This window comes from Phocoena phocoena, chromosome 19 (assembly GCF_963924675.1).
Source record: "Phocoena phocoena chromosome 19, mPhoPho1.1, whole genome shotgun sequence".
NCBI lineage: Eukaryota > Metazoa > Chordata > Mammalia > Artiodactyla > Phocoenidae > Phocoena > Phocoena phocoena.
This window is the reverse complement of record NC_089237.1, coordinates 42,309,303-42,411,588: the sequence shown is the minus strand read 5'-3', so window position 1 is coordinate 42,411,588 and position 102,286 is coordinate 42,309,303. Positions and strand designations below refer to the sequence as shown.

Here is a 102,286-nt window from a genome sequence, read left to right as displayed (position 1 = left end):
AAAGGCGGGGGCTTCCCTGGTGGCGCAGTGGTTGAGAGTCCGCCTGCCGATGAGGGGGACACGGGTTCGTGCCCCGGTCCGGGAAGATCCCATATGCCGCGGAGCGGCCGGGCCCGTGAGCCATGGCCGCTGAGCCTGCGCGTCTGGAGCCTGTGCTCCGCAACGGGAGAGGCCACAACAGTGAGAGGCCCACGTACCGCAAAAAAAAAGAAAAGAAAAGAAAAGGCATACAGAGTAAAAGGGGATGGGGGAAGGAACACAGTACCTAAGAGAGAGTCACTGAATCCCATTAATAAGAGCACCCTGGAATGAGGATCCACAGACTCCGGCAGTTGAAGTCCCATTTGAACTGTTTTGAATCCAGTACTCTTGAAATTCTGGGCCCCTTCTTGCTCTCTGTGTCACTGACTATAATGCCCAATTGCTTGAGGTGCCTTAAAGAGATTGTCTCTGTAATTTACAACCCTCAACCTAACTAAAATACCATTCTTGGTTCATACAGTTGCTGTCACCTGTCAAAGAGTGAGAGTATTGCGTTTTCGTATTTTCTACTAAATGATACACTTGAGATGTTCTTCAGAGCCTTTGGCCATTGACCCTGTGAGCTTTGAACCTTTATTAGGAGGCACAGGGACGAATGTTCTCTTCAGAGCTGTTTGGCTTCCCTTAAAGTCACCCTCCTGTGGCAAGCCAGGAGCCACTTACACTGTGAATGTACCTTGCTTTAAACAGATTTGAAACTCTGGATTTACAGCAATAGATTATTATGGGGTCACTTTTAACAATCTTTTATTTATTTATTTTATCAGAAAAATCACATACTGTTAGAAATTCAAAGGCCATATTCTTTTCAATAGTGAGGATTTATGAACCACAAGAGAGCCACAAACCTCAAGTTCCCCTTGCTAACGTTTCAGGGACCACCATTAGCTTGGGTACACACAAAGCACCCAAGCAAAGGTGCTTTCTGCTTCCAAGACTTGGTCACAATCTTTCCCTTTTTCCTCCTCCATGAGTAGCCCTCCCCCATGGGTCCACACAGCTGCCACTACCCAAGGAAGCCACCTATTTCAAAATGCATTCGCTACTTTGCTCAAGGGCAGTGGGGCATCACTGTTAAGACAACCAGCTCTATTCTGAGTACGTTTTGGCAGTATCTACCAACATTTTAAACATGTATGCTTAAGGCCCAGCCGTTGATGCCACTCTGACAACTACAAATCTATCCTACAGAAACACTAACGAAAACGCACGAACTGAAGCAATGTTTGTAATAGAAAAACATTGGAAAGATCCTACATTGTCTATCAGGCAAGTGGTTAAATGAATTAGAATACGTCCATATGATGGTATATACTATGCAACTATTAAAGAGAATGAGCAGTGTGTTATGTAATGAGATGGAAATAGGCCTATGACACGTTGTTAACTCTAAAAAAGGCAAGTTGCAGAACAGCAGTTATTGTATAAGCCATTTTAAATGTGTGTACGTGCATGTTAGGAGCAAAATAAAAAGTTAGGAGGATTGCCCATCAAATCATTCACACATTGGTCCTCTGAGAAGTGGAATGGGGACTTTCTACCATACTATATTGTTGAGCAATATAACAAAGGTGTATTATTTTTGTCATTTTTATTTAAATAAAACATTTCAATAGAAGGAAATGAAAGAAGAGGCTTCAGAATCAAACTCTGGTTCGAATTCCAGCTGTATCATCTTTTTTGGGTTATTTGGGATATTAAAATGAAAACGTGCTTTATCTTAACTTCTGATTGACTTCACAGCAATTGCTTGAAATACCTCAACTTTTACTTTACACATTGCTGTTTTTAAACATCAGAGAAGATTCTGCCTTAAGGGACTTAGGATCCGTTCTTCATGTGAGGAATACTTTTTGTAAGGTGAGTAATTTCACTCCTTAAGTTATCTGCTTGCTAATAAGATACTCATAATAAAGAGGGCAGGGTCTTCCCTGGTGGTGCAGTGGTTGAGAGTCCGCCTGCCGATGCAGGGGACATGGATTCGTGCCCCGGTCCGGGAAGATCCCACATGCCGCGGAGCAGCTGGGCCCATGAGCCATGGCCGCTGAGCCTGCGCGTCCGGAGCCTGGGCCCCGCAACGGGAGAGGCCACAACAGTGAGAGGCCCGCGTACTGCAAAAATAAATAAATAAATAAAGAGGGCATATTCTGTGGCTTTCAAAAATCCAGCTCCCTTTTCTCCCCTTCTCACCCCAAGCCTCCACAACCTGGGAGCTGTCCAGGTACAAATTAACATGTAAAAAGACCTCTAGTTGTTCACACAAGCAGCTCTATTATTGCTCTCTCCTTTACAGCCTTGGTCTGCTCAAAAACCCACATTCAAATTGGATCACATCCACTCCAGTCCTTCCGCACACAGGTATTGTGGCAGAGAGGCTGCTTTTGGCTACAAACCCCTTTATTCATTCTAAAATAACTTCATTCATAAGGGTCATTGAACAACTAGCTTGTGCCCATCACAGAATCTGACAAAGCATTTTTGCCTACCTGTCACACTAATCCTTACTGAAACTCTGTGGGTGGGTGAAGCTTCATTTCACAGATGAGCAAACCAAGATTCCAGAAGGTGAAGTGACTTGCCCAAGTTCACACAGCTAGTAAGTGGGGGAGTCTGCTGGGAAATCTAGGCTTACTAAAGGTCACCAATGGTTCTTTATCTTTTTTCTTTTTTTGAACTAACTAGTTTTAAACGTCAAATAGTACTCTAAAACATGTAAAGGAAAACAGCCTTCCCCTACCCCACACGTCTCCTCTCTCCTATTCTAACACGCCTGTGCAACCACGTGCAACTTTTTCAGCTCTGTCTACCGGTTTACCGCCAGATTTCTAAATAAACGCATGACCCGTGTGTTGCACAGATTTAACCACCGTATAACCAAAACACCACTCTACCGTCCACTCACTCTGCTCGCTCTTGGTTCCCGGGGTCACCCACCCTGCCCAGCTTGGAAATTCTATCGGGGTCCCTCTCTTCGCTCACTTAGTCTCCAGCACCTCCGCTGCGGTAACTAGGCTGGCCAGGGCCAAGGGACCACCATCGGGACCCGGACCGGGGTGCGGGCTGAGCTGTCAGCCTCCTCTGGCCCCGCCCAGGCTCACCCCAGACCCCTCGAGGGCTGCGGACTGGGCTCCGGGCGGCGGTCGGTGTCTGTGAGCGAGGATCGGGCGGGGGCGAGGGCTGGGGTCGCAGGAGAGGGTCAGGGTCGGAGGCCTAGTGCCTGGCCCGGGGGACGAGGATCCGGGTCAGCGGGCGAAGAAGGTCTGGGTGGGGGGACGAGGGCCGGGGTCAGGGGACAAGGATCAGAGTCAGAGATGGAGGGCCCGGCGGGCGCGGCGGCGGAGGCGGGCGCTGGAAGCAAGGCGGAGCGGAGCGGGCGCCTCCCCGCCCGGCCGCGGTGGCCCTCGGGGGGCTCCTGCCGGCCGTCGATAGCGCGGCCGCAGCCCGGCGGACAGGGCGCCGCCTTCCGCTCCCGTCCGGTCCCCGCGGCTACTCGGCGCCACAGCCCAGGCCCAACTCGCCGGCCCTCCCCTGCCGCCCGCAGGCCGTTGGCCTCCCAGGCCACGGATTCCCCGCGGGAGGCGGCCCGGGTCGCAGCCGGCGCGGGGCAGGAACCGGGGCTCCGGGTTTCCCGGCCACTCGGCCCGAAGGTCGCCCCCGAGTTCGGGGTCGAGGGTTGCACCCCTGTCCCTTTCTCGGGGAACGAGGGGGTCCACAATCCCGCAGCCTTGCTCCAAAGAACCGCTCCAACCAAGCCCTCCAGTTTTCCCTTCTGGCCCCGTTTGTATGTCTTTTCTCAGATTAAGGGGGTCCAAGACTTGAGCAGTTTCTGAGGGAAATGTCCTTTGTTTATGGAGGGGGCGGTCTGTTTCCCGTTCAATGTGGTATCCTCTTACCAGTCTCTCACCAACTCTGTCCCCTTTTCCCCACACACACTCGTCCTCTCCACACCGTGGGTTAAATCAATTTTTAATTTACATTAGTATGCATTGAAAATACTTCTCACAGTGGGTCTGAGTAATATACTATGACTGTATCTCCTGTGTAGTCCCTGGAGTTAATCACTGTCTTCAGTTCTTTGTTAAGCATTCTACATGCCGTATCTCACTCATTTTTCCCCAAACTGTAAATCCCCATTCATTCATCAGGTAAAATACATCTATTTTGTTTTTTCTTGGGAATCTTCCCCCCATTCCAATCTTAACTGTTGCTCACTAAGCCAATTGCACAGCTGTTGTTCTGGGCTTTCCCTTCATCGTCACCCTGGGAATTTTCCTTACCTTTTTGTGTGAGTCCCCTGTGTCCTGGATCCCATGTCTTGTTTTTCTCCCTCGTTTTGGTGCAGCACATCTTCTGCTAGCTTCCTGAGAAGGAGTGTAAAGGAGGTAATCTTTTTTTGAGATCTTGCATGTCTGAAAATATCTTTATTTGACCTCCTCACTTGATTGAAGTGATAATTTGTCTGGGTATATAATTCTAGGTTGGAATTCATTTTTCCTTACGACTATGAACTGTCTTCTAGCTTCCAGTTATCTCAACAGTTATTGTTGAGAAGTCTAATGAAATTCTTACTTTTGTACATGACCCATAGTCCTTTGTGTATTACTGTATTTTATTTCTGGAAGCTTTGATTATCTTCTATCTTTGGTGTTCTGAAAATGCCCAATGATATACCTTGATATACATCTTTTCATTCATTGTGTTAAACACTCAAGGGCCCTTTCAATTTAGAAATTCTTGCCCTTTAGTTCTGGAAAATTTCTCACTTAACTTTTTTTTTTTCCCTTGCATTACTCGTTAGATCGCTCCCCTCCACACACACATACTCTGCTCCACTCCATCCACATGTCTTCTCTGTTCTTACTTTCTCAAATTTCTGTTATCTGTGCATCAGAATCTCCAAATAATTCTAATTCTCTCATCTTTTCTCTTCCACTTCTCATGTCTTTTTTTTCCCTACTGTCTGCAGATTTCTTCAACTCTATTTTCCAAACTTTTCATTACCCCTTGGTCAATTTTGCCGTCTAAACAATGGTGTGCTATTAAATGACTAACAACCAACTCTCCAAAGGCGGGGTGTGTGTGGGGGGGGGGGTGGAGCCTTGATTAGTAGTGCTTGCCCATTTTCAAAGTGTAAATATTTGCACAGTGGCTGATTTTAAGCTACCAACATTATACCATTGAATGCAGAATTGGGAAGAGAAGTGCAATAGTATATCATTATACTAGTATTTCTATAATATAGATACAAGAGACAATCTCAAGAGCATAGGTGATAATAAAATATCAATAATAAAATAATTTGGAAGTGATGGGTTTTGAGTATTACTTTTATTTTTAATATCTTTAATTTTAACCGCATATAACCTAATTTTAAATAACAACTGTGTTTAACAAATGGCTTACAAAATTCCTCAAGATCCACCAGTTGGCTCTTGCAAGCTGGTATGAGCCAGCTCCTGCAAATTATTGTTTCAAAATAAAGGGCTCCCCTGGTGGCGCAGTGGTTGAGAGTCCGCCTGCCGATGCAGGGGACATGGGTTCGTGCCCCGGTCCGGGAAGATCCCACATGCCGTGGAGCGGCTGGGCCCGTGAGCCATGGCCGCTGAGCCTGCGCATCTGGAGCCTGTGCTCCGCAACGGGAGAGGCCACAACAGTGAGAGGCCTGCGTACTGCAAAAAAATAAATAAATAAAATAAAATATTAAATAAATAAATTAATTAAATTAAATTAAAAACCATGGTCTCTAATGTAATAAAATTAAATCAGAGTAATCCTCCATATGCAGCTCTGATCACATCACTCCCCTGAGTGAAACTCTTTATTGCTTCTCTGCCTTCTGACACCCTCAAGCCAAGGCTCAATTCACACTCTACCTTTCTTATTTGTTCATCAAACAAATATTGATCAGGTATCTGCTAAGTTCTAAATCAAAAGAGGCTGAGGATCCAAGGATGAATAATATAACACTACTATATATAACATAGATAATTAATGAGAACCTACTGTATAGCACAGGGAACTCTACTCAATGTTCTGTGGTCACCTAAATGGGAAGGAAATCTGAAAAAGAGTGGATATATGTATACGTATAACTGATTCACTTTGCTGTACAGCAGAAACTAACACAACATTGTAAAGCCAGTATACTCCAATAAAAATTAATTTTTAGGGCTTCCCTGGTGGCGCAGTGGTTGAGAGTCCGCCTGCCGATGCAGGGGACACGGGTTCGTGCCCCGGTCCGGGAAGATCCCATATGCCGCGGAGTGGCTAGGCCCACGAGCCATGGCCGTTGAGCCTGCACGTCCGGAGCCTGTGCTCTGCAACGGGAGAGACCACAACAGTGAGAGACCCGCGTACCACACACACACAAAAAAAGGTATGTACAATGTACTATAGGAATGTCTAGCAAATGACTAATTCAGCCTGGGGGATCTACCAAGAAAAAACTCAGCGCGTTTTTCCTTGTCTGCAAGTGGGTCAGGTTTTTAAATTTTATTCAGCATTATATACTTTTCTCATCACAAGCCCTAAAGGTAAAGTGGAGTTTTCATTTTGAAAAGTGCTAGTGTATTTTTTTTTTTTTTTTAGCTACAAGAGATGTCCTCAGAATAAACTGCTGGTTAATTCAGTTAAGTGCACAAATTTTAGACTGAACTAATAGAGGATTTCTTGAAGGTATCTATGTATGGGAAAGATAGGAATATTAAAGTATATGATGCTAAGTTTCTGGACCATATTTACATGTATGAATCGAAGAAATGTCATAGAAATAATGTAAAACATAAATGGAAGTAATAGAATATAAGGCAGTGGATGAAATACACTTAAAAGTTGTAACTGAGCTATAAGAAGCTTTCCAGAAATCATACAGGTAGAATTTCATAGGACTAGCAATCTTCTTAGCAGAGGATCACAAAGATTTTTCTGACCCAAAATATTTGAGGCTATGATCTCATTCCAGAATAACTGATCCAGCGGAATCTTCTAATTGTGTAAAGAAATAGGCCCAGAAAGTTGAAGCGACTTTTCTAAGGCTATGTAGCTGTTGGTTGAGCTAGGATCAGAGAAGCTAGGTGACTTGGCTCCCACTTCAGTGTATCTTTCCCTTTAAACACTTTCAATATTTACCTAGGGACAAGCTCTGATGTCCACCAAGCAGCACTGAAGCAACTTTATGTAGATATATTCATTTTTTGTTAATTAGTTCAACAAACATTTATTGAATGCCTTTTCAGCAATAGGCTTTAAAGATACACAGATGAATTAGATGTTAGCTAATAGAGTAGACAAGTACATACACTATGGGTAATTTATTCTATCCGGCAAGATTAGGCAGTATTTTCATGTCAGAGATGACATCTAAGTGAAAATGATAAATGTGCAGAACTTTGATGAGGGAAGGGGGGAAGGCATTCCAAGCATAGTAAGAAAGTATAGAAGTGCTCATGGAATAATGCTGAAACCAGTATGACTGGAGAGCAGGCAGTATAGCCAGGAATAGAAAGAGATGAAATTCAAAAGTAGGAAGTGTTATAGACCAGGGTTCTTGGCCTACCCCCAATCAACAGAAATTGACCAGAGGCCAGACAGGAAATTCAGGCAAGGCTTTATTGGGACCCCTGCTGCACCAGGGGGGAGTGAAAACAAGTAACAGGTTAGCTTGCTTGCTGGCTCCCTGAAGGGGGGCAAGCTTGTTCCTTATACAGGGTGAGGGTAGGGGTGTGTCCAGGAGTCGGGCCACAGGGGTGGCTTAGGTGTTTTGCTCACCACTTAAGTGGTGTTGTGTGCAGAGGGCATGCACAGTACCTGGCTTCTGCTCCCAAACCTGTTTTTGCTCCAGGCTCTTCAAAAGTGGTAGTTGGGTTTTTTGGTCTCTTTGTATCTTTTGGATCCAGAATTTGCCCCAGCTGTGCCTGCATGCAGTCCCCATATAGTTTCTTTGTATTTTATTGCTCGAGGAGAGGTGTGTCCATGTGCAAGCACTGCAGCACTGTAGCAAAGGGTTCCAGGTCCCAGCCTGTCTCAGAAGGACTCTGATTTTGCAAGCCATTTTCCTGAGAAATTAGGGATATTTATTAACTTTGCAAAAGGCTCTATCATAGTGTTGTTTGAAGCAGGATTCAGTAGCTTAGGTACTTGAAAAAGTCTTCAAGACTCATGACCTTCCAGACTACTTGCTATATACCATACTCCTCGCTGAGATACTCTTGAATTCAGTGTCAGGAAACATTTATCCCAGAATAAAATAAGTTCCCCAACTCTGTTTGAGGTTTCATGGTGAAGTTCCCTCTGTTCAAGACATATTCTGTTCTCCCTTCTTCTGCTCAGACACTTCAGTAAAATTTTAAGATTTCCAAGAAATGAAAACTAGCTTCTAATAAGAAAAAAAAAGGAACTCTTGAGTATATAATTGAGTATATAAGAAACATAATTAGAATCAGAAAGATATAACTGATACTACAATTTTCCAGGAGCCCTTAACGTGAGAAACCTGAAACATGCCCCTTATGATGGGGACTCACGTTAAAGTAAAGAGAAAGCCCCCAGTCTGGAGAGTGAGCTCTGCCAGGAAAGAGGAAGGATAACTGAGAAGTAGACCTTCAACTAGTTTGCTGTCCCCACTGCCTCTTTCTCTCAGTGTTTGCTGGGAAGGGCAATGAGCCGTGCCACCCTTCCTTTTACTGGGGGATTTGGTTGTCATCTCTCTCCTCTGTAACATTTCAAGTTTCCTGGGAAAATGAAATTAGTTCTTTCTCCAGCATATGGCTGATTTGCTTTGTTGTGCAACAGAAACTAACACAGTATTGTGAAACAATTATACTCCAATAAAGATTTATTTAAAAAATGAATATAATGTTATATGTCAATTATATCTCAATTAAAAATAAATTAAAACCTGCATGTTGCAAAAAAAAAGGTGGTAACACCTGTTAAACACATAAGTAATTATATTAACAGCACCATCTGGGGCTTCTTGGGGTAAGTGCTCAGGAAAGGGAGAGAGATTGAAAAGAACGTGACTACTACTATTGAAAAGCAAATATTAAAATAAAAGAAATAGAGTCAGAGACATCAGTACAAACTCAAGTTTAGCTTAATGTAATAGAGATGACAGGCAGAAATAATTACAGATTTGTGTGTATGCACGTGCTAGAATACATACACATATATCCTATCCACTGAGAGGGCCTAGAAGAAATGACACCTCAGAAGCTATGAGCATACCCAGCACCCACATCTTGGTTTCTCCATCATTTTATCATAATGAAAGGAACAAGAGCTCCTTGGAGAAATGGCTGCTCTAGGACTGGGGTAGGGAATATACAGGATGAGGCTGGCACTTGTCATAGTACAAGAAAGTAAGAAATTGCTAAAAGCAAAACACAAATGATGGTGCTATGTCAAAGGGGCAGATCTCCCCAATGGCCAAAGCAGCAACGATCTGAACAACAAATTAAATGATGTAGTACTGGATATAGCCCAAAGTATCCAAGTAAATATCCATAAATAAATGATTAAATAAATACAAAAATGAGGGAGAAAAGTCTTCTATACAGAGGAATTGTAAATAACTTACAAAGCTACTCCCCCATCAAGGAAGTGGAGCTTAATTCACCATCACAACCTCTATCACCACACCTGAGTGTGGGCTTCACGTGGGGACTTGCTTCCAAAGAGTAGAATGGAGAAGACTGTGAAATACTTAGTTGTTCTGGTGGCTAAGGTTAACATCATCATCAATGACAATCATGTTGATAGCAGGTACCCTGGATATGAAGTGAAGAAAATGGCACTTCATCTCTGGGATCTTCCTCCCCAAGACCCATAACCCCACTCTATTAGAAAAACATCAGACAAGTCCAAACTGAGGAACATTATACAAAATACAAGTACTCTTTAAAACTGTCAAGGTCATCAAAAACAAGGGAAGTCTGAGAGCTGTCACAGGCCACAGACCAGAGGAGACTAAGGAGCATGAGGACCAAAAGTAATGTGGTATCTTGGATGATGATAGATGGATTGATAGGTAAACAGACACAGATGATTAACTTTATTTGTGTGTGTGTGTGGGTTTTCTTTTTCTTTCTTTCTTTTCTTTCTCTTTTTTTTGCCACAAGTGGCTTCTGGGGATCTTAGTTCCCCAACCAGGGATTGAACCCAGGCCCCTGCAGTGAAAGCATTGAGTCCTAACCACTGGACAGCCAGGGAATTCCCTAGATGATTAACTTTGGACACAACAGAAAATATCCATATTATTGAAACATCCATTGAACATTACAAATAATTGACCATTTGGGGCCCTGAAAAAAAGACTGGGGACTTCCCTGGTGGCACAGTGGTTAAGAATTTGCCTGCCAGGGCTTCCCTGGTGGCGCAGTGATTGAGAGTCCGCCTGCCGATGCAGGGGACATGGGTTCGTGCCCCGGTCCAGGAAGATCCCACATGCCGCGGAGCGGCTGGGCCCGTGAGCCATGGCCATTGAGCCGGCGCATCCAGAGCCTGTGCTCCGCAACGGGAGAGACCACAACAGTGAGAGGCCCACATACTGCAAAAAAAAAAAAAAGAATTTGCCTGCCAATGCAGAGGACATGTGTTCCATCCCTGGTCCGGGAAGATCGCACGTGCCATCATGGGGCAACTAAGCCCGCATGCCCTAGAGCCCACGTGCCGCAACTACTGAGCTCGTGTGCTGCAACTACTGAGGCCTGCGTGCTGCAACTACCGAAGCCTGTGCGCCTGGAGCCCGTGCTCTGCAACAAGAGAAGCCACTGCAATGAGAAGCCTGAGCACCGCAACGAAGAGTAGCCCCCGCTCGCCACAACTAGAGAAAGCTTGTGTGCAGCAACACAGACCTAATTAATTAATTTAAAAAGAAAAAGAAGTAAAGGTAATTAAAAACAAAAAGATTTAACAAATTCCCAAAAGCAATTTATACAGGCCTTTTTTTTCTTCTTACCATAGTGTAACACAGAATTGATAGAAGATTGGTTGAATAAATTATTGAATATTTTTTAAAACGCCTAACAACTTATTTTTTAACATTCCTGTCTGTGGGCAATTCAGACTGCTCAGATCCTTCTGTACCCTCAGCATTTTTTCAGATATTTTTGTCTTAATCTGTGAAAGAGGATTTTTATATTCTTGCATGATAAGTACAATATAAACTTTCCTTTTTCATTTCTCATTCTAAATATTGTGTAGTTCACCTTCTTACCGGGCACTCTTCTACCTCATTTGACATGTTTTGAGCTGAATTTGTAACGCTTTTTTGCTCCACTGGAGAAAAGATAACACTATTTGCCTTTTGTTTATTCATCATTCAGGAACCAAAAAAAGAACCCAAGTTTTATGATTTTTACAGAAAAGGAACATTAGGATGAATTTAACTTTTTTTTTTGAATTTAACTTTGGTATAGCACACTAGAAGGTGATTTCTGTGATTTTCTTGGAATTAAAGAACGGGGATAACTTTAACAATAACCTATATCAGTATTTCTTGATTTTTTTCCCTCAATATCTAATTTGATTTTTTAAAAAATTCCTATTCCCCTACCCCTGTAACCCATGTCTATCTTTCTAGGGAGATGTGCCTTAAGAACACTGATATATGGAAAACTGTCTACCTCTTCATGTACCCACTGATAAAGAACTTTATTTTCACTGATTATAGGGTAAAAACTGCAGATAGCTTTGTTTTTGCTTTCCAAAAATAAAATTATAATGTTGAACATGATTTTCCACATTACACATGATCTACGTTCAACTTCCAGGGATTCTGTTATGGACAAAAATCACTGGTCTAAATCAATCCTTAATTTTATATTTGAGAAAAGAAAGACCAGAGAACTTAAATAACTTTCTCAAACTCACACTGTGAAATAATGACCAAGTCAAGTCTTGATTGATAGTATAATGTTCTTTCTCCCAAGTTTATTGCAAAGTGGAACTTGAGGAAAAACATAGATTTCAAAAATAGAAGTAGAGCCAGAAGCATTTCTCTCTTATTAAGAAAACTCTCTTAGAAGAACACTCTCTGAAGAAAGCCCAACCAAATTAAAATTCGCCTCTGCGTGTTAATTTTGACCCTGATACACTAAAAGTACAGAAACAATTTATCTTGATATGAAGTTGAAGTCCTACTCCCCCAATCGCTCTCTCTCTCGTCACTTACAATGCCTCTGTGGTAGAAAATGGTTACAGAATTCTGAAATCTATTGTCAAATGCTTTTATGATCTCAAGGAATTTTTTCCAGGCACGGAGAGTACTATCCCAGTGGCAACATGTAAGGTCTGTGTTGTTCTATCAAAAACAGCTGCTAAAGCACCCTGTGGTCTCTTCAGTACACCTCTCTTATTCAGCTCAACCATGAGGGTGGCAACTTTCTCAAATTAGTCACATGAATAAGTTATTGTAGGGAGGCATGAGTATGAAGGAAAAAAGTAGTTCAACCAGGAATAATAGCAATGTTTCCCCAGGGTCTAGTTCCACTAAATAGTGTGCAAGCAGAAATAAAATCCTGAGTAGAGTAAGAGGGATGAGGGCTTTTTTTTTATGGAGTACATAAAAAACATCCTAAAGAACACTGAATGTATAAGCTAAGAGGCAGCTTTTCCGCAAATATTTAGCCCTATAGATTCTCTCTCAGCATATACTTAAACCTCCTGTGTGATCTTGGCAAATTAAACTGTGGAACTCAGTTTCCTCAGGTGTATGAAAAGAGGCTTAACTTTGTGATCGCCTGGAGGGGTGGGATAGGGAGGGTGGGAGGGAGGGAGACGCAAGAGGGAAGAGATATGGGAACATATGTATATGTGTAACTGATTCATTTTGTTGTAAACCAGACACTAACACACCATTGTAAAGCAATTATACTCCAATAAAGATGTTAAATAAATAAATAAATAAATAAAAGAGGCTTAAGCTAGATACTATCTCAGTTTCCTCTAGCTATAAAATTTGTTTTCATATAATAAATTAATTTATAAACAGTAATTGCTAAATGTATCCTTCAAACAAAAACCATATCATGGAAAGAAGAACAATATTTGTAAAACAACAACTAGCTAAAAATAAAGACCTGTATCTCTTAATTTGTTCTGATTAAAAGTAGTAATCAGCAATTGTAAAATGAAGGTTAACTTATAAACTTTAAATGGAAATACAGACTATACCATTATTATGGAAGTGGTATAATACCTAGTTTTGTTGATATTATTTATGAAGAATGGTGACATAGTAATGCTCTTTTTCCTCAGAATATGAAGGAAACATTTAGTTTGGAAACAATCAGTTCACACAAAGATAAGGGGTAACAATAGCAAGGCTGAATTTTTTTTTTTCCGGGCAGGGCATGCATGAGATATACACAGAGTTTTTTCATCTATATTTCATTACTATTAAAGTAATCTTCATTACTCTTAGCATACTCTTGTTTTTAATGGTGTCAAATTTTGAGGTGAGTATAGCCCAGAATACATTTTTCGTGTCATTTTAGCTCATTGTTTCTCATGATCAGGTTTGGGAAGGTAGCTGAGTGTAATGCGATGGTTTTCAAAAAATATTTTTTCAGTAAGTAGATCCATTATCTTCAAACAAATTATACAACACATAAAAGCAGAACAGCTCTGATTGAAGATGAACAAAAGGAGAAGCAGAGTCCACACTGTTTCCCTTGAGGTAGCTTTTTGAAACTCTGGGGCTTCCAAAATGCTTCCTAGATACCTTTGTTATACTGAAAAACACATGGGGTTTTGAGTCCCCTGTAACTGGGTTCAAATCTCAGCTCACCCACTTAAAAGCTGTGAGATGGGGAGAGAGTTACTGAATCTCTCTGAGATTCAGTTACTCGTGTGTGAGAGGCTAACAATAGTAAATAACATAACTGTTTATGATTGTCGTATGGATAGAATGCTCAATAAATATCAATTCACTCCTGCCTTTGTTTAAAATTAAAGATAAAACCACCTGTCCTATAGTTTTAAAAACGGGCATAGTAGCTATCTCCAGATGTAGGCCTCCCAAAATTCAGGTTTAGATATTTCCAATTTGTCTCAGGTGGTTTTTCCTCCCTCAAGCTATCAGTGTCAAGTTTCTTTTTGTTTCAGGGGTTCTAACTATGCCTCCCTAGCACCCTTATTATATCTAGTTAAACCTAGCTAAACACACACACAAAAATCAGGGGTTTATTATGAAAACCCCATAATACACAGTGAACGTTCCATGGTTCTCATGTTTTTCTTTTCTAGACAAAGGAAACAAAAATGTGCAAGCTTTTGATTTTAAATTTCAAATAGAACTCTTAAAATTGTTCTTTCACACTAACTTTTATTAGTAGGTTATTAGTATTTTTACTTTGGAGGCTGTTCCTTTTGAAAAATCAAATTTGATTATATCTCTCCAATAATTTATCAGCAAATATAACTTCAGTTCCCTCAAAGCAAGACTTAAACACATATTTTTTTCTGATATAGCTTTTGTTGGCTTAGACTCAGTGCTTAATCTTAAGGTGATGGGAGTGGATGGAGGATAGAAAGACACTATACAAGTAAAAAGGAAAACTGATACCTAGGTTATTTTTCAGCAAATGCATTCAATACTGATGATCATTCATTCCAGTGCATCAGAGGCAATATTTACTAATCTTTCTTGACCTAGAAATGACACGTGCAATATTTTATATCTCTAAAGCTCTCCAGTTTCATGGCATGATGGTCAAGAGTGAGGGCTCTGGAAGCAGATTGTTTGCGTTAGAATACCAGCTCCATTACTTATCTTGTGCAAGTTACTTAACAAGGCTTGCTTTTGTTTCTTCATCTATAAAATGGGAAAAATAATAGTTACCAACATCAGAGGGTCGGTGGGAGGTCTGAATGAGTTGGAATTGTTAAAAGCTTAAAATACTGCCTGGCACATAGTAAGTACTTAATTATTATTATCAGTATTTATATTTATGCACTGGTGTCCATTCCTATTTATCAAAACTCATTGGATGAGCCCCTATTCTATGCCAGGCACAGTGACAGACACCTCAGTTGCTAAAACAAATCACCACCCATCATCCCTGCCCCCAAGAGCTTACAGCCAAGTAGAAAGAAAAAGACTTGATGCTGTGACACCAAGTTGTAAATCTGTATCAAATTCAGGGAGTCTCCGAATTCAGAGGAGAAAATAAATTACATCTTTATGTACATTAACCTCTAACTGAAATTTAGCATTTCCTTCAACTACTAATATAGGTGACAAATCACAGTAGTGTTAGCAATGCCTGCGGCTTTGTTTCCAAGAGAAGTTACAGATATTTTCATATCACATTACACTTCTTGCGGTTACCTCAAAATATTATTTGCCCTCATCACTGCTTTGAAATTATGATAGTCATAAGACTGACCTGCTGCTAGATCTTATTTAGTAAATTTAAAAAGCACCTATATTAACACATCACAACTTTTTTGGTTTCCCTTATAATCCAATACATTTTATATTTGTGCATTTACAAAACAAACATTTCATAGGCTTCATCAGACTGCCAAAGGGGTCCATGGCACAAGAAAGGTTAAAAATCCCAGCACAGAAGTCTGTGTAAGGCCAAGTGGGGACATTGATGAAAAAGGGCACAATAGGAAGGAGTAAAAAATGATTTTTTTTGGTAAGAGAAGCTAAGTAGTCCTCAGTTTTTAAAACATACTTAACAGTCAACTTGAAGTACTAAAGATAACTTTATTCTGATTGCAAAAGTGCATAGAAATTGAATTTTAAAAACCTGGGTCCAGGGACTTCCCTGGTGGTCCAGGGAAGTGGTTAAGACTCCGTGCTCCCAATGCAGGGGGCACGGATTCGATCCGTGGTCAGGGAACTAAGATCCCGTATGCTGCATGGTGCAGCCAAAACAAAAAACAAAAAACAAAAACCTGGGTCCAACTCACAGCTCTGCCACTAAATGAGCAAATCACTTAACCTCTCTGAGACTATGTTCTCTTCTGTAAAATGAAAATAGTGCCAATTTCGTAGGATCATTATGACAAAGTGAGGTAATATACATAAAAGCATACTCAAAACTATAAAGGTCAAAACGATTGCTCTTCTTCTTTCCTTGCACGTATATTTAGTCCTGTGCTAGGAAATATAAAAGAAATGAACAGTGGCCTTTGCTTTTTAGGAGTTTACCAATTCCAAATATGCATGAAGGCAGAAACAAACAAAACCCTGGAAAGCAATTCAAATTCAGTGGGAGTTAGGGGACTAAACATACACCTGTCTTTGACAGTGAATTGGCATTGAAAGTCTCAAAAACTGTTACCACACCAAACTTAAAAATAACAACACAAAATAAATAAGCTGGCCACAGAAGTGACCAATACTGAGGTGATATACAGACATTTTACCTATAGGACAGAGTCTGATTAAGAATACTGTGATGTAACCAAGAAAACCCCTCAATTAATTCTAATTTGTCCTAGGGTATAAGGATTTTTTTTAGTGCTCTACATACATTCTCCACAAAGGAGAATACAAAAAGGGAGAATTTGTTACTATGCCCCTCCCATAGAATGGATGGGTTTGATTCTCATGACCAGTACTGGTAAGCGACTGTACGTTAAAACCATGTCCGTGCTGAAGCCTAGAACGCTACCATGGCATTCCTAAAGGAAATACCCTTTAAGAACATCCCAACTCCTTTGGCTCCATTTTTCTGTTCATCAAAGATTTATGATAACCTGTGACTCGGTCTTTTTCTTTGACTGTACCTGTATCTCCACCCTCCCTTCACCCCAAAGAAGAACCCTGTATAAATGACGAAGACTGGTAATTCTGCCAGTTACATTTACTGTTGATTAATAAATTAGCATTCTGGTTTATAATTTGATATCTTGTGATTTGCTTAGTGCGCTTTAGTTCTCCAGACCTTGACTGAATTGATGAAACTTCATTTTCTAACCCTGTAAAGCTAAAGATGAGCAGTTTAGCAAGATCTAACACCCCACAAACCTCTAGGGGTGGCACTAATCAGAGAAGGCTTATTTGACAAATCTAAAGAACAAAGCAAAACCTCTTTTTTTTTTCTTGGTAGGGGGGAATTTTAAAAAAAATATTGAGTACAGAACAGTATAACAAACAAGAGAGCATTCTGAACTTTTTGTCTAAAAATATAGACTGTACTTAAAAATCAGCAACAGGTATACTTAATTTCAGATGTGTTCCTGAAATGCCAAATTTTATACTACAAGGCATCATTTGTAGAGCTCACTTTCTTATGTAGCAAATGCATTGTAAAATCAGCACTTTGGTTATTTAAATAACCATTCCAAAGATGCTTGCTTTGTAAACAGCGTTTTGAAGTGAACTATAAAGGGCTCAAAGCAGGCATTTAAAAAATATTATTGAAAGTATGAAACGGCTCTGTGTTTACAGATTGGAATTTTTGAAGATAATGTTTCATTTTAATGTAACACAAGATTACAGGATTTGATTTGGAAGAACATCCTTAGAGATCATCTTGTCCGACCTGAAATTCAAATCTTGAAGAGTATTAGCTCAACTCCAAACCCGTCCGGGCCTATGCATCTCTCTTTTTAAGCGAGACCGGCTAAAACACCGCATCCCCTCTCCAGTTTTTGAGCGCAGAATGGGCAGGTTCTCAAGATGGGTGTAGGTACTTCTAAGAAATCATCCAGTTTGTCCCTCTGGCCACTCCTGTGGTGTCCGGGAATCAAAAACCTAAGTTTTGCTTCCAACACGTTGAGAAGCAACAACCGCTCTCAGTAACGATCCTGATGCCTCACCGCACCTACAGAAAATCCTTTTCCTCATTTGATAGGACATTCCTGCTCCCTAGAAATCGCTCCCTTTAGTGGAGCCCAGCGGCGTCCGAGAGCAGCAGCCGCAACCCGTTGGCTGCCCCCAGTCCTCTCTAGGGCTCGCTGGGTGGGATTCGGCCAAGGGTGGCTTGAGGCACGTGGTGGCGAGGGGACCGGGGAACAGATCCTCGCCCTGAGAGCCCCTCAGACCAGAAGCGACCCGACCAACCCCCAGGCAGGCCCCTTTCTGTGAAGTTAGAGACTCGATGATCCGGCATGGATCTCAGTTCATTTAACAAGCCCCTCGACCCCCCAGCACCCGCCTCCCCGTTCCTCAGCGGCCCGCCTCTCCTCAGGGGTCCTGTATCCCCCGGGGGCGGCGACTGACGACGCTCATAAGGCGAGAAACGGCTCCCTAAGCCGCTCGCTGGGTCCCTCTCTCCCCACAATGCACCGGGGCCAGCAGGAAGGCCGCTCCGACCCCTAATTTTCCCGCGAATTCAGTTCAAAGAGGCGGCCGGGCCCGCGATCGGCAGCGCGCACGGGCCAACCAAGCCGCGCCTCCGCGAGAAGCGCCTCCGCGTGACTGACGGGGGAATCCGCGGGCCAACAGGCTGGGCGGCCGGGCGGCGCGCGCTCCCGCCGGCCAATCAGAGCGCCGGGCGGGGGAAGTGGGCGGAGCGAGGCCAGGCTAGGGTGAGCGGTCTCCCGAGCGGAGCGGGGCTCTCAGGAGGAGACACTTTTTTTTCCTCCCTCCTTCCCTCCTCTCCTCCTCCCTTCCCTTCCCCTCTCCTCCCCTCTCTCCTCCTTCCCCCCTCGGTCCGCCGGAGCCTGCTGGGGCGAGCGGTTGGTATTGCCGGCGCTTACTCTCCGGGGCCGCCCGGCGGGTAGCTGGCGGGGGGAGGAGGCAGGAACCGCGATGGCGCCTCAGAAGCACGGCGGTGGGGGAGGGGGCGGCTCGGGGCCCAGCGCGGGGTCCGGGGGAGGCGGCTTCGGGGGTTCGGCGGCGGTGGCGGCGGCGACGGCGTCGGGCGGCAAATCCAGCGGCGGGGGCTGTGGAGGCGGCGGCAGTTACTCGGCCTCCTCCTCCTCCTCCGTGGCGGCAGCGGCGGGGGCCGCGGTGTTACCGGTGAAGAAGCCGAAAATGGAGCACGTCCAGGCTGACCACGAGCTTTTCCTCCAGGCCTTTGAGAGTGAGTGTGATGAAGGCTTTGAGGGCAGGAATCCCCACTCTTGCAGCGTTAGGGGGCCGGGACACTCGTGCTGGGACCCCCTTCCTCACCTGTAGTCGGTTTGATTCGGGAGTGGAGGGCGAAATTGAGGGGGCCGTTCCGCCTTCCGGGGTTACGGCTCGAGGGGGCCCGAAGTCTAGGGCCTTTGGGGGAGGTGGACTAGGGGGTCCAGGTGAGGTTCGTGCCTCCCCGAAGATTTACACGCGAGCTGAGGCATGGGGCCCCGCGTTGAGAGCAGGCTGCTTTTTAGGTGGGGAGGTCACAGTTGGACTGTACAGTTGGATCTACCGTCAGATCTCAGGACTAGTTCTTGCTTTCTTTCATGCCTTCCGTACTATAGAAGTACAAGGCTGTCGGTTGTAGGTTTAGAGGAGCAAAATTAAGCCTGTGAAGAGAGGAGTGCAGTAAAATCGACCAAATTGTCATTAGTCTGAAATGCCTTCGCACTAACTTGGTGCGTTAACATGGCACCTTTTGATGCTCTACACCTTTCACATCTTTCCACCCGTTTCATGGGTACGTAAACTGAGACAGGCAGTGTTTAAGCATCTTATTTCTCTCTAGACGATTTCGGAATTCTGCCCGTTTGTAGTTGTCTTAATTTCGGGACATTTTCTGATGTCAGTTTCTGTTTTTAAGGTCTGTTTGGAGGGCAAAGCTACGACTTAATTTGGGAAGGGGGGCAAGGTGTCTGGAAAGAAACAATAGAATATATAAGAAATGTCATGACTATGAGTAATCTGAACTGTTCTTTAATGAATATTACATCCTGATTGTTTTCCTCTTTGCCTTTGTATGGATGTTGTAATTTGGATGACCTTTAATAGCTAGATATCTTACAGAGACTTGAATAAACTCAGCTCTACCACTCAATGTCTTTATTTACAATTTTTTTGTGGCATATGTTAAGGGCATGGTATCAGCTGTTCTTGGAAAGATGTATTACGTTGTTTAATACCCTTCTTTCATTCTCTCTCATTAGTGCTTCATGAAATTCTAATTGGAATTTAATACAAGGAATTTCGGTCTTTATTGAAATTAGTATTGAACCTGCTTGAGAAAGATTCACATTATTCTAGCGTTTGCTCAATATACTTTCAGAAATCTGGAGAGGCTTTCAGTTGGAAATATGGTGGAGAACTAAAGCACAGTGATGACAGTAAACATACATGTTTGCAGCCTTTCTAAAACATCTCATCTCCTTTTAGTTTATTTGAAACTAAACTAACTGAAGATTAAGTGGAAATTTAAAAAATTCTTTCTAAATGTTGTGAGAAGACAAATCCTGCAAGAAAGTTTTAGCTGTTTTGCTTTTTTGATGAGTCTACTTTAGAGAGATGAACTGTCATTAAGAGTTAGATATGGTCACAAAACAACTTGATTCTTCTCTAATATTGATCTTAGTTTCTGAGAAGTTTATATGCTTTGATGTATTTACTAATATAGTTAGTCATATTAGGTCATTTTTATACTGCTTTATTTAAAGAAACATAATACTAACAGGTCATTAATGTAACTGGTATTATGGTACTTGTATATAAAATATTTTCTATCTGTAACCTAAGTCCTTTATAACAAGATTTTAACTAAACAGCATTAAAAACACTTTGGGAATCTGTTACTTTAAAAATGTGTGTTGAGGTAGTATTTACATACTGAGGTAATATTTACACTGAGCAAAATAGAAACTTGAACTATAACTAGCAATATTCATCGAAAATTTTAGCTAACTTATGTCTTGGATTTCACTTTGATTATATCTGTATTAGGACATCTATCGCGGTAACGGTTTTATTCCATTTCGGCTGACTACTGTACAGACTTTTGAAAAGACCAGTTAAAAAGTGAACATTTTATTTTGTTATTTGGCTTCAATAAAGAGTTCTTTTACTGAATCCAACTACCTCATTTTAGCTACCTTTTAGAAGTAGATAGGTTATAAATAGTTTAAATTAACTAAGTTAAATGAATGTAACTACTTCTTTTCAGTTCTGCATACAGACTGGTTTAAAAATAGCTGCCTTAGAAATGCAAGGTTTAAGAACTAGATTGTAGAGAAACTTTAAAGTAAATGTAGATGCATTTTGTGAATGTATGCTATATATTGCATGTCTTTTGATCTAATTGTGCATACTTATTTTCTTGATGTAAATATTCACTACATAGTTTCACTAATAGGTTATTGGTTTATATTGGTTATAATATGGGCTGGGTTGGTATTTTCTTAACAACTTAAGTATGAGTAAATTTAGATAACTTTGGGTTTTGTTTCTGTTACCTAGAACCAACGCAGATCTATAGGTTTCTTCGAACGCGAAATCTTATAGCGGTAAGTAATCAACAAAATTTACTGATACTATTTTTTTCCTAGAATTTCACCTATTTAATTTTAATATTTTAACTTTTTTTATAGCCAATATTTTTGCATAGAACTCTTACTTACATGTCTCATCGAAACTCCAGAACAAACATCAAAAGGTACATTTTATGAATCTTATTTCAAGTTGTTCAAACCATGTTAAAATTTGGTTTTAAAGTATGATTTCTAATGAAAGATTAAATATGAAAACTGAGGTGAAAGAGTGAATTGGTTGCAAAGTGATTTTTAATAGTATCATTTTTGTAAATCCCAGTTGATTGCCAGTTTTTTCCTAACAAATGATTTGGTAGTGGAGTAAATGAAGTGATTTTACTGACTAATTTTTTTACTCTGTGCTAATAGTTATTTTCAAGTTTGGTAGAAGTTGAGGATTTAAATATTTACTAAAGGGCTCATGGGAATTATCTTTGATACATAAATTTAACAGTTAATGTCTGAATATTTCTTATATGTTCTAACAATAAAGAATTCACTTCTATGATGATAGGTTCAGAAAGTCTCATTTTATATCTTTGGTGGTTGTCTTATTAAAAGGGAAATACTTTTGAAGTCAGTAGGAGGAATGTCTTTAAAAACTTCTTAATCTTAATCACCTAGTCTTAAAGTGGAATCTGAAGGTGTCAGAGAGCTTGTTTTTGCTTTGTAACATTTAACCATATATAATTATAGAATGGTAGTTTCTTGTTCTGCACCCATGATTATTTACTGAGCATATCAAGTGAAGAACTTTAAAGGAGAGAACCTCTACTAAGCATTTGGTATTGTTACAGTCTTGACTTCATAAAACCATTAAGCTTTTCAATAAACTTTGAAACTAAACTCCTTTGGAGACTCCTACTGGTTATTAAATAAGCACCGCGTTTTTTACAGCGAGACATAGTTTAGCTTTGTAGATATATCTAGATGTATTTTTGAAGGATTGAAATGTTACAACTATTTGTCATCTGGTAATCTTTCTGAATAGAGAGAGAGAGCGAGCGCATTGCATTTAACGGGTGAAACCTGCCAGGTGCCTAAATAACTAGGAAGAAGGTGATGGATTAGGCAGCAGAATTATGTCAGCTCTTTACCTGTCTGCTGTATGCCAGGATTCAGGAAACTTTTTCTCTAAAGGACCAGATAGTAAATATTTTAGGCTTTGTGGTCCAGGAAACGGAATTGAGGATATTAGGTAGTATGTAGGTACTTACACAAAAGAGAAAATGAATATCAACAAAATTTTTTATTGATGAAATTCAAAACATAATAATTGAGTGCAGTGTTTTCTTTTTTTTTTCCTTTTCTTTTTTTTTCTTTTTTTTTTTTTTTTTTGGTGGTGGTGGGGGGTGATTGCTGCGCAGCTTTTGGGATCTTAGTCCCCTGACCAGGGATTGAACCTCGGCCCTGGCAGTGAGAGCGCCAAGTCCTAACCACTGGAGCCAGGGAGTACAGTGTTTTGTAATATGTGCCTGCTAGTGAGAAATGTGGGATTCTTTTATTTTTTCGGGGTGGGGTGGGAGGGATAACATTTAGCTTAATTGGGATTTAGAGTTAGTATTCTCTGTTATCAAATCACTTGCAAATGTTTTATCTGTAAAAACCATTCTTAGCTCATGGGCTGTGCAGAAACAGACAGCAGCCTGGATTTGGCCGATGGTCCATAATTTGCAGACCCTTGATTTACTCTATAAAACTAGGAGAATTTGATTAAGTAGTAAACTTTTTCTTTTAGTATTTTTAATATGAAAGATCAGTTACCATCTAGAGGGCTTCCCTGGCAGTCCAGTGGTTAAGACTCTGCTTCCACTGCAGGGGGCGCAGGTTCAATCCCTGGTCAGGGAACTCAGATCCTACATGCTGAGGTGCGGCCAAAAAAAAATTTTTTTAAGTACTTCAGTTATCATCTAGAATGCTGCCCGGTTTTTTTTTTTTTTTTTGCGGTATGCGGACCTCTCACTGTTGTGGCTCTCCCGTCGCGGAGCACAGGCTCCGGACGTGCAGGCTCAGCGGCCATGGCTCACTGGCCCAGCTGCTCTGCGGCATGTGGGATCTTCCCAGACTGGGGCACGAACCTGTGTCCCCTGCATTGGCAGGCGGACTCAACTACTGCGCCACCAGGGAAGCCCCCGATTTTAATTTTAAAGTGATAAAGTGTTTTCAGAATAAATTTGAGTTTAATCCGTAAGTGGATTAAAAAATATACATCATATTTGTTTATTAGACTATTTGCCTCATTGTGGGATACATTTCTGTTGTCTGCTAATGAGTGGAGACAATTTTAAAAGCATGGCAGTAGAAATGAACTTTCTTAATTTAGTACCCCTTAGGTAAAAAACTGTCCTTTGGGACAGTTTTGAAGCAGTTTGCCAGCCAAGAAACATATACATTCCATTTAGTTTACTTCCGTGTAAAAATGCGTTAGGAATCACTTAATTCTTTTGTTGTATGCCTGGCGTATATAAGACAATAAGACTGATTTTTAACAAATTATGCTACAACTTAATATCTTCAAATGAGCGCTGTCCTTTTCAAAGTACTTGGTGAATTTGGAAGGTGATGAATTCAGCCCAGTGATAGTAGTCTTTGTTCCAAATGTTTTTGAAACTGCTTTTACAGAATTGCCTTTAGTACAATACCTTTGCTCAGAATGTTTTTGGAACTCCTTTTGTACTGTTACACAATAACATAATATTCATTGTTGGAGTACACTTACCACTCCTTTTGAAGTTGTATAAGGAGGTGTAACATTAAATCTGATATATTTGTTAAACTTGCCTTTTACTTTAGTTGCACTTCATAGAGGTATTCACATTCTGTAGGCTGACACTACACTGGCACAGTGGAAATACTGGTGAGGACAGCAGCATCTTTTATTGAATCCATTTTAGTAGGTTTTATGTAAGCTGTTTCTGAATCCGCCCCAAAAAATTTCTTGAATTTTAAGAATATTCTCCTTTATGATGACCTTTTGATAACTATTTCCCTTGTTAAATCTGAGCTACAGTAGCAGTACCTTTCTAAAGAAACAAATACTTGGTGTTGGGAGGTGGGGTTGCTTTTATGTAGTTGCCTATACAGTTTGTTTTTCCTAAGGAATGCTGGGTTACCTGGATGATCTATTCAAATGGTTGTTAACATTCAGTTTTCCTATATACAACTCCATAAAGTTGGAAGAGGTGAACCTTGTGACCTACAGTCTTAACTTTTCTTCCTACAGACAGGGTTTCTTCTTAATCGTTACACAAAGATAAACATATTATTCTAAAAAGTTTTCAGTAACTTTACAACCCTCCTCAGTAGTACATTTCAGTATTTATACTGAAAAGTTCTTTGTAACTAGCCTAAAAGAATCCTACATTTTTCTTCTTTCTTCTCTCTTATCTATGGAGATTGAAAATGTATTGCCTGCCATCCTTCATAAAGAACTCCTTACTATGCTTTATTGGGTGAGACTTTGATATTGAGGTTTTCAGTAACTCTAAAGGTAAAGAGAGAAGCTTTTTTATAAAAAAAGATCTTTTGTTAATGGAGGCTATTTATTCACCTGAAATATAGATCGTATCAATTCTGCTCTTCCTATCAGTGTTTTACTACAATATATTTACATTAACATTTCTCTACTGATAATTTTTATTATAGTAGTTGAGTACAATAGCTGTTTTTGAGGAATGAGCATATTAGTAATTTCTAATATCTGAATTCAAATTTTACAAGAATACATGAATCTTTCCAAGTTCTAAATTTGAAGAAAATATATGAATATAAATAGAAATATTTGTTTCCAGTTAACATATATGGGTCTAGTCTTTCAGCTTCTAGAAAATGTATATAGTAGAGCACCTTAAGAACTAAGATGAGGCTTGTTTTAGAATCCATTCATTCTTAAATTGCTTGCTGGGTGTGTGGTTATTCTTAATATAAGCTTCTATTTTATTGGAAATTACTTTTTTCTCTTAAAGTTGTTAAGTTAAAAGCTGATAATTTTGTTATGATTTGATGGGTATGTCCTTTAAACTTCAAATTTTTTTCATGATGGTGACAACCATCTCTTTAAAATGACATACTTTAGCCATTGCTGCTAATCTTCGAGTGTGTTTTACTAACTTCATATTTGTTTTATGGAATATCCATATTTGTCAGGTTACTTAATGGAAATATGAGTGTTTCAAAATATACATAATTTGCATTTGTTTGGCTCAGTCCAACAAATGCTTGAACACCTACCAAGTATAAGGCAATATGCCAAGCACTATGTGGCTTTCCTTGAAGAAAACAAATCTCTGCCCTTCAGGAGCTAATAATCTAGTAGAAATGAAATATTTATGCAAGTTTCACATTTAGGAGACTAAATGTCAAAATAAATGTAAACCAAGTGCCACAGGTAGGGAAAAACCACTCTGGTTTGGGAATAATTACAAAAGGTTTCGTGGAAAAGTTAGCATTTGAGATGGGACTTGAAGGCTTGTTTGCTGTATTACAACATACACTGTCTCGATAGTATTCATTGTTACGGCTAACCATCCCATAATTTATCTTATTATAAATAAAATCAGATCTCCAACTTGCCTATTATAGTGACAATAAAGTATAATCTGTTTGTTTTTCCCAGTTGAGAAGTGATTATTTTGTTTATCTGTTTCTTCCAGGAAAACATTTAAAGTTGATGATATGTTATCAAAAGTAGAGAAAATGAAAGGAGAGCAAGAATCTCATAGGTAAGATAACCTATAAGTTTACATTAAGTGACATACTTGAGGAAAGAGGAAAAAGTACAGTGATCATTTTCCTAGTGATCACCTCAATATTGTAAGGAGTTAGAATGAACCTTAGATGTCAGTTGGTCCAAACTCATACACAAATCAGGGATTACTTCTTCTGTAGCATCCCTGGCAGAGAATCAGTTCTTAAGCTTCATCTTGAATCTCTCTAATGCTGGGAACTCACTGTTTTCTAAGGCAGTTCTGTTCATTATTGTTTTTCTATACTACCAATTTCTTGCATTCTGAATCAAAGTTTCTGTAACTTCTGTAGTTAGTATTAATCCTACTACCTCATCTAAAGAATGATGGAGACTCATTTTTTTATGGAATACTCAATGTATACGCTAGGTGCTGTGCCAGGTGCTTCACAACATCACATCTCTTTTAAGTAATCATCTACAATTCTGAGAGAGGCTCTCTCTTTTTTTTTCCCATCTTGTCCTTGCTCTTATTTACATCTTTCAGGCAAAATATTCTTAACTTTAGTTTATATTTGAAATATGTTTATCACATGATAGTTTCAGAAACCTGGCCCTTTGGATGGAATCTTATTGTCTGTTTTCACATGTGTTACCCAGAACTAATCCCCAAATGTTCTGACTAGTCTAATATCTGCCTAGGCTACACAGTATGCTTCCAATCCTCGACAGTATGCTTCTACTTATTCTTTCATATGTAAACTAAAGAAAGTTGAATATTATTCTAAAGAGAAACAGGGACTTGGGTGGTATTTGTTTATTCATTGACTACTTTTACGAAGAATGTAGAACTAAAAATACTAGATTAAAAAAATGGAATTGGGAAAATTGCCACATGGATTTTTCTTTTTCTCTTGAAGTTTTAAATCATATCTTACCAATTTAGATAGGATGTACACTGACTTAATGATGCTTCATTTATACTTTCTCATTTTTGTGACTAGTATATCATTTTTCAATTGCTTTTATTTTAAGTTCGCCTTTTCAATTAGGTTATTTTGTTACTGGAATTTTTTTTATTGCATTTAAAAATTTTTATATCAGTATTTGCAGTCTTGTAGAACTGAAGTGTAATTTATATTTCCATATCTAGGCAATCTTGATTTGTAAATAAACTTTGATAGTCCATTCCCAAATCTTTACCTAATCTATTATTGCCCAAGGAATACCTTACAATACAGGTTTATAAAGACTGAGAATACTCCCAGCGCATGCCCTCTCTATTCTTTGCTTGAATTTCTATTCCAGATCGTTGGCTGTTCATCTACCCTGGACAGAGCTTTTGGGATCCTCAGGGCCTTTTTAACTTAAAGTATAAAGCTGTAGTCAGAGCCTGACCTGACATCCTCACTTCTTTTCTCCTAAACACCTTAATAGTTTGCCCTCCAGGTCTTTCAGGGCTCATGTGAGAAGGAAGAATGAACCAAGAAGAAGAAAACTTGACCCTTTTCTTCATCTTCCCCATCAGGGTTCCACCTTCATCACTGCTAAACCTTACTACTATCTCATTGTGACACTGGCTTTGATAAATATTACAGAACTTCCTTTATAGTATGTGTTGTGAGGAAGATAGATTATACTGGTCAGTTCTCTCTGAATAATCACTCACCCAATAATTATATTTCTTTTGACCCAATGGGTTCAATAGCTAGGCCAGTACTATAACCAGGGGTATTGTTAACCAACTCACAGAAACATCAGAGGGTTGCATAGAATTCCTGCTTGTAATTTTGAAAAACAACTTTTTCATTCTTTAGGATCTAGCTGGGACCAGTGAGTTGGTCATTTCAACGCCCAAGATCTTTTTTTTTTTTTTGAAACAGACCTAACTCTGTTGGAGCTGACCATGCTTATTTAATACCCAGTGAGGCACTTTAGGCCCAGGAGGTACTGAGATACTCTACTAGGTGCTTCAACCACCCCCTCCGGCCCCCATCTTTATGAATGTCTCATTGTTGCTCCCTGAGTCACTAAAGTTAATTGAGAAATTGCTTCATTTTAAGTTTACCCCCAAGGCCCTATATTATTAAATTTCTTCAGTGTATTTCTCATCTCAGATTAGGCATAATTGGTTTAGTAGACCAGTAGGTCTACTAAACTTACCACATAGGATTGTAAGAAGTTCTCTAGACACCAGTATATAATGCCAGCATTTTAAAACTTCACACGTAAAATCTATGGGCAAATTCTCTGAGAGAACAAAATAAACCTTTGTTGTTCCATGTCGTTAATTAGTAGACATTAAAATCTTTAATCATATACAAAAAGGTATTTCCATCTATATTTTTATTCTTTACCATCTCAAACATAGAGATCTTGTTCAGTTTAATTGGATCCTGGGTCTGTTCAGTAGCTACTATCTGGATATCTTCCACTGGAACTCATGTTCTTTTAGTACTTCCACAGTTTTAATGTCTCCACTCTCAAACCCAATGTATTTCATTCTCAAAGTTCCAGGAGAATATCAAGATACCCCAAATTTCTGTAGTATTACAGCCCAAAGCTTAGAACAGTCAAATGCCTGACCTGTTTATGGCAGTTGTAGTGACTTATAAACAAAACCAAATTCCTGGCATTGTCTGTGCAAAATAAAGTTGGTGTCCCAGGATCTTTTTTGTGTTTTAAACTCTAGATCTATATTTGTCTTACTTGTCGCAGATAATGGTAGAAATTTATTAGGGGAAGGAGCTGATAGAAAAAAGAAACATGGGACATTTCATGGTTTTCACTTCTTTAAGGTATCCATTTGTGACAGTAGACCAGAATTGGATTTGTAACCTTAAAACTCAGCCATAACACCCACCAACTATGAAGATTGTTTCTTTTCTTGAACAGTGGCTTCTGAAAACTCCACAGCAATTAGCAAATTTTAGAAATTCATAGTGTTCACACTATTTGACCAGGTTTTTCACATAGTCTAGTGACCAGACCTCTAGTCTCCAGGTTTTTCCTAATCTCTCCTTGCTCTTTTGGTGTGGTTATGTATATTTTAAATATCTTTATTTTCTTTTTAGAATTTCTGATATAATGCCTTATATTCTATCTTCTCCATCTCTTGTTTCTGGCATGCCAATATATTGTGGGTTTTGAATTTATTTGGAGTTTTGACCAAGCACCATGGTTTATTGGTATAAATCTCTGATCTTTCTGTAGTTCTCTGTTCTAGCAGGATCCCAGGGGGTCTCTTGGGCTATTTATCCTACCAATTTTGGAATTCTCTAGTCATATCTCTTCGAAGTGCATCTCCACTGACTGAAAGGTATCATGAAAAGATTCCCAAATTGGAATTGCTTCCAGAAGTATTTCCTGTGGTCAAATTAGAAGCATTTCCACTTAATCATTTTCTGTTCCTGGTCCACTGTTAATAGCTGGAGAAATCCCCTCCAAAGGTAACTGAACTAGAACATCTACTAGATATATTTTCAAACCTATGTTTTTAGTAGGTTGATAAGGTAAAGTACCTTTCATCACTTTTTGTTGTTGTTATTACAACCTAAACTTTTGAATTAGTAATCTTCCTTTTATCATCTTTTTGTACTGTAACAAAGTCTGGGATTTTTTTCTGGGATTCCCATTTCCTTAGTGTACCATGTCCCAGACACTATACTAAGTCCTAGGGGATATAATGATGAGCAAAACAGATGAAGACCTTGCCTGTGTGGAACTTAACGGCATTTAGGAGAAAAAGACATAATTGTATAATAAATATAATTATAAAATAAGTGCTGGGAAAGAAAAGTACACATAGGGAAACTATGGGTGTATAAAGCAGGAGAATCAGCTCTTGTTTGAGAGTTGGATTTGGGAATAGTGATGTTCAGTGAGGGCTTCCCTGAAGAAATGAGCTTAAATTTGAAACATGAATATAGGAGTAAAATGGGGATAGAGGGTGAGCAAATAGGTGATTCTCGATAAAGGGAATATTATACATAACCTCATTTGAGGCCAGAGTCGCTGACTAGACAGAGTAGGGAGAGTGACATTTGATGAGGCTAGAGCAGATGGCCATGACCAGATAATGCAGAGCCTCGTAGGCTATTTAAGGATGTTGGTCTTTATCCTAAGAAAGCCATAAATTATTTTAAATAGATATATTGCATTAATGGTGTTTCCCTAGCCACCTCTTTTGTAGATTTAGCTGCATGTTTAAAACTTCAAGCTGCTTCGTAAGTTGATTGTCTTTTCCACCATAATAAGATCTGATGTCTTCCTCCCTCCCCTTTCTCTTTTTTTTTTTTTTTTTAACAGTTCCATCTTGATTGTAAGTTTTGTTTTCAAATCAGCATCTTTTCAAACTTAAGTTTTGTTCGTTTTTCAGAATCTGGGCCATAGATTTCTTTGTACATACCTACTCCTGAAGATGCCTTATCATTCACCACTGAACGCATAGGATTCTTAAAATCTAAGTATTTAAGAACACATTTTCTTTCCCCAAAACAATCATATCTCTATTGACTTTCTTTTTTACTGAATGCATTGGCTGTTTTTTTCACTCTTAAAGAAAATAAACGTCTTTTAGAAACAGCTCGATACATACAGTCTTCAGTGTGAAGCAATACACTACTAATAAGAACACTAGTTATCTTAACATTTACAGTTTTCATATCTATTATGTATATGTATACATATATACACTATGTAATGAGGCCAGATAGGAACAGATTTTTTAAATGTTCCTTCTTGTGTAATCTTTGGCTTTACAATAATCCCTTTATGTTCTGTCTACGATACTTCTGGGAGGTGATTCATTTATATGTAATGGACTCCCAGCCCTCATTCAACTTTATCTTCTCACTACAAAGTGTTCTCATCCTTAGGTCTGAACCTGGAAAGAGACATTGGATTCCAGAATAATGAGCTTGATGCAGTCACCAATTCCTCAGCTTTATAATACATCATAGCATGAAATGTAATAGTGTAGATGCCAAATAGCTTATCATCACACTTGGGCTATTTTGAGGTGATACCGCCATGACCCTAGAAATGAAGCCTTACACCTGCCACTATCAGATTAATGTGTACAAATTCAAGGCACTAATCTTGGTTTCTTTCCTGCATAAAAATGTTGGTCCTTCTGTGGGATCTGGCTGTTCTTAAAATTTGAGTTTCCTCTCATCTCAAAATGTTAGTCCCTTATGAATTTAAATTTACTTAACCTTATTCTGCAGACTTCTTTAGAATTGTCAGGTACTTGTGTTTAGAATCTTATCCCCAAATTTCACATTCCCCCTCTAGTTTCCTATTGCCATATTGCTTGCTTCCTAAGATACAGATAGGGAACACATCACAAAGATGAACCAAATCCTTATCTGATATCTTATCTTGATCATCTAAGCTAGATCCTTTGCTGCCTAAAACTAAATAGGCCTGACCATGTTTCTTTCTTCTCTTCTTCTGATCCAGTTTAACCAGTTAAAATGTGGACAAGGTAGCCACAAGATGAGGGAAGAGGGTAAATCAAAGGGAAAAAAAACGGCCCTTTTTCCTTGGACTCAGCCATCAATTAGGCCTCATTGTTACATTTTATTCTAGGTACATATCAAGAGTGTTTACTTTTAGGAAGGGAAGGAGGAGGGGAAATTATGCATAGCAAATCACATTCCCGTTTGTTTTTTAAGTTGGTTAATTGAAATTTGGAATTCCTTTTCTCAAAGAAACGTTATAATGGTGGCTGAATGTGCTTGCCATCTTATTTAACTTATAATGTAGCAATTAAAACTGTGTCTCAGACCATCCTTTGGTGACCTTTTTGTTTGTTTTTAATTTCCAGTCTTTTGTAGATGGATACTTTTGTAAATGCACTGATCACATACTTGGATGTTACGGCAATGTTAAATTTTTATGAAAGTGGTTAAAGTCTTATTCTCAACTTTTTGCCTTGTTGTGGAATGGTAACAGTTTCCCGAATGACCTCAGTTTGCAGACCACGTTTTGCATAACACTAATTTAAAATATCTTCTGGGGTAGATCAATGCAAGGTATTTCTGTCATTTCACAGCTGGAACTTAGAATCACATTCCCTATAAAAACAATGTAAATAATATTATAAGTACTACAGTATAATGGGTCCTGATCCCTGAACTTAAAAATCTTATTACTCTAGGGAGGACATCATTATCCTTTTGAAAATCATTTGTTGAGTGCCTTTCTGTAAGACACTGCTAGGTGCTAAGGACACTGATATGTCAAAAGAGAATGTGTGTGAAAAAATTGTGACAAAAAAGTGGTAAATACAAGTGTTTGTAAAGGAAATTAAGCTCTGGGATGTTTGGGGATGGGTCTTTGTAGAAGAGGGAGAGGGTTTTTGTGTGTGTGTGTGTGGTACGTGGGCCTCTCACTGTTGTGGCCTTTCCCGTTGCGGAGCGCAGGCTCAGCAGCCATGGCTCATGGGCCCAGCCACTCCGCGGCATGTGGGATCCTCCTGGACCGGGGCACGAACCCGTGTCCCCTGCCTCGGCAGGCGGACTCTCAACCACTGCGCCACCAGGGCAGCCCAAGGGAGAGGGTATTTTGATGGATTGTTTAGTATTTTATCCAAGCCTCACAATCTTGAGAGAGGTTATCTCCTCATTTTATTGATATCAGGTCACAGCTAATAACTGGAGGCAGAATTCAAGCTTGGATTTTGTCATTCTATTCTACTTTCCTGTATATGGCTTTAGTAGAGGTAAAAAGGAATGGGAACCGTATTACAGACAGCAGTTAGACAAAAGATTTCGCAGTTGGGGACCCATTAGAAAATTGTAGAAAGGAATGATTCATTCAAAATCATTTTAAGAAAGTTTACCTGGCCTTAGTATGTAGGTTTAACTGAAGCAACTAAGAATAGGATAGACTGGTTGTGACTAATGGATTATCTTCTAACATGGAAAATGTAGAATATTTCTTTCAGTTTTGTTTTGGAGTTTCACCAATTCTGCATTGTAGGTTACATTTATGGAACAGTTTTGATAGGAAAATGCTAATTATCTTTTAGTAAAATGGCATGTAGATTTCATAGATGGTAGATATACTTTTTAAAAATCAACTTTGGGTATAATTAACATTCAATAAAATACACTCACCGTAAGTATATAGTTTGAGTTTTGACAAATGTATGCATTCGCACAAGCATAACCACAATTAAGATATAGAACATTTTCATTACCTTGAAAAAGTCCTTTGAGCTCCTTTACAGTTGATCCCCTTAATGTACTTTTTTTTTTTTTTTTTTTTTGCGGTACGCGGGCCTCTCACTGTTGTGGCCTCTCCCATTGCGGAGCACAGCCTCTGGATGCGCAGGCTCCGCGGCATATGGGATCTTCCCGGACCGGGGCACAAACCCGTGTCCCCTGCATTGGCAGGCGGACTCTCAACCACTGCGCCACCAGGGAAGCCCTGTGCTTTTTTTTTTGAAGTATAAATTTATATGCATTCCAATTCACTCTTTGGTATATAGTTCTGATGCATTCAATCAGGTAACAACCACTACAATTAAGATAAACCCTACAGATTCTCTCATGCCCCATTTATAGTCAACTCCCCACTTCCTTTGTGTTTTTGAAATGTATCTGATATGTGTCAGAAAGTAATAAACATGAATTACCTGTTTTCAAGTATCCCGTTTTATTTTTCTTGATACTTAAGTTATAGTTGCTATTCTTAGTTTTTCCTTGCTGTGTTTATGCTTTCTGACTCTGCTTGGACCCTTACACTTCTACTCCACCATAGTCATTTTGTTCTCTACTGATATCCTAGCATACTTTTCTTAGTATAGTACTGTCTTAGAAATGCCCTTCAGGACCTCCACCCTGTAGTTTTTTTAGCATACACTTTCATAGATTACCTCACTAAGAAAATAGAGGCATCCTCACATCTTCTGTTGAAATATCTCACTTACCTCCTGTTTCTCTAAGATGAAGAAGAGTCCTGGGCAAAGTTACAAAGCTGGCCTCTTTATAATATGTCCTCATTTCCAGTCATTACTTGTTCCTTAACGCTCTCTTGCCTCAAAGTCTTTATATAACTCTTCCCCTCTGATTATAAGAATGCGTAGATTGTCACCATCATTTAAAAAAAAACAAAAACGTACCCTTTATTGATCCCTATTGCCCTTTTAGTGCTATTTACTTTGATTCTTTAGTCAATTTCTTGAGTAACAGTACTGCTTCCCTTTTCCCAACATCTGTTCTGGAAAGTTATGAATGGCTCCTGATCACGAGATAGATTTCTCTTTTTCCAGTTTAAAGGTACTACAAAAGCCTGTTGATGTTTTTATTTATTCTAGCACAAATTAATAGTTTTTCCATTGGTAGTAAATATTTTTCAAAACAAAAGGATCATTATAGTTTATGCTTCCTTTTCATTGCTTCTAAAACTAAAAGTGAAAATGACCAGTTGAAACAGTAAATTACAAATCTATAGCAGATTTGTGATTGTATATTTCATCCCTAATTGAAGTAGGAAGTGATGGTTCTGCATCATTTGTTAGGAGGTTGAAATTCCTAGCTTGAAAATACTCAAACACTTTTGCCTGGATTCAGCTACCATTTTGACAGGGGGGAAGGGAAAACCTGTCCCCATTTTATAGGTAGAACACTAATGCACAGTAAATTATCTTGCCTCTTATTTGGTGGTCTGTTTTTTTCTGCCTTGCTTCTTTGGTGTTTTTGTTTTTATTTGTGTGTGTGTGTTAATGTGTATAAACACACTGTTTTGGATGTCATACTTAACAGGGAGAACATGGGGTCATGGACTTGAACAGAGTTAAGAATTAGACAGCCAAATATTTATAAATTAGCTGAAGTAGCTTTGCTTTCAGTGTTATATTTTAAAGTTTAGGTTATTTTTATTATAGAATATTAAAGTGATAAAATTTTTTTGTTCTGTTTAGCTTGTCAGCTCATCTGCAGCTTACATTTACTGGTTTCTTCCACAAAAATGGTATGTACTTAAACATATTGGCATTCTTACAACAAAACACCTTTGTGACTGAAAAATAAAATTGCGTGTAAATTCATAAAATGATATTTAATGGAAAAGATGGTGATGTTGATAATTTAATTTCTCTTTAGTGGATTTCTCCAACAGTTTCAATTATTGCTTTATTTGGTCAATGGTGGGATATGGAGGAGGTAACTTGCAACTCATTAAACTTTAAAAGTAGTAGTTCTTAAATTTTAGTGTGTGTAGAAACATTTTGACAGTTTGTTTGAAATACGTATACCTGGACCCTACAGGGACTCAGATCTAGCAGGGTTTTGGTGGAGCTTAGGAGTCTGCATTTTAATAAAGCACCAAGGTAATTCAGAGGTACGTTGTCTGAGGAACAAGTTTTAAGAAACTCTGGCTTTAAAAAATGTGAAAAAAAAAAAAGAATGTCAATATATATGTGTGTAACTGAGTCACTTTGCTGTACAGCAGAGGTTGGCACAATATTGTAAATCAACCACACTTAAATAAAAATAAATAAGAAACTCTGCCTTAAAAGTTTTTAAAAATTGTAGGTAGACTTTATACATAAGGTTATGTTCATCGCCTGGTTTTCTTATTGCTGTCTTGCTGTCTATTTAAGTTTTAAGTAGATTTTTAAATTACTAAAATAATCAGTGCTGTGTGGGATCATTCTTGAGAAGGTAAACGTTAGCTTCATCTGGCTCATATCTAAATAGATGAAATTCCAGCTCTTACCGCTCAACCATACCTTTTAGGGCTCTAAGTATTGCCGTTTAAAAAATGGTGTGTAACATTATCTTACCCAACTCAGAGCCATCATCTTTCCAAAGATCGTAAGTAGAAAATAATGGGAAGGACTTGTAATGAAATTAAATTTCTTAGATTTTTTATTTCCAACATTTTTCGAACTTTAAATTATAAAGACTTATGATGAGAATTGTAGTTAATTGCCTTAGAACCTGGAATAGGTGAAGAGTGTCCTGAGTAGAACCCTTTTCTGCATAAACATTTTGAGGGTTGGTTTGTTTGTTTTTTTTGTGGTACGCGGGCCTCTCACTGCTGTGGCCTCTCCCATTGCGGAGCACAGGCTCCGGATGCGCAGGCTCAGCAGCCATGGCTCACGGGCCCAGCCGCTCCGCAGCATGCAGGATCCTCCCAGACTGGGGCACAAACCCGCGTCCCCTGCATCGGCAGGCGGACTCCCAACCACTGCGCCACCAGGGAAGCCCTTGAGTATTTTTTTAATACAATAATAAAACAACTGAAACAACCACTGCTACCAATGGGATATATCAATGTGTTAGATATTATATAAAGAAAATTATATAGTCTTAAATGTTACTTCATTAAAAGAGGTGAAAGCGTACTGGGTAAAGTTTCAGTTGGTTTCAGAATGGATAAAATGCCTCTAGGCTTGTCCATGTTAAATTTGTGTGTGTATCCTTTAATAATCATGTAATGGAATAAAACCTTTATAAGAAACAGGTCAGGTTGGTCATCCTTGGTATTGTTTAGTAAGAAACAAAGTTTAATAATAAGCAGAATGGTTATATTAGAACAGTTTGATAACTAACCAGGTTTTTAATGTAAGAAATTTGAAGTCTGGTCATATCTGTATTAGCAGTTAATGTAACGTTACTTCTAGTTTTGCCTTATATCTGGTCTATTTTTTTATATAGAAGTAACCTCAGTAGCATTTTCATGTTTTTTTTCCTCCTAAATCATTTATAATCATCTTGTAGAGTTCATATTTCTAATCATTCATCATACTTGGTCTTCTGCGATACTTAAAAAGTACATGAACTCTTAATACTTTAGAAACTTATAATTTGAATTTTATAGGTTTGTTGGCCCTTTGTTCTCAGGGACTTCTATAAAACATATAAATTATTCATCACTGAAATCATTATGGATATTAATCGAATAATACTTACTAATTAATATTATTTGATTAATAGTAATTAAATTTACTTGAATTAATTAGTTGAAATTAACTGGAACATGGTACGATAAACTTTTTTCCCATCTACATGACAAAAAAGTTCAAAAATTGCACAAATTCTCTTGATATTACTGAAGTAAATGAGAAAGTAAACTCTGTTGATACTTCTATTTCCAGAAAATAATTTCCCATTATAACTTTGAAATTAGTGGAAGTTGGAAAGAAGCAGATATATTGCCTCCCTTGTCTGTTCAAGGTATATTTGTAGTTTTTTTTTTAAGAAATAATATTTTTAAGAAATCAGGATAGAAAAGCAACATCACAATCCCTAAAATATTATTTTTTTCTTTTGTTTTTAAATGAAGACTTTTGTTTAGCAATTACTACTTGAGACTGCTTAGAATGAATACACAAAGATTATTAGGGTACTATTTTCATGGTGAGTATTGTTCAGAGAGTATTTTTGTTACTGCATTTTAGATATTTGGTTATTTTATGGTATATTAAATTATTTTTATTCTGGATGCAACTTTCAAGAGACTGATTGAAATGTATTTTATGTATACACCCTGAGTAAGAAGAATGTTTTCAAGTAGAAAGAAGTATTGTCCAAAATCTCAGAACAAAAATTATTTTATTTCTGTATATGTTTATGAATTTATCTATAATATATAGAGAACTATATAGAAGTACATAGTAGTTCGATATATTAGGAACTTGATGAATGAATGATTAAATATTTAAGTTTTTTGGACTATTAATGCCTTTGGGATTAAAGACAAGCTGTAGGGAAGTATTCTGGAACCTTAATTTGCAGAAGCCTTTGTTAGTTCATTGATATAGAGAATATAGACTACTACTTTAAAATTAAATTTCCTAAACATTATAAACCAAGAGATTTCCCTAGGTAGTAAATAATATCTTGATTTTTGCTATCCCATTTAGGCATGTAAGTTTTATGTTTAATATTTTTTGAAAACTTTTTAAAATCCCTTTGGTTATAAGTTTTGATCAAATCAAAGAGCCTTTTAGTGGGCTTCCCTGGTGGCACAGTGGTAGAGAGTCCGCCTCCCGATGGAGGGGACACGGGTTCGTGCCCCGGTCCGGGAAGATCCCACATGCTGCGGAGTGGCTGGGCTCGTGAGCCTGCGCGTCCGGAGCCTGTGCTCCACAACAGGAGAGGCCACAACAGTGAGAGGCCCGCGTACCGCAAAAACAAAAAGAACAAAACAACAACAAAAAGAGCCTTTTAGTTTAAATATCTGAGCATTCAAAATGAAATGAAATATGTAAAATAGTAACCAGTTCAATTTAAATGTATCTTAAACTAAATAATGTTTCTAATAGATTTTAGAAGAAGGAAAAAAAAATTTTAATGTTTATTTTGTGTGTTAACCTCTCCTGAGCTATTTCATTTGTGCTTTCTACTAAGAAGCCTTAACTGTATTTGTCAAATTTGAAACTGATTTTGGGAAAAAGGAACGAGTAAACTTCTGAGAAGACTTCATTATAGGAAGTCTTTTTTGTAAATTCTCAGACTTCTTAGGAAAATGAATACTATTTTTTTACAATAGATTTTAATCACTTCTCGGCCTTTTGGCTAAGATCATGTGTAAAATAGATTTTAAAGTATTGATTTTCTATTTAGATAAGCCATCACAAAATTCAGAAAATGAACAAAATTCTGTTACCCTGGAAGTCCTGCTTGTGAAAGTCTGCCACAAAAAAAGAAAGGTAATGTATAGGATGATACTGGTAGATGAAATGGAATAATTTTTTTCATTGAATATGTTTATGCATATATATTGTTTATGTATATAAACCTTAAAAGCTTTTAAATATGTTGATGGCTGAATTGTAAAACTGATAACCTCTTTTGCCAACCTCCCATATCTTCATGTTTTTTCTAATCTGCCTATAGGTATCTGCATAAAACTTTCTGTTACAGGAGTATGACAGTGAAGGGAAGAAGCTATCTTTTAGCATCTTAGGACATAAATTCAGTTGCTTACTGCCACTCCAGTCTCTTAGCTTATTTGTTTTAGCTATTTGTACACATTAATGTTTTAAATAAGGGCTAAGAGAGAGTTTTTCCCAAAAGGATTATCTTGTAACACTACTCTCAGGCAAAGAAATTTCTGTTTCTAGCATTATCAGCCATTAACTTATAAATATATTGCTTCAAATTTTTATTTATAAGATGAAATCATTTCACCATGGAAACAAGTATTATGGTGGTTAAATTTCCTGGGCAACCCACCAAAGCCAACAGATATACTTTTAGTAGCCTTAAGTCCTTGGGTATTTTAAGAATGGGAGGGAATTCCCTGGCGGTCCAGTGGTTAGGATTTCATGCTCCCACTGCAGGGGGCCTGGGCTCGATCCCTGGTCGGGGAAGTAAAATCCCACAAGCCATGTGGTGAGACCAAAAAAAAAAAAAACCAAAGGAATGACCTGTATAGAGGTTCTGATTGCTCATGCTTTTCCAAAATCAATCACAGTAAGGTGATATGGTGAAAACTGTGCTAGAGCGTTGGTATGGAATAGACCAAGGTGATGGGAGACAGCAGTGTAAGCATTAAAAACTCTATAAAGTTAGTTAGTAATACTCCACGCTCCCACCCAACCCCCATACACAACAAGTAGTGCTGTGAAAATTCAAGATAATATTATTATTTAGGCAAAAAAATGTGCCTGTAACTATAGTATGGTCCTTTTTGTGTTAAAAAAGATAATAGGCGTAAATGTTTTCTTCAAAGGATATATACAACCAACTGCTAATATTAGTCTTCTCTGGAGTATAAGACCTGGGGGATGGAGGAGACTTTTATTTTTCTCATTTTATATTCTTGTAGAGCAGAATTTTAAGACCATAGCATGTATTCTGTTTGTTTTTAAAAAGAAGTTACCTAAAATAATGTACTATATTTTCTTGTTAAAAAGGTCTTCTGCATCTTGCAATTTTTCAGCTTTGCTCTTTCAGCATAACTCTAGTTATAGAATTACAGAATATTACTCATAAGATGATTAATGTTACTTCTTATAAACAATATATTTAAATATATGGATTTACTATTTCTCAGTGTTGTTGATAATGGGGTTATTGTATTAATCTTTTTTCATTTCTAACAGTCCTATGAGTCATTTTGTTAAAATAGAATGTTTAAGAGGAAAAGATTAATTTACATGAGTTGTAATATTTTAAGCATGGTTTTAGTTCTATATTTCTAACTTAAAACTTTCAGATGACCATCAGCTAAATATTAGATATACTATTATATCATTATTTTCATTATATTGAGGATATCCTCAATTGTGCTAATATTTGAAAGATAGTTGATCCAAATTTTCTTTTTGCTTCATCACAATTTTCAGACATATGGTTAGAATTTTAGCATGGCATTTGGAAATCATGGCCTATACCATATTTCCTATAGCTGTGATTAGAGGTTTTATTGTAATTCTTACAATTGCATATGCATAAATAAATATAATAATCTTTGCCTTTGCAGGATGTAAGTTGTCCAATAAGGCAAGTTCCTACAGGTAAAAAGCAGGTGCCTTTGAATCCTGACCTCAATCAAACAAAACCTGGAAATTTCCCGTCCCTTGCAGTTTCCAGTAATGAATTTGAACCTAGTAACAGCCATATGGTGAAGTCTTACTCATTGCTATTTAGAGTGACTCGTCCAGGAAGAAGAGAGTTTAATGGAATGATTAATGGAGAAACCAATGAAAATATTGGTAATTTTTATTTTAATAATTTTACTAGATTTTGTTGTTGGAGATTATTAATGTGATCAGTGAAAATGATTGAACTAATACATCTTCGTAGTATTCATAATTGTGTACAGAATATTTCTTTTTTTAGTTACTTTCATAATTATTTAGAGGGAAAAATGGTGCAGAACTAGAAATAAATGCATGTGTTCTAATAGCATGGCCTTTATTTGCAAATCTCTTACAGTCTAATGAGATAATTAATTTTATGGTAGATTGGCCTTGCTCTTAGACTTTTGGCTATCGTGTTGTACTAGGTATTTAACCTGTAAAATTCTCATTGTTGTATGATGAAACATTTCATGCAGCAAAAAAAAAATATATATATATATATATATATATAAATAAATAAATACTGGATGGAAAAGACTGGTATTTAAATTAGTCTCTCAGCAAACAATGAATTCACTCCCCCCTCAACATTTTATTGTGGAAAATTTCATACATACAGAACAGACAAAAGAATTTGGTAGTGAACACCTATCTACCCACCACTTAGAGTCTACAGTTAACATTTTATTATACTTACCATACATCTATCCTTGTATCCTCCCAACAGTTCTGAATCCACCTTTGAGGTGATCATTCAAACAACATATAGATGCTGGGGACACAAAGATGATTAAGAAATCCAGTCCCATCTTCCAAAGTCTCATAACCTAGAGTATGGAGATAAACATAAAATATAATTGCAGCTAAATGATATGTGGTATAATAGAGGTATTTGTGAAGTTCAGGGGAGAAGCACCTAGGAAGAAATAATCATTGAGTTTTGAAGTTCCTGGAAAGTAACCATGAATGAGGAGGGTTTTTTTCTCCTTGCCTAGCAATAAAGATCATTCTGAACAGAAAATAATATTTGCAAAATTGTGGGATTAATAATGTCAATGAATATCAAAAAGTAAGGACATACACATAAGGTTGAGACATAAAGTTGAAGAGTGTTTAGATATTATTATATTGTAACTTAAGTTTATTTGTACCTCATTTGGGATAAATGTAGTATGTTATGTGAAGGGACTATATATCATAAGTATGTTTTTGCTTGAATATTTGATTCATGAGAAATGTTTGTCAAATTCAGATGTCAATGAAGAACTTCCAGCTAGAAGAAAACGAAATCGTGAAGATGGGGAAAAAACATTTGTTGCACAAATGACAGTATTTGATAAAAACAGGTAATGTTGATGGACAATCAAGGCTCCCATGTTTTAGAAATGTTTTTATTTTGAAGCAGAATATAGTGGTGGTACTGTTTCTTTGCCTTTGTTTCTCTTTATTCTTATGGATGAAAAAAGAAATTTGCAAATACTGAACTTTTCTCTTTATCACGTAGAAAGCAATAAACACATATGAGGAACTATTTGAACGGCTCAGTTAAGATTGTTTATTCAGCTAGTATTTTCTGAGTGTCTCCTCTTTGTCAGACATTGTTTTAGGCGGTGAGAAGGCAACAAAACCCCTGCCCTCATGGAGCTTAACTTCTAGTGGAGGAAACAGACACCACCCCCCAAAATTGTATCAACTGATGTCACTTAGTGGGAATGCTGTGAAGAAGAATAAAGAGAATAAATGGTGGTTTTTGTAGAGAAAGCCTCTGAGAAAAGGTCATATTTGAGCAGAGACCTGAATGAAGTGGGCCCCGTGCAAATCTTGAGATTATGTATTTACTAGAGTTAAGGAAGAAAAGTGTGTGTAATCATCATTGTGTGGCTCTGTGTGCGTTTGGCACAAGGTAGCAAGGAACACTTGGATTTATAATCATCTGCAGTTTTTGTTTGGGAATGAAGCATCTTAGTGCCAGTAAAAGAACCTCTGGGAAGCAAATACAGCATTCTTTTTTGATAGGGTTGGAGGATGAAACCTATAATACATCATGATTTCTTGTCCTAGGCTGCTCACTGGTAGTTAACACAGTTCAGTTAGGTATAGGAGAAAGAGCCAAGAAAAGCAATTAGTGTGTTTCTCCTGCTCTTTAAAAAGTAAATTGTTGCTTTAATGTAATCCACTTATTAGCCACTAGGGTAAAGAAAGGTTATAGGGCTTTTAATGGGAAAGCAAAGGTGATTAGGAATAATGCCATGGATTTTGCTACCATATTGTCTTAGAATATATCACTTAATGTCGCTTAATGTTACCGGCAGAAACCAATATAGTGGGTTTTTTTTAAGTCAGAAATTTGAATGTGGATCAAAAATTTTAATGGAGAACAACAGAAACATATATGCTAGGAGATAGGGGTTGTGTCTGTGGGAGAAGCAGTTAGGCTGTTGTTGCACACTGGGCTTCATCAGTGTTGGTAAATGTTCTATATATTTTAGGCAGCATGAGGGGAGGGGTACATTATATTCTTTTAAGAATTCTTTCTACCTTATATTAACATATTCCTTGTACGTTAAAACAAAAAAACGGCTTTTTTTAAAAAGTACCAAGAGGAAATCATGGGAGAATTTTCTCCCAACTTCTTTTGAAAATTTCCAAACCTATAAAAAAGTTGAAAGAACAATACAGGTAGTAATTAATACCCATGTACCCTTCACCTAGATTCATCAGTTGTTAACATTTTACCACATTTGCTTTATTTGTGAGTGTATTTTTGTGACAAACCATTTGAGGGTTAGATCATGACACTGGATTTCATTCCTTATTCATAAACACTTCATTCAGCGTATATCTCCTAAGAGCAAGGACATTTCCCTCCATAACCACAGTACGCCTATCATATTCAGGAAATTTAACATGATACAAAAAATAGAATACTCTCTCCCCAGTTTCCTCGATAATGTCCTTTTCTGTTCCCCACTCACCCCAGTCAAGGATTGCGATCTGTCAGTTGCCATATCTATTCAGTCTCCTTCAATTTGGAACAGTTTTCCAGCCTTTTTTTTTTTTTTTTTTTTTTGCCTTTTATAACAACACTTTAAATACAGGCCTGTAGTTTTGCAGAATGTCTTTCAATTTGGACTTTTGTGATTGTTTCTTTATGTTTAGATTCGGGTTAAACATTTTGGGCAGGAACACTAATTGGTGATGTGTTCTTTGTGCACGTCACAGACACAGCTGATATTAGGTTTGATCACTTGGCTAAAGTGGTATTTACCATATTTCTCCATTTTAATGGTCCCTTTTCACTTTAATTAATTAATATGCAACCTCTGTAATAATTAATACATGAAACTGGATAAATGTCCTTTTGCTCCCAAGTCTTTTTTTTTTAACGCAATAGTTTAGCATCCATTGATGATTCTTACTTGAGTAAATTATTCTGTGGCTGTGGCCACATGGTAACTTTCTATCAGTTCTTCCATGTTTGGTTTGTTGGCATTTTTCTGTGAAGAAGAGCGTTCCTTCTCTCAACCTTTTTTTTTTAATCAGTATGGATTAACAAATTCCAGTTTTATTCAGTCTGTTTTAATCTATTGATGTTGCTATTTTAATGCTCAAATTGTCCTAAATTTTGTCAGGAGGAGCCCTTCCAAGCAGGCTCCTAAGTCCGTTTGACTTGTTTTTATTTATTTATTTCCTTGTTTTGTGGAATATTCTAGATAGTCCAGGCTTTACATTCTCCTTTTCCTACCTCTGCTCTGGAATTGGCTATTTCTTCAAAGGGTCATAGTTCCTTTCAGTAGAGGAGAAGTATTTGCCAACCAAGATCTGAGGAGTTAGATGTTATAAAAATTCTTTTTATAATCTCTGAGAAGCTAAAGTCTCCTTAAAGAATGACCAAAATTCAAAAGCCATATTGAAAGAGTATGAAATATGGAGTGAAATAAGAAAACTTCTTCTGAAAACAAAAACGCCATCATAAGCCAAGTCAAAATAAAGCTGACAAGTCAGGAGAAAATTAATTTCAACTCATAATGTATAGATAGATGCCTCATTCCTTTAATATAAAAAGATTATACTAAGTAAAAAGAAAACCACAGGCCAATAGAAGAATGAGGAAGGGATATCATGAAAATGTTTACAAGAAAAGAAAATATATATGGTTTTTAAACAACTAAAAGGTAAAACATCTGAATATAGAAGTACACTGAGATGTCATTTTTTCACTTACCAGTTTGACAGATATCAAAAAACTTGATAAAGCACTGTTGATGAGGCTGTGGGGAAAAAGGGCCTCGTTCATACACTACAGGTAGGAGCACATTGGATTGTAGCTATCACGTGTTCAGCCATAAAATAGAATATTATGTAGTCATGTAAACATGCAGGAGGAAAAAAGTCCTTTCCATTTTAGAAGTATATACTAATGTATTCCCTATTCAAATTAGTAAATAAAATAAAATTATTTTTAGAATTAATATTCTAAAAATATTAAGTTGAACAGCCTTGTTGATATATTATGAAGTAGAATAAATACAGTAGCACAGCATAAAGACAAAAATTCTTAAGGCTCAAAATCATTCGGTGTTAAGAGTCAGACTTTGGAGACAGATTACCTAGATTCTGTTGCTAGCTCTGGCTACTCACTGTGTCATCTTAAGGCAAGTTATTTAACCCTCTCTGTGCCTCAGTTTCTTCTGCACAATGGAGTAATAGCATCTACTTCATAGAGGTGTTGGGAAGATTAAATGAACTCTGTAAAGTCTAAAATAGTGCCTGGCACATAGTAAGCACTCAATAAATGTCAGCTAATACCACCTAACAGAATTTCTCTAAGACTGATGAATAGATGCCAGATTCTTGATATACAATTAATTATTGAGTATGGTTGAAGAATGGTATTTAGGTTAGTAGTGTTTAATTGTATGGAAAAAATAACATAAACTATGTATACACACACAGATATGTACACACACATTAAAACTATACTGTGAGTATGGGTAGAATTTAATCGATTCTTTGATTCAACCAGTATTCCATTTATTCATTCACCTATGAAATGTTTATTGAGCACCTATATGTGCCAGGTGCCCCCCAGGATCTTACAGTTAATTAGTTTACTGTTCAAGTATAAAAGTCAAGAATTCTAGTTCAAGTACTTACAGTAGTTAAAGATAACAGAGACATAATTCTTAGCGGTTCCCTAAGGCAAGTATTGTAACACCGTTGTTACCTTGTTTTTAAAAGTATAAAGCCTGCACACGTGCTTTATACTTAACATTTAAAACTTAGCAAGTTTTAAGACCTTAGGCATATTATACTTTAAGTGTTTAAAGTTACATCTGGGTAGCTACAGTAATGAAATAATTCTCTAGTAATAATTATCAGTACAAATCATTAAAATTTCTTTTGTCAGGAATGGAGTGTAGGTATATTTTTAAGTCTTGTTGGGTATGTAAGCTAGTTTATAAATTTAATAAATGCTTTTTAGTATAAATCTAAAGATGTAGAATTTGTGTACTTACAATAATACTCAGGTTACTTTAAAGTGTATGTGTTTGTCTAACAGGCGCTTACAGCTTTTAGATGGGGAATATGAAGTAGCCATGCAGGAAATGGAAGAATGTCCAATAAGCAAGAAAAGAGCAACATGGGAGACTATTCTTGATGGGAAGGTATGGACTACTTAGAAGACTGAGCACGTTATAGTTATGAACTCCCATTTTTGATTGATGTTTTCTTCCCCAAATGCAAATTCACATTGGAAGGAATTCATGTTGGAAGGAAGAGTCCTTTTTTTTATACTTTGAAAAACACAAGTCAGAATTATCTAGTCAGAGTATTTAATGGAAGGCATCATCCTTGGAACCAGACTGCCAGCTTCAAATCTCCACTCCTAGCTATGTGGCGTCTGGCAAATTACTTAATCCCCTGTGTGTCTCGGTTTTCTCATTTGTGAAACGAGGCACAGAATTGATGGGTTAAATGAAATGATTAAAGATGCTTAGCACCGTGCCTGGCATAAAATAAGTGCTCAATAAATGTTAACTGATATTTTAAATTCCATTCATAGTAACAGCAGGTAACATATGACTAATAAATTTATCAAGAAATCTTCAAATCTTAGATGAAGCAGGCTTAAAATAACTTAGAATTCTAAGAGACTTAAAAAAATAAATAGGCATACATACATTTCTTGGATAGGCAGACTCAGCAGAATACTAATGTCATTTATTTCTAAATATATTAGATCAGTGTACCAGCACAAGCAAAATCCTGATTTTTTTTTAAGCCTTAAAAAATTAGTCTCAAGTTAACCTAGAACAATATGTAATAATACTAAGGAAAATTATGGAAAAGTTTTCTGAGAACCTTTACTTACCAGATAATAGAACATAGTATAAAGTTAAAAGAACTTAAATTTATAGTAAAATCTTAGCAATAGATAAGCACATCACTGAAGCGTAGTCTTGAAATAGTTTCCTGTATATTTTGAATTTAATCTATGATAAAATTGGTGTTAGATCTGTGTGGGAAAGATAAACTGTTCATTATCCATGTGACAGAATTGGTCTCTAGTCTTCTGGAAATAAACTTAGACCTAATAAATTCCAGAAGGCTCATAAATGTAAATGTGAAAATTAACACTATATAACTTCAGAAAAAAATATAGGTGAATATTAATCTTGCTATGAGGAAAAGCCCTTCTAGGTATGCTACAAAAGCTAGAAAGCATAAAATAAAAATGACTAAAGTGAATCATATACTGCACAAATCTAAAGTTAAAAGCAAATGATGGACTGGGGCTAATATTTGTAACATAACAAAAGGCTAATATGAATATGCAGTTAATAAAAACATAAGCAATCTAATTAGAAAAAAAGGGTAAAGAACAGTCTGACAGTTCTTAAAGCAACAAATATAGATGACCAGTAAGCTTTTAAAAAGATATTCAGCCTTACTAGTATTCAAAGATGCAAACAAAATCAGAGATACTACTTTTGACTACTAGTTTGACAACAGTTAAAAAGGGTTGACAGTTTCTAGTTGGAGACGTGAGGACACATGCTCTCAAATAATGCTTTAATGTAAGAATAAGTTGGTATAACCTTATTGGAGGGCAGACTGGCGATACGAATAATAATTTTAATTGTGTATATAATTATTAAGTTTTATGTAACAGTTAATTTTCATTCTACAGTTTTGTCACAAGGTAGTAACTGTTTAACTGAAAAGATGTAGATTACAAGTCTTGCCTGAAAATTTTAAATAGTGAAAAATTGGAAACACCTTAACTCTAAAAAGATAGCCATTGAAAGAACAATACTTTGACAAGAAGATCCCCATGATATTTAATTTTTATATAATAATACATCCACCTTTTATAAAATTAATCATGATAGTGGTTACCTCTAGGTGATGGGATTTAAAATAATTTTTATTTCTTTATACGTATCTACAGTGGTTGAATTTTCTGCAGGTATTTATTATCTTTCTGTTTTAAATTTCTTTTTTCAAGTTTGTTACGTGTATCCATGGGAAAATAAGGATTATTATATGAGTTGTTGGGTTTTCCCAAGAAATTGAGGCAATATGAAATGGGTATCCTTTTAAGTCAGGTCATATAGATTTGCTTCTTTTTAACAGCTCTGTGTTATTCTTTTAAATAATGTCCCATAATTTACTAAACCAGTGTCACTTCAATGGATAATTTGATTATTTTAATTTTTTTTACATTTTCAAAAATGTTGTAGTGAGTATACTTGTATTGGGTTGACCAAAAAGTTCGTTCGGGTTTCTCTGTAAGATCTTAATGGAAAACCCAAACGAACTTTTTGCCCAACCCATACATGTATCTTTTTGCATTGCAAGTATTTTTATAAGATAAATTCCTAGATATGGACTCACTGTGTCAAAATTGGTTTATATGATTACACTTTCACTTCATTCCATCTAAAATTATAGTTTTAAGAGGATTATTTGTAATAAAGATGTAGAGGGAGATTAGACTTGTGTGGCAGTAAAAATAAATAGGAGCCCATTGAAGGTTTCTGCAAAAGGAAATAGCATGAAAGCAGTCTTTCAGAAGATTATTTGGATATGGATTGAGAAGTAAAAATTAGAAGCTGGGAGAGCAGCTAAGATACTGTACTAATAAGATAGTAAAGATCTATACTTGATGATTATGTAAGAAAAGCAGAAGCAAGAATAGGGGTCAAGTGTAATTCTGAAATTTTTAGTTTAGGGTCACTAGTAGACTGATAATGCTTGGAACAAAAATAATTGTGCCTGAGAAGGAAAGAAAAGATAATGCGTTCACGTCTAAAAACATATTTTAGTTCAGGGTGACCTTGATATCCAAGTGGCAGTGTTTAGAGCTCAAGTATAAAGAATGGAGAACCAATTTGGGATCATCTGTCTAATGGGTAAATCCTTGAGGATGGGTGAAAGACTCAGGCATATGGCTAAATGTTAGCTAGGAATTAAGGAGGCCAAGAGAAGAGTGGTTTTATAAGTGACTAGAGGTGGAGGAGGAAAGCCAAGATAGTTCAGTGTCCTAAAATCCGAAGAAGAGAAGTAAGGGCAGTCAGTGAAGCTGAGAGAAGTCAAGGAAAATTACTAATTGTTTTAATAATCATTCAGTTTACACAAAAAAAGTAATTGGTCATCTAAGAGAGGTTGCAGACCAGCAGGCTTTGGGTATCATAGTTTTTAGTTTTTTGTTTTAATTTTTAAATTACCAACAAATAAAAATTGGAATATTTCTCTTGGAAACTTGGAAAAAGATCTGAAAATCTGGCTGTGTTGGGCTATTGTTTGTATGGGGCAACAATTCAGCAATTGCCAATAAGTAGTCACTCTTGTAGACAATCTGAGCCCTCCAGTACTACAGGCTCTACTGCACTGTACATTATTTTATTTGCCTGGCCATCCATGTAGGCATTTGGGGTTTTTAAGGAAAAATCTCTTAAGTCAAATTCACATTAACATGTCATAATAAATATTTTCTTTTTACTCCTACAATTTCTTTCAGTTCATTATTTGGAATCTTCACTGTTTTCATGTTTTTTCTTTTTAAGAGACTGCCTCCATTTGAAACATTTTCTCAGGGACCTACGTTGCAGTTCACTCTTCGTTGGACAGGAGAGACCAATGATAAATCTACAGCTCCTATCGCCAAACCTCTTGCCACTAGAAATTCAGAGAGTCTCCATCAAGAAAACAAGCCTGGTTCAGTTAAACCTACTCAAACTATTGGTATGAAAACTTTGCTGTCAAAATAATGCTTTACAGAGTTAGGACTTAGGCTTTAGATTAATTAGTTTTTGTTTTGCTCCAGTAATCTTTGGGAAATATTATTTGACTTATTAGGTATATTGTGAAGTAAATTAGGGTTCTCCTATTATTAGTCCTTTATTCATAACCTTTGTGCCAGATGTATGTGGGAATTTGGGGGTTTTTTTGGTTTCTTTAATTTTATAAGTGTGGTATGGTATATGCCGTATACTATTATAACACCTCCAAATGAGGTTTATAGATAGCCTTATGTCAGTTCAGGGTTTTTCCATTAAATAAATTTGTCTCCATTAAATAAATTAAATAAATAAACTCATGAGAAAATGATTGTTTTTCAGAGCTTTTTAGATGTTGGAATTGCAGCTTTAAAGGGCTTTGGAACTGTATGTTTTTAAAAATTCATATAAAAATTTGTTTATGTTATGGAAGTGACTTCATTATTTCAGAGTGTTTGTACAATTTTAGGGCTGGAAAAGGATCATCATAACCTGAATTTTACCAGGTTAAATTTTGCGGTAAATTTTTAAGAGGAAAAACATTTACAAATTGTAGCAGTTAGCTCTGCTAAGGCCCAGGTTGCAGTATTCTTTCATTTTGTTTATCTGCCTGATAAGAACACTGTCCTTGACCTGAGAGCATCCGTATGTTTTTATCTAAGACTGTTTAAGAAGGCAGAAGGCTTAAGACAGCTGTCTTTGATATATACCACTCATGTCCATTAATTGTGTGCAGGTCACTGTAAGTCAGATTCAAGAGATAAAAGAAATGACCCATGTCAGAGGAAAGATTTCCCAAGTAAATTGTGGTCTGGGCACTTCTCAAAGAATTCTGTGGCCAAGTAGATAAAAGAGTTTCAAAGAAACTGAGAAGAAGAGTTTTATACAAAATTGTACATATGAAATGATTACTTATGTCAGAGGAAATAAAAATCTTTATTTTTAAGTCAGTAAAGTAATACACTGGAATTATTAACAAATTATCTTTTGGATTTGGAATGATCTTAGTGCAATCACTTTAATTTCTGTTAAACCAACACTTAGTGGATATCTGCTCACTGCTGTGCACTGGGAATACAAAGTCCAATCAAAACCATACTCTGACCTCAAAGTGCTGAAAGCATTACAGTGACTACATATAATAATTACTTGGGGTTACTTTTAGAATGTTTTAGGACATTATAGGTGGTTTTTAAAGGAAAAAAAAAAATGGCTCCTGCCAATAAAGACCTTACTATCTGATTAGGGTTGCTGATTAAGGGGATTGTTCCCCTGAACATCGGTTGAGGGTGAGAACAAACATTGTATTAAATACCACAAGAAGAATTTTGTGAAACCTTTATTGTTTAATTATTTTCACAAGATGTATTACTTCACTTTTAAGAAGCAACTATTTTCATTAAATATAAAAGTATATGTTTTCAGCTGTTAAAGAATCGTTGACTACAGAGCTGCAAACAAGAAAAGAAAAAGATACTTCAAATGAAAACCGACAAAAATTAAGAATATTTTACCAGGTAAACATAGCTGACCCTTCTTTTTTAAGTAATCACGAGATACCTTTGTTTTGCATGTTATATCTGAAATATTTTGGCGTATTTAAATAAAAAGAATGCCTCTGACTTGATTTTCCTTTTAAATTGTTTTAACTATTTTTAAAGGTAATATTGAAACAAAATGACTTGAGATATGTAAGTGGAGATTTGCTGTTCTTCTTTTTGTCTTCTGTTATTTTTAAAGTTCCTTTATAACAACAATACAAGACAGCAAACTGAAGCAAGAGATGACCTGCATTGCCCTTGGTGCACTCTGAACTGCCGCAAACTCTACAGCTTGCTCAAACATCTTAAACTCTGCCATAGCAGGTTTATCTTCAACTATGTGGTGAGTGACTTTCATCTTTTCTTACTCATAATATATTATACATTATAATACAATTTGACTTTCAGAAATTGAACTTTGTGCAAAATACCAAAATCTCTACACTGATGGATTGCTTATGCATGAATTAGCAGTGAATGAATGATTCGGAGTTTATGTGTATTTGCACAGTACACCTATAATGACTCACATAATCCTCACACCAGCTCTGAATTAAGTGGTAATTTCCTTATCCTTGCTCAGTCAAGAAATCATTTGTACGAAGTTACCAAGCCAGTAAATGGCACAGCCAGGATTATAACACAGATCTTTTTGACTCCAGGTCTTCTGACTTCCTGTTCACCATGCTGGTATGCCTAGCGTATTTTAGTTTTTGAAACATTAAGAGCCCACAAGTACTTTTTAGTTAATTAAGTTGGAAGGATAGGTATTTAAGTTAGGATAATTATTATTTTCTTTTCCTAAACACCTTGCCATTTTTGTTACAGTATCATCCAAAAGGTGCTAGGATAGACGTTTCTATCAACGAGTGTTATGACGGCTCCTATGCAGGAAATCCTCAGGATATTCATCGCCAACCTGGATTTGCTTTTAGTCGCAATGGACCAGTAAAGAGAACACCTATCACACACATTCTTGTGTGCAGGTAGGTAAAAAAGTCATACAACAGAAATTTATTCTGACTTCTATTGATGATGTTGGAGGAATAAAGGGAAGCCAGACAAAGCTACATTTAGGTGGGAATCCTTATTTCAGTATTAGCTAAGTCTCTGGGGTGGTATACTGCTGTGTAACCCTCCCTCGGCTCCTGTTTCTACAGAGGTTTTCTCACTTGCTCCTTACAGCTTTTTCCTGTGTTGTTGATGTTGCTACTGCTCTAGTGGTTATAGGGGGATTCAAGTGTCTCTCAGTGGAAGTTTGTGTGTGCATACCTAGGTAGAAACCTGTGGGAATGGAATGTACTCTATTTGGGGGGTGTGAGCCTTCTCTGTGTTACTTAACATTACATCAACATTGCTTTTCATTAGGCCAAAACGAACAAAAGCAAGCATGTCTGAATTTCTTGAATCTGAAGATGGAGAAGTGGAACAGCAACGAACATACAGTAGTGGACACAATCGCCTGTATTTCCATAGTGATACTTGTTTACCTCTCCGTCCACAAGAAATGGAAGTAGATAGTGAAGATGAAAAAGATCCTGAATGGCTAAGAGAAAAAACTATTACTGTAATTATTATTATTGTTGTTGCTGTTATCATCATCATTATCATTGACAATGACTTTAGAATTTTATGATTAAATGATTTTTGTTTGAAAACTAATAATTGTTTAATATGAATTACATTTTGATTTAGTGTAAAGGAGCTTTTTCTAAATTAAGGAATTCAGGAATCTACAATTTTTATAATTGTGTCATTTTGACAGTAACCAACTAAAGGAAATACAGATTTTCTTCTTGTGATTCTGTATTGTGTTTTTTCATTTTATTTAAAGGTAACTGTTGTCATAACATAGAATTTCCCTTTTAAAGTTACTACCTAAATAGATGATTTTAAGAAACATTGCCACTTTGCTATATAAATAAGTTGTGGTGTTTTTAGTTGCAAAAAATTCTATTTTTGACATTCTCACAATTTTTTCTTAGAAATACCAATTATACGTATTCTGTATCTAACAGATATTTTTTCTTTCTCTCTTTTTTCTTTTTAAAGCAAATTGAGGAATTTTCTGATGTTAATGAAGGAGAGAAAGAAGTGATGAAACTCTGGAATCTCCATGTCATGAAGCATGGGTAGGGTATTTCTAAATTCAGATATTCCACTTCCTTTACGTTCTTTTTGTTGCTTCACATTCTATAAATCTGTTAGAATCTTACTTAAAATTCTGTTTAGATATAATTTGTCCTCAATATCCTAATTCAAGTATTATAAAGAAAAAATGGTTATCCTCAAAGAATGTTTAAGGAAGGTGCTAGCTCCATCTAACAGCAGGTTTTTATTTAATGTCCTTTTTAAAAAAAAAAAAAAATCCAATGTTTATTCCTTTTATTGCTAGGGGATACATAAATAATATGCCATGTGCTACACACCTGGAATTCCTGGAAACTATTTATCACACTTATTGCCACAATTTTTAAAAATTGCTTAATTATTCAGAATAAAATATAAGCAGCTTTTCTGATTTCTTATTACCATTTCATAAAGCTCAAGGTAGAACGATCCTTATTTCTTGTGCCTTTGTGGCTGAAGCATTGTTTTTCCTGCAGATCTGCTTCCTTCCCTATGTGAACTATTTACCTGTCAGTACATATATTTTTCTTCTCTACCTTCATTAGTATTAGATCCTCATATAAGGCTTTCTTGTATAGCACAAGCAATGTAAGGTTTTTTCATTTATAGTTAAATGAAATAAGTGGGAGAGGGCACTTTTGTTTTCTTACTCTTGGGGAGTGAAGAGGAGTTGGTACATAACTTCTAGTCCAGATGTCTGGGTGCATGGCCTGTAGCCTTTTTTTTTGTAAACTGCTTTGAGCTAAGAGTAGTCTTCACATTTTTAGTGGGTTGTAAAAAATTAAAAAGAGGAAGACAACAGAGATCATATATGGCTTGCAAAGCCTAAAATATTTACTATCTAGCCTTTTACAGAAAATATTTGCCTGATCCCTGGTCTAGTCACTAAAACTCAGTTATGAGTAAAGTATGTATATGGAGGCTTGCCTGAAATCTGTTTTTCCTTTTGTCCTGATATGCCAGTTTCAAGATAGAATTTTAGTCAGATTACTTAATTGAGTTCTGTTTTAATTCCTGATCGAAATCTGTTAGCATAACAACTACTGGGTTCATGATACACTGGCATTACAGACTGGCAGGTATTTGGTAAACTATTTGGATTTTATCAGATCTGCAGGCAGGCTTTTACAGGCTCTGTTAGTCTCAAGTTTCAGTGGGTAACTGAGCAGCCTTCTCCAATTTTAATTTGCTTCTCTCAAATTTTATTCATTGCTTTCCACCAAAACAATCACACTGTACCACATTTGTTGTGACATCTTCATCTTTTCAGAGGTTTACCATGAACTGAATGTAGAGGAAACACTGCTTCTGATATAGGAAACTGAGAGAATTGTATTATATAGTTAATAAAAGTGGTGCTGGCAAGAGAAAATGTTTTATACTTTTAACTGCTGAGTTCCTAATTTCGTTAGGAAAAACAGAAATGACATCTATTTAAGTTCTGGTTAAATTAAATGTTTAAATTTCTAAGACTGTAAGCTCACTCAGGTGATTGAATCTCAGATTCACTATAGTTCTACTACTTGTTAAGTCATCACTTAACTGCATTTGGATATAGTCTTAATGTTCTGTTGATGTTTTGTGTTGTTTTTATTAAATAGGTTTATTGCTGACAATCAAATGAATCATGCCTGTATGCTGTTTGTAGAAAACTATGGACAGAAAATAATTAAGAAGAATTTATGTCGAAACTTCATGCTTCATCTAGTCAGCATGCATGACTTTAACCTTATTAGCATAATGTCAATAGATAAAGCTGTTACCAAGCTCCGTGAAATGCAACAAAAATTAGAAAAAGGAGAATCTGCTTCCCCTGCAAATGAAGAAATCACTGAAGAACAAAATGGGACAGCAAATGGCTTTAGTGAAATTAACTCAAAAGAGAAAGCTTTGGAAACAGATGGTGTCTCAGGGGTTTCAAAACAGAGCAAAAAACAAAAACTCTGAAAAGGCCTAACCCCATGTTATGGACAAACACTGAAATTTCGTTCTAGGGAATTCAGCCTCTAGGAAAGAGTCTTGTTTTTGTTTTTAATCATAAGTTCCAAACAGGCACTGTCAGATGAAGTAAATGATTTCAACAAGGATATTTTTATCAGGGTTCTATTTCACTTCATTATGCAGCATTACATGTATATCAGTTTTATTGATGTCATTAAAACATTCACAAGTTTGAGCATGAAAAGCAATATTTCAAAGAAAGTATTTTTAACTTCAACAATTGTCTTACGAAATATATTGACTTGATAATCGAGAAATTATTTCATATATATAAATTACAATGTTTTTTTGCAGTTGTGACTGGCTGTTTTTCTACTTTGTGAGACATTTTCTTGGGGAGGGAAAATTGGAATGTGATTCCCTTTTTTAGAAATTGAAGATTTTTGTGAAATTATGTTGCATTATTATTTGCAGTCAAACCTTGATCCTTGATTTTGAAATCATTTATCAATTTGGAATGAAAAATTATGACATAAGATATTTTACATGATGTAAGTTCATTTTACAATTTAAAAATAGCACTTCTTCATCTTACGCCTGTTTGGGAGCATGTTAATTTTTCACATTGTCAATGGTGAAATGTCATGTTGGCTTATAAGGTTACTGACCATCCATTTGTTTTTATGTGGATAATTTTGGTGCATTGCTCACCCAGTATATTTTTTTAAACTTGAACATTTTGCTGGTTTTTTTTGTTTTTCTTTCCCAATTAGGTAATCACATGGAAAATTCAGCTGTCCATATCTCTTCATTAGGATTGTAAACCAAGGGAAGAAGGAGTTTGAGGTTTTTAAGATGCCACTTTTGAGGGAGGAAATGTTCTTATAAAAATGAACCAGAAAATGCTATAACTTTTTTTTTCTTCACAAGGATGTCTTCGTAATGTATTTCACGATTAGAATATCCAATACAGATAAGCTGACTTGAATCGTTTTGAGCAATTTTGCCCTGTGTTATATGTGTCTTACGCACATATTTGCAGTTGGATTTTCTCCAACAGAAAGTGGTTTCACTACTGGCACATTAACAAGCACCAATAGAGTTTTTGGTCCAACTCCAAGCACTGTGGTTGAGTAACATCACCTCAATTTTTTATTACCCTTAAAGATAAATGCATTTTCATATTCTTTATTTATAAAGGATCAATGCTGCTGTAAATACAGGTATTTTTAATTTTTTTATTTCATTCCACCACCATCAGATGCAGTTCCCTATTTTGTTTAATGAAGGGATATATAAGCTTTCTAATGGTGTCTTCAGAAATTTATAAAATGTAAATACTGATTTGATTGGTCTTTGAGATGTGTTTAACTGTGAGGCTATTTAACTAATAGTGTGGATGTGATTTGTCATCCAGTATTAAGTTCTTAGTCATTGATTTTTGTGTTAAAAAAAAAAAATAGGAAAGAGGGAAACTGCAGCTTTCATTACAGACTCCTTAATTGGTAAGCTCTCCAAATGCTGAGTTACAGTAAACTCTGATTATGCCTCTGGATAGTGGATTTCGAGCATTTTTCTCGGGCTTTAATTTGCTAATAAAGCTGTGCACATATGTAAAAAGAAAAAAAATAGATTATTTTAGGGGAGATGTAGGTGTAGAATTATTGCTTATGTCATTTCTTAAGCAGTTATGCTCTTAAATGCTTAAAAGAAGGCTAGCATTGTTTGCACAAAAAGTTGGTGATTCCCTCCCCCAAATAGTAATGAAATTACTTCTGTTGAGTAAACTTTTTATGTCATCTTATAATAAAAGCTGAAAAAATCCCTTTGTTTCTATTTATAAAAAAAAAAAATTCTTTTCTATATGTACCCTTGTTAAGAGATTTTGAAGAAATCATGTAAGATGATAAAGCATTTGAATGGTACAGTAGATGTAAAAAAAAAAAATTCAGTTTAAAAGAACGTTTGTTTTTACATTAAATGTTTATTTGAAATCAAATGATTTTGTACATAAAGTTCAATAATATAAAAGCTGTATTCTGTTTTGTTTTTGTTTTTTATTATTATGCATTGTCAATACATCCACAAAAATTTGGGCTCGGCTAAGATAGTAAGGATCCAAAAAAATTACACCCGTCAGAGCTAATAAGAAATTAAGAGAAAAATTAACGTGAAATCCTGCTTTCAGTTCTAGTAACATCAGTTGCAACTAGTATGTTATTATTTATGGTATTACATAAATATTTTAAAATTTATATTCCAGAGTAATGTCAATATTAGTTAACCTAACGTTAATCCATCTTTGGTTTTTTCATTTTCTTTTGAATGAAAAAGAATTTATCGTGGCCTTCAAAAAGCCCATAGGTTAAGAGTGGGATACAAATGATAACGTAAAACAATATATTATATAATAAAATTGTATACTACATTCTGTGAGGTCAATAGTTTGTTGAAATTAACTTAGAAGAGTTGAGGGAAACTTTACAGAAGTGTTGACAATTCCACTGTGCTTGCTTTATTTACAAGTAATAGCTTGCCTGTATACATGTTGCTTTGTATTCTTTGAGCTGAGCACCCCTCTGCTTCCAAAGCTCACTGTGGGTGTTTCGTTTAAGCACCTGTTTCCTTTTCATTAGACTGCTAAGTCAGTCTCACTGGCCTTAGTACTGTGTCATGGTCTTAGTTGGTGTTCAGACATTTGCCACATGAAGGCTTTACATGCCATGCTAAGCGACTGGATTTCAGGCAGTAGGAAGTATTTGGAGATTTACTGCACGGACATGACACAAACCATTTGTGTTATAGGTGAGCCATGGTTACAAGAATTTGGGAGGGGAGAAGCTCTACAGAGGGAGAATCACTAGAATGCTGTTGTAGTCCTCCAGGTGAAATATCCACCTACTAGAACACTGCCCGTCGTGAAGTAAGTGCCCAAGAAGTAACCACTGAGTGGTGTTTGTTTCAGTGTGAAGGAATGAAAATGAACTAATACGCAGTGACAAAGCCGAGGGAGGAGAGTTTCAAAAAGGAAACAGTAGTGCTGTAACAGAAAATGAGTACGATATCACCTTCAAGGGAGTTTAGTGATAGAAAACAGGTTTAATGAGCCTAGTAAATGGAAAATGAGTTGGAGAAGTTCAACATGAAGATGTGAAAAATGGGGCCATAGGAAGAGGGAAACAGGCAAAGGAAGAGACCGGGGAGAGTGGATGGGACGGTTGAGTATGTATACTGAGGAAGACACAGAGAAGACCAAAGATGCAAGTTACCAGAAAAAGGAAGGAATGAGATCAAGAACACAGATGGATTTAGCTTGCTAATAATACTGTTGGTAAAAAATGGGAAAGTGGGTACTCAGGACATTTCTGGTGGGAAAATAAATTAGTACAATCTCTGGAGACAGCAATTTGGTACTTCCCATGAAAATCACAATGCATTTAACCTTTGCCCCAACAATTTCATCTTCAGGAATTTAATCCTACAGATAAACTGGAACACATGTAAACCGACAAAACTGTGACCACTATTGAAAAGAGCAGATTAGACACAAGTCATCAGTAGGAGACTGGTTAAGTAAGTTATAATCCATATAAGTGGAATATACAGCCATATAAAGGGGATCGGGAAGGTTTGTTTTTAACCAATGTGGAACAAATGCCAAGATATAAGTTCCATTTTTAAAAAATTTGAGAAGTTAATATATGCCCATATTTGCTTGGGTTACAGAATATGACTAAAAGGATACACAAAAGCAACTGCTTTCAAAGAAGATGGCTGGATGAAAGGATAGGAAGGTGGCTTTTCACTGTGCCACTTCTGAAATCTAAATGTACTGCCTATTTTCTGTAGTTCTTATATTTTAAAAATCTAAAAAAAAAGATAAGGGAGTTCAAGAAGAGGGATGATTTCTCACTGGGAACCAGACATAATGGATAAGTGGTTAGCACAGAATTGGAACATAGTGAATTTGTATTAAGTAAGATGGGACGTTCACTGTGAAAAAATAGTTTCTAAACATTCAATTTATATTTTCTGTTTGTTAATCTAAATAGTATGCTGATCTTAGAAAAGGGGAAATACATGAGGTTTTATTAACTATACCAAGTACCATATTAAAACGGATCGTTGATGGTTCCCAGTTGTTGACAGTTGTAAAAATCGTATTCTTCCTCCCTGATGAATTCACTATGTTTTCAGTCTTATCTCTCATGTATGCAGTCTCCCCTCCAACCAGGTGAGATACCAGAGTACAGCATGGTACACACCATGCATTCTGGTGTTCTCTGTACATAGTCTACAACCAGTTTCTGGAGCATATTCTATTCCTATGTACTACTTGTACAAGTGTAAGGTTGATTTTTATACAGAGGTAAAAATTCACTCAAGTACATTCTTAGGCAAACAAGATTGCTACTGAAGTGTCACATGGATGAATCACGTTATGAAGTTGGTTCTAGAGAACAGGGTGGCTATCTCCTGGACTACTATATTTCATCTGTTCTCTCTTCCCATTTCTGACTACCATCCTATCCACATGGCAAAGCTTCAACCAGGGGCTACCTGCAAGTGCACCATCTCCTGGAATCATATTTCTGTCCATGCTACCCCATTCTTTTTCAGAACCCAAATAGCTTCCACCTGCTCTTGTAGCATGCTACCACTAGCAGCCGTTCTGTCAATCATCTGTGAATGTGTGCCAGCACTTGTCCCAAGCACTGGGAATGAGAAGTTGAATAAGACTCAGATCCTGTTTCAAGGATTCTCCCAGTCCCCATGGATCAAAAACTACAGTCAACTTCTTTCTCCTCCTGTCCCTAAACAATCATATACCTCTTTGCTAGATTTATTGCTCATTACTCCAGAGAAGGGGTGAAGTTATACAGATATCAGAATAAAACCTTTTTATATTGTGAGACAAATTTATGAATCACCTAATACAAGTACCTAGAACGTAACAGGGGTCCAATAAATCTTAGCTTCTTCACTAATTCAACTAAGATTTTCTTCTGAATGGATCCTGTCTATCCCTATTTCTCATTTCGGGGGCCGGTTCTTCTGTGCACCCCTGTAGGGAAAGGACCAAGGTTGCCATGTGGGTAATTAGCCTTAAGGAGCCTTACTTATTCGTTAAATACTTCCTGGGCGCCTACTATGGCCTTTGCCTTAAGCTAAGCATGAGGATAAAAAGGAATAAGCCAGACATTGTTCCTGTGCTCATGAATCTTAAATTCCAGAGAGGGAGACATTCACTCGTGTTTTAGTAAGCCATATTTCCAAGTGTCTAATCTCCAATTGGTGCCCTGAGACATCGGGTAGTGTGGACAGAGAGTATCATGGTAGAAGAACTGATAGTCGATAGTCTTGGATTTGAATGCCAACTTTGGTGCCTTTGCAGCTTCAAAACTCATAGTTACTTACCGACACTGAGTCTGTTTCTTCAACTGTAAAATGGGATTAAAATGCCCCCTTCAACAAGGGATCTAGCACAGTAACCTGCTCTTGGTTAGCATGACTGTTTCCTTTCCCTATGGCCACACGGTTTTGCCAACTTCAATCCTCAGCTCTCACCGCTAAAGAAAAACCATATGCTTGCTCCCTCTTCCACAAGCTGTTTTAAGAATATGGAGAAGTCTTCTGAGATTACATTAACAAAGTCTAATTCTCTACAAAACTGCAAGTTTTCTAACATTGCCTTATGTAAGACTAATGAATAGAAGTGACATAGAAAGGTCACTTTTCATTTAATCAACATGAAATTCCATGAGAGAGAGGCTTTTGTGAGAGATTAGTTTTATTTTGCTGAATATGGTTTTTGTTTTTTAAAAAGTAAAGTACTGGTCTTAGTTCAAAAGTATTTATCATATATATGGGAAATATATTTCCCGTATATCAGGAAATGTAGAGTAGTAAGTAGATCCCAGACTTTTGGATTTCAGAGACCAGTAATATACATTCAAAAATTTTTTGACTTTTTGTCAGATAAGATTTATGAACAAAACAAGCAAACCTGACATCTACTGTCACTTTCATGTTATAGAACGACACAGTACAAAAAGAGCAAGAAGGATAATTTCAGAATAAAAGACAGTCTTTCAAGGAAAATTTAGATTTACAAAATAAATTACTACGGAGACTGGACTTTTGGTTACTTTGGAGCAGTTACTCCCAAATCTGCCTGCATAACAGAATAATTTCATTTCTTTAAAAAAAAAAAAAGTGAGCGCCACTAGTACCAATTAAATCAGAATTTTTGCTGTTTTTAAAAGCTCTCCAGGAAATTCTAACGTGCAAGCAGGATTGAGAAATAATTGCTACAGAAGATACAAAAGCTCAAGGAATTTATAATCTAGTGGGTTTAAAGTAAGTGTCAGAAATTCATCTACCCATAGGGTCAGCAGTTAAATGAGCTATGTAGCTGAGTGTTATACCAACCTAGGAAGACAGAATAAAAAGATACCACAGTCTTCCAAAGAGAAAAAACATACAACCTACAAACAAATGGGCACCAGAACAGCATCAACTTTTGGTTGTATCCTAGGTGACAACAGAGCAATGCATTCAAATTCTGAGGGGTAATGATCTCCAACCTAGAATTCTTAATGAGTCACAGTCAAATGTAGGATAAAGAGATTTTCAGACCTCTACCTTTCAAAATATTTACCTCTTGGGCACCTTTTCTCAGGAAATGGAGGAAGTGCTCCACTAAAATAAAGGAATAATCCAAGAAGGAGGAAGACATGGGTCACAGGAAACAAGTAATGCAGCAGTAGATCTGAGCTGAGCAAACTATCCATTCTGACACTGGTTGATTTACATACGTATGGAAAGTTCTGAACCAGTTTAGGAGATACCTAAATGAGTGTGTGACCGTCAATCACAGCTGTCACAATAGTTTGTTCTCAATAATTGAATAAATCTCACTTCTTGAACTAAATCCTTCATATTTAACACAGGAGCTAGATGCTTACTCTGCTCCCTCTGCAGGAAAACCCCTCATAAGAGATGTATTTACCTTTCATCTCTACTTCTGTTTTTGTTTTGATATTAAAATCTATTATATAGCTTCAGAATTTATGCTTCTGAGAAGATGGAATAGCATAATTTCCCTATTCCTCCTGCTAAGTACAACCAAAAACCCTGGAAAAAGTATAAAACAAACATAAGAAGATTCTGACAGATGGCCGAGGAACCTCAAAACTCAAGGAACTCAGTACTGTGCGTTCCTAGGGTTCTCTTGTCTTACGTATCTCAGACTTGGGGCTGAAGAAGCCAGCAACATGGAAATACCAACAGACACGGACAAAACCCCAACAAAAGCCTGCTCTCTGTAGCCAAAGGACCAGGAAAGTGGCAGCCTAGCAAGACAGAAACTTACAGCCAACCCACCACTCCACTCCAGCCAAACACCATCGTCAGGGTTGAATGGTGGTGGCCCACAAAAAGACATGTCCACACCAGAACCTGTGATAGTGATTTTATTTGGAAAAAGGGTCTTTGAAGATATAAATATATATCTTCTTTGAAGATATAAATTGAGGACCTTGAGATCATCCTGGATTATCTGACTGGGTCCTAAATCCGAGAGAAATGTCCTTTTAAGAGACCAAAGGAGGGAATACCCTGGTGGTCCGGGGGTTAGTTAGGACTGCCGCAGCCCAGCTAAAAACAAAGCCCAAAGGCCATGGGAAGACAGAGACTGGAGTTATGCAGCAACAAGTCAAGGAATGCCTGCGGCCACTAGAAGCTTCCAGAGACAAGGATTCTCCCCTAGACCCTTTGGAGGGAGTACAGTCTTGCCAATATATATGTTATATTTGTATATATAACTTATTCATTTTATATATATATATATATATGGATCCTCCCACTTAAAAGTGAAGATGACTTTTCTCCCTCTACTTAAAAAAGTAAACCTGAATTAATTAAATCTCATGAAAGAAAAAAATACACACATATACCTTTCAGTTTTTTATTTTGTTTCAGACAGTTGGACGAGGCATCTACATTCTAGCACATCTTCTTAACAGTCACTAAGCAAGTGAAAAACAGCTTAGTTATAATATAAAAAGGCAAGGGGAAAAGGTCATGATTGTCTAATAGGGAACTGGAATCCCCAAATAAATTATCTCACAAAAATATCAAACTTGCTTTTCCACTATTCTGTTAAAAATGAAAAAAAAATTCACATTAAAGAAAAAAGAACTTAAGCTGTTATATAGCAAGATAATCATTTTTACATCCTAAGTCCTTCAAATAAATATTTTAAACAAATTTAAGTTTTCCAAAAAATAGGTCAAGTATTTACCCTACATTTGTTTGGTCCACTAAAAGACCATTTATGAAACTGACATGAAACTGGACTGCAGCTCAGACCCTAGGAAGAACAATACTGCACGTCACTGAGGCTGGATATGCACCTGTGCGTATTTCAAACATGGGACATGGCCAGCACTGCTGTACATACTACTTCCATAAGTAGTTTTACCCTGTAAAAACCCTCTAGCCTATCGTGAATTGAACTGCAAGGAAAGAACAAAAGAAAACACCTTGCCTGTTGTAGACATTTGCTCAGTAATTTTTTTTTTTTTTTTTTTTTTTTTTGCAGTACGCGGGCCTCTCACTGTTGCGGCCTCTCTCGTCGCGGAGCACAGGCTCCGGACGCGCAGGCTCAGCGGCCATGGCTCACGGGCCCAGCCGCTCCGCGGCATGTGGGATCTTCCCGGACCGGAGCACGAACCCGTGTCCCCTGCATTGGCAGGCGGACTCTCAACCACTGCGCCACCAGGGAAGCCCAGTAATTTTTTAAAATACAAAAATTATCATGCTTTTGGGACTTAAAGATTACTGAACATGAGATAAAATTCAATACTGCTTACAAATCCCTGAATATGGAGAGCATATTCAACACTCCTGTGGAGAACACACAAGAGAGTGTATATTACAGCGTACACGGTGGCACATTCTACCTGGTCTCTTCTTGCCTATTCATTCTAAAGTCCTGGATGGCCTTGGATCTTTAAAAGATAAAGATTTAATAAAAAAAAAAAAAGTTACATTACATTTCTGTGTTCTTACAGCCAACTTTAAAAAGAAGTACAGTGGAAAGGTACATAGGGCTGTCTATATCGCCTCATACTTTTAAAAGCCAATTTGATTTTTATTGTGATGTGATATTCCAATTAACACTATGCTAAAAATAAAATGGACTGCATTACTGTTTTGTCCACAATATTCACGCCTCTTATTGCTAAGATATTGGAAAATAAATCCAGTAAATAATTTCTGTTTCCAATGACTTAACTGAGAGATGAATCTAACCATTTTTTAAACCAATGACAACTGAACTGGGCTGAGGAAAGCTATGTGAAACCCCTGCAAACCCAAAGCCAATCATCTGAAAATCTAGAATACCAGCACTTTCCACCCAGGATAGAAAAACGAGCATCCAAAGTAAAGAGAACCACAAGACTGATCGAGCAACCAATCAAACACCACTTCTCTGTTATTTGAGCTAATAGTTACTCGAAGCTTGATGTTTCCGCCTTCGTTATTATTGCTGGATCCTAGAGTCACAGCTTCAATGTCAAATGTGACAGTGGACCCAGAAGTAACTGCGGGCAACTGATTAGTCATTTCTTTTCCATTTACAAAAACTGCACCTAAAATGTTAAGGTAAAGAGTCATTCATATGTGAGCAATAACTAAGAACGGAAACAAGATTCTAGATTATTGGTGATACAGCTGATTTCCTAATTCAGATAAAGAAAACATTTTGGAATGCCAACTGGTCAAAGATAAATGCAGTTAAATATGTTAATTAACCCCCATCCCCAAGGCAGAAGAAGAAGTTAAAGCTTTAATAACATTTTAGAGTTCTGGTCCAGGGTTCCACTCTTTTGAAATACAGACCATGAGTTTCCCATACGGATGGCATCAAAAGACACTTGACTCCTTTATAAAATTACATCCTGTGGAACAAGATTGTTTCACATGGAATAAACAAGAATCTTGTGCTACCTGCTGTTTGACCCACACAGTAAAATATTCATACATCTTGGTAGTGATTTTTAAAAGTGTGATTACTGCAAAGTAAGGGACCAAAGAACACTACAGATGTAAACTCTCTCCCCGTTTCCCTAATCTATGCCGAATTTATGTTGTCTAATCTATGTTGAATTCAGATCACCCAGGCACACCGAATCCAGGGGTAAACCGCCTGGTGAAAATCCCAGCTCAATCACCTCCAAGCTATGTGAGTTTAAGCCAGCTACTTCACCTCTCTGTGGCTGTTTTGATCAACTACAAAATGGATATAATACTACTCCTCACTTCAAAAAGCTGTTAAAAGGATTAAATAATGTGTTATTTTTAAAGGGTATAGAATAATGCCTGGTACATAGCAGCCACATAGATATGCCATTAAGACCTAAACTTTTTCATCTTCTGCTATAAATGTGTGATTATTGAAACTGATTCAAATCTTACTACAGTGAATCATAGATTTCAAAGAGAAAGGCAGTAATTTCCCTCTTACCATTTGTACTAATGCAAACTGCTTGATCCCGCTGCAGGGAGTCATATCCGTTCTGTTTTTCTGCACACACTCCTATACTGTCTCTTCTGTCTGGCTGTCCCACAGTTTCAACTCTGTCAATGAGGTAGAAAAGGTCATTTAATCTTTTTTACTTAACGTGATATCTAATGCTTAAAAAGAGCCATCTCATCACAATTACTCTTAAGAATAGCTAACGATGATTCAGGCAGGACTTCCTAAATTCCAGGCACTGTTCTAAAAACTTTGTGTCTATTTATCTATCTATAAATCATCTCATTCAATTCACATAACAACCCATGATGTAGGTGCTATTAGTATCATACCCAGTTTATACATGAGGAAACTGAGGCACACACACAAAATAAGGTTAAATAAACTGATGCTGATCACCTAGCTGAGTGGTGGAACCAGGACATGAACGCAGGCATTCTGACTGCAGAGTCTACGTTAACTATTTATAACTATGACGGCACATTTCTATTCTATATTCTGGCTCTAGACGTGTAGAAAATGTGTCATATTTGCCATTATAATGAATGTGACCATTACTGCCATCATCTAAACCTTCAGTATGAGAGTCTATGCAATGATTAGATTACTGTTTATCAAGAATTTAAAAACAAACATTATCATCTTTTTAAAAAAAGGATAATATAGTTATGGACATATTTTGGTTGCAGAACTTCATACATAGAAAGTTTAAGCATTTCCTTTTGTGTTTTAGTCTCAAATAATACATCATCATGTACTCTAGAAATGGGAAACTTAGATATAAAGGTCAATCTACATCCCTATTACCAGGGTCATCTTTCCCTGCATTCCAGAAAGCCAGACTTTGCAAGGACAGGAAAAGAAAAATTAGCAAGGAGCAGAATGTAGATTTATCAAGGGAAGATGAGATTATTTTTACTCAACGTGGCCTCAAAATGTTTTTCTTTGTAAAGTGGCAAACATACAGGTTCATAGTAAATATGTGGGTGCGTTTCTTAAGTCATTTCACTTCTAAACCAGCAGCATAAAGAAGTACGGGGAGGAGGAGAACAATGTCAGCAAATACAGCAGAATTGTACGTCCCAGGACTCATTCTACCACAGAAACACCACTTTCAAAACGATATACAGACCAAAATACCTTTATGAGATTTCCAGAATCCAGTTAAAAAGTCCCAAAGGAGCACAAAGATGAAAACAGCTGTACTGAAACGGATAAGAAGAGCAATTTCACTGGCCCCACGTCAACCCCTCTTCCAAGCTACCACAGTTTGGCACCAGGCAAGAACAGCCCAACTCCTGACTTTTCCTTGAGAGAGGAATCACAGGAATGGAGTGTGCCTCCAGCATTCTAGCTCTTTGGAAGGCTGCCTGAAGGACGGGTTTCTGACATGACTCATTTGGAGCACTGACAGAACTGGCATAGCACGGATGCCTGAATGCTGCAAAGACCAAAGAAAAGTGAGGGGTGGCATCCTGCAGGCAGTGCAGTTTGGCATGGGAGGGAAGGAGAAGAGGAAAACTTGCTTCTGGTGTGCTAGCTTTTCACAGAGCTGCTCAAAGGAATAGTATCTGTCTCACCTCATGGGGAGCCAGCATACCCTGGAGGCCTGAGAGAGAGCGAAGGCACCCTGCTGCTGTAGCACCAGAGAACTTGCAGTGCCACAAACAGGCACCAGAGGGAGCAAAAGATTATGAGCTCCTAAAAAACCATCAAGCTTCTCTAATTGAGAAATTGCACACACAAACCCAGAGAAGTCACATCCCACCAGAAAAGGTTTCAGAGGCCCCCCGGATCTTTAGCTGGGCTCATGTGTGAGGGTCTTCTCCTGTATGAAGCAAGGCCATAAAGATTTGGAAAGGTGGCGGTTTTTCCATACGTGCAGATCCCAACACAAAATTATGAAACATGAAGAAACAGGGAAATCTGGCTCAGACAGGAAAAAAAAAAAAGAAAGAGATCTTCAGAAAATTATCCTAATGAAATAGAGGTATATGAATTATCTGACAATTCAAAATATCCATCATAAAGATGCTCTACAGGCTCGAGAAAATGAGGCATGGACAAAATTAGAAAACCGACAGAGACAGAAAATTTTAAAAATAACTGAACACAGTTTGGAACTGAAGAATATAATAACTGAAAAGTTCATGAGAGGAATTCAATATCAGACTTAAGCAGAAGAAAAAAACCATCAAACTTGAAGACAGGTCATTTGAAATACCCCAATCAGAAGAACAAAAGGAAAAAAGAATGAGAGTGAAGAAATTCTAAGAGACTTATGAGAGGAGAGAGAGGAAAAGGGGCAGAATGTTTAAAGAAATAATGGCCAAAAATTCCCCAAATTTGGGGAAGGAAATGGACTTTCAGATTCAAGAAGCCTAAAGAACTCCAAAGAGGATGAACTCAAGGAATCACACTGAAACTCACTACAATCAAATTGTCAGAAGTCAAAGACTGAGAATTTCGAAAACAGCAAGAGAAAAGTGACTTGTCATGTACAATGGAACTCACATAAGACTAACAGTGTATTTCTAATGAGAAATCTTACAGGCCAGAAAGGAGTGAGATGATATATTCAAAGTGATTAAAGAAAAAAACCTACCAACCAAAAATACAATATTCAGCAAAATTGTCCTTTAAACATGAAAAAAAATAAAGACATTCCTACATAAACAACAGCTGAGGGAGTTCATCACCACTAAACCTGCCTTATAAGAAATGCTAGAAGGAGTTCTTCAAGTTAAAACAACAAGACACTAAACACAACATGAAAGTATGTGAAAATACAAAGCTCACTGGTAAAAGTAAATATATAGGCAAATAAATACTGTAATACTTTAACAGTGGTGCATAAATCACTTTTAATTTTGGTGTAGAAATTAAAAGACAAAAGTGTAAAAAATATAACTATAAAAATATGTCAGAGCTTCCCTGGTGGCGCAGTGGTTGAGAGTCCGCCTGGCGATGCAGGGGGCATGGGTTCGTGCCCCGGTCCAGGAAGATCCCACATGCCGCAGAGCGGCTGGGTCCGTGAGCCATGGCCGCTGAGCCTGCGCGTCTGGAGCCTGTGCTCCGTGACGCGAGAGGCCACAGCAGTGAGAGGCCCGCGTACCGCAAAAAAAAAAAAAAAAAAGTCAATGAATACACAATATACAAACTATGTAATTTGTGACATCAATAATAAGGAGGAAGAAGTAAAAGTGTAGAGTATATGTATTCAATTGATGCTAAGTTGCTGTCAGCTTAAAATAGATTGTTACAACTACAAGATGTTTTATGTAAGCCCTAGGATAACTACAAAGAAAATACTCATAGAAGATACATTAAAGAAAACGAGAAAGGAATCAAAGCACATCATTACAAAAAAATCAGTGAAACGTGGACTTCCCTGGTGGCGCAGTGGTTAAGAATCTGCCTGCTGATGCAGGGGACACGGGTTCGAGCCCTGGTCCGGGAAGATCCCACATGCCGTGGAGCAACTAAGACCGTGCACCATAACTGCTGAGCCTGCGCTCTAGAGCCCGCGAGCCACAACTACCGAGCCCACGCACCACAACTACTGAAGCCTGCATGCCTAGAGCCTGTGCTCTGCAACAAGAGAAGCCACTGCAATGAGAAGCCTGGGCACCGCAACGAAGAGTAGCCTCCACTCGCCACAACTAGAGAAAGCCCGCGCACAGCAATGAAGGCCCAACGCAGCCAAAAATAAATAATTAATTAATAAATTTATTTTAAAAAAAGAAAAAATAACCAACCTACGTTGGTTTTTTGAAATGAGCAACAAAATTGACAGACTTAGCTAGATTAACTAAGAAAAAGAAAGATAACATACAAATAAAGTCAGAAATGAAAGAGGAGACATTACAACCAATTCCAGAGAAATAAAAAGGATTATAAGAGACTCTTATGAATAATATATACTAGGAAATTGGATAATCTAGAAGAAATGGATAAACTTCTAGGAATATACAACCTACCAAGACTGAATCATAAAAAAACAGCAAATCGGGGGCTTCCCTGGTGGCGCATTGGTTGGGAGTCCGCCTGCCGATGCAGGGGACGCGGGTTCGTGCCCCGGTCCGGGAGGATCCCACATACCGCGGAGCGGCTGGGTCCGTGAGCCATGGCCGCTGAGCCTGCGCGTCCGGAGCCTGTGCTCCACAATGGAAGAGGCCGCAACAGTGAGAGGCCCACGTACCGCAAAAAAAAAAAAAAAAACAGCAAATCTGAACAGACTTACAGCTAGAAAGTAGATTGGATCAGTAATCAACCACATCCCAGGACCATCAGTAAACTACAGCCCAGGACCAAGTGGCCTCACTGGTGAATTCTACCAAATGATTAAAGAAGAATAAATAACAAACCTTCTCAAACTCTTCAAAAAAAAACTAAGGAGGAGGGAATACTTCCAAACTTATTTTATGAGGCTAACATTATCCTGAAACCGAAGTCAGAGAAAGACACTACAAGAAAACAAAACTACAGGCCAACAACTCTGCTGACAATAGATGTAAAAATCCTAAACGAAGTACCAGCACTGTCGGTGAGAATGTAAATTTGTTCAGCCACTATGTAAAACAGTATGGAGGTTCTTCACAAAATTAAAAATAGAACCACCACATGATCCAGCAATCCCACTTCTGGGTATATATACAAAAGAATTCAAGGCACTGAGAAGAACACAATATTACTTCTATAATATTTCTGAAGATGCATAACCTGAATCTAACCACCAGGAAACAGAAAAACCCAAATTGAGGGATATTCTATAAAATACCAGACCTGTACTCATAAAAAATGCCAATATCTGGGCTTCCATGGTGGCCCAGTGGTTGAGAGTCCGCCTGCCGATGCAGGGGACACGGGTTCGTGCCCCGGTCCGGGAAGATCCCACATGCCGCGGAGCGGCTGGGCCCGTGAGCCATGGCCGCTGAGCCTGCGCGTCCGGAGCCTGTGCTCCGCAACGGGAGAGGCCACAGCAATGAGAGGCCCGCGTACCGCAAAAAAAAAAAAGCCAATATCATAAAATTTAAGAGAGACAAACTGTTCCAGATTAAAAGAGACATAACAAATGTATATACACATGATCCAAGATCTTTTTTTTCTGTAAAGGACATTAATTGGGACAACTAAATCTGGTACGGTCTGTAGGTTAGATAATAGTATATCAATGTTAATTTTCTGATTTTGATAATCTCTTTTTACAAAATACTCACTGAAAATGATTTGGGAAGAAAAAGTAGAGGACTTCCCTGGCAGTCCAGTGGCTAAGAATCCATGCTTCCACTGCAGGGGGCATGGGTTCAATCCCTGGTTGGGGAATATCCCACATGCCACGTGGTGCAGTCAAAAAAAAAAAAAAATGTAGAGAGAAAAATGATGAAGCAAATATTGAGGCATCTGGGTGAAAGGTATTTGGGAATTCTCTGTACTATTCTTGCCATTCTTCTGTAAGTCTGAAATCATGTTTATAAAGATTTTAAAAATACACAAAATACTACTGGATAAATATATATATAGAGAGAGAGATGTGGGAAACACAAGATACCTGAATTTTATCCCTAACATCCCTAATGTTGTTTCCTAAAAAATAAAAACCTGCTAATATTATTAATTATAGATGGAAGACAGCAGTTAGTTGTGTTTAGTATTGTGTGATGAAATATTTGGCTTGATCCTGGCAGGTAACCTTGAAACCACTGCAATTTCCCAAGTGATAGGAGTGTCTTTGTTATTCATGGTGGGTCCCTCAGACCACATGTGATAGTTTATGCTAATGAGGTGCTCAAGGTGGGCCCCTAGATAGTTTATGCTAACAAAATGACTCAGGATGAGAACAGGTCACTCCAGAAAGACCAGTCATGATTACAGGGTTGAGGCTTTGAGCTACATGATGTCAGCCCATTCTCCTAGGAAGGCACGGGAGGTGGATATTGAGTTAGGTGGGAAATGATTTAATCAACCATGCCTCCACAATAAAATCCCAATAAAAACTCTGGACACCAAAGCTTGAGTGAGCTTTCCTGGTTCATAATACTCAGTACTGTCATGCCAAAAGGCCTTGCATCCCTGAGATGTATGCTTTGTCTTTGGAATCCTCCCAGATCTCACACTATGAGTTCCTCCCTTTGGCAGGTTCTGATTTATATATCCTTCTGCTATAATAAAACTGTAATCATAAGTGAAGTGCTTTCTTTCTTTTTTTTTTTTTTTTTTTGCGGTACGCGGGCCTCTCACTGTCGCGGCCACTCCCGTTGCAGAGCACAGGCTCTGGACGCGCAGGCTCAGCGGCCATGGCTCACGGGCCCAGCCGCTCCGCGGCATGTGAGATCCTCCCGGACCGGGACACGAACCCGTGTCCCCCGCATCGGCAGGCGGACTCTCAACCACTGCGCCACCAGGGAAGCCCCTCTTTCTTTCTTTTTAATATTTATTTATTTAGCTGAGCCAGGTCTTAGTTGGAGCAGGTGGGCTCTTTTAGTTGCAGCATGCGGGCTCTTAGTTCCCTGACCAGGGATCAAACCCGAGCCTCCTGCATTGGAGAGCGGAGTCTTAACCACCCGACCACCAGGGAAGTCCAGTGATGTGCTTTCTTAAGTTGTGTGAGTCATCCTAGCAAATTATAAAACCTGAGCGTTGGCCCTGGGGACCCCTGAACTTGCAGCTGGTATCTGAAGTGAGGGCAATCTTTTAGAGGACTGTGCTCTCAACTTTGAGTTTGGCTAGCTCATTGCAAGTGTACATTTTTTTCTGTGATTAAACTTTTTAAATAAATAATTAACGCAAGTAAAATTTCTTGAAATTAACTAAAATCCTGGGAAGAAGGAAAAAAACTCCTTATTTGAATAAATCACAAAATTGTTCCTAAAAGCATCTTACTTGACAACAGCATTTGATAAATAAGACAAGCCTGGCATTAAAAGCTTATAAAAGTTTCTCTGAATATAAAATGAACCATGAAAGTAAAGAGCTAATTTGCCTTAACAAAGAATTATTTTCACAGCTCACTAAGAAATAGAATGGAAGTTTAAAATCTTTGAATTTTTTCCCCCCTTTGGCCACACCGCACAGCTTGCGGGATCTTAGTTCCCCGATCAGGGACTGAACCTGGGGACCCGGCAGCAAAAGCTTCAAGTCCTAACCACTGGACTTCCTGCCAGGGAAGTCCCTAAAATCTCTGAATTTTTAAATTGCAAGACAAGTAGTCAGGACATTATTTCCTAAAAAACTACCCAAGTGGTTCTCTCACATAAACAAGTCCTACAAGAAACTCTGCCATAAATCATCCAAATATAAAAAGTATATAAAAAAAGAAAAATGGTATACAAAATAATTCATAGTAGGGTACAGTGACCTCAGAGATACTATTAATAAAAAAAATCAGTTTATGCACAAGTTGGTAGGAATGCATCCATTACATAGAGTCATGTAGAGAGTTCTAGGTGATAATTTTTCTCAAAGGTAAAGTATTCTGAGAAAGAACATGGTTCAGAACAAAAAGGAAAAATTTCGATGGCAGCAAGAAAGCTAATCTCTTCCTACTACTCTGGCACTTTGACTAACTGACTGGATTTAAGTGGCAAATTCTCATATAATCTCAAACTTCCTTCTTCTCACAATGAACACCTGGAGCAAAGATCCAAAAATTCAGTTGCTTGGCTAATATATCATATTATGAAAAATATCCAAGTTTATGATAAATATAAGAAAGAAAATGAAAATATTATGTCCTACAGCTACAAATTAGGTAAAAACAGTAATACTTAATACTGACAAGGATGCAGTGACATCAGTCAGGACCCTCACACACTGCTGGGAAGACTGCAAGTGCTTCCAGGAACACAGCTAGTTGGCCTGTGTCACTAACAGGAAACTAGCCCAAGGAATAAAGAATAAGCCATATGTCAAAAAAGAGGGTCATAGCACAGCTTGACCTGTCAGAAAAAAAAAAAGAAAAGGAAGGGATGTCTCATCAAGTCAGAGTAAACAAGGATTTTTGATATAGAAATATATTCCTTACTATACAAATCCTAAAATAGCTTTCATCCTCTCTTAAAATGAAACTGATAGTCTTATATCTATTATAGAAATTGAAAATCTTCCAACAAAAAAAATTCCAGGATAGCGAATTCATTGGTGAACTCTACCAAACATTTAAGAAATAATACCAATTCTCACAAACAGTTCTAAGAAATAAAAGAGGAAGAAATACTTCCCACCTCACTTTATGAGGCTAGCAATTACCCTGATACCAAAGACATCGTAAGAAAAAACAGACAGATATCTCTCTTCTGAAGAGACATAAAAATCCTCAAAAAAATAAAAAAGTTAAATTTAGCAACATATATAAAGAATAATACATGGTCAAGTGGGGTTTCTCATGGAAATGCAAAGCTGATCCAATGTTAAAAAATCTATCATTGTAACCATATCAACAGAAGAAAAACCATATGATTATCTTAATAGATATATAAAAATAATTTGACAAAATTAAACATCCATTTATAGATAAAACTCTCAGCAAACTAAGAATAGAAGGGAACTTCCTTAACCTTATAGAGGATGTCTACAAAAAAACCCTACAGCTAGCATCATACTTAATGTGAAAGACTGAATATATTCCTGCTAAGATCTGGAATAAGACAAGGATGTCTGCTTTCAACACTGCTACTCAAAATTATACTTCCTAGCCAGTGTAATAAGACAAGAAAAAAATTGCAAAACACTGATGGAAGCTATTTTTTAAAAAACTAAATGAAGATGGCAATTCCCTGGAAGTCCAATGGTTAGGACTCAGTGCTTTCACTGCTGTGGGCCTGGGTTTGATCCCTGGTTGCGGAACCAAGATCCCACATGCCACTCAGTGTGGCCAGAAAAAAAAAAAAAAAAAAACTTAAGTGAAGGGTGACTTTCAGATTTACAGCTCTACAGCCTGTCCTCCATTGCTATAGGAAGGTCCTGCCTTATAATATGGCTCTTCTGTGAAGCCACATCTCCTTTGACACTCAAAAACCTAATCTGGTTCAAAAGAGCTTCTATTGCCAGACCTCAGTTCTCTTCAAAGGCTGCTTATAAACTACTCTCCACTGTCACCAAGGGACACAGTCCTTGCTTCCTAAGATGATGCACTGTGACTCCCCTGGACATTTTTCCCACCTTTTCTCTCTGCTTCCTCAAGAACACTCAAGCGCTGTTCAGTCCTGGCCCCGTTTATAGTCTTAGGGTGGAGTCTTCTCCTTCTGGGACTGAATATTTGGAGATTTCTGAGACTGGCCAGCAAACTCATGATTTCCAGGCTAGTTGTGTCTTAGGGGGCCTTTACAGCTAATTTGGAATTTGAGTTTTCTGTATTTCTTAGTTCTGTTGAAAAAGTACTTATGGGTCCCTACCCCCCACCTCTTTATTTCTCCAAAAAGTTTCCAGTAGTGGAAAAATCGGAACTATGGTGCTACTATGCATCTATTGGTCCCCAAAGATCCCATCTGTCTTTTGAACCCACTCGAATCAAGCTTCCCTCCACCACAGCTCCCCTGAAACTGTTCATGTCAGGGTCACCAATCCACGTCCACGCTGCAAACCCAAAGGCCAATTCTCAGTCCTTTTCTAATCTGTTGGGTCAGCAACATTTGACATAACTGACCGCTACTTCCTCTTGGAAACACTTCCCTTGCTTGGCTTCAGGGACACCACATTCTCCCACTTTTCCCGTCTACCTCACTTGCTGCTCCTCCTCAGAATCCTTTGCTGGTTCTTTCCTCCCCAAAAGATAAATGTTAAGAGTTCTCCAGTGTCCTCTCCCTATACTCATTCCCTGGCTAATCTCATGCAGTCTCACGGCTCTAAACACACATCTATATGTTAAAAACTCTCAAAATAATATCTCCAGTCTGGTCTTTTCCACTGAACTCCCCATTTGTATATCTGACTGTCTACCCCACATTTTCACTTATATGTCTAATAAGGAACTCAAATTAATTTGTGAAAGAACTGATATTCACCCATACATAGGCTCCTTATAAGGTCTTACCTACCTCAGTAAATGACAATTCTACCCTAAGTTAGTTAGTCCAAAAACCCTGAGGTTACACTTGACTCCTTTCTCATACCTCACAACCAACCTGTCAATAAATCCCATCAGTTCTTCCTTCAAAATAAATCCAGATTCTGACCACTTATCATTACCTCAACTGCTCCATCCTGGTCCAAGCCACCATTAGCCATCACCAAGATTAATACTGGAATGCTGAATACAGCCTTCCCTTCATTTCTGGTAATATTTTTGCTCCTCCTCTCCAGCCTCCTAAATGGTCTCCTTCCAGCCTGTACCGCTGTACAGACTATTTTCCACCCAGTAGCCAAAATGACTTGTAAAACATATGTCAGATCACATCATTCACTTGCTCAATGTCCTCCAATGGCCTTCCAACTCACTCTAAATCCAAGCAGAGTCCTACAGGGCTAGACTGCTAGGATTTGCATCTCAGCATTACTATTAAGAATCTGTACAACCTCAGGCAGGTGGTTTAATCTTTTTACATCTCAGTTTCCTCATCTATAAAATGTGTCTACCTCCTGAGCATGTAATGAGGATTTACAGACATTAACTCAATACTTAAGAAGTAACACACAGTAGGGTTCGACAAAGGTGAGCTGGCTGTTATTATTTTGTAGCCTAGCTCAACTCGTGAATTCATGAAAAGTCAAATGCAGAGCATGACTCCCAAGACAATGAAATGTGAACCTGACTTGGTTTTACTTGGTGAAGACTTTTGTTGGAAAAAGGAAAAAAGAAAAAGACCTCTGTATGTGGTATCAAATGTCCTCCTTATAAATGGGCACAAGTGAGCTCCAAAGGGGCAAGTCTTTGAGAAATTGAAAAAGAAATAAATATACATAGCCTGTCCACAAGAATGTCGTACTTTTCTGGGGTTCTGACTATACTCCCATTTCTATAAAACCCATTCACACTCATTACTTTCCTGTTCTTTATATTTTTTTCTCCTCCATATCTTTGGTTCTCGCTTTGTTTCTCTACCTGAACTTTCCTTTTCAGCCCTACCTGAGATAAAGCCTTCACCAACCCCTCATCTAGAAGTAACTCTTCCTTCTTCTATATTCCACAGCAGTCAGGATCTTTCTTATACTTTATAATTTATAAACTGCCTATTCTATGGTTAGATAAGATTCTAGTTTTTTCTTTTTCTTAAACTTTGCATTCCCAACAATACCAAGTACTGTAAGTACCATCTGAATGGAATAGGGTTGTATGAAACAATCAGCATCATTCACAAAGACCACAGGCGAGCAGAACTGTCCTCACATTTTAGAAAAGCAGTTTAAGACAGAAGGATATGGACAGGGAAAAAAAGTCTAAGGAATATTCCTTAGGTTATCTGGGAGGAACAGCTATTATATGTGAACATCCCAAAGCAGACATGTCTCCCTGACTTCATGTAATCCTCCCTCTACAAACAAACTAAAAGCTAGGGTTTAATATGATATCTATTACATGTGGAATCTAAAATACGGTACAAATGAGCCTATCTACAAAACAGAAACAGACTCATAGACAGAGAGAAAAATATGGTTTAAAAAATAGTAAGAATGGGAAATCTTAGAAGCAAGGGAAAGCAGGAATGTTCAAGACAGGAAATCAGAGAGAGGCCTGGAAGGAGGGGGCTGCTAGCAGACCCGGGCACCACATGAGACTGGGCTCTAGAGACTGTTAAAAACCGGCCAGTAACAGGTTCCTTTGGTGTCAGCAGTTCTAAGGATTCCAGAAACTTCAGCAGGGATCGACTGGGCTGAGCAACAGGGCAGGGCCTGCAGGAGTATCATCTCCCTTCTGACTATGAGGCCCTCAAAAAGCTGAATAAAGTTTACCTTGATTCAAGCAGGCCTATCTGCCCCCAACCCCATGCATGAAGGTGCCCCATACAAACACCCTATTCACATCCTCTGCCTTAACTGCCAATGCCTGAAATTCCTTTAAACGAGGAGAGAAAACATGTTCAATCCACATTCAAAGGAAAAATGACAAAAATGCAACGGTCTGGCTAAGATAATACTGAGCTTAAATAAGTTTCAGTTAATCACCCTACCAAGGGGGACCCCTTTGGAGGAGGAGGGAGGAACTAATGGTTTATTGAGGCCGACTAAGTGTTCTACTGTCCACAGACAGTACGTGGGTTTAAATCAATTTCCAATGTCGTAATCTATATACATTTATTGAATGACTTAAGAAACAAACCTAAGTAGATCTTCTATCGGCCCTTCCCGTGTTCACAGAGGGAGAAGCTAAAAGTAAAAAGAGCATCAGATCACCATCACCCAGGGATAAAAATCATAGAAGAGAAAAAAGGAAAAGAGCTGAGGACATAGTAGCGGAGAAACTATACATTTCCACACTAACTCAAATCATGTTTACTCTCCCATGAAAAAAGAAAAATGAGAAGCAATACAGACCAGTGGTTAAAATTACTGGAGCCAGACTGGGTTTAAATCCTAGCTTTGCCACTTACTAGTTATGTGACACTGGGTAAAGGACTTCACTTCTCTGTGCCTCAGTATCTTCATCCCTAAAATGGGTAACTACACCTATTTCATTGGGTTATTGTGAGAATCAAATGAGTTAATATAAGTAAAGTGCTTAGAACAGTACCATAATAAAGGCAATTTAAATATTAACTGCAATTTGTAATACTATGATTATTATTCTTACTATGATCTGAGGTATCTGGCCTGAATCTGTTAACTCAGGAAGTCCTATCATTATACAGAAGTACCCTGTTCTCAGCAGACTCACTAATGGGAGTATTTCTATAAACAAGGGACATCAGCAGAGAAGAGGTTTGTTAGTACAGAAAACTCCTGATTACCTGGGGAATAATTAAATAGATGTTAGGTACCAGACTCCTCATTCCTCTGCTAGTTTTTTCTGGTTATTAAGTTATTCTTTTTTCATAATGTGAGGGGTGAGAGGAGGTGTCAAAAGTGAGACAAGGTTTCTGATGGTGACGACCTCCTCACGAGAACATGCCTCTCGCAAAGGTTCTCCTTCATCCCTCTCCAGAAGAGGAGAAGAGGAAACACAAGAAGAAGTGCCTGGTGCAGAGCCCCAATTCCTATGTGAAATGCCCAAGATGCTATAAAATCACCACCGCCTTTAGCCATGCACAAATAGTAGTTTTGTGTGTTGGCTGCTCTAGCGTCCTCTGCCAGCCTACAGGAGGAAAAGCAAGGCTTACAGAAGGGTGCTCCTTCAGATGGAAGCAGCACTAAAAGCCCCCGGAATCAAGATGAATGGGAAAACATCCCAATAAACACATTTTGGATACGTCCAAAAAAAAAGAGACAAATGGGATTTCCCTAGTGGCACAGTGGTTAAGAATCCGCCTGCCAACGCAGAGGACATGGGTTCAATCCCTGGTCCGGGAAGATCCCACATGCAGCAGAGCAACTAAGTCCGGGCACCACAGCTACTGAGCCTGCACTCTAGAGCACACGAGCCACAACTACCGAGCCCACGTGCTGCAACTACTGAAGCCCGCGCACCTAGAGCCCATGCTCCTCAACAAGAGAAGCCACGGCAATGAGAAGCGCACGCACCACAACGAAGAGTAGCCCCTGCAGGCCACAACTAGAGAAAGCCCATGCACAGCAATGAAGACCCAACACAGCCAAAAATAAAATAAATACATTTATTAAAAAAAAATAATGAGGGCTTTCCTGGTGGCGCAGTGGTTGAGAGTCCTCCTGCCGATGCAGGGGACACGGGTTCGTGCCCCGGTCCGGGAAGATCCCACATGCCGCGGAGCGGCTGGGCCCGTGAGCCATGGCCGCTGAGCCTGCGTGTCCGGAGCCTGTGCTCCGCAACGGGAGAGGCCACAGCAGTGAGAGGCCCGCCTACCGCAAAAAAAAAAAAAAAAAAAAAAAAAGAGAGACAAAGCATAAACTAGTGCATTCTGATCATGCTGCCAGTTCAAATGACTTGGCTGGTGGAGAATATGGCAACACTAGCTTAGATAAAACTTTCAGATACACTCCATGCCTTATACAACAAGGGACTGAAACCAAGAGGAACTTGGAACAAGCATTCACAATAAAATCCTATGATCTCACAATTTACAACTTAGAGGAGAGTTTGCTACACTGAGGTGTGTATGGTGAACATCAGACAAGCTTCACTTTCCTAAATCAAAGTTTGGGCTTTGGTTTTTAGGAAAAGCTATTTAGAAATAGGACCACAGAGAATACATCTCAGACAACATGAAAACAAGAAAAAGGAAATTTTTCTAATACAGGAAGAAATGGATGAAGAAATGGAAAATTAATTGGCGGCAGGAGAGGCACGCTTTCAATTTTATTTTATAGAGACTATATAGTGTGTTTACTCTGATAGGTTGTCTCTCACAGATACTTGCTCTTATTGATTCACAAAGAAAAAAAAAAATTGGGGACCTCTGAACACTTAAGACTGATTTTTGAGAGGTATTCTACTTACCAAGAAGAAAGAAGACGTAAACACAGTGAACACACACTATTTATCAGGCAGAAGCAAGGCATTTTATACCCATTATCTCAGTTCATGCTCATAATAACCCTGTGAATACATACGAGAAAAGCGAAGCAAAGAGAAACAAGTAAATTGCTCCAAAGTAACACTACCTAGAAATGAGGGAATAAACTCAGGACTGTTTTGATCCGAAGCTCATGGATGCTCTGTGCACTTCACTTACTGCCTAAGGCATGACAGACAGATCTTTGAATATCCACTTGCCTGAATGTTAATGTCTGCCCACAGAAGTAAGTGGGAGCACTGGAGTAGAGAACACCGGACGATTCAGCATCGTTCCGAAGTGCTATGTTTCTTCGGCTGCTCAGACTGTACCCCTCAAAGCCAGCTGTCCACTCTTTTTAAAAAGCAAAGATATTGTAAATTGTTAGAATCTTTTGGGGGATATCTTCAACACAGGCACATTAAATAAAACTTGCAAGTGGAAGACGCTACTTAGGGTTCATGGGCAAGTTCAATGAAAGGAAAAATTCAGTGACAGGGTGTCACGGTCAATCCTACAAATCACAAGAAAGATTTTAGTCTCTTCCTACACATTTTTGGCAAGGAAGATCAAATAAGTGTTATCTCTTACCTAATAAAATCATGTTTGAGCTTATTCCAACCTGATTAAGAAGTAATTAACCAAGTCTAAATCTTTTTTTTTTTTTCTAAATCTTTAAAAAAAGTTATATAGGAGAGGTCAATTTTGGATTGTAAGACTTCTAAGAAAAAGCCTCTATCAAGATATACATTGAAGTTTTGGGTCAAATATTGCAGTCTTCTAATGCAATATTTAAACTCTACGGTTTTAGGGATGCTCATAATCCTGCCTGGCACTATTTGGGGACACTCTGAAGATAAGAACGAATGAAAATTTCTCAAAATTCACATGAAGTAATTTGAGCAGGAAGTAAGAGACATATTCCATGTGATTCTCCATCAATTCAGGGTTTATCCTTAGGAAAAAGGGTTGTCAGTGTGCTGCCTTTAGCACAGGATACGTGTACTCATACACAATTAAGCTTCAGGAGTGAGAAGGCAACAGCATACCATGAGGCACCAGCGTGGAATGACCTATCTGGGGGACACTCCAAGGACTCCACTCCTGTCGGCCGTCTCCTCGGGCGCAGACTCTGAACTGATAATCAACATTGGGGTCTATGTGCAATACTATGAATTCCGTTTCAGAGCCTACATACACATCCTCAAAATGACTGGAAGTACATTTACGGAACTGGAGCCTGTAATCTTGGGCGGTAAAGTCGTCATCCACCTGAGGAGAAAGGCTTTACGTTAGGTAAAAGTCAGAGAATAACTTCTCTCAGCATCACTACTTAGGAACTTTGAATGGGGGCATTTGGGGCCAAGCATACAGGCCCACATGCTGAAAACAGGTTCTTCTCAGGACGGTCAGAGGAAACGTGCCATTATTATTTCTCTTGTTTTCCTTATTGAACCATGCGTTTTATAACCCCAGTCTGATATGAAAAAAATGTGCTTCCTCTGAAGCAATGGCATGACTTCTAAACAATTAATGCCAAAGATAAGACATTCAAAATTCAAAGACAAGTATCCCAAAACTACATTATTCATATAACCAAGAGAGAGCTAATATCTGAAATATATAAAGGACTCCTTAAAATTAATAGAAGATAGGGCTTCCCTGGTGGCACAGTGGTTAAGAATCCACATGCCGATGCAGGGGACATGGGTTCATGCCCCGGTCCGGGAAGATCCCACATGCCGCGGAGCGGCTGGGCCCGTGAGCCATGGCCGCTGAGCCCGTGCGTCCAGAGCCTGTGCTCTGCAACGGGAGAGGCCACAACAGTGAGAGGCCCACATACCGCAAAAAAACAAAAAACAAAAAAAACAGAAAATAGTTCCCAGAAGCTGACCACCCACCTCTGAATGATGTTATCTGTCAACAGCCAAGACATCATGACTCATCTGGACATGGTTTTTATCTAAAATATGGTAATTCACATGCATAATATGATTTAATACACAAAATTCTTGGCAATGCTAAAAGTGTGAAAAAACCATACTTTAAAACTTTATTTCAGAGGTATTAGTTCAGTGTTGAACAGAAAAATATCCAACACCCAATATTCACTATCACCTTCTGACTTTTCTAATTCTGAACGATCTTCAAGTCACCAAGAGTTAAGTTTGGGAAATAGGTGATGGGAAACAACATTTCGATTCAGAGATTTTACAAAGTACCTTCGAAACTGTTTATCCCAACTGGAAGAGCTACCTCAGTTCAAGTTCCCTGTGACCTTAGTTGTAAAGCAAAGGGCACTTTTGTTCATGAAGAGAATATTCAAAGGCAACTAATAAAACAAAATCGTAAAGGCCCCCAAATCTCAAATCCATAATGCTGAAGCCATTTCTGCAATCCGGAATTACGTACCTTACACCATCGTACAATGATGCCTCCGGGTTTCTCTATCAATTCTTCTATCTGCACTGGTGGGCGAGACGCTACCGTTCCATGTTTGAAAATATGGTCTTTCACTATGTTAAGAATTGAGTCATCCAACTGAGCAGATAAGCAAGGCACATCAACCAGTAAAGGCACCTCTGGTAAGCTGAGGAAACAAAGCTCATGTGTTTATAAGGCTTTTAACTGAGAGTTAAAAATACAAGGGAGTATAGCCTTGAAAAACTGCAAATCACTATGCTGTACACCTGAAACGTATACAACGCTGTAAATCAACTATATCTCAATTTTTTAAAAAATAACAAGGAATATTTTATTTATTTATTTTTGGCCGCGCTGCACAGCTTGTGGGATCTTAGTTCTCAGACCAGGGATCAAACCCAGGCCCTCAGCAGTGAAGGCGTGGAGTCCTAACCGCTGGACCGCCACGCAATTCCCCAACAAAAAATACTGTAGATCAGTCACATACTGTTAACAGTGCAGAAGCCCCCAGTAAATAATGCTACTGGCAGTGGGGGTTTTGCAAGACATTACATTAAAATTCTCTTCCCAAATAAATAAAAGGAACGAGAGAAAATGGGTAGGATCACAACTGTCAAGTTTATAGCAAAAGATCTGGTTTACTGAGCTAGGACGCAGGTTTGTTTGTTTTAATGGAAGTATACTTGACTTAGAACGTTGTGTTAGTTTCTGCTGTACAGCAAAGTGACTCAGTTATACATGTATACATTCTTTTCATATTCTTTTCCATTATGGTTTATCACAGGATATTGAATATAGTTCCCTGTGCTAGACAGTAGGCCTTCGTTGTTTGAGCTATGACTTTGTTCAGATTTTTTTTAATTAACAATTCTCTTACACATTAGGATTGTAGAAAATCGGTAGTAATTCTATACCAGAGATTACAATCACAACTATTTCATACTAGTAATACTGGTAATGGGCAGTGAAAACTTGAGAAATACATTTTCTATATCCCTGAATCCGAATTTTTAACAGGCAAAAAGAAAAAAAGAAAAGCGGACAGCTTAAGCCCAAGAGACACTAACTCTTTTACCTGTCCAACTGGATGTGTGAGGCCTTTTTGGTAAAGCTCCACAGTTTTTCATTCTGTTCTCCTACACCACCCAGAATGGCGATCTCACCTACAATCAGGAATAAGAGAACTAGTACAGGGAAAAATGGTCACATTATAAACTAATCAACACAACCCGTGTCTAAGTGGGTCTCTGGTTCTCTTGAAAACAATTCTTAAGTGATGTCACAAATTCCCCAAAAGTAAACATAGAAACTATTTTAGGGACTTCCCTGGTGGCGCAGTGGTTAAGAATCCGCCTGCCAATGCAGGGGACACGGGTTCAAGCCCCTGCCCGGGAAGATCCCTCATGCCGTGGAGCAACTAAGCCTGTGCGCCACAACTACTGAGCCTGCATGCCACAACTACTGTGCCCGCACGCCTAGAGCCCGTGCTCCGCAACAAAGAGAAGCCACCGCAATGAGAGGCCTGCGCACCACAACGAACAGTAGCCCCCACTTGTCGCAACTAGAGAAAGCCCACGCGCAGCAATGAAGACCCAATGCAGCCAAAAATAAACAAATAAATAAATAAGAAACTATTTTAGAAACGACTTTAAGGTTAAACGCAAGAGGAAGGGCGTACACAATGACAACATTCTGCCAGAGACGAAAGATTCTGCTCTACAAATGGAAACTTGGTTTGTCAACCAATTTTATGCAAGGCGTAAGTCCCAGGGACCTCGTCCCATCTCCCCTACAGAATCTTTATCAACTCCAATAGGAGTCAGTGCAAATATTATCCTGACACAAGCAATAGGGTGAAGGGTCATATAAAGGAAATATTATATAAAGTCATAAGAAAATGATCAATATCTCTGTCCTTCCACAGCCCTAAAGAACACTACTAGAACTGTTTTCCTGGAGTTACTCAAGTGTTTTGAGACCATATGACATGACCTTCCCCCCTTACCAAAAGGAAAACAGACACACTGAACACTGCCTCAAAATCCTAAAAATTTCATAAATAAGTTTTTAATCCCTCGGGAAGGGAGGGGAGGAAAAAGTTTGAAATTTAAAACATTTCTGAAGTATTAAAAAAAAAAATCAGATGCTGCAACAAGCATGTATGTGCCTCAAAGGATTTATTTTCTAAAATAAAAACAATGGTCAAGCCTCGTGGTGATTGGTATACACTCCTGACCTGTGCTGAACTGCTGCTGAGTTTGTTTCCAAATGCTAAGCGCCCAGGGAAAGACATTCTGAAGTCCTGCTAAAAATAATTTTCTCAAAGGCACTGTTATTGTCAGTGGCAAATAAACACTTCTCCTTGAAGATAAGACAAAAATGTAATTAGTGTGTAAAGATAACATTAGTACTAGATTCTAAGTGGGACCAAAATGGGGACTAACTTCCAGCTGGAGTGACAGAGCTGGGAGCCAGCCACACACACTTTTCATCCTATGCCACTCACAGCACTCATCAAAGAACCAATGGTATTCAGTCTCCTTCCCTGGATCCTTTTTCCTCAACGCCCCTTTAAATACTGACGTCCCGGGCTTCCCTGGTGGCGCAGTGGTTGGGAACCTGCCTGCCAATGCAGGGGACACAGGTTCAAGCCCTGGTCTGGGAAGATCCCACATGCCGCAGAGCAACTAAGTCCATGAGCCACAACTACTGAGCCTGTGCTCTAGAGCCTGAGAGCCACAACTACTGAGTCTGCGTGCCACAACTACTGAAGCCCACGCACTCAGAGCCCGTGTTCCACAACAAGAGCAGCCAGTGCAATGAGGAGCCCATGCACTGAAAGGAACAGCAGCCCCTGCTGCACACAACTAAAGAAAGCCGCATGCAGCAACGAAGACCCAATGCAGCTAAAAATAAATAAATTAAAAAAAAAAAAAAAATACTGACATCCCTCAGAGTCCCACCTTCTGTAGCCTCCTCTTCTCATATTGTACACTATCTCTTGATGATTTTACTTATTCCCATGGATTCAGAGGTGACATACACACCATTCACTGCCACATTGACATCTCAAGGTATGATCTCTCTCCTAAGCATCACACCCACATTCCCAACTCCTGGCATCTCCGGCACCTTGAACTAACATACCCCAAACCAACAGTCTAACTACCCACCCTCCCCCTTCATGTTCTGTGTCAGTCAACGGCACAATTCACCGGTCATCTAAAATCACGCTGGGTCATCCTAAATTCTTCTCTTTCTCCTCCATCCTATAACCAGGCAATCACCAATAATCAACACTTATGGCTCAGTAAGATCACCATTAATTCTATCTCCAAAATATCTTTTTTTTAATTTTATATATTCATTCATTCATTCATTTTTGGCTTTGTTGCTGCACGTGGGCTTTCTCTAGCTGAGGTGAATGAGGGGCTACTCTTCATTGCAGTGCACAGGCTTCTCACTGCGGTGGCTTCTCTTGTTGCAGAGCATGGGTTCTAGGTGCATGGGCTTCAGAAGCTGTGGTGCGTGGGCTCTGTAGTTGTGGCTCATGGGCTCTAGAGCGCAGGCTCAGTAGTTGTGGCGCACGGGCTTCATTGCTCTGCGGCATGTGGGATCTTCCCGGACCAGGGATGGAACCCATGTCCCCTGCAGTGGCAGGCAGATTCTTAACCACTGCGCCACCAGGGAAGTCCCTCCGAAAAATCTTAAAACCAGCTCTGCTTCATCTTCACCTGTCACCATCTCCATCGCTGCCTATCTGACTGCTGCCACAACTTCCTCATCGGTCACTTTTACTTCCTTACAACCTCTAACACAGTCTCCAAACTGTGGGCAGTGTCGTTTTTAAAAAATGCAAATCTGACTGTGTAACTCTGCTGCCTAAACTACTGCAGACATGTAGTTTATCTCCCAGACATGCCATTCACTTCACTCTTGACGTTACTTCTGCTTCCAATCGTGCTGTGACCTCCTTTTCTTCCTTTGTCTGCTTGATGAATTTCTTCAAGCCTCAGTGGAACTCCTCCTACAGAAAGCCATCCTACACTCTTCCAGAGGCAAGCGTTTCCCCTTCTGTGCTCCCGTGAGGTCTTAGATCTCTCTCATCGTGTGTGCTTCTCTCACTGGGCTGTGAACCCCAAAGGGCAGAACTTATTACCTTTTTATTTAATGTACCTGACAAAGACCTACAGGAGGGAAGGAGGCGAGGTAGGCAGATGTGGAGACAGGAAGGCAGCAAGGCAAGAACCGAGCATGCTTTAACCAAAATAACTGACTAAAGTTAGGGATATAACCAGTGTAATTTCAGGAGTAAACACCAATCCTACTCGTTAATCTCTAAAAAGAATGATGGCATTAAATCCTACAGACCATTGACACTCCGAAAAATATGTGAACAGACTCAAAATGACCATAAAATCACTGTGTTAACAGAACCATGAGAAAAATCCTTATTTTGTAAATGATTATAAGTTACTCATTTTGTAAATGATTATAATTTACTCCTTATTTTGTAAATGATTATAATTAGTACATTAATTGCATTTATCCTAGGATACCTCACTGTACAGCTGTCATCCTATATCACAAACTGTCCCAAGGTACGAACAGCCTAAGCACCCCACAGATGGCAGGAAGCCTGTTGGAACCCTGAGATACCAGCAGTGTCAATCTGAATGTGCTGCGTTTAACGGGCTCCCTGGACTCCCCACCTTCTTTTTCTTCTTTTTTCTTTTTTTTTTTGTTGCGGTACGCGGGCCTCTCACTGACGCGGCCTCTCCCGCTGCGGAGCACAGGCTCCGGATGCACAGGCTCAGCGGCCACGGCTCACGGGCCCAGCCGCTCCGCGGCATGTGGGATCCTCCCGGACCGGGGCACGAACCCGTGTCCCCTGCATCGGCAGGCGGACTCTCAACCACTGCGCCACCAGGGAAGCCCTCCCCACCTTCTTGGACTAAGTCCGCTGCAGTGTTAACTCCATGCTCTATCAGCTTCTGGCAGTCATCTAGTGGTTTAATGGTCTCCTGTTCAATGGTGTCCACCTCTTGCAAAAGGGTCACCAATCGCTCATCCAGGAGCTTCCCAAGGGTTCCTTTCAAATCGTTAAAATGCTGTTTGAGGACATCTCTCGTCTGGGATGCACTCTCTTTGATCTGAAAATAAATGACATAAAAACTCAGAATCAGAATCTCTAGAAGAGGCTAATCCACAGGCATCACCCCTAATAATCTCAAGGCACTACGCAACCATCACCTTTCATTCAATGATAAACCAAATGTGATTCATTTGTGCAAACTTGCAGAATTCCATAGAGTTGGCCTTCAGGTGAGACAGAATGGTCCCATCATTCACAACTATGTCAATCTGGCTAAGTTAAACACATCATGCCTCAATTCCCTTATTTGTCAAATGAGTATAACAATGCTCGCTTCATGGAGTTGCTGCAAGGATTAAATAAAAATAGTCTATGTACTGCACTTGGTAAAATAACGGGCACACTTGTTCTCAATAAGTAAATGTTAGAAATAAATATTATCTGCACAAAGTAGTTCTTAGAAATAATACGTTTCAGTACCAAAAAAAAATTAAGAGATTAAAATTCATTTTACTGAAAAGCAATATAAAGAAACGGTAGATTAAAAAACCACAATACAGGAACTTCCCTGGTGGCGCAGGGGTTAGGAATCTGCCTGCCAAAGCAGGGGATACAGGTTCGAGCCCTGGTCCGGGAAGATCCCACATGCTCCGGAGCAACTAAGCCCGTGCGCCACAACTAGTGAGCCTGCGCCCTAGAGCCCATGAGCCACAACTTCTGAGCCCACATACCACAGCTACTTAAGCCCGCGCGCCTAGAGCCCGTGCTCTGCAACTAGAGAAGCCACTGCGATAAGAAGCCTGTGCACCGCAACGAAGACAGAACACAGCCAAATAAATAAATAAATTTATATTAAAAAAAGGAAGAGGGCTCCCCTTGTGGCACAGTGGTTGAGAGTCCGCCTGCCAATGCACGGGACACGGGTTCGAGTCCTGGTCCGGGAAGATCCCACATGCTGCGGAGCAACAAAGCCTTTGTGCTGCAACTATTGAGCCTGTGCTCTAGAGCCCGTGCTCCACAACAAGGGAGGCCACCGCAATGAGAGGCCCGCGCACCGCAATGAAGAGTGGCCCCCGCTCGCCACAACTAGAGAAAGCCCACATGCAGCAACGAAAGCCCAACGCAGCGAAAAATAAATAAATATAAAAAAAAAAAAAAAAAGGAAGAATAGCTATTTAAAAAACACAATACAAAAAAAATCACTTCATGGACAACATGCCCTCATTATGGTAAAAGAAAACTAAGAATTTATTCACAATCCAAAAGGTTCAGAGGAGGCAGAAGACAGATGTTCAGGAAAAACACACCTTCTGGGACAATGACTTCATCCTTTTTCAGTCATGGTCCTCTTTGCGAATCTCAATGAGAGGTTTATGAACCTTCTTCCCAGAAAAATGAATAAACCCTACCCAAAAGACATTTATTGAATTTCAGAGATTGCAAATTCCCTCAGATCCCAACCATGGCTCACTTCAGAGCAGTAATTCTGAAACTTGCTTTGCAGAAGAATCACGTATCATACAATTGCATCCTGTTATAGTTTAGATGGCAGGGCTCCATCCCAGAACCAGCTTGGAGAAGGGGCTGGGGGAGCGTATGGGCAGAGTTCTTTTTCACAAGCACACCTGTGACTCTGCAGCCCACACTCCGAGAGACACTACCCTAGGTCCACAGAGCCCATATTAAGAACTGCTGTTCCAGAAGATATAACAGGAAAATCTTTACATCTCACAGATATTCTGATAACAAGTCAGTTGTCTATATAGACACCGGATTTTTTTTTTAAGAATACAGATAAGACACAGTTCACTTTTTCTCACTTAACAGGAAAATTCTAACTATAAGCCAAACATTCAGTTGCATTAAAGCAAACTCATACTTTACTTTGCAGATATTATATTAGCTTCCTAAGACATGTTATGTTTACTACCCTAACCCTTTGCTAACTTGATCTTAGCAAGAGCATTTGACATCCAAAAAAAATACACCAAGAAAAGAACATATCAAAATATGGATAAAGTACAATATTTCAACAGTTAATAGAGAAATTTAGAAAACTTTCTATTCTCTAACACTAAAATTAAAAACAATACAAAACTGTTGTCCAGAAATGTTCACAACCATGTAAAAACAAAAGATGCCCACGTCTAAGGACTACAAAGAAACACAGGAAAAAAAAAATGGTTTGATTGGCTGGGGTGAGGAGATCACAGAAACAATTTATTTCCCCTTTTGACATTAATGTAAGTTATGATGGTATATGTGCGGTAAGTGAAAGAATTTCTTAAATCATAAAGAAAAAGAGAAATCCTAATTCAAGTTTAATTGTTAACTAATCTCTGTAAAGTTACTAGAGAACTTCTAAACCCAAGACGAAGTTTAAAAAAAATCAGGGGGCGGGTATATTCAAAATCTCCTTGATTTGGTGCATCACTAACTGTGGGATCCTTGAGAATCAGGCCCTAACATACATAGCACCTAGCAAATAAATGTTCAATGAAATTAAGTTAATCGTGTATGTTTTTAAGACCTTTTAAAAAGAACCAGGAAAACAATGCCTTATGATTTTCATATATCTCACCTGGAATATTGTTAGAAATGCAAAATCTCAGGTCCCACCCAGAATTATTGGATCACAAGCTGCATTGGTAACGAGATCCCCAGGCGATTCATACCGGCCTTACAGATACCAGAGTAAATGAAGACAATGTGTTGGCGCACCCTCACCACCGGGAGGAAATTCTGCAGTCGAGCGCTGTACCAGTGAGGTCCTATCTCCCTCTTCAGCGGACACCGCACACACAGGAAGTGCATTAGTTAGGTAAAGTCAATTTCCTCTTTAGGAAGAATTCAAAAGCTCCTTCAACTGCTGCAGAGCTCCACTACGTTTTGTTTTTGTTTCAGAACCTCAGAAAAAAAGGAAGTGTGTGAGCACAAAGCAGTGAGAGGGCCAGCGAAGGGAGAATCCATTTCCAAATCCACCTCCCGCAATTTCATTATAAATTTGACTCCTTTTTGTTCATAGGTTCCCGACCACTGCTGTTCCAAACTTGACACTACCTTGGCATCATTTTCTTCTCCCTGAAACAGTTCATAATTCAAAGCCACAGCCACCTTTAATTGAATCATGTAACTAATCAAGTTCATTCGCTTGGCTTTTAATAAAACTAATTTTAAAATGCAAACTTTGCTGCTGAGTGAATTTCTTCATATTTGAGGTGGTACCATGGTCCAGTGTGCTCACTGTTATAGCTCACTCAATCTTCCCAACAACACTGAGAGGTAGGTCTGTATTGTCTATGTTGAAGAAAGTAAAGCTCAAGGAAGTCAAATAACTTCCCCACGGCTTCCCAGTGCCAGAAACAGTGTGACTCCAAGGACCATGGTCTGTCCACTATACCAAGCTGGTTAGTGCTTACAGACCCCATTTTAAAGCATTCCCATAAACCGGTAAATTATGTATTGGATGAAGACATTTCCTGCTGCAATGTGTATTTCTTGTCCTTGCATAAAGAATCATGTGGTAGATTCCACATATGTGTCAGCATATGGTATCTGTCTTTCTCTTTCTGACTTACTTCACTCTGTATGACAGATTCTAGGACCATCCACCTCACTACAAATAACTCAATTTCATTTCTTTTCATGGCTAAGTAATATTCCATTGGATATATGTGCCACATCTTCTTTATCCATTCATCTGTTGATGGACACTTAGGTTGCTTCCATGTCCTGGCTATTGTAAATAGTGCTGCAGTGAACACTGGGGTGCATGTCTTTCTGAATTACGAATTTTCTCAGGGTATATGCCCAGTAGTGGGACTGCTGGGTCATATGGTAGCTCTATTTTTATTTTTTTAAGGAACCTCCATACTGCTCTCCATAGTGGCTGTATCAGTTTACATTCTCACCAACAGTACAAGGGAGGGAGATGCAAGAGGGAGGGAATATGGGGATATATGTATACATATAGCTGATACACTTTGTTATACAGCAGAAACTAACACAACATTGTAAAGCAATTATACTCCAATAAAGATGTTAAAAAAAAATGTGGTAGACAACCACTCAGGGCAAAACAACTGTGATGGTTTGTAACAAAGTAAATTTAAGAAAAATACAAATGATACACAACTCAAGGTCTCAGAAGGGAAACTGTAATATACATTGTTTATGTTGATTAACAATATTCAGAATGAATTTTCTACTAAAACCTCTCCTGTAACAGACCATTAAATCTTATTTACAAAGTTTCCACTGCAGGTGACTCTAATTCCAAAGCAACTGTATTTTTAAAGTTTTAACATGAGGATAAGTTCTCAAAATGCCAAAAAGTCATCAAGATTATACATCAATACTAAGCCATGCAAAAGCCTAGAAAATATATACTTCACAGCCCTCCAAGACAACAGTGACTGATATTTTCTAGAGTTTAGCTACTAAAATGTCATAAAACCTACCTAGAATCTGATTTAAGACACCTCTGGTCTTAAGTAGCAATATACAGTTGCTCTATCTATAACACAACATAACGTGTGTGTTTCAGGAAATTAAGTAACTGGAATCTCCTCTACCTCCTCTGAAACATACATTTTCATGACTTTATAGAAGAAAAGAATTTTTATCCTCCAAGGGCAATCTAAGAATTTATTTTCCCAACTGTTTTGCTTACAGGAAACTAACTAAAACTATTTTAAAATTAGAGACTGTCTTTACACACTATTAGCTAACAAGAACATAGGGATCAAAAATAAAAGACAAAGATAAAAAATAGTCAACTGAAATTGAAGAAGCTAACGAAAATGTTTCTTCTCAGTTCATATGAAATGTACTGCATTAGCTATGTGTCTTCACATTGACACCAAGATATTAGTCATTAAAAATAAAATGGCAAAAAAAAAAAAAAAAAAAAAAAAAAAAAAATAAAATGGCAATAATAACAATACAACAGCAGCTCCCACCTACTGAACACCTACTGTGTACCAGGAACTTATACCCATGGTCTCATTTAAATTCTACCACAACCCGATGAAAAGCTAGTCAAGTGGCAGGAAATCTGAGCTGTCTGCTTCGTGTATGGACTCATATGTGCTGCTACATTTCCTTCTTGTCTCTTACAGTTAGGCTTTCTGTTTTTTAAAAAAATATTCATTTATTTATTTGGTTGCACTGGGTCTTAGTTGCAGTATGCAGGATCTAGTTCCCTGACCAGGGATCAAACCCGGGCCCCTGCATTGGCAGCGTGGAGTCTTAACCACTGCACTACCAAGGAAGTCCCTACAGTTATGTTTTTTTAAAACATGCTTATTAAAACTTTCAAAAAGAAAATCTTGATTATATTACTTGGTAGTCTGTTACATTAATGGCCCCAATGAACCAGGAACCATGCCTTGTGGTACTCATATCCTCATGCAGACCTCTCCCCTGGACAGGAGGCTGGGCTGGTGACTAGCAATGCAGTCACATGTGCATCGTTATAGAGTGGAACTGAGCTGTGCCAGCTCCAGGCCTCAGCCTTAAGACTACCTGGCAACTTCTACTTCTGCACTGAAAGGATTCCTGAGCCACTGTGTAAGAAGCACGGCTATTGGGGCTTCCCTGGTGGCACAGTGGTTAAGAATCTGCCTGCCAATGCAGGGGACATGGGTTCAAGCCCTGGTCCAGGAAGATCCCACATGCCGTGGAGCAACAAAGCCCGTGCACCACAAGTACTGAGCCTGTGCTCTAGAGCCCGCGAGCCACAACTCCTGAAGCCCGTGTGCCTAGAGCCCATGCTCCGCAATGAGAGAAGCCACCACAACGAGAAGCCCGCGCACCGCAATGAAGAGTAGCTCCCACTCAACACAACTAGAGAAAGCCCGCGCGCAGCAACAAAGACCCAACGCAGCCAAAAATAAATTAATTAATCTAAAAAAAGAAAAAAGAAGAAGAAGCATGGCTATCTTTCTTGAGAGAACAAGTGGAAGGGGGAGGAGAGTGAGAGGGGTGGGAGGAAGAGTGTGGGAGGGAGAGAGCTTGGCATCCAGGCTCAGCCATGCCAGCATTCCAACTGAGTCCTGCTACTACTTAAGGCTCCACACAGGTAAGTAAATGTTCTATCTTGAACATTCCAGCCTCAGCTGCCATCTGACTGCAATTACATGAGAGCTGCCAGCAAACTCAGAACTGCCCAACTGAGCCCTGGTTAATCCCCCGAACACTAAGCAAATGGTTGCCTTTTAAGCCATTATGCTTTGGCATAGTTTATTATGTAGTGACAAATAACCAAATCATGATAAAACAAATGTTTAATTCTTGCTTATCTGCATTAGTGAATAGGGTGCCTATCATCAAGACTACGAACAATCTAAAAAGAATGTCTGCAAAATCACACCCGCAACATTCATAAAGGCATTCATTCTATATTTATTGAGGTCTAGTGCCAGGAACTGGGGTTATAAAGATGAATAGGCATGATCCTGACCTCAAGAAACCATCATTCTAGTAAAGGAGACAGTTGCATGCACATGTAACTATAGTAAAAGGTATTAAGTCCTTATGTAAGTGAGACAGCCACAAACGGCCATCAGAGCTCAAAAAGGTCATTCTGCTGGGAAAGAGAGTAGGAGACATTTAAAGAATAAGTTACCAGTTGGAGAAGTAGGGGAGGTCACCTTGAATAATAATAATATTTGGTGGCATTATTTCTATGGCTAATATTTATTAAGCAGTTCATATGTCCCAGGCATCGTGCTAAACGTTTTATATACATTTCTCATTTTAATTCCCACACTGGCCAAGTAAAGTAGGTACTATCCTTATCTACATTGTACAGATAGAGAAGTGAGGCGTCAGGAAAGTTAAGTTTCTCAAGGTCTCACACCTAATAGGGGCAAATGCAAAAAAAGTAAAATAACTGCAAATATGAATGATTCATGGATACCCCTCAAAAATAAAAGCCTGTCCCAGGAATTCCCTGGTGGTCCAGTAGTTAGGACTCGGCGCTTTCACTGCCAGGGCCCAGGGGCCCGGGTTCGATCCCTGGTTGGGGAACTAAGATCCCACAAGTCATGCAGTGCGGCCAAAAAAATTAAAAAATAAAAATTAAAAAAAGTCTGTTCTACATTTGTTTGGCTTTAGATCACAAATTAGCCATATCATTTACCAGTTCTTCTGGTAAATAATAACAGTTCTTCTCTATCAAATTTAAATTTACATTACACTCTATATTGAAAAAAACAATTCTACACAGAGAGAAACTGGGTTCCTCTGTGACACTCACACACTTTTTGAGGTTAACGTTATAGATTCTGAGTGCTTGTTTAAATTCTCATTTATATCCTACATTTCAAGTGAGGTTTGGACTCAACAAGCGGCTTTCAGAGTGTCGTGTATAAAGACAATTTGTGAAAAGACTTAAAAAAGGATGACTGAAAAGCCAATGTAAATATGTGGCTTTTGCACACAAATATATGTGCAGCTTTTTTTTTCCCTTGGTAGTTGATTATTTAGTGTTGCTTCTAGAGCTTTGCTTCCAGTATATTGGCATATTTGAGTCAATACATTTTCAGCCTACCACCAACAAATGCTCCGTAAGTACCTATGTAGACTATTCACCTCTGCATTAACAATTAGACTGTACGTGGGGAATTTTTCATAATGCTTATGATATAATGCTAACCAAAAGAAAACAACAAATATAAAGTTGCATATACAACAGTCTTTCAATTTGGCAAAATAATAGGTCTAGAAGGATACACCAAAATGTTAACGGTGGTTGTCTGTAAGGAGTAGAATTATGGGTGATTTTCAGATTATTTCATCTGTTCTTGGTTTTCCCCAGCTCCAGATTTAACCTTTTCTTAGGACACTATAATAGGGGCATTTTAAGTACTACTGCAGTAACAGATTATTTTCAAACAGATTTTTTGGACTGTTTTGAAAACGGGTAACAGAAGGGGAAGTGGGAGATAAAAGAAGCAATAACAGCTTTCTTTTCTTTGCTGAGCTACTAAGACTTCCTGCCCTGGTTTTCTGAAATAACTTTTTTCCCCCCACTGAGTTCTCTATCTGTTCCAGTCTTTAGTATGCTACGTGCTTTCAAATCCTGTGAGAATAATGATCTATGGAGAACCTGGTATTGTACATTAGGAATATCAAAGTTCCTAATAAGATCTTCAAAAAATTATCTGAAATCAACTATTAAAAAATTGAAAACAAAATACTATGAGAGGGCTTCCCTGGTGACGCAGTGGTTGAGAATCCACCTGCCAAGGCAGAGGACACAGGTTCGAGCCCTGGTCTGAGAAGATCCCACATGCTGCGGAGCAACTAAGCCCATGCTCCACAACTACCGAGCCTGCGCTCTAGAGCCTGTGAGCCACAACTACTGAGGCCTGCGTGCCTAGAGCCCGTGCTCCGCAATAAGAGAACCACTGCAATGAGAAACCCGGGCACCGCAATGAAGGGTAGCCCCCGCTCGCTCCAACTAGAAAAAGCCCAGGTGCAGCAACGAAGACTCAACGCAGCCAAAAATAAAAATAAATAAATTTTTAAAAAATACTATGAGAGACAAATTGTCACAATACAGATGTTAAGACACGCTAGGACAAGTGCTGGCTTGAGATCGTCAATTATTCACTTGTCTGTCACTGCATAATTATCTAAACCCATGCTATTTCAAACAGCGTTTTAATCTTGAGGATAAACCACAGCAGTTTACAACAACACACCTACGGTTCAGGATGAACTACAGAAATCGGTAGAGAGCTGATGAAGAGTTAATGGTATCCTCTAAGGCACTGTGCCTCTATTTTTAACGTGCATACACATCACACCTGATGATGATTCACCAGGTCTAGGGGGGACCTGATTCCTGCATTCTTCACAAGCTCTCAGGTCAGGATGACCCTGCTGCAGTCGTGGACCACACTTGTAGTAGCAACGATCAAAGGGACACCACTGCCCAGAGCTGGGCAGGGTCCTCACCAGTGTCTTAATTAGGCACCAGGATCTGGCCCTTTACTCTGAAAGAGCAGAGACTTGCTCTTGTCAACGCCCCTAAAGACACTGAATCACACTAATTAAAGGCACATGAAGGCCAACAGTTCATTTCAGAGTAAATTATAACTGGACACAGACTAGAATATTGGGATTTCTCACTGTTGGCACCTCCAGTACCTCAAACTAATCCCCCTTTGATAACGTACAAACGTGGAGTTTCTGGACCTGCAAGGCTTAAAGACTAGGTCCTGGACAGTGGCAACGTCATCAAACTAGTGTCACTCTTTGAGGCATATCTGACTGGCCAGCTGACACACTACGTGACATCCTGATCAGCTATCTCTACTTACAACAAGCAGGAAAGTCAACCTGTAGAAATCAACAAGGGATGAACAACACAATGGAACTGAAATCTAAAAATGAATACACAAGAATTTAGATTTTTCCTATTTGTTTTGTTTTTAGGTGGAACAGTCTAATGACTAGCCACCAAAGGAAAGAGTAAATCTGTGAGAGCAATGCTCTGTTTCCCTACCCACAGTATTTCTAGGACCTAGAAGTATCTCTGACCCACAGAACGCACCCAGTGCATATTTATTGAGTAAATGAACAAATGAGTATTTAAGGAGGGTTGAAGTTAATTTCTTTGGTATTTACATCTTAATACCAAGGATTCCAGGGAGCTATACAGAACTATTCTTAATGATTTCAACATCAGTTACTCCAGGCTGACTGTAAAGATTATCTGATTTCCTGAAGACAACGAACATCTCTCTAGTCTTTAACGTATTCAAACAGTAAGAGTTACAGACTACCCTTCATTCCTACACAGAACTTCCTTTTCTCTGAAGACAGAGGGTAGGGCTTAAACTTAACCACGAGAAGAGAAACTGCTACACGCTGCCAGTTGTTTTTCACACTAAAAGATTTTCACACTAAAAAACTCTTGTTCCTTCTAAATTTTCGTAGCCATGATTTCCTAACGGGAGGCAAATTTCATGAGAGATGTTTAAAGGGTAAGAAACAAAAGCAAAGATAAAAAGTATGCCAAGAGTTCTTGAAAAGGTTAAACAAAGAGTTACCACACGACCCAGCAATTCCGAAGTACTAAAAGAACTGAAAACACGTCTACACGAAAACTTGTACATGAATGTTCACACCAAGATTATTCATAAGAGCCAAAAAGTGAAAATAACCCAAATATCTATCAGTTGATGAATGGACAAATAAAATGTGGCATATCCACACAACAAATATTATGCAGCCACAGAAAGGACTAAAGTACAGCTACATGCTACCTCATGGATGAACCTTGAAAACATTATGCCTAAGTCAAAGAAGCGAGCCACAAGGGGCCACAGACAGTATGGTTCCATTTATATGACACGTCCAAAATTGGCAACTCCAAATAGAGACAGTAGTTTAGTGGTTATCAGGGGCTGGAAGAGTGACAGCTAACAGGTACGGGATTTCTTTTTGGGGTGATGAAAATGTTCTGGAATTAGTGGTGACGGCTGCACAACTTTGCAAATACACTAAAACTGCTGAATTGTACATTTTAAGGTAAGAATTTTATGGTATGTAAATTACATATCAATTTTTTTTAAATCCTATGCCAAAAGGAAACAAAATCGGCAAGTAAAAAATATACACAAAGGGAGCATCTTTCCTCTGCTCTCTCATCCTTCCTTGATACAAAATCTTTGACTGAAAAGCCATATATTTTATGTAGTTAATCTGAAAATGACTGGAACCCTAAAAATATCCTAACCACTAAACAAAAGCAGCTGCTTATTTTGATAACATTTTTGTAACACTGACCTTCCTTAAAATGCAAGTTGACAGAGGACTTATTCTACAAACCCAAACACGTACAACCCACCAGAATTAGCTTTGAGGAAGAATTAAAGCTTTTAGAACTAGAAGCTGTTGTAACTGGCACCGGCACAAAACACATTTCAGTTCACAACAGTATGACATTACTCAGTCTAGTCCGAAGGCAATGTCATTAAGAACCTAAGCTAATGGATGTTCTCTTAGTGTCTTCTGTTTCAAGCACAAGACAATCGTCCCCAAAAACAAAACAAAACCCCATACCAAACTCCACTAAGTTATAGGAAAGTATGTTCTGTCTTTAAATTTTTGGACATAGAATTTAAAAGAATGTAGGTTTGGAAACAATACTAAACCATTCAGGATGAGATCATACTAAATTGTTTTAATGTGTTCAATATCACACGAGAAAGTAATAAGCACTTCTCCTGGGCGCTAAGCTCATTCATTTAGTATCACCTCTGTTTCTTAATCCCTGATGCAGTTAAACAATAGTCTCATTCATATATGACATCTTAATTGGCTGCAACATTAATCATACAATAAGAGATACTTTAATCTCTTTTTAAATATGCCCTAGATTTAGAACCTCTATTTCAAAACAGCAGAAGGAATAATGCAGGTATTTTCAAGTGGAAATCAAAATGAATATATTGGAAGGCCTTAAAAAAAAGCATTCGTCAAATCAGGATCACCATTATCTAGATCTTGCTCCCAGATTTGCTACTAAACTACAAAAGATGCCTGGCCTACATTTAAAATCTACAAGGATTTTTAAATGTATAAAACCTAAAGCATGTTGAGTATCCTTAATGATGAGAATATCCAAGGGCACTATTCTACCAGTTGTAATTTTCAGATTCTGTGCAGCATGGGAGTTACTAGGATGATGATATATATTAATAACAAAAGTGATGTTGAAAAACCCCACTCACTCAAATGATTCCACTCAAACGGAATCCCACTGACTCAAAAAGCACTTATTAAGCACCTGAATTAATAGTAGCTTGAGGATTATCTGTCCTCCTGCACATTGGCAGTGGGTTATATCTTTTTCTGTATATGTTCCAGGGTGTAGAGAAACCATGTGGCGTTCCTTTATCTTTCATAACCAGGTCCCCGTGAGGCAGATAACTGCCGTCACTTAAAAGTATATTTAGCTTCTCCTTTCAACACTTCTCTCTTTAAATCTGTTTCTCCATTTCCCTACACTTTTGTATCCCATCCCCCAGAGGCTTCATTTTCCTTCTTTTGCCCTTCCAACATAGCTTCACCTTAAAATCCAAACTCTCTAGAATGGGATCCCGCTACATGATTTTTTAATGCGTTCAAGATCATATGAGATACTAAGTACTACTTTGACATCACTTCCATTCATTTAGTGTTAACGTTACTACTCCTCCACTCCTCTGTCTCTCCTTAGTACATCCCTGCCACTGTCCATTCCGCCTCCACTTTGAGCTCTCCCCAAGTCACTGCTACACATTTTCCTCACGCTCTCTAAAATCGCTCTCCACCCACAAGGTAGGTTTTCCAAAGAATCTCCACCTCCCCCAACTCTCTCAATCTTCACTACCCTCTGTGACGCCCTCGGTTTTTGCTCTGGTCCCTCACTCCCCCCAACCTCGGACCCCATCGCATCCCCGACACCGCCCCACACAGCTTAGGGTACGCCCCTCACACTCTCCCTCGATCCCCCAAATTTGCCCCTTCCTCTTAAGACCCCCCCGTCCCCCTCCCCCACCCCCCCGCCCCCCCGCAGAACCCACCTCCCCATTCCCAGACCCTGCCAGGTCTCCCGAACCTTCAGAGACGCTTCCCTCCTCCCTTCAGAGTTTCCGGACACTCCCGCCCCTCGCAGCCCTCCGTGCCCTCGCCCATCGCCTGGCACCCCGCGCCCTCCCCGGGGCCCACAGCGCCCCTGCGGGCGCGGCCCTCCGACCTGCCTCCGCGCCTCCCGCAGCCCCTGCAGCCTCTGGCCTAGCTCCCGCCGGTAGCTCTGCGCCGCCTCCACGCTCTCGCGGGCCTCCTGCAGCAGCAGCTCGGGCTCCAGCTCCATCGTCCCCTCGTCCGGCCTCGCGGCCGGCGGCTGCGGGCGCGGTTCCCGACTGTCCCGGGCGCCGCCGAGCGGCCCCGAGCGGCCACGCGCAGGCGGAAGCACCGCCCCGCCCCGCCCCACGGCGGCCTTGATTGACAGCAGCGCTCAACGAGCGTCCGGGGCCCGGCGCCTCCCGCGCTGCAGGCCCAACTGGTCTCAGCTCAGCTCCCAAGCAGCACCTGCCAGTGATGCTTCCTCGGGGCACGCATGGAGCTAGGGAAAGATTAATGACTACACCTCACGAAGTGCTTCCCGCACCTTATCTTATTCTGGCCTCACTACGAGGCCTCCTTGCACCTCTATCCCACAGAGGAGAAAACTGTGGAACAGAGAGGAGAATCAACTCTCTCAAGCCGTCGGGATTTCAAGCCGTTGGGATTTCAACCCGGATGGGTCTTGAATCATCATTGTCCTACCTGCCTAGTAAACGAGCATCCCTGCAGTGGCTAGTGTTTTAGGAGGTTACTGTGAATCAGGCACCACGTTCACAGGAATCAAAGGCCCCATCACCCAGAAGCTCGTAGTCTAATGAGGGAGCCAAGACAGAAGCCTAAGCGTGGGCCAGTGGTAGGTACCTCAATCCTGGCAGAGCTGCAAGGCGGATGTTATCAAACTTTCCTGTGTGGGCCAGGTAATTGAAAATGTGGAGCTCGGTGGGCCATAAGGCCTCTGTTGCAATATAGTGAATAAGTGGGCGTGACCATGTGCTAATAAAACTTATGGACACAAATTTGAATGTCACATGTCACAAAATATTCTTTGCATCTTTTCTGTTTTGTTTTTGGTACGCGGCCCTCTCAGAGTTGTGGCCTTTCCCATCGCGGAGCACAGGGTCCGGACGCGCAGGCTCAGCGACCATGGCTCACGGGACCACCCGCTCCGCGGCATGTGGGATCTTCCTGGACCGGGGCACGAACCCATGTCCCCTGCATCGGCAGGTGGACTCTCAACCACTGCGCCACCAGGGAAGCCCACTTTGCATCTTTTTTCAACTACTTAAAAAGGTGAAAACCATTCTTCGTTCAGGGGCCATAGAAACACAGGTGGTGGGTCAGATGTGGCCTTGGCCAGTTTTTTGTTTTTTGTTTTTTTAAAGTTTTTACTGGAGTATAGTTTATTTACAATGTTGTGTTAGTTTCAGGTGTACAGCAAAGTGAATCAGTTATACATATACCTATATCCACGCTTTTTTA

General features: G+C 38.7%; 3 protein-coding genes across 4 annotated transcripts; 2 read left to right on the top strand and 1 right to left on the bottom strand.

The window, feature by feature from the left end:
* Positions 1–18,526: 18,526 nt before the first annotated feature.
* SUZ12 (SUZ12 polycomb repressive complex 2 subunit) lies at positions 18,527–57,967 on the top strand. 2 transcript variants are annotated; one of them, XM_065897015.1, is made up of 16 exons: positions 18,527–19,031; positions 21,353–21,399; positions 21,484–21,548; positions 26,076–26,144; positions 35,040–35,089; positions 38,692–38,777; positions 40,556–40,787; positions 41,908–42,001; positions 46,219–46,324; positions 49,730–49,907; positions 51,368–51,459; positions 51,683–51,826; positions 52,312–52,469; positions 52,852–53,050; positions 53,536–53,615; positions 55,215–57,967. In XM_065897015.1, exons 1-16 carry the CDS (start codon positions 18,758–18,760, stop codon positions 55,558–55,560), a joined length of 2,220 nt encoding a protein of 739 aa, XP_065753087.1. In that variant the 5' UTR covers positions 18,527–18,757; the 3' UTR covers positions 55,561–57,967. The 2 variants fall into 2 exon arrangements, with proteins under 2 accessions (XP_065753087.1, XP_065753088.1); XM_065897016.1 differs by lacking the exon at positions 26,076–26,144 and having other exon boundaries at positions 18,758–19,031; positions 55,215–55,560.
* Positions 57,968–64,690: 6,723 nt separating this feature from the next.
* Positions 64,691–101,118, bottom strand: CRLF3 (cytokine receptor like factor 3). The gene is made up of 8 exons (XM_065896954.1): positions 100,938–101,118; positions 88,031–88,238; positions 84,161–84,248; positions 83,074–83,251; positions 81,711–81,933; positions 80,883–81,015; positions 66,089–66,201; positions 64,691–65,213 (listed from the first exon to the last, which is right to left on the bottom strand). The coding sequence occupies exons 1-8, from the start codon at positions 101,052–101,054 to the stop codon at positions 64,957–64,959; spliced, it is 1,317 nt and encodes a 438-aa protein (XP_065753026.1). The 5' UTR covers positions 101,055–101,118; the 3' UTR covers positions 64,691–64,956.
* LOC136138589 (small ribosomal subunit protein eS27-like) lies at positions 79,139–79,384 on the top strand. The gene has a single exon (XM_065897335.1). The coding sequence runs from the start codon at positions 79,139–79,141 to the stop codon at positions 79,382–79,384; it is 246 nt and encodes an 81-aa protein (XP_065753407.1).
* Positions 101,119–102,286: the final 1,168 nt, after the last annotated feature.

Coding starts and splice junctions, on each gene's coding strand:
- SUZ12 (XM_065897015.1), top strand. CDS start 18,758: ATGGCGCCTCAGAAGCACGGCGGTGGGGGAGGGGGCGGCTCGGGGCCC. Junction 51,827..52,311: donor GGTTTATCTTCAACTATGTG/GTGAGTGACTTT, acceptor TTTTTGTTACAG/TATCATCCAAAAGGTGCTAG. Junction 53,616..55,214: donor CTCCATGTCATGAAGCATGG/GTAGGGTATTTC, acceptor TTTATTAAATAG/GTTTATTGCTGACAATCAAA.
- LOC136138589 (XM_065897335.1), top strand. CDS start 79,139: ATGCCTCTCGCAAAGGTTCTCCTTCATCCCTCTCCAGAAGAGGAGAAG.
- CRLF3 (XM_065896954.1), bottom strand. CDS start 101,054: ATGGAGCTGGAGCCCGAGCTGCTGCTGCAGGAGGCCCGCGAGAGCGTG. Junction 84,249..88,030: donor AGCGGACTTAGTCCAAGAAG/GTGGGGAGGGCT, acceptor TCCTGATTGTAG/GTGAGATCGCCATTCTGGGT. Junction 83,252..84,160: donor TCACACATCCAGTTGGACAG/GTAAAAGAGTTA, acceptor TTGTTTCCTCAG/CTTACCAGAGGTGCCTTTAC.